This window comes from Haliotis asinina, chromosome 11, assembly GCF_037392515.1.
Source record: "Haliotis asinina isolate JCU_RB_2024 chromosome 11, JCU_Hal_asi_v2, whole genome shotgun sequence".
In the NCBI taxonomy this organism is placed as follows: Eukaryota; Metazoa; Mollusca; class Gastropoda; order Lepetellida; family Haliotidae; genus Haliotis; species Haliotis asinina.
In genome coordinates this window covers 45,384,325-45,522,752 of record NC_090290.1, presented here as the reverse complement: position 1 = coordinate 45,522,752, position 138,428 = coordinate 45,384,325, and the positions used below count along the sequence as shown (strand labels likewise).

The following is a 138,428-nucleotide window of genomic DNA, read 5'->3' as shown; positions in this document are numbered from 1 at the left end:
ACAGTCAAGCTTAAGAAAAGTAAACATTTTAAATGCAGTAAAATCATAGTTGCAAATATAACAAATAGATTTAAGCTGTAATTATCAGTATCCAGGAAGGAGTAGTGTTTGTTCAATACAATAAACTCAAAAGCAGAAAATATTTATCCCAAAATCCTTTTAATGTGGCCGTTTTCAGTTATTGTCAATGAGAAATCTGAATTGTTGGGAAAACGTCTGAATCTTGGACATTCAGGTTCTTCCTCATTATGCATAATTAAAGATTACTTGTATAAATGTCATCTTCGTGTTTGTAAAGCTGCCAATGGATAAAGCTTCTCTACTATATGCTGATTAAGTCGATGGCTATACCCTAACTTTCCTGTTGCATGACATCTTACTTTCAAAACAAGGTGGTGCTTAACTAACGCTTCTTAAACAGGTTACCACAGGGTTTACGGGGTTTACCATTTCTTCAGTGTGGTTTTGAAATAACAGTCTATTTGAAGATAAATACCTAAATGTTTATTGAAAGATACTTTATTTATTTGAGTTCCTGTCATTTCTATGGGGTAAACATACAGTGCAATTTACTGTGAAGGAGAATAATAAAACCGTTTCAGGATTTGTTGAAATAAAACTTACTTGATACATAGGAGCCCAATCAGAAATGCGATTCAAATCATTATTCCAGATACTTGCAGACTTGTCTTGATCTTCCACAACTCTATGCTTACGAAAATGCTTAAATTTAATCAGAATCAATTTCGCATCAAGACTGGGGGGATTTAAACGATCTAAACATAGAAATGTTTCTTTAGATAGACTGTTACTCTGCCACCCTTTGTTTCCCTATCTTATCTAAGAGCTAATTAAAATCCGGAAATTTATAAGTCTGAACTTTCCATTGAATCATTTAACCAACTTTCTGAAATACAAGACCCGTGAAGGTCCCGTGGTAGAATAGGTCTTCAGCAACCCAGGCTTGCCATAAAAGGCGACTATGCTTGTCGTAAGAAGCGACTAACGGGATCGGGTTGTCAGGCTCGCTGACTTGGTTGACACATGCCATCGGGTCCCAATATTGTGCAAATCGATGCTCATGTTGTTGATGACTGGATTGTCTGGTCCAGACTCGATTATTTACAGACCGTCGCCATATGTCTGGAATATTGCTGAGTGCAGCGTAAAACTAAACTCACTCACTCACTTCTGAAATACAATAACATCATGCATGTTTAATTCACTTTCAGCTGCGTCAAGTCTTTCTCTAGTATATCTCGTGTTACATGTTTTCAACAATCACAATGAATTCAAAGACGCTGCTTTCTATTTTCTCCATCAATTATACAACATAATATTTAGGCATTACATAATAAAATATTATATCATAAAACTACCTTTAGCATTGGGACTCAAGGTGGATCTAGTGCGGTTTTGAAAGAGTTAGGGTCAGCACTGGATTCGAAAGCGAACTGTGATATTTTAATGCCTGGCCCCATTATGGAAAAGGGCAAATCGTCACAATCATACCAAATTATTAGAATATCATTCTGGGGAGGGACATCATGTAGGGTACGAACAATTTTCCTCCATTTCGCACGAGATTACTAAACCAAGCAACATGGAACGAGTTTCCGGTACTTTTGAATAAACGCTCAGCGCCAGAAGTAAACTGTCTGCGACTCCTGAAAATTGTCACCTACTAAACGCATGATATATGTTACCGTCATGTGGGGAACGCGCCGGGAAATACAGAATTTATTTCACAGAAAAAAAAACTAGACAAAAGCTTACTTTCGATTTCGAAACTGAAACAAAGTCTAAGGTAACAATGCGTTTTTTAAAATCAATGAACATATTTCTTGACTCACTTCTCGTTGAACTGATTATGTAGTCAATATGAGGTTAAAGTTCACTCACGGGTGTTGCATACACTCCTTACACTGTCACTTGTGTCCAACTCTTAACACCGCTCCTCTCCATCAAGTACGTGTTGAGGACATCATATCCCGTTCTCCTGCAACAGATCGGGGGATTCTCATCTGCTTGAGAATATTTTATCCAGCGATAATGTCACTTTTATCTTCTTACGTGATAAAACAATGACCTGATATCGTGTTAACCCCTGGGTCTTATGTCTCGCATTAATGGGGTGCTAAATTGATCTTAAGGGGATTAATCAGCAGCCTTGTCTCCTTAGCTTGGGATGCGGGCAAAGGATAACGAACGCTCATTTCCGGAATGTAGCAGTCCTAGCAGTCCTAACAGTCCTAACAGGATTGGTTGGTTGGTTGGTTTAATGACACACTCGCAAATATACCAACTAAGGTATTCTAATTTATATCAATGCGACATGTAATGTGATGCAATGTATTGTATTTTTTGTTTAAATTGTCTTTTATTGGAGAGACAATCGGAGAGACTTCAGTTCCTTTGGTATTACATTGATATATGTGATGGTGCAGTATTAGGAATACTGCATCCATATACAGATAAGTGCTTCAATGGTGCTTGGCTGGAACTGTATGTCGAATTCTGATGTAAATTGTCGTGTATCTTCCGTACAAATGGAGAGACTTTGTTTTGTCCGCGTGGGCTCCTATTCCTGTTATACAGGGTTCCGTATTCCAGTTTCCCATTATATTCAGACGAAGGCTTCATAAATGTGATGAGGTGGGTCTGAGTGGGTGTGTACGCCGGTTCCGGAGGTGTATGGCAGGAGATACGTTTGTTGTCTGTTTTACGCCGCACTCAGCAATATATCAGTTATGTGGCTGGACCATACAATCCAGTGATCAACTGCATTGTCAGTCAGGAGCTCCAAAGAAACATCGGCGGTTCAGAATTCTCCAAACGGAAACAGTATATCGAACACCTGTTGAAAGTACTTATGAATGAGTGAGTGAGTTTATTTTTACGCCGCTTTTTAGCAATATTCCAGCAATATCACGGCGGGGGACACCAGAAAATTGGCTTCACACATTGTACCCATGTGGGGAATGGAACCCGGGTCTTCGGCGTGACGGGCGAACGCTTTAACCACTAGGCTACCCCACCGCCCCCAGTACTTATGAACATGGGCTTTTCATGTTTTTTTTCACTAGGCGCGTGAAGTATCTCAAAGCATGATATGTCTTCTTTAAACGTCTTGTTCCAGGACGTTATCGTTTCTTTTGTCCGTGAACGATGGAAACCGAACCAGATAAGCAGGTGATTATATTGTTTTAATAGTCTTCAAGTGTGTTCTCCTTTTCAGTTAATTACCTAAATTTTATTCTATTAGTAGTTAAAGTTTATATTTTTTGTTTCTTTGGTTTTGGTGCGTTACGCCTCACCAAGTAATATTCCAGTAACATGACGGCAGCCTATAAACGATCGAACCTGGACCGAAGAAACCAGTGATTGATATCATGCACGCTAGTCTAGATCGACGAATTAAGATGATATACATTAATATATATTATGCAAGTCACCGATCGATTACGTCATTATAGACTGCCGGAGATTTATTCTTGCCTGGAATCGACCAAACTAAGGGAGTCTCGCAATATCAAGATATAGCTAATACATCATAATACCGGTTTTGACATGTGGTACTTACGGAGAGAATGATATCCTCCTGAACTGAAAGTATTGCCATCGCCTACATGATAGCTATTGTACTTGTCAAGTATGATAAGAGAAGATCTTGTATGATACAATATGATAACGTAATGATAGTAATGATCATTAGAATGTCTGGTATTAGTAATGACATTTGATCATCATAAGGATATTTTCGTAGTTGTACTCTTAGCTCAGAAACAAAGTCAAGTCCTTGGCTTGTCCTCTAAACTGACATTTTAACACGAAACACGTTCTACAATGCACACAGTGTAATCCAAACTGTTCAGAAAAAAGCAAAGAAACAACCCCATTCCCGCCCCTAAAAATTAAAACATAGAAATAAAATAAAATGAAATTTAAAAAAAACAACAACCAAACGATAAAGAATGCATATTTGTAACTAGTAAAGCTGCCTGGAGACATCTTTGGAGCTCATTTCACAGTATGTTCACTGAAAAGGTGAAAGAAGATTTACACTTCCGCAAAACACAATTTCAACCAAGCATACAATTTAACAATTGTAAGATTAACAAAAATACATTAAATGCACCGTTACAACCCCCGTAAACACAGTGTCTACCACTGAAATAATATCAGGTGTGAAACACACACACACTCGTACGTCACGTATATATAATTACTTGCATACAACGCTGACACTTTTCCATTAAATTAACAAATAAAGAAAAAACGAACAACGAAAGCAAAGAAAATAAGACAGATCCCAAAACACCCACAATTACATCACCTCACACTAAGATCATCAATAAAAACAACACAAGTAAATGTCAAAGGCGAATTTAGAGGAGTGGGGATGGAGGGGCCGGATGGATACGCACCCCTTTTGTCCTGAAAGTTCATTAAATGACCATTGAAACTTGTGAAAATGGTTGGAAATGAACTGTGCACACCTCCTTTCTGAACTGTGCACCCTCTTTCTAAAAAGGCTGTAGCCGCCCCTGTATTTATTCCAAGAACTACCGACTCCCAGTCAAGTAGAACGAACGCTGTATCATTCTGTGGGTGGGAGCGGTTCGTGTCGACACAGGTGACGTGAACTGAACCTAACAATTAACACAACAAAACAGAACGCCAGCAGAAAATGATAAGAGCGTGCATTTGTTTCACCAGACAAAGAAAAATCTGCGTTTCTGAATATGAATAATTGGACGAGCATTATGGAGAAAACGCAAAGGCAAATAACGCGCTTGGATCGTTAAATTACGTCCCGTGGTCTCGTCGGCTGTTCGCCAGAGGATGTTCTAATTGAACACTGTTGCTCCTGAGGTCATCCGTTGTTTTTGTGTTTCCCATCTGCATCCCCAAATGGCAAGACAGCGGTGGGCATAAACAAGTTTAAAATGTTTCTTACTAATTGTGTAACGTATTTTATGAAATTTTAGAATTAATCATTTTGGTAATAAATTGGACTTTGAATTAGAGGACTGAGTGCAGGAATTTATAATTTTTCATCGGACTGAAAATCAGGGCGGCGGGAATCGGTCAGAACTAATGGTTTTGTGTTAGTGCTTGTTACTATTGTAGTAAATGTTGAGCTTCCGGAGAAACAATTACACAGAAAACAAAAGAAGACGCATATACCATCTTTCATATTCACCAATATTACAGTGAAGATCCTGGTTAAAGTCTTCAGCAACCAATACATGTCATAAAAGGTGACAAACGAGATCGGATGATCATGCTCGCTAATTTGGGTGACATGTCATTTAAACTGATCGATGTTCATGCTATTGGTCACTGGATTATCTGGTAAAGACTCGATTATTTACAAACCAACCTGTATATGAAATATTGCTGAATGCGGCGTTAAACAACAAACCAAGCGACCATCACATGTTCCCAAGGTAATTTGTAAGTGTTCTTGTACTGAAGCAGAGCCCTGCCTGTCTGTTTACATTTACGTATTCACGTATTCACGACATCCCTTAACTTATCATCACCACGTTGTGTAGACTGTATCCCAATATGTTACTCAGACGTGGGGCTATTAGCGCTAACCAGACTGTCAACATCTCAAGATGCTGTACGTGATCTACCTGATGATGCAGGTGCCAGTGTCACTAACACGTAATAGGCGCTACCCTACGGTTTGCTAACACATACAGTGTAATAAGACCTGTCCCCAGTTTCCCTAGCATGTGCAATGGAGTGGACTCTACACCTAGTTTCCATACATGCAATAGGAAGTACCACCGCGTTCACCAACATGTAATTGGCGTTGCCCCCTCCGTCACACACACACACACGTAAGAGGCGCCACCCTCAGTTTCACCAACACATAATAGGTTCCACCCCCAATTTATCCCCAGATTCACCAACACGTATGGGGCTCTACCACAGTTTCTCCAACATGTAACAGCCACTACACCTAGTTTCTCCAACATGTCATAAACACAACACCCAGTTACTTTAACATATAATAAGCACTACACCCAGTTTCTTTAACATGTAACTGGCACTACACCCAGTTTCTCCAACATGTAACTGGCACTACAGTCGGTTTCTCCGACATGTAATAAGAACTACACCCAGTTTCTCCAACATGTAACTGGCACTACAGTCGGTTTCTCCGACATGTAATAAGAACTACACCCACTTTCTCCAACATGTAACTGGCACTACACCCAGTTTCTCCAACATGTAACTGGCACTACACCCACTTTCTCCAACACGTAATAAGCACTACACCCACTTTCTCCGACATGTAATAAGCACTACACCCAGTTTCTTCAACATGTAACTGGCACTACACCCACTTTTTCCAACATGTAGTAAGTACTACACCCACTTTCTCCAACATGTAACTGGCTCTACACCCAGATTCTCCAACATGTAATAAACACTACACTCAGTTTCTCCAACATGTAACTGGCACTATAGTCGGTTTCTCCAACATGTAACTGGCACTACACCCAGTTTCTCCAACCTGTAACTGGCACTACACCCACTTTCTCCAACATGTAATAAGCACTACACTCAGTTTCTTCAACATGTAACTGGCACTACAGTCGGTTTCTCCGACATGTAATAAGCACTACACCCAGTTTCTTCAACATGTAACTGGCAATACACCCACTTTCTCCAACATGTAATAAGCACTACACCCAGTTTCTTCAACATGTAACTGGCACTACACCCACTTTCTCCAACATGTAACTGGCACTACACCCACTTTCTCCAACATGTAATAAGCACTACACCCAGTTACTTTAACATGTAACTGGCACTACACCCACTTTCTTCAACATGTAATAAGCACTACACCCAGTTTCTCCAACATGTAATTGGCACTACAGTCGGTTTCTCCGACATGTAATAAGCACAACACCCACTTTCTCCAACATGTGACTGATACTACAGTCGGTTTCTCCGACATGTAATAAGCACTACACCCACTTTCTCCAACATGTAACTGGCACTACAGTCGGTTTCTCCGACATGTAATAAGCACTACACCCTGTTTCTCCAACATGTAACTGGCACTACAGTCAGTTTCTCCAACATGTAACTGGCACTACACCCACTTTCTCCAACACGTAATAAGCACTACACCCACTTTCTCCAACATGTAACTGGCACTACACCCACTTTCTCCAACACACAATAGGCGCTACATCCAGTTTCAACAATTCGTTTAGAAAGTCAGAGCAAATACAAAGGCCGGACTTTGACACAAACAGCTCCATATAAACTAAGAGAGAAGTTGAAATTGAGGTGATTCGAAATCGTTGAAAACCAGATGTTCCATTCAGAGATATAGCATTACGGTGAGGGCAGGGCAGAAGGTAACACAATATGGTACTTGTACACTGTGACAAACCACGGGCTACCTAGTATCGCTAAAGGAATTCACTAAGGACTAGTCGGAAGAGAGAACAATATGGATCAGTGTCCGAGGGACAGGCCTGTAGACAGTCTAGAACTGTTTTAATCAATATATAATCACAGTAAGGGCTAGCCGGTAGGTAATATGATATATTTCAGAGACTATAAGAAATAAATTTTTATCATGCCTAAAGTCTGAAGCCAACACCAACGTAAACGAGTTAATGCACGTATTCCTGGAAATAATTTCGCCAATTCAATTATTTTAAAACATGTTTGAATTATATTTGAATAAAATGTGAATTATATAAAAGTAACTATACATTCGTTTGTAGGCAAGGGGAGGCGTTGATGGTGTAAATAGCATTTTTCTGCAAACGTTTTTCTTAAAATGATAAATATAAACGTATGATATTATGATTAAGATTCAAATTAATGGAACTGATTTTCAAGCACTCATAGTACAATGATGTGCATGAAGATATTAATACATCTTACAAACGAGTTAAAAACGAATGACTGACATCCGTAGAGAAAAGCGCATAAGTGTTTTCATCGCGTATATATAAATCTTTGGCTAGTCGTACTTGTAACTGAGGAAGAATTCTAAAGAATTCTGTAAAAGTTTATGAAAGTAATAAAACCTATCTACGCTTATTGTATTATGCATGTTTTGAGGATAATACTGGAATCGATAAAAATCGCTCCTGGCAATAAAACCAACTATTTCTTTAGGAAACGTGCTTCTCTTAACGCCTTTCCGGGTAAATGCAAATTCCAGCCTCTATCGGATGTGAGGAGTCCCGCGTTATCTTCTGAAATTGTATTCCCGTGGGGACAGAGTAATGCTATTACTTATTTTTATTCTAGACAGACGAAATTTGATTACTGTGATAGCTGTATGGAAATGACATGACGAGAGTAGCTAACAGTAAAGAGCTCACTCTCTTAGTTGTCTGCTCTTCTACCCTTTCTTCTTCTTTCCGCCGCGTGTCGCTCTCACGCCTTCTTCCCTCTCTCCCCTTTGTCTTTCTCCCTTTCTTTCCCCATCTTTTCTGTCTGTTTTTATCCTGTCTGAATGCACCGGTAAAAAGTAATTTTCAAACATGCGACGTCGGTTATAAAGACACTGCACAATATTATACCTACTATTTGGGGGTGTCATCATCATTCATTCATTCATTCATTCATTCATTCATTCATTCATTCTATTTAGTTATTTAAGAGCGACCAGCTCATTTGGGAACACCCCGCATTTAATAGCGCTCTCTGAAATCTTGGTAGAAAGAGCATTCTTGGGTGTATCTCAAACGGGTTCACTTTCACTTAGCCAGAGTCTGACCAAACAGTTCTTGTTGAAACAACATTCACTATTCATGACAGAATGAATGGATGTGAAATAAATAAATAAATAAATAAATAAATAAATAAATAAATAAATAAATAAATAAATAAATAAATAAATAAATAAATAAATAAATATTCCTCATAAGTAGCTCCAGTAGGTTAAAAGCATCCTCAGACAGGTGAAGGTCCGGGACAGAACAGAGTCTTCAGCAACCCATGCTTTCCAAAAATAGGCGACTATGCTTGTCGTAAGGGGCGACTAACGGGATCTGGTGGTCAGACTCGCTGACTTGGTTGACACATGTCATCGGTTCCCAATTATGCAGATCGATGCTCATGATGTTGATCACTGGATTGTCTGGTCCAGACTCGATTATTTACAGACCGTCGCCATACATATTGCTGAGTGTGGCGTAAAACTAAACTCACTCACTCACTCACTAAAAACATCCTCAAGGCCTGAATAATGATTAAACTGTTTAATGGTACAGGAGATTTCCAAATATGACCCTGCGGTGACACAATTTTATTCGATGCATTTTTTCGTTATAGTGTTTGCCAAGGTTAAAAGCTGATTAGTCTTTGCATGTATTGAGAAGGTACCACTTGTGTTGCAGGATACGTTTAATATCGTGAACTTCTATATCATGACTGCCATTTGATAGTGACGCTTATTTACATAGTCGTGAAACATCGGCAATCGTTCATTTGACAGGGGGCGGTGGGGTAGCGTAGTAGTTAAAGCGCCGGTTCGTCACGTCGAACACCCGGGTTCGATTCTCCACATGGGTACAATATGTAAAGCCTATTTCTGGTGTTTCCCGCTGTGATATTGCTGGACTGTTGCTAAAACCATACTCAGTCATTCATTTGACTCTGAGATTTTTATGAAATGGACCGCTTTCCTGTCGGTTTTTATAAAAAGAAACACATCCACTTGGGAAACGAACCTGTTGCTTAGGAACAAAGTTCTCCATGTTACGGGGCTTGTAGCATACATCTCTTCTCTTTATGTGTGTTTATGGTATCGTGGAAGCGTGTCGGACGTTGGCCAGTTCAGGTCAGTTGACCATCTGCCGAATTGTTCACACATTACAAGAACCATTTGCCACAATGTCTCCTATGCTATTACCCATCATCTATACGCCCATGGTCTAACTGATCGGATTTCTATTCCATAATGCCTTCTCTGTGCTGTTAATAACACTATAACACGCAGCCATTAGGCGTACCGCATTAACCGGTGTTAAAGGAAACAACGACCCCGGAGCAGACAGTCCGGGTTTCCTCTAAATGACGTGTAATACGGTTATTACACTACATATTAAATGGTACTCGGAGACCCTTACTTTTATCCATGATCGGGGAGGGAAGGAAACCTCATGGTATAATTTTGGTCCTATGCGCATGCGCGTTACGACATATCGCGCTGACTGGATGTCGGTGGGGTAGCCCATTTCGATTCCCCACTTGGATACAATGTGTGAAGCCCATTTTGGGTGTCCACCACTATTCCATTGCTGGAATATCTCTAAAATCGGCGTAAAACCACTCACTGAATTTAAGGTTAACAACAAACAACGGGGACCTGTTCTGACCAGACGTTCCCGTGTTCCCGTGAATAAGGTCTTCAATGAAGGTCACGCATGAAGGTACTGGTAATGTGTCATGGGTCATGGGTCTGGTCGAAGGTGACAATTTTCAGCGTGGCCATTCTGTACATGGAATAGGCAAATGCATCGCTTGGCCTTGCGTGGTAAAAAGTACTTTTGCAGGTCAATCAGTCAGAGAATGGAGGCGATGTTTTCCCAGTGCTCGTCCTTTGGAGGGCACGTTGCATGCAACACTCTCATCAAACCTACTCACTCACTCGGCAGCGCCAAGCTGGAGCTTGTAAATTAATATATGCACAAAGAATTTAATTTAGCACCCCCTGATTTTTCTTTGCAATGATGGGTTTTGAACATAAAACGTTCCGTGGTGAGCATGATGGAAAAACATGAGTATTTCTGACCCTTAAGCTCCTGTGACTCACAAAAAGCGGAAGATGATCGATTTGAATCTGTGCTGATTTTTTATGGTATTTGCTTTGTGTGTGTGTGCGTGTGTGTGTGCGTGTGCGTGTGCGTGTGTTTGGGTTTTTTTCCAAGTAAATGTATGACAGCCAGCACTCTCCTCCTCATACTCACTGTCAACCTCCTGATCCTCCGAGGGGCCAGACTGCGCTATTCCTTGTACGAAGGAGCTTCCAGTTGGGCCAGGTTCTGCACAGGACCTATCATGTCCCAAATGTGTTCCATTGGGTTAAGATGGGGACCTACTCAATTGTGAAATACGCTGAGTAGTGCTCAACTAAGTTCTTTGCGTATCTATGTTAAAGGCGTATGTAAATTGTACTTAATGACACAGTGACATATTTGTAAATTAAAACTGACTATTAAATACTCAACCAGTGACAAATTGTGAAAAGTTGATGTCACCTAAAGTAATTATATAGATAAGGGAAGACGACGTTTCGGAGTATAGTGCCGCCTGGTTAAAGTGACTCTGTTATAATGTCACCCTGGACATAAGGATCCTGGTTGTAACATTACCCTGGACATAAAGACCCTGGTTTTAGTGACTCTGTTATAATGTCACCCTGGACATAAGGATCCTGGTTGTAACACTACCCTGGACATAAAGACCCTGGTTAAAGTGACTCTGTTATAATGTCACCCAGGACATAAGGATCCTGGTTGTAACATTACCCTGAACATAAAGACCCTGGTTTTAGTGACTCTGCTATAATGTCACCCTGGACATAAGGATCCTGGTTGTAACACTACCCTGGACATAAAGACCCTGGTTTTAGTGACTCTGTTATTATGTCACCCTGGACATAAGGATCCTGGTTGTAACACTACCCTGGACATAAAGGCCCCGCTTGTAACACTACCCTGGACATGAAGGTTGCGGTTGTAACACTAACCTGGACATAAAGGCCCTGGTTGTAACGCTACCCTGGACATAAAGGCCCTGGTTGTAGTGACCCTGACATGACTCAGACTAATTTACCACGGTCGTTAATGCTTTACGTTTACGAGGTGATGTCAGAAAGTAGTGATCCATATCACGACAAGGATATAGATGCAGCTGTTTTTATGTTTTATATGTCTACATGGTATCTGTCAACACCAAACAAGTTAGTTATCTTGGTAATCCCCCAAACGCTAAATCTGCAATAAATGCGTCACAAACTTCAGGAAACAAAACATTGTTACGAGTGGAGAGATCACACAACAATTTTAAGAATAGTTTTAATACTGGCAAAACAAGTATCACAGAGTATGGTTAAAAGTCTTACTTCGTTAATCACTCAACAGTTCACATTGTTCCTTTTCTAACTCCTTCCTTTGAATGTGAACACATACATCCAATAATTGTCATAAACTATAACGACATGGCACTCTCAAGTAGACAGATAAAGATAGCCGACCTGGCCAACCTGTTCACTCCCAACCTGGGCACTGATCACCTATGTTTGTGTTACCCTGCTTAACCAAGTCAAACCCAAGCTGCAGTTATATAATCTCATTGTATTTCCTTACCCCAGCTTAATTACATGCAACGGTAGTCAGTGGTAAGCAGAACTTGTTAGCTTTATGGTGCATAGGTATTTAAAGTATTTTCGATTAACTCTAGATTTATAAACATATACATACAGATGTATGTATTTATGTGTGTATATATATAATAATAATAATACATAAGCTACTCTCACTAGACCCGTGAAGGTCCCGTGGTAGAATAGGCCTTCAACAACCCATGCTTGCCATTAGAGGTGACTGTGGTTGTCGTAAGAGGCGACTAACGGGATCGGGTGGTCAGGCTCGCTGACTTGGTTGACACATATCATCGGGTCCCAATTACGCAGATCGATGCTCATGTAGTTGATCTCTAGATTGTCTGGTCCAGACTCGATTATTTACAGACCGCCGCCATACAGCTGGAATAATGCTGAGTGTGGCGTAAAACTAAACTCACTCACTCACTCACTATTCTCACTACATGCTCATAACAATATGCAAGAAACATTTTGTGTGTTTGAGGTTAGTAGAAGTCCGCTAAAATAAAATTTATTATAAAAAGTGCATAAAAAAGCTATTTGAAACTACGATCCCTTCTTAAAGTGACTTCCCTTTCATGTTTACTGAAAGACCTTGTTTTGGAGACACTACACACACCCTTCCAGATGATGTAAACATAACTGCTTCTAATGTTTTCACTATTCATATAATGCCAAGGGTTTAATCTAAATACTGAATGGTCACACGAGTGCCAGCTCCCAATACATCGTGAACAGTGCTAGCTTGAATATCTTCACACAATGTTTGTGAAAGCTCAAAATGTTAGTGTCCTTTAGAAACAGCCCCTGGCTAAATTTATATCAAGCAATCCAAATATTTGGCTGTTGATTATGACGGGAATACATTCAATACCACTCTGAACATATTTCATATGATGTTTTCTGGGACCATGCTATTATATATCCAAGAGGTACCAAATAACATACCGTTTTCATTTTCTGCAATTTTACAAATATTATACCCTAATGTGTTGTGATGACTCGAATCTCGTGAACCCACACATAACCTACATATGTAAAACAAACACTGGACATCTAGAATATATTTAGTTAATTAATGTAATTGTTGTTTATTGTTTCAAGGCCAACACACCCATAATACACTACATTAAATGTACATGAATATATCCACATGAGCACCAAATGAGTTCTCCACGGATACGAAACATATTATAGAGATGTTTTGCTAACATAAATAGATGATCATTGGAATTCATTAAAAATATTAACTCACTGACATTTCTACTGCGCTTGAAAATAAGAGGTGTATTATCACGAAGAGTTTGATACATTGGACATTAATATAAAATATGTATTTCACCTTCCGTTACATTGCACGAAGCACATTTAGAATCAAAGCTTTCATAATCACAAAAAACAACTTTTCTCATAGATTGTATTCCCTGTTTCAGCTTCTGAAGACAAGCAGTACTTTACGATATATAATATTATTAAGATCAAAGATGTACTATTCTGTAGTAGGTGACGACTTAATAATAATATAGAACCGTAACGAGGTTTTATTTGTAAGTTGGGCATGCCAGTCTTGGCACAATCAATTAAATCTTTCCTTAAATAGCTTTAAAAATAAATAAATATTACCAAATCCCTGGTGTATCCAAGCATGACCAAATCCATAAATGAATAATAGCTGCATAACATTTGATGCCCAATTTGTATATTTTCTACGACACGTTTGTTTCAATATATACTCGTCAAATAAAGTAGGGGAACCGGAACTTTAAAGTCTGGTAGAAAGAATACCCATTGAGGAACGTTACAATGACATTCACCTTGTGTATGCAGCATCATTTCACGTTATCACCACAAGCAAACACAATGCAAGGGAAGCACGTGCACAAGGTGAGAGCCTCCTACACGTGCATGGGGTGTCATCATGAATCTTGACGTGTTTCAGAGAGTTCGATAAATCACTGTGGACTATTTTTTCCGATACTTTTCTTGTATAAGATAAGATTAGTACGGGTGTCTATATGTTGGAATGGCAATCGTTCTTAACCAGTATCTGATGCACTTTGTATAAGTGTTGACCAACAAGGGATATTCTCCGTATATAATAACAATCGGAAAGAATTTACTGACATTCAAGACAAATGTACAAAGTAATCGATGAATGATTTCTATTTGATTCATTTCCCCATATCCCCATATTGCGCTCCCATACATCAAAATTGGTACAATCGTCATATCTTAAATGAATCAGAAATATTTATATCATATTTCCGAATAAGACTTTTTTTTATAGGAAATAATGCTTTGTTTGCTTGTTGTGCTAAAACATTACAAGCTCTTGTCCAAACAAGTTTAGGTGTCATCATAATACCCAGATACGTAACTACTTCAGCATCTGTACTATTATATCTAGATAGCCGACCCCCGTTTGTAAACAGAGTCAGTATTAATCTCCATGTCCCATTCACGACAATAACGACGAGGAAAGTCCAATACAGCTAGGCTCACTACCTTTTCACATCCCCACGAATCATGCTACTACGCACAATGAGACAGTACACTTCCTACCATCTACGACAAGTCACCTTCAGATCCTAGACGCTGGGTTTATCCAGCCAGTAAAGGCTTAGATATCAGCTCAATCATCTAGTTGATTGCAAAGGATCTGTAACTGTCCTACCTGTTTATAATGCCCCCTTTTCTCCTGGACAAAAGCTGGCATTATAACCAGGGTATACTGTACATGTTTACTCGTCAAAAGGTGAACATGACCTAGGAATGAGCTAGTACTCACAAACAACACTGACATTTAGAAATCATTATCCAAAATGAACACTTAAGCACGGTAAAGTCTTGATGACAATTTACTAGTATTGAACTTTCGTTTCACGTTGTATCGTGTTCTTGTCAAGGATGCCCTATTCAGATGTGACTCTTTCTAATGTGACTATCTGAATGAAAACGTAGCATTTCAATACAGCTAATGTCTTGGCATATATGAGGCGGTAGGGTAGTCTACTGCTTACAGCGTTAGCTTGTTACACCTAAGACCCGATTCGATTCCAAACACAGGTGCATGTTTGAAGCCAATTTCTGATGTCCAGCCGTGCTATCGATAATTTGCTAAAAACGACGGAAAATGCATTTATGGTAAATTGTGTTGTAAATGTTAAGAAACTTAAAAATGTTCGAACCTTGAAGAAATATACAAAAGAGTCAAAGACTCCTCTCGTAGAATAACTAGAAGTGATGAATTGGTTGGTCCATCAATATGGCGGCGATCTGTGATAATCATGTCTGGAACAGACAATCTAGTGATCAACCACATGAGCAACTACCTACGCATTTGGGATATGATAACCTGTATCAAATAAGTCAGCGAGCCTGACCACCCGATTCCGTCTCTTACGACAAGCATCGGTTACTGAAGATCAGTTCTAACCAAGATCTTCACTGGTTCTGGAGTCGATGGAATATTGCTTGACATTCAAGGGAAGATGGCTGAAGGTTATACTCTTTTCAATGTACAATCTCCGCATGCCAGTGATAAAGGTAATCCTTATGCTGTGCCTCTCCTCCTCCATACACACTTCAGCTTATATAATATGCTACGTGTACTCATCAAAAGTTTAGACTCACTTAAAGCCCTCATTATATATGTGCTTACATCGAGGATGAATTTCTCCACTAAATTTGGGTACCTTATACGTGTTAATTGTACGAGGATCAGGCATCAAATTGATGAAAAGAATGTGCGAATATTGTACATGTGAAAAGCTGCGCTTTGGTGTTTCATCATTTAATGAACTCATGACAATAATCTTTTCAAAGTTACAGATTTGTCTTTCACCTGAATACATCAATTCAGGTGTGAAAAGCACCGTGAAACCGTATGGAATATTTTGCAAAATCTAGTTTAGGACAGTAGACTGAACTAAGTGGCTACATTTCCACCAGTGAGTCTAAACTTTTGATGAGTAGTGTACTTTTTCCAATCTGTCACTTCAATATCACGTGATTAGATTTTCCCTGGTAAGTATTCTGTATCCTTTTTTCATAATTCCGTCAGTTATCGTCACGTTGTTAAACCTTTGTCAAAAGAATCACAATGACAGTTTCAATTGGATGCAATTGACATTTACAGTCTAACTGTAAATTGCGCTTAGTCAGTGAAAACGCATTAATCTTTCGTTAATTCTGTGATATTTGTGAGTTTAACTTGTGTGATATATATTCTCTGACATTTGCAAACATGAAACTTTATAAAAGAATACCCAGACTATATTACTCTCAGAAACTGATTCCATTTCAAGAAAGAAAGGACGAAACCCTTGTGAAAAATATACGAAAGCTCAGATGAAAATGAGCTATGACACAAGGTAACTCACGTTTATGCCTAAAATATGTTTGTAATATGATGAGTCTGGTTTCTGAGAGTGACACACTGAAAATAGAAAAGCATGACATTCTCACAGAAACATTCTACCATAAGCCTCCCTGTAAATTCCAACTTACTGGACAAAATAAGTTAGGGATACTGGTATTTTAAGACTGATATTTTATCAGTATGACAATGAATAAATACATAATCATTAACAGTTTCAAACTTTACAAATATCCCTAATTTTGTCCAGTATATATTAAACCTGTTTTTGTCACCATCAAATTATGTCTATCTCCTAGCTATTCCTAAAACTTTGAACATATACCACAGCAACGCACAAAACGCATACAAAAGCACCTCATATGTTCACTTAAAAACCACGACAGACATGGTTCTCTTTGGATGATGGCATTTTCTGGAAAAATACATTACCACAAAAATACTTTTACAAATAACAATATTCAGGAAAACATAAATTGCATGCTACAAAAACGCCATTGCTGAAATACAGTGAAATGCTAGCCGAGAGAACCTATGCCGAATTAGTCAGTTTCAGTATTTGTGATACAGGTCAAGTCCCACTTACGTTACAAAACGCTGAGTATTCAAGGACGATTTTGGACTAAAACCCTCAAAATTTAAAGCTAAAATTCTGGGAAACCACCCAGGCCTAGAAATTCTACATTTGCCCGTATCAGGTTAAATAGGAAGAAGTTTGTGATAAATGGGTCTTTTTTTAAGGTAAAAAGATTTGTTATCTCCAACGAGACAACGGTATGTCAGTCACTTAGACATTTCTCTTGGAGAATGGAACACTTTCTTGTGAAGCAAGATTTTTCCTCTTTTTACATCATTCATTCATCATTCATTTCTTTACGAAACATTTTTCCTGGGATGTTTCGTTCCACACAGTGCGTGTGTGAGTTGGGACAAACTATAAGCAGAGGTATCCTGATGTGTGGGGGTATTTCTGTCAGACTTCATCTCTAACAAATCATTTTGCACTTTATGATGAAGAAACCGTTCGTAAAGAATTGCATAAGCAATGGAACACTTTTTGTGAAGTAAGATTTTTCTTCTTTTTGCATCATTCATTTATCATTCATTTCTTCACGAAACATGGGATGTTTCTTCTACACAGAGTGCATGAGTGAGTTGGAACAAACTATGAGCCTGTTTCTGGTGTCTCCGCTCTGATATTGCTGGAGTATTGCTAAAAGCGGGGTAAAACTAAACTCACACGCTTACTTACCTGCTATACCTTGAATAAGTAAGGATAACACTGGATGTAACTGACGCTCCTATGTCCCTATGGTAGCTCGCTCTTAACCTTACTGACAACGGTAACGTTCAATATTAGTTATTATTAGTAAATTTAATTTGTTATATTATATAGACGCTTTCATTTTTTTTCATTTTTTTTCTCGAAATTACAGCCTCTTGATAGGAGCATGCGCGCGACCAGGTGTAGCTACAGCTATTTCCGTTAAGATTAGCCTTGGCGTACAATGTCCATGACGATTTGCCCTTTTATCAGCTGCACCGCCAATCACGATGCGTTCGAATAAACCAATAGCACACACATGGTATGACAAGCCATCGACTGTGCCCATGATGCCGTTTTCAGGAACTAATTATCTCAATCACATGCACTAACTTGCTCATCAAACTATTGTGTGGGGTGTTTCTATCAGACTTCATCTCTAACAAATCATTTTGCACTTCATGATGAAGGAGCCGTTCGTAAAGAACTGCATAAGCAATAAACCCGTAAACGCATGACTGTGCCATGTTTGTAAATTGTGGAATTGTCAAAATCAGTGTTTCCTTTGTCCTTTTCCTTGTCAGGAACAGATTCCATGTGAAAATAATAAAAGATCAAATTTCTTCAAAACCTTCAGTTATGACTGTAAGAATGTTGAGAATAATAATGGTGTCACCGAGTTCACATTCAACAATTTTCTTACCTTTGATCTCTAACCGGTATTGTTATCTTCAATGTTATTTTTCAGTTGTGATGGTAAATTTGGAGCAGTTGGTGAGTTATCATTGAATATATCTCTTTTTTCTACCATCAAGAACTTCTGTTTCCATAAATCGTTGAAACGTGGCATTACCTCAATCAGTGAGGGGCTCTGTCTTATCAATCAGACCCGAGAAGGTCCCGTGGTAGAATAGGCCTTCAGCAACCCATGCTTACCATAAAAGGTGACTACGCTTGTCGTAAGAGGCGACTAACGGGATCGGGTGGTCAGGCTCGCTGACTTGGTTGACACATGCCATCGGGTCCCAGTTGCGCAGATGCTCATGATGTTGATCACTGGATTGTCTGGTCCAGACTCGATTATTTACAGACCGCCGCCATATAGCTGTAATATTGCTGAGTGTGGCGTAAAACTAAATTCACTCACTCACTCTTATCAATCACCTGAGTCATGTTATTTGAATCATTGAACTGTTCTTTTCCTCCTACCAACAAAGAGTTCGGTTCCATAAATCGCTCAAACGATTTTTTTCATCGTGTTATATTTAACTTAATAAGTTAAATTTGCATTTTTGATAATTACTGTAAGTCCATACTGTACAGTATCGGAATGTGCACAGTTTCTGCAGTAATCTAAAAAAAACCAAAGCATCACATATTCCAAAAGCTGTAGAGTTGTCACTCAAATGTTTATCATCATTTATCGATTTTAAGTAAAAAGTACAAAAAAGTCTATTATACTGAAATAATCATATTGGTGCTGAGATAAAATTGACCTTCAGAAGGTCATGATCCGATGTCAGCAAGCCACACCTACAGCGTCCAGCCTTCCTGAGGTGACGGGGGATTACTTCTTACTTATAGATAAACGTCCAAACGTCTGCTTAACACGCACTCACATCAACACAGAGTCTACTAATGATCGTTCCGTGTAGCTATCTGAGCCGCGAAAGGATATTACAACGCTGTAACACACAGCCTGTTCTGTTACAGAAAGACTCGACCTGTCATGCCAGAGACGTCTATGACACTTGTGGGATCAATCTTTGATACCCTTACTCTAAGCTCTTCATAGAACTGTCCAGCATGTGTCTGTTGTGTCAAACATGTGTCTGATGTGTCGGACAGTGTGAATGTCTCAATGAAAACCAGACAAAGATGATCGACAAGGGGTACAGGGAAAGACTGAAGCGATTATCTGTGACAGTGTGTGGTGTTATCAAGGCCGTTGCGGAACAGTGGGTAGAGGGACCAGAGTATTGATTGCCTATTGAAGGGCCGATCCCGTTATCATTCTGTGAAGATTATTACTGATTACGGACACCTACATCATATCCTGCTGCTGTAGCTGCTGTTGCAGCAGAAGCAGTTATTGTTATTAATGTGTGCTGAGATAAGACCATCACCTCACAGAAACATAACGTGAATATTTCTCATACAAAATACAAATGTTTGTCATAGACTGATAACATTTTTATGTAATAATTACATAATTATTTGAAATAGAAACATAATCATTTTCAAACCAAAAATTAAAAATAGAATAATTATGTGTCATAGAAAACTGATGTAATTATTTGTCTTGGAGAAATATCATAATTATTCATCAAATGAAAAAAGTAAGTAATTCGACATGGAAAAATAACTTGTAGCCGTTTCTGTGGTACACATATTTTAGATGAAAAATATAAGCTTTAACACTATATACGGATAGATACTCATGCTGTTGATCACTAGATTATCTGTTCCAAACTCGAACATTTATAGGTGCGTCGTTAATTAAGAAACAAAACAACACATTAAGGTGCTTGTAACGTTAACAACTTACAGTTTGTTTTGACATTTTGTTTCTTTAGCTGCACCCATTTAACCTATGATGTTGAAATAACCAGACTTGGGAGGTGAGGCAACCCAGTGGTTAAAGCTTCCACTCGTCAGACTGAAGCGCAGGGTTCGATTCCCCACATGGATGCATTGTGAGGAGCCCACTTTTGGTGTACCCCGCCGTGATATTATTGGAATATTGCTGAAACCAAGCTCACTCACTCACTCACTCATTCAATCCTGGCAGCGCATATGTACACAAGTTTTCGAGACAAGTTTGAAAATGCCACTGCAAACAAACGGTAACTATAATTTTACAATGCATATCCTTTGTTAAACTAATCTCTCAAAAATGTAGGGACAGTTAGAAGTAAAAATCATTCATCACAGCTGATATTTTGTATTTTGTTACTGACCATGTATAAACATAGATTTTTATAATATTCATATCAATCTGTACACAAACTACTAAATTATGCTTGTGAAATTTCAAACGTTTCTGCTCCTTGAATTTTTTTTTCATCTTAGTGCTATTGTATATTTGGTGTAAATGTGTTCAGTTAAGGAAACTTGATTGTTTTCCATTCCTAAGAGCAACCATGAATACCTTAAATATTTGCCTCAATCTATTTTCTAAATAAAAGATTTTATTTCGTCGTTTTTCTTTGTTTTCAGTTTAAGAAATCTTTTCAAATAACCTTGGTTAAAATGACCTTTCATATTTTATTTACAGTATTTCTTTGCACCAGGCAAATAATGTACACAGCATTGCATAAGGGAAAGACATTGTTATAGTTTCTCATTGCATAAGACAATTATCTTCTTTTTTACAAATGCATAAGGCAGCTGTAGGCATTATCGATCATTATTGCTGCTTCAAGAAAAGGTCAGTATTTTCATATACTATACTATGAGCTATTACATATGTTAATATTAAGAATTTTATTATGTTGTTCAGTCAATATGCTGGAACTCAGGCTATAACGATCTAAGATTTAAGAATAAATGAAAAATACGTCTATAAGAAAGAAAATCACAAAATGAAATAAACTCATTTCAAGAGTTTCTGCACTCTACATTATACAGTGCTGTTGATATCTGATGGCGATCTCCGTTGTATTATCACCCTGTCAAGTTTAGAACCGAGTGATTATAAACGGGCTCGCCTGATTCATATGGAAACAAAAGTCCAGATTGTAGAAAATCTAACCAAGAAGACTTTTTTAATTTTGTATGATACTTGTCCAGTTATTACAGTTTATTAAGTCTCTTCACGGTTGCTTACAATTTCCGCAACATGACGTATCTAACGTATTCCATATTAGACCAAGTATCGCATTAAACTTCCCAGCAATTTCCAAAAATGTCTTCAGAATTCGAACCTTCTCACTATGTACACCGAAGTTTGAAAACACTTTCTCAAAATAACTTCTCACCTCCTCAAACTATCATGTGATCTCCAAGTTTTCACCTCTTTCTCCAAATTTTCCAAGAATTCAAAATTCCAAGCATTTTCTCGATGTATAATAATATTTCAGAATTCTCACCACTTTCTAAAAATATCATGTGATTTCAGCTTCCCATCGTGCTCTCAAACTATCCCAAGATATCAAAATTCCCTGTCACCTTTTGAAAATTGCATGTGATTTTATACTTTCCATCACTTTCTCAAAATATCCACGGATTTCAAACTTTCCCTCACTTCCTACCAGAATATCACACAATTCAATTCCCCGACCTCTAACGTAAGATTACACTACAGCCCGTTTTGTCAGACTGAAATTGCCGCTAATAGGGTCACGTCCGACTCACCATCATTGACGGTTTTACATCCAACATTAAATTAGATATGTTCTAGTTTCATATCAGTCATATTCCAACATTATCCACACCTAATATTATGTTGTCCCCACAAGTGATATCGCCCCAGGTGGACACATGAGCACGTTGAGCAGCAGGATTAGGATTCATCAAGTCTTGATGGTTTTCGGGAAAATAGCATCTACCATAATAACAGTTAACGAATACCATCAAGTAATTAGAATCGCAGAGTAATTGGACACATCAAGTAATTAGAGACATCAATCTAAATGTGTCACATGTCTTTTGAATTAGCACAAAGAAGGAAAAGCTGGACGCTTAATTTTAAAGCCTTCAAAGATTGATAAGAAATACCATAAAAAATATTATTTTGTATTGCTTTTAACTTAAAATCGATGACAATGTGAGGACACAGTTGCTTGGTTAAATGTCTTTATATCTGCTTGTACGTTGTCATTGAACAATGACACAGCATACTTTACTCACATCACTGTTTCTTGAAGGATCGGGTGGTCAGACTCGCTGATTTGGTTGACACGTGTCATCTGTTCCATCGTAGATCGATGCTCATGCTGTTGATCACTGGACTGTCTGGTCCAGACTCGATTATGTACAGACCGCCGCCATATAGCTGGAATACTGCTGAGAACTAAATTCTCTCACCCATTCCCTCACTCACCCATCTCTGTACTGAGGAGTGTCACGTCACCTATTTGACCAGTCATCTTGCTGCCCCATAACCATGCTGCCTCGTCATTAAGTTGTCCGTCACTACATTACCACGTCCCCTATTCCGTTATTATTTTGTCACCCGATGATCGGGACCCTTCACGGCATACATTTCCCTTACAGGAAAAGTACGACAATGTTTTCAAGGAAACACAATGAATGCTTTTCAAAATAATGCGAAATTATTCCAATAATAATATTTTTTATTGTTTTGTGTACTTTTCTTCTTCATATAGTTCTACTTTAATCCTTCAATTACTTAGTGGACCCTGTTAGTACTCAATTGCCATCTTCTCAAAATTTCACATATCATTAATACGTCAAATTCAGATTGAGACACACCTGAGGTTTTGTTTTCTCCTGACGGTTGGAGGAGAGCGATAGGCGATGCACCACACCGAAACAGACTGCGATGGTCATTACAAATTTTCAGAAAAAGAGAAACGAGAGGTGTTAATCCGGAAAGTTATCAAGCAGTGAATAAAATTAGAACCACCTTCCCACGGCCATAGACAGTACAATTCCAAAATTTAATGCATCATAAACAAATTGCATGTTTTGACCTTGCTCGACCAACTGAGCAAGAATTAAGTGACGGTGTTTAAATAAAGGAGCTCACTTGATTGTATATCATAAGTTTTAAAATGTAAACAACAAAACTGTAGTTGTTATTGCTTGACAAGAAAGTTGACTATTAGAACGCTGAAATCATCAGCTTTGTCATGCAGCTTCTTGGAGAGATTTTATGTAACACGGAATATTTATGCATGGATAAAAGTACATACTTCAAGAGTAACAGTCTCTCGTCTCTTTTATTTCAAAAGTGGGTACTTCATTGGCAGGAAGTACTAATATGTTATTTGATGGGTTTTTTTTAAGGAAATTAAATAATCAATATCACCAGCAACCCCTGCTCACTAACGAGGCAACTAACGGGGTGGTTTGGTCACTGTGTTGTCTGGTCCAGTCTCAGTTATTTGAAGACTGCCGTTATATAGGTAAACACAGGTAAGTACGGCGTTAAACAACAAACAAATCATAAGCTCTAAGAAATTCATGGCGGAGGATCGGTCACATATACTCTGAGGTGATGAATACGCCCTCATTATAGCACTATACTGGTTTCGTTATGCTGCTATTGAAGACTGATTCTCAGTTGGCTCTGACACTGTTGGATGTTACTGTGACTGAATACTCTTTGCCTGAAGGTGCAAATTAGAAATTTTTGCGAGTATAGCGTGTTTTTTCTCCCCAATATTCTTTACCAGTCTCAGACAGTTTTTCTCAACCTTTTCTGTGACTGTTTTCTCGATCAATACAAGACTGCCTGTCAGATTTTTTAGTTATTTCAGCACGTATCTGACGAGCCAAAAAACGAGCTACATGCGTTTGAGAAACAGCGTGCTTCAAGATAAGTGGTATCTGACAGGTACGAGTACAGTAATGTGTCCTTACAAACCCTTAGCACGCAATGTTGGTATGTCGGATTGACATCTATTTTGTCTATGCAAAGATCACAGAGGCGCATGAATGCATGACGCATCTGTGACATCATCCGTCCATCTGCTCACTTCTTATGTCCATTGTGACCCTGAACACAGACGTTTCCGTCATACTTTGAGTCATTAAGGGAGATATTTGGCAAACACTAGATGGGGCCATACATTGATATCTCTTAGTTATTCAGATCGACAGAAGCAAAACATAAATTACAATCAGGAAAGTTGTTCCAAACAAAATTATCATCACTACTTTATTTATAAATTACAGTCAGAAAAGTAGTTTCACATAAATGACCTTATTACCACTACCGTATTAATAGATCGCAAACAGGAAAGTAGTTCCAAAAACAATTACCTTATAGCCACTAACAAACACATCCATAGTACACAGTCAGGAAAATAGTCTCAAATAACCTTAGTTTAGGCAATCACTATGCAGTAGTCAATTACGGACTTGGAACTCGATTTCGTATATTCATGAGGGACAGCAATCTCATGTTTTATTCTTTCACCCAACCTCAATTTTTATTCTTTAAAAAACAGTGTTTACGACAGACCCACAATTCAATTAAATTGTTTAGAAATACTACTTTTGGATAACATGCAAATTGTTTATCGATTTGCGAATTACTGCTGTGTTACATTTGGATGTTATGTACTCTGCAAAATAGATAGAATTCCTTTCCAAGAGGCAACTTAGGCTGTGCATTCATCTGGTGAACTGTTTCTTGAAGCATTAAACGTGACAGTTTGACGTCCATTGAAACCGGATTCGATGGCAGAGCAACCTATTGTCTATACATTCATCAACTTTTTTTTTATCAATTTACAGCCCGTATGCATTATGTATTACTCCAAAGCGTTGAATGTGAGAATCTTTTGTGTCAAAACGGCTGGTCTTCTAATAACAGATAATATAACAATATTGCTGTTTTCTTTTTGAAAATATGTGCTGGATATATGCCAAGATAATATAATAATGTTGATGTTTTTGGATATATCCCTTTGAGAATGTCCCTCACCGATTTGAGATTGCCTGACATAAAACCCGAGAACACTTTACTCCATCATCCCCAGAAATGATTTCAATGTCGTCTCAATATATTTGTTAAAGTCGCTTGAACTTCCACTTCAGTGTCAACGTGCAGTCTGTTAGAGATGGTTCATCCCTGCATTGTTCCCAAAGCCTCAAGAAACACTTTCAATGCCACCTCGTCATGTAATCTGTTAAAAATTGTGATCTGCACATCGTTCCCAAGAGCCTTCAGAATCACTTCAATGTCACCTCGTCTTGCAATTTGTTAAAGATTGTGATCTCAGCGTTGCTCCAAAGGCTGCAGAAACTCTTTCAATGTCACTGTTCAATCAATGCGATCTGTTAAAGATTGTGATCCCTGCATTGTTCCCAAAGCCTCCAGAATCGCTTTCATTGTCACCTCTTCATGCAAGCTGTTAACGATTGTGATCGCTTCATTGTACCAAAGAATTAAGAAACACTTTCAATCCCACCTCCTCGTGTAATCTGTTAAAGATTGTGATCTGTACATTGTTCCCCAAGCCTTCAGCAACTCTTTCAATGTCATCTTTTCGTGCACTCTGTTTAAGATTGTGACCACTTCAGTGTATCCAAGACCACTTTCAATCAATTATGACTTGCAAAATTAACCCAATAGCCTCTTGACAACCTTTTAAAGCTACTTCGTTAAACGGTTTATGTTTTAAATCTGCATAATGTACCTCAACAACCTGAGACACCCTTTAATCTCAACCTGCATGGTTGTAACATATGTCATATTTGGGATTTCACTTTCTTAGTAAAATAAAATTCTAGTACCGTTTTGGTTGAGTCCCAGCGCCACCGCGACTTCCATGCATGGTTGTGTCAAAATCTGAAATGCTGTCACGATACTGTTGCGAATAATTGATCATTACATTGTCGCACAAATAATTTGAGAACTTTAAGAGAAAACTGTTAAAAAAGAAACGCGTGTTTGTACACCTTGACAACACATCACTGACAATAATCACGCAAACAGATATTTTATTTGCATGATCATCAACGACACATTAAACCTCTGCACAGCTACAAAGAAATATGACAATATTTGAAATGATTCCAACCGAAGTATCACTGACGGCTTGTATTCATTACCTTGGCCCCATCATATTACCGTCATTATTTCGAAAAAAAACACGAGAGGCTTATTCATGTTTCTATTGACGATACACATCCTGAAGCAAAGCATCAAAGTCCGATTAATCCGTATTAAGGCCACTCAGAAATCAGGAACTAGGTGAAAAAAAAGAAGCAATTAAATAGTACGTGGTATGGATCCCGGGGCATTTCCCGACAGTCAGGCTAATTGTTGTGTGTATTTGGCCTTCAGTTCTCAGCAAGCAGTAACACCTCGGCTACTCTTCCACGTTTGTACAATTTGAGAAATAGGAAAACAATCACACTTCCTCGAGGGTGTAGTGTGTTGCTGAACGGAAGATGATTGCTCCACCATTATACCCGTCCATATAATTCCCCATAAAATAAATGGGGAATCATTTAGTTAATAGGAGAATCTTCTTAAAACACGGGTATCTAGCAGTGTGAATGTGCGAGTGAATGTGAGGGTTTCACTGGCAGCAGCACCGCGCAATAGGCAGCTACGCTGAGGAATGCCAGTTTCAGCACACTGGACCTGAACGTTTCATACAGTGTACCCGTGTTGGGAATAGCAGGTTTCACACAGTGTACCCGTGTTTTGAATAGTAGGTTTCACACAGTGTACCCGTGTTGAGAATAACAGGTTTCACACAGTGTACCCGTGTTTTGAATAGTTGATTTCACACAGTGTACCCGTGTTGAGAATAGCAGGCTTCACATAGTATGCCCGTGTTGGGAATAGTAGGCTTCACACAGTGTACCCGCGCAGGAATACTTGTACTGAAATTTGAACAGCCGTTATTTTCAACAATTTCATCAGCCTCTTGCAAATAAACACTCAGCGTGTGCCGAGGGAGAACGTTTGACATATTATTCACCGCCTTTTTCGGAGTTAGATTCTTTGTCGGATAGAAACTCCAATCATCACCAGAAGAGAAACTGCTGAAGGATCAGGACTGAAATAGTCATGTTTTTAGTCTTTGGAAGCCTTGAGAACGTTGAGAGGAGCTCCACCATTTCCAGTTCAGTATAAAAGGAAGGCGACAGAAGGAAAAGAAAAATGTAATGTGAAAAGTGTAAATGTGAAAAGAAAATACACGTACGGTCTTTCAACAAGAGAAGCATTTACGACCATCGTCATTTACGTTTATTATGCATGTGTTGCTTTATACAGAATTGTACGTTTGTATAGGAAGAAATAATGAGTGAGTGAGTGAGTTTAGTTTTACGTCGCACTTAGCAATATTCCAGCTATATAGCGACGGTCTGTAAATAATCGAGTCTGGACCAGACAATCAAGTGATCAACAACACGAGCATCGATCTGCGCAATGGGGAACCGATGACATGTGTCAACCAAGTCAGCTAGTCTGACCACCCGATCCCGTTAGTCGCCTCTTACGACAAGCATAGTCACCTTTTATGGCAAGCATGGGTTGCTGAAGGCCTATTCTACCCCGGGACCTTCACGGGTCAGGAAGAAATAACCTGGTGGGCAAAAGAAAATGGCCACCCTTATAAATGATCGATACAATCAGTGCGAAACATACAGTGTTATTAAGTTATAATTCATTAATTTTAATGAAGCCAGCATTTGGGACAATACACCAATTGTCTATGAGAAACTCACCACAGATAAGAAAACACGTGTCATGTGATGGACAGAGGGGTAGGAATAGCACAGTTCACAGATACAACAAGAGTCACTCATCATTATGGAATGTCTCTGGTCTACACACCAAGCATACACATCCATGGTGACGAGTGTGAACACCTTTAGCAGCAATACAAGCCCAGGCTAACCGTCTCATGGTTGTCGTCAGCTGACGAATGACGTTGACGTCATTTGGAATCCTATTCCACTCCTTGTGCAAGTTCTTGTCCGTTCGCTGGGGATCGTGGTTGTGTTCTCACCTGGCGACTCGGTTGATCGCACAGGTCCTCTATGGGGTTTATATCCGGTGAGCGTGCTGGTCATAGAAGAATTAGGACATTTTAGGGATTCAGAAAGTTCAGGACAATTCGCGCTGTGTGGTGCCTGGCGTTGTCCTGATGCAGAAGTGTTCCCTGTTGTTGCTGGCGAAGACATGGTATTGCAATGGGTTGAAGAAGACCAATCAGATTTCCACGTATTACGTTGATTCCCTCAAATTCTTCCCCACACCATCACACCTCCCCCTCCAAAAGGATGCACTTCTTGGAAGCAGTTCGGTGCTTGTCTTTCTCCCCTGCGACTGTATATTCAGGCCACCATCATAGAACATGGCGAATCGACTTTCTCCTTTAAAAAAATACCCTCGCTGGCCGATTTCGTACCAACCAGCGACGAACATTCCTTGCCCACTGTAACCTACGACAACGATGTTCCATGGTCAATGCCATTCCACGCGGAGGACGTCGAGCTCTGATACCGGCTGCGCGTAGACGTCGTAGCACATATCCTAGAGTCTCTGCCGCCGTTTCCGTTGACGTATTGAACACGCTGCGCAGATGAATGGTACGCAGATGGCTGTCATCCTGTGGGATCATCGAACGTGGTGTGATGGATTTTCGGTGCTGCCATTTTGCCTATAACGCTGGAAATCCCTGTTCATGGTACCATGTGTACAGTTAGGGGTCATTGTGAGATGGCTGTTCTGAGTGCCCATTTGCCTTCTACCTGGCGCTCTATTTCTCTTCCGCTGTTAGCCATTGCATAATTTGGGTGGCTTTCTCTCAGCTGAGATGTATGGCCCCCTATTCGCTGCTCTTTATTAACCAGTTCTCGACAAGCATTTTGCAAAATCTCCGAGCTGTACGTGTTGCCTTTTTCGCAAATGCACGTGCTTCTACACAGCCAACATGTTGTGTTTGGGGGCATGATGAGTTAGTGTGTAGGCGAACCGTTTCGGCCTAAAAGAATTATACTAACTTGCATTGAATCCTTTAACTCAAAATAAACATTGTTCACTTTCGTTTGCCCATGAGTTTACATAACTCCAGCTAACATTACATACGTGAGCCTGTACTACTTTGCACATTGGCGTTGAACTGGACCAGTGCAAGCCCAGTACTCAGGCGGAATGATTACAAATTGGCGATTTACAGGTTGGTCATTTATCCTGACAGTCAAACAGTGACGACACCGGGTGTTCGATGAGGAGTGTTCCACCAAACACACGCATAGTAAAGTCACAAGTCAAAACAAAGACATTTTTAAAACAGACTGGTCAGGGACGCGGTAATTTCGGAAACGTTGACATCTTCTCGATGTGAAGAAAATGTCTCTATTGTTACCTTGTCATCTACCTCTTTGTTAGCATGAAGATTATGGCACTATCATCTAGTGGCATTATAAAAACTAGGGCTGTAACTATCGATGGATTTCAATTGTTGAGACTCCGCTATGAGGTTAGCAGTGGTTGAAACAAAAAACTATCGATGCATCTATAGTATGTGGGACATCAATTGTTTAGTAAATGACTCCCTTTCATAAATGCGCAGCGCAACATGCAGGATATTTGGGTGCTGTTTCACTGAGTTTATATTTTAATCGTTTACTTGATCTGAGTTTCAGGATTCTTGCTAGTTATCAAAAGAGATTGAAACTTCTTCAGCTTGTTTTTATTTCATATAAACTACACATTCATTTTAGAAATGACTTCTAATGAGACAATTCAAGGAAAAAACAATATTGCAACGGTACCTGGAGTTGGTCGCAACAGTTACTTCACCTAAATGGTCACCTCATATAGAACATGATAGAAAGTCTTAGCACTAGCATCAAGAATACGGAAGTTAAAATTCTTGTCTTCAGCATGGCTCTACACTTTGACTCAGGTGGCATCGATCAGTCGCAGAATAACAGGACACAAAATGACAATTCTGTATAAACTGTCTCATGTTTACTTTGTTCTTAAGCTCTTGTGAATAACCAAGACGGTTATTAAACAAATATATAAGTCTTACCTGGCTCCAGCTCTCATCGAGACTAATTAAATGAATCAATCACATTGACGTTTCTGAATCCGTCACCTGGAGTGACTAATATAGTGTGGAATTTCTTGTGACCTGCAATCATGAACACTGAACAAGCTGATGATACACTGATGATAGCTTTGAAGATAAATATAACGTAGCTTGATTAGAGACCGCTCTCTTTACTTTGGTGGTGTCTATTTATTGTGATCGAAATTATTGATCGAAAGTATTGATGTATATTATGACATATCTGATCAGGGCCTATTTTCGCTATGCACTAAGGTGCCTGCAGGTCACTACGGTAGCCACAGTGCAGTGTTAGAGAATGGGATTTAAGGATATTCTCAGTAAAGGAGACCCTCAACAATACCATGCCTCTTCCATTGTGTATGATTGGATGTATAGATGGAATGTTGGTGTCCATTAATGAAGATGTAGAAAGGCGTAATGAAAAGATGGACGTTTCTTGGTGGCCATGGCTATTTGCTTTTAATAAATGCATATGGGTTAATGATTGGGTTGGGTTTTACGGCGCCTTTTATGAATATTTCCTAAAAACTGTCGCCATGGTGAACTTGTATGGTGATGTATGATGGTCGCAATGGTGACCATGTACGGTGATGTATGACGGTAGCCTTGTGACCAGTTATAGCGATGTAGGACTCGCGGCTTGGTAACTATGTATGGATGGTGCAAGAAGTAGCAGATGCGAGTTTACCTGTACCAGAAAGTCCAGCGTGTCCCGAGATTAGATAACGGTTCTGTCGAGGTTGTCGCCCAGTATATTTATATATACCCAAGTGTACGGGCATCAAGGCTAGGAGCAATGCCACTTTATGTGTGTATGTCTTCGGACTCAGCCGTTGATGCAACACATTTGTCTTGAACTTCAAAGACAGAGGTCTTAGTTAATCCTGTGATAAACTACCACAAGTCTCGCCGGCACTTCACTGTTTAAACTTGCAGCCCTTATTAGATCACACGCGTTTGTTCTCTTGTATCGACGGGGAGGGGTTTTGAAAGACTTCGGAATAGATGTTTGGAAGTTCGTCAAGTAATGAGAAGATGTTTGGTGTCGATTATATGGAAAATCAAGTTAAAAACATCAGCATATACGTGATCCACGGCTCCTTTCACAAAGCAACATTTACAAACTCCCATTCTTGAACATTGCACTAAGGTTACCGTAATGACTTACGATCACCTTAGTGCGTTGCGAAAGGAGGCCCCAGACGTTTTCTCGAGAGATGGCTGGTTAAAGTCAAGGCCAGTACGGAGAAGTATGTCGTACCTTTTTACTGACACATTCTTTGATGTCCTTCAGTGTACAATAACAGTTGATGCCGAAGCCAAACATATATGTTAAGAGGTCTTCTTTTTTTCAAAAGGTCCCTGTCTAATGCACACATACTGAACTGATACTGATACTGCAGTTACTGTTCAACTTCTATAGCAGTAATCAGACAACGTCTCGATGTCTGTAACCTGATGAACACAACAGAGGACAATGGCCTGTGATTGCGTTTGAGGGTGTAAAGGGTACATGCATTTGTTTGTGTGTTTTTTGTTTGTTTGTTTGTTTTGTTTGTGTGTGTGTGTGTCTGTGACTATGTGATTGTATGTGTGTGTGCTTGCATGTGCGTGTGTGTGACTGCATATTTGCATGTGCGTGTGACTATGGTTGTGTGTGCCTATGTGTGACGGCATGTTTGTATGTGCGTGTGTGACTGTATATGTTTGCATGTGCGTGTGCATGACTGTATGTGTTTGTATGTGTGTGTGACTGCATGTTTTGGCATGTGTGTGTGACTGTATGTGTTTGTACGTGCGTGTGTATGATTGTATGTGTTTGTGTGCGTTGTTATGTGTGTCTGTATGTGTCTCTACGTGCGTATGTTTTTTTGTGTGTGTATGACTATTGGTTTGTATGTGCGTGTTTGGTATGACTGTATATGTGTTTGTATGTGCGTATGTATGATTGTATATGCGTTTGTATGTGTGACTGTATGTGCCTATGTATGAATAAATGTGTTTTTGCGCTTGTGACTGTATGTGTTTGTATGTGCGTGTGTGTGACTGCATCTGTTTTATGTGTGTGGGTGTGACTATATGCGTTTCTATGTGCGTGTGTCTGACTGTATGCATTTATATATGCGTCTACATTTTGATGTCTTTTGGTGTTTGTGTGCCTATTTTGCTTGTACATTTGTTTATTTATATATATATATATATATATATATATATATATATATATATATATATATATATATATATATATATATAATTATATAATTATATATATATATATATATGTGTGTGTGTGTGTGTGTGTGTGTGTGTGTGTGTGTTTTCACTTATGTGTGTTTCTATGCGTATGCGTTTTCACCAGCGATGCCCATGTGCGTGTACACATTAGCTTAGACGGTATGTGCGTGGGATTGCGTATCTCTCCATTGTACACCAAATGACATGATGAGTAAACTCTCTCATGATCTAAATTAGTGATTATCTTATCAAGCATGGTGTATGTGCTGATGGCTGGCTCATTCTGTCCCAGTGCCCTCTGTATTGTAATAAAGGACAATTTGTACAAACTGATCCTGTGATATCCCAAAAGCTATATTATATCATGGCCTTGACCATTCTCTATTTCCGATCTCATCCAATAATACTTGATGAATCATCCTGACACATTCTATAACTTGTGAACACTGACATTTCTGTAGCTGCGTACTGTCACTTTAATGAAGACATCAGAGATCGAATTATTCAATATTCATTATAACACACACCTAGCTTGAGAAACTGGTGACAATTCAAATGAAAACCTTATTACTGGTGTTGAGACACCAGTGACAGCAAACTGAGACACATTTGTTCTTATATCAAGGGAAGTCGTTGTAGCTCCGTATCTCGGTCACGAAGGCTAACATCATTATATACCGGTTGATAATCTACATTATACAATCAGGAGTGCGTGCCGGAGTGAACACGTTAGTGAGTGAGTGAGTAGGTGAGTTAGGGCGTGCGTGCGTGCGAGAGTGGGCGAGTGGAACCCCAACCCGCGTCACGGGTGAACGCTTTAACCACTGGGCTACCCAAGCGCGCCTCTTACCCATTCTGGGTTTACTATATGGACCAAGTGGACAAAACTCTCAGATGGCTATCTGTTATAATCTCAAAATGGTGGTTGCTTATCACTTACGTGACGTATGATAGATACCATTGGTGGGTGTCTGCGATGTCGACAAACTGTTCTTAAAGAAGTGAATCCTCGTCAATGGCGGTCACCGAAGTGTTCAAAGATCCAAATGCGTTGTCTTTGTAAGTCTATATCTACAGTGTCGTTAAAAAGGTCGCAATATGTCGTCTTTGTCAACGGCTGTCTGTGATGTGACCTGTCTTCGATAGAGTCCAACAGGTTGTAGTGCCTTGCGACGTCCTCAATTTCTGTCTTGCAGCAGTAGTTCTTAGTGCATTCAGTTCCTAACAATTACTGTCTATGATGTCGTCAAACATACCTTAACACGCGGTCTTGTCAATTCTTGTCAATGCTACGGATCATTGATATTTGCATGATCACCGGTGATGTAGCCTGTTATTCCTGGGAGGCTAACATCTGAGACAAGAATGGTTCGTGAGACCGATGAGATTGAGTGAGTGAGTTTATTTTTATGTCACGCCCAGCTGTATTCCAGCTATATGGCGGCTAGATGTAAATAATCGCGTCCGAACAAGACAGTCCAGTGATCAACAACATGAGCATCGATCTACGCAAAAGGGATACGATGACATGTGTCACCAAAGTCAGCGAGCCTGACCACCCGAGTCACCTCTTACGATAAGCATGATCAATTCTAACCCCGATCTTTATAGGCTAAAAATATTAGCTTGCTGTGCAACTCTCACGCTAAGAAATAAACGATATCATAAAAGAAATGGTATAGGATATACAGATACCTCTCCAAGAAGGTTCAACCAACGACTCATTTACTGTGGTCAGCCGTTAGAAATTCAACCCATGCTATCACAGTTCCAACAGACGACCGAAATGTGTCAGTAACTGTAATGACCATTGCTCCCTGACCACTGTTACCGTGTTTAATCTTTGGTTAAAGAGGGAATGAATTACAGAACAGCTGAATCTGTTTTAGAAGCGATACATCCTCTATGAATTGGACTGAATCACGAGATCGTACGCCGGACAAGGATCATCCAGAAGAGATTTGGCAGACAGATTTGAAGAAGCAGTCGATAACGCCATCATGGTCTGACCTTTGGTCAGTTGAAGAGTGTCTTGATACGTCGGACCCAATATACGTCTTTGATAATGTATCGACACATGTAATTGACCTCTAAATGTAATTAACTTCGTTTGATACAAGATATGACCTGATGAATATTGATTTCATACACATATTTTGAATGGAACATCCCCCATCCATGTTCACAGCACCAGAAGAGGTCTTAACTGTGTGTCCTTGAAGAGGTTGCTTGTTACCTCACTTGCGGCAGCTGGGGATGCGTGAGTGGACAAAGAGATATGCTCGGAGCGAGCCATGCCCACACAGACTACCATCCCAGTTAAAGAGAACGGCCTATGGCGGCACAAACGGTTGTTAATTCACTAATGATTGAATCAAACGGGTTTTACGCTGTTTTAACAGGATGCTAGTAATCACTGAAAGGAACACCAACGGACTTCACGTGTTTTAAGACTCGAACCCAAAACTGCTTCGTAAGTATGTGAAGAAATGTATCTAGATCGATGGAAATGAAGGGGACGAGTGAATGCCAATATAGGAACCGTGATAACTCGACTCTGGGAGTGAGTGAGTTTGGTGTTTCGCCGCTTTTAGCAATATTCCAGCGATACGGCGGGGGACACCAGAAAATGGGCCTCACACATTGTACCCATGTGGGGCATCGAATCCGGGTCTGCGGCGTGACGAGTTAACGCTTTAACCACTAGGCTACCCCACCGCCCCTAACTCGACTCTTCTCCAAGGGACAAAGAGCAGATAGAGGGTAACCGACTGAGGATTTGGCTAGCTGGTTTGTTGAATAACGTCGTACATGTGGCGGCGGTCTGTAAATAGACCGGTCTGGACCAGGCAGTCCAGTGATCAACAGCATGAGCATCGATCTGAGCAATTTGGAAACGATGACATGTGTCAACCAAGTCAGCGAGTCTGACCACCCGATCCCGTTAGTCGTTACTCTTACGACAAGCATGTGTTACTGAAGACAACCTCCAACCCGGATGTTCAAAGGTTGCAGATGAATAAAGACACATGACTGTGTCAGAGAGATACAGAGATACGAATACAGAGACACGCTTGTTTCGTAACTGATCAGTATGGAAACACACCTGTAGGGCAGTTGACGGATACAGCGACACACCCTTAGGTTAACTGACGTATATAGATTCACACCTGAGGGGGTAGAGTCATTCACACTGTACATGCTTTTGAAATCACCATGAAAACCCCCTGCCCCCCCCACCCCAAGCTATAAATTATGAAAGGTCCCTTATTACCTTTTCATGAAGCTACGAGGCTTCAAGCAACAGCAGTTTTATTGTTAACAAGTTGCTTCTCCAAGAATTTCCTCATCCGCAGATCGCCCTGTCTGCAAAATTGCTGTAGAGCCTATTGCTTCCGTACCTTTACAGTGAACCTGTGATCCACAATGTGAAAAAACATCGAGTCCAACCTTTAAGAAAGTCTTGGTGGAAAATCCTTCATATATGTTGCATGATTGTCCTTATATATATTAATCAAGAGTGAGTGAGTTACAATTCAACGTCACATCGGCAATATTTCGGCCATATCGTGACAAGTAATATCGTTTCCATAGTAATTTATGGTAAATTAAAAAAAACCTGTCATCGAAGGACAGTAAAAGAATATCAAAATATCAAGAAATAAAACAAGCATAAATCTCTAAAACAGGCCGTCAGATTAGGACAATACAATGTTAAAAGGAGCTATTAGTCCAAACCTTATTCACCACAAACAATACATTTTGATCCGTTCTCTTGAATCTTGAGAGTCGACTCAAGATTTCTTTTGGCACACTGGCAACACGGTTTTACTGTACTTCTAGGAAAAAAGGTTCGATCAGGAACATTCCGCCGGTGCCCATTACTATCGATGTTTAATCCAGCCTTCGAGCTGAGCAGTTAAACTAATCTGCAGTCACGACGCGGCAATTAGACAACCTGGCATCGTAGTCTCAGAAAACAGCCTCAGAAAACATGAGGATTAACCCTTCGTTATTTCGGAACCAAAGTATCAAAGGTGTTTAAAATATACAGCGAGAGTTAGTCATCTTGGCAATGCCGAACATACAGACAGCACAATTAACCTTCTTCATCCTCTCTGTCACATAAATCCTTTCTTTACAAAATTCACGAAACTACCAACATACTTTTCCATTGAAGATACATCATCTGCAGCTTCCAGTTGCAATGTGTTACAGCAAACCAGCCTCCCAACAATTTCAAATTGATTCTTGTAAAGCATAATCACCTCGTCAATGGTGTGTCACACGCGACCGGGACTCCCTCAACCCGTCCACCTATCACATCCCCCACCCCTCCCCTCCGTCCCGACACCCACCTCCTCTTCAAAAGGTAAGCGCACGTCCACAACCTGCTGGTGCGTTTGAAGCGAGATGGGGGCGTGGTACGTCGTGTCTCCTAGTGACATTAAGCCTACAATACGGCGGTGGTGGTGTACAGTATTTAACTAGATAGCGAAGGGCAGCCGCCCGCTTTCTCGCCACATCGCCTCTTGGCTCAGCGACACACAGGAAGGACACAATGGAATTTGCTCGGGACTCCCAACTTGTCTGTGTGTGTCTCATGCTTATGTTTGGAGGAGTACTCGCAAAGTCTCTGACGTCATTAGGTAAGTAGTGATAGTTATTTTATCAAATAAAAAATGTCGTTCATTGATGCTTGATTGGCACTTTAGATGCATTGGCATAAGTTTTACCTAATGGTGGGACCAGAACAGGTTCTGAAACATTGTGTGAAGCAATAAAAAGAAATCAAAACCCCGAAAATTGTCTAGGATTTACTCTTTGATGTTTGGGGTTGAAAGTTTAACGTTTCTTTACGCGGATAAATGCTATATATTTGTGTGATTTGGTTCCAGTTACGTTAGCGGTAGTTTGGTACAGGATGCTATTAAATATCTTTTCGCAAGTATGTGTAAATACAGGAATATTGTCTCAGGATCGATGTGACAATATTTAAGACACGCGGTACGCGTCCTACTTTAACACAACGTCTTTTTTTACAGAAATAATTTACGTACACTCTGTATGCTCTGAACCAGGAACACTTTGAGATTCTTGTAAGACGTTAGACATAAGTATAATTTACAAACATGGAAATGAAAATAGTCTGCGTAGTCAATCACAATTACAAAATCGTTATTAGGAATTTTAAAAATCTAATTTTGTGTAATTTCATTACCACTGAAGTAAAGTGCCATTAGAAATAAACTATTTAAGTTTGCGACATTGTTAACCCTTCTTAAATTTCAGAATGTTAAATTGAATGGTTTTATCAGAGTAATCTTTTCGGTAACGTAATGAGAAGTTATAAGGTGACAATTTATGCTTCGTTAAATAATTGCAAATGTAATTGTGCCAGTTCTTTGAAGTATGAATTCTGGGGTTATAACAAACCCCAAAAGGCTTAAACATGACCGATGGCGGTGACTTTGTCTTAATAGGTATACACCAAGGTGTGATCTAACGTCAACTTGTAGTGACAGGCCTATCATTCAAGATGTGTTTTTGAAGACTGAATTCTGTACTATATAGAGTCTTATCTGTAGCCATGGTAGTGATGTTCCGAATGCCCGCACGACTGACCGACTGGAACTCGGTTGCAATTCTCTGTGCAGAGTTGTGTCCCTTTGGCGTGCCAGAAGCCGAACCAGTGTTGTCTGTTGAACAAGTCTGCAAAGATATACCTTTGGCTTCCCTTTCACTTGAAACTGACTCGCCGTTATAATGATGATATTTGTAATGTGCTGAATTCCGCACCACAGAGGGGTGCAGTAACAGCGCTAACACACAGAGTATTCTTTCAGCGGATAACCCAAACTGCATGTAAGACACTAGAAGATAACTGGTCATATGACTTATCCCACCGGATACCCATTTTCTGCATGGTGAAAAGAGGCAGTTTTGAAAAAACTCACTTGTATTACATGTGATTCTTGGTGGGACAGGACTACGTGCTGAACGTTGCATATTTTCCGCTGAATGGTGACATGGGCTCTATGCATATCATCACCACACACCATCTTATGAATGGCATACTTTTCACAGAGGCGTGGAACCAAGCTTATTCTTAGTGGTGTAGGCGAGATGTGTAGCTCTTCTGTCAGGAGATCACACGGTTTAAGTTAGGATAATTTATGAGGCGGAATTGAGAAACAGACCAAAACTAAAGAGATTTTGACGAGACGGGTGTCGAGGCGACATGGCTTTGATGGGATTACTTTTAAGAGGAAATGTCCAAATTTTGATAAGTTAGTTGAAACGGGTTCGGGTGAGATTGATCCAGTTGATACTGGTTTAGATGAATCTGGTTCAGAAAAGGCAGGCTCTGGTGAAACAGATGGGTTTGGTCCAATTGGGACGGGTCTAGGCCGGTTGAGTCCAGTTGGATTAGGTTCAAAAGGAGCTGGTTCTGATGACAAATTTTAAACGTCTTGTAGACCTTCATTTTGTGGACTTCACTGTGTCTGAGTGGGTAAGACGTCTAGCTTTTTGTGCTGGAGATTAGGTGCCTTACATGGAAAATGTGGGATCGTATCCTGGATGGGACTCGCATCCAGAAGGGTAATAGAAACTGAAACACACTGAGAATGTGTAGCCACAAATAATACCTCAGTGGCATGTGGCCACTTTCTAAAAGACAGCGTATTTATGGGGATCAGAAGAAGTTCTAAGCAGGGTCGGGCTCTGATCAATTAGTACTGCCTAAGATTGGTGGTTTAAGATTACACGGGTTAAGATTGGACTGGTTCTTATGAGACAGATTTCCATGAATCAGTACTGGCTAAGATTGGTGGTTTAAGATTGCACGGGTTAAGATTGGACAGGTTCTTATGAGACAGATTTCCATGATCAGTACTGCCTAAGATTGGTGGTTTAAGATTACACGGGTTAAGATTGGACTGGTTCTTATGAGACAGATTTCCATGAATCAGTACTGGCTAAGATTGGCGGTTTAAGATTGCACGGGTTAAGATTGGACAGGTTCTTATGAGACAGATTTCCATGAATCAGTACTGGCTAAGATTGGCGGTTTAAGATTACTCGGGTTAAGATTGGACAGGTTCTTATGAGACAGATTTCCATGATCAGTACTGCCTAAGATTGGCGGTTTAAGATTACTCGGGTTAAGATTGGACAGGTTCTTATGAGACAGATTTCCATGATCAGTACTGGCTAGGATTGGCGGTATAAGATTACTCGGGTTAAGATTGGACAGGTTCTTATGAGACAGATTTCCATGAATCAGTACTGGCTAGGATTGGCGGTATAAGATTACTCGGGTTAAGATTGGACAGGTTCTTATGAGACAGATTTCCATGAATCAGTACTGGCTAAGTTTGGCGGTTTAAGATTACTCGGGTTAAGATTGGACAGGTTCTTATGAGACAGATTTCCATGAATCAGTACTGGTTAAGATTGGCGGTATAAGATTACTCGGGTTAAGATTGGACAGGTTCTTATGAGACAGATTTCCATGAATCAGTACTGGTTAAGATTGGCGGTTTAAGATTGCACGGGTTAAGATTGGACTGGTTCTTATGAGACAGATTTCCATGATCAGTACTGGCTAGGATTGGCGGTTTAAGATTGCACGGGTTAAGATTGGACTGGTTCTTATGAGACAGATTTCCATGATCAGTACTGGCTAGGATTGGCGGTTTAAGATTGCACGGGTTAAGATTGGACTGGTTCTTATGAGACAGATTTCCATGAATCAGTACTGGTTAAGATTGGCGGTTTAAGATTGCACGGGTTAAGATTGGACAGGTTCTTATGAGACAGATTTCCATGATCAGTACTGGCTAGGATTGGTGGTTTAAGATTGCACGGGTTAAGATTGGACAGGTTCTTATGAGACAGATTTCCATGAATCAGTACTGGTTAAGATTGGCGGTATAAGATTGCTCGGGTTAAAATTGGACAGGTTCTTATGAGACAGATTTCCATGAATCAGTACTGGCTAAGATTGGCGGTTTAAGATTGCACGGGTTAAGATTGGACTGGTTCTTATGAGACAGATTTCCATGAATCAGTACTGGCTAAGATTGGCGGTTTAAGATTGCACGGGTTAAGATTGGACAGGTTCTTATGAGACAGATTTCCATGATCAGTACTGGCTAGGATTGGCGGTTTAAGATTGCACGGGTTAAGATTGGACTGGTTCTTATGAGACAGATTTCCATGAATCAGTACTGGTTAAGATTGGCGGTTTAAGATTGCACGGGTTAAGATTGGACAGGTTCTTATGAGACAGATTTCCATGATCAGTACTGGCTAGGATTGGCGGTTTAAGATTGCACGGGTTAAGATTGGACTGGTTCTTATGAGACAGATTTCCATGAATCAGTACTGGTTAAGATTGGCGGTTTAAGATTGCACGGGTTAAGATTGGACAGGTTCTTATGAGACAGATTTCCATGATCAGTACTGGCTAGGATTGGCGGTTTAAGATTGCACGGGTTAAGATTGGACAGGTTCTTATGAGACAGATTTCCATGAATCAGTACTGGCTAAGATTGGCGGTTTAAGATTGCACGGGTTAAGATTGGACAGGTTCTTATGAGACAGATTTCGATTGTATAACTGTAGGTAAATAACATCCGGAAGTAGAAGATTTGAGGGGGGGGGGTGTAACCGGAAGGGGTTGACTCAGAGGTGACGGATTAGGATTATCCGGGTTTAGATGGATCAGGGCTCACTTGCACAAAACGATCTTAGCGCTACGACTATCGTAAACCTATGTTGGAGAATGGGAGTTACAATCATTGTAGCGCTAAGATCGCTTTGTGCAAGTGAGCCCAGGTTTATAAAATATAAGTTTAGGCATAAAGGATGTTCTGACTGGATATGGAAGGGTGGGGAAAATGGGAAAATTGTAGTATAGACGTAATGTGTAAAGCCCAGGTGTACAGGGAGCTCGGAGAGAAGATATGGATCAAGATGAACAACCAGTATGATGAAGCAGGCTCAGAGACGGTTTACATTAGACAGATGTTGGTAGAAACGTGTTGACTAGTGGGAGGAATAGCGCGACCGCTCTCTAACTTCAGATCTTGATGTTGCTGAAGCAGATGTCAAGCATAAGTCAATGCACCACACGTTGCGTTTTGAATAGATAGCTTAATTCGTACACTTTTAATCCATTATCAATCCACGTGTATCACGTGAACGTAGAAAGTTTGACTCCTGAAGGTAATAGGTGATCATTAATTCATTGGGAGCCATGGTGTTATCTAATTATCCCTTTCAAGCTTTCTTTGCAGAAATGTTACAGCTCTGAAACTTTTCAACACAGATGTGCAGCTCTACGTGTAAAATCTCGGTTTGTTGAGCAGGTGCTTTATGTGCCATTTCATTCTTCCTTTTCAAATCCAAATCCTCGGGATCTTCCAAACAGTACCGACGAACCAGCCCTACAAACAACCAGCTGGTCTTTACATGCTACCCATTAACATAACGATACATATACGGCATCTATATTTGTTATAACACTACAGATATTGGATTTGCTGACGATTTTTTTTATTTCAAAATAACGGAATTTCTTTCTCAGAATTAGAAACTGCGGGAAAATATGTTAAAAATTCTTGGCACATTTATGCTCCAGCTAGTTTATGAATGACGCTGACCCCACAGTGCAGATCGTAGAGTTATCCGCCCTGGTCATTAAAATCCGAAAGAATTCAATACACAACTGAAACTGACTCGGACGTGATGCTAGGCCTGCGCTAAAACCCTCGTAGAAGTTGTTTACTACTTTTGTCACACTTTCGATTTTCGGGCGACAGTTCATATTTATTTGAATGAAAACGAAAGAGATTAAATAAGTAATCTTGCGAAACCCATATGCATATTTGCTCTGCTTTTAGGTAGACATGATGGTACATGGTACAACGATACAGAAAGAGCCGCGTGGTTTGGTAAATAACGTCACCAGTCATTGCATTAAACGACGCTCTTTTGCAAAGATAATTAGCGTTTATTTTGACTGAAAATAGCAGTTTGACAATGACAGCATTTTGCAAATGTTGTGGCCTGCTTCCGCGTGTATTGTGCAAACAGTGATGCATTAAGTGAGTATTACATACAGGTTATGACAATTCTAACAGTAGATATCTGCTACAAGAGCTTCAGTAGTTGTCTGCTATTCCACAATCATACATTGATCTTAAACGAGTTAATTTGGTAGTTTGGCCGTCTACATTAATGGTAACCGTTATATTCCGTGCCATCTATCCTCGAATCAATCCACTCTACGGCAGGAACACCACGAATATGTTCCTTCGCCACGGGAGTCGACGGGAGATTGGAACGTCGTCTACGGACCATTGATGTGTGGATATTATGATCGAGATACCGTAGATGATGTCGTGATAGATAAACAGAGATAATGCTGCTCTCGGAAATGTCAGGAACACATTAACGTGTCTTGTTCTATATCCTTATTGATACTACTGACTACTTGTGTCAGCGAAATTTTAACCATGTTTATGTAAAGCGTCTTTACATAAAAATACATATCACGACTGCAGTCAAACTCAAACAGCGAATTTGGGGGATATAGTCGAGATCAACGGATTGCGGACCAAGTAGTTGCATCCTTCCAATATGCAGTCATTGATACTGTGTTTCACAGCGTCTTCTAAAGAGACAGTGTACCAAGAAAACCAGTGGTTGATAACATGAGCAATCTGTTCGCGTGGAACAAACACTTATTGTCGATTACTTGTCTCGATGCCCTTGAGACCAACAATAATTTGACTTATTCAGGGTTCAACGAATCCGAGTTGATCATAATTAACGCAACTCCCATCAATACAATCTTTTAATCTTAAAGACCCGTAAACATCCGGGGTAGAATAGGTCCTCGGCAACCCATGCTTGCCATAAAAGTCTCAGGAGGTGACTAACGGGATCGGGTGATCAAGCACGCAGACTTGGTTCACACACGATATTGCTTCCCAATTGCGCAGATCCATGTTCATGTTGTTGATCGCAGGATTGTCTGGTTCAGACTCGATTGTTTACAGACTGCCACCATATAGCTGGAATATTGCTGAGTGCGGCGTAAAATTAACCTCACTCACTTTCATCTTAAGATATGAGAAATGGAACTGAATTGGGTAATGATTTACAGAAGCACTGCTACAAGTTGGTAGTCGCCTGAAATTTGTGGAATTAAGAGTTTCAGCAGTTGACAGGCGATGGACTGGCCAGGTTGTAATCTTGTAAGAGCAATTTTACTGACGAGGATATTAGAATACCGTAGGAGTAGGCGCAACACAGTGGACAGTCATACTCTGTGACTATAGTTTACGAAATAAATGCATATTCTGACGTTTAGAATTGTCTTAACAGTTTCTTGCCATGACAATGCGTGATCAGCCATGAAACTCGTATCCCTGGCGTGGGACACCACCATTTGTGTTCTTACATGACATTAGTTGATGTAGAATTATGGATATCATCAGGAAATTGAGTAACCTCTGTCGAGATCATTAGAACGTCCTGTAAACCTTGTCCCTGACACTTTGCTTTGGTGTAAAGTTATGGCTAGCACCAGGAAAGTGGGAATTCTTGTAAACCTTTTCGTCGGTCACTACTGTACATTGTCCTCTGGTGTCACCGGGAATTCTTGTCGTTTATTTCTTATCACTGGAAATGGATGTTTGATGCCAGTTGGATCGGGTGATTAAATGCACCTTTCCTGAGAAATCGAGTAATCTGTATTGAGATCATTGAGCAATAATGTAAACTTAACGATATCACTGGAAGGTTTAATAAATCCTGCAGACACCACTCGAAATTCTGTTTGTCCTAGTCATTATCAAGGGGCGCTGAAGTAAATTTACGAATGTCACTTGTTGACCGAGTCGAGATTATTTAGAATTCTAGCCATCTTAACAATTCATAACAACTGACCAACGTAATAGAGAATAGCCCTAAACCTTGTCATTATCAATAGAAATCCATGTAACCCTTATTGTAGTTGAAATGGGCACCCATCAATGCCTTAGAGCATTCAGATAACCAATGGCATGTTGATATCACTGTCAATTCCTGTAATCCGTGTCAGTGACATGGGGAATTCATGTATTCCTGTCAGTATCATTGTGCGTTGCTGTCAATCTAGTATCAGCTGACATTGTCTTGAAGCTTTTTAATATCATGGGTATTGTCGCAATTCTTGTCGATATCTCCAATTGGTTGACAGGACCCTTGACGCTAACGGCGGTCTGAGTAACGCTGGTGTTAGCTGATTGCTTGAACGGCATCAGTCAACGGGTTCAGAGTGCGCTGATTGCGACTTCGTGCGTAATCGGTTATAGCATCAGGTGACACTGGATGTGCTGTTTCAAGTAAATAAGACATTACCTTTCCGATTCCGCGGAATCAAAAAAAATCATATTGTACTAATTGTATTTCAAACATCTACAACGGGGTTTGAGAGGTGTTTGTCCTGTCTTTACGGGAAATGCAATTCTTCCCAATAGATCAGATGTGTACCATCACATTACTTTCTTCTGCCAAATACAAGGTGCGGACAATGAAGATCCGGGTTAGAACTGATCTTCTGCAGCTCATGCTTGTCGTAGCAGGCCGCACCGGGTTTCGCATTTCACACCCACAGTTTATTTTGAACATGTTTAATTTTAGTCCGTGATGACCGATGCTCGGGTGTCTAATCGATGAAATACGGTCGTTTAATGCCAGGAAGGATTCCGTTTTAGTTAATCTCCATTACGATTGTATGTCCTTTCTGATTCTGTTTGTCATCCCACGAATTATACGTACATCCACTAAACATCTGATAGGCGAACGTTCGATCATACTTTGACCAAACTCTTTCTGTTCTTGAGCAGAAGCAATTACAAGATCGGATATTCAAGGTATGTTTATGGCGTCGAGCTATTGGATACTGCTTAAAGCGTTAAACAGTCCTACGTATTCACTCACTCACCCACTCATTCAATATCCAGATTCAACATTGATTTCCGTTGAAGCGGAATGTGTATGCCAAATATCTGCTTGATGGATAATTTACAAACTTTTAGATGGACTTTACCTCGCCCGGAATGACAACAAACTACATCTGGATTCATATCATGTGAATTAAAACAAGCAGTTATTATCGTGAATATATTGATAGCTGCTGTCAGTAGTAGAATACCACATTGCGCCATCAGTGCAATACCAGACATGTATCAGTAGATTAACTAACATGCAACGGTAGAATTCCCATCCGTCAGCATTACAATACCTGACATACCTACGTACAATACCCGTTATACATAATTAACACAGCCAACATATATCGGTAGAATACCCAACATCCATCAGTAGAAATACCCAACATGCACCAGTAGAATACCCAACATCCATCATCAGTAAAATACCCAACATACACCAGTACAATACCCAAAATGCATCAGTAGAATACCCAACATGCATCAGTAGAATGCCCGATTTACAAATGAATATATTATATTTACAGCCTGTGATAAAGGAATTCCCGACCTGTAAACTAACAGTAGAAAACCTAGCTTGCTACAAGGGAATACCTGCGAACAAACAGGATCGTACCTAAGATATCAATAGAATACCCGACCATGAACTGTAGAATACCAAACACGGAACAGGGGAAATGAATACTGAACATACAGCACATTAATATTCAGCAAGCAACTACTTAAAAACGTTATGTACAACCAATCATTTTATTTCTTGAGCGCGACTTTTCGAAGTCGATTCTTGTATCATTTCACAACATACTACACTGACAACGATACAAAATTCTGTATTGTACCTCCAGCTTCCACAAATGCCACTTAAAGGCACAATGTCACACATTTTCGACAATATTATGGCATATGCACTCACTTTAAATAGCTTCTTTTTAATTCAGTAAAAGACTTGCCTGAAATCGATCATTGAAACTTCGAGACTTTCCACAAATGGAATGTAAACAATAGCTCCGTACATTGAAAGCTATCACACGGTGTTGTCAGTGTTTAGAGGCTTCAATCACAAGTAGTGCGTGGGATATCCGTAAAGAGCGCACCACAGGCATAATTTTGTGGGATTCGCTTGAAATAATGTTCGGCCCGCAGAGGGCGCGAGGGTCGATTTAATGCAACGTTGCATTGATTCCTTCGAAATTTTTAAGTTAATGTTGTAATCGGAAGGCGTATTGTTTAATTGGAATAAATATTGATAGATGCTCTGAGAGCTGATAGATAGTATTACTGAGCGAAATGCAATATTTAATTTTGGAGATGCTGAGATATAGTGCCTTTAAAGGGTTAAACAACAGCTTGACGGGTTAACACATGATTTGAAGATAGAATAGTTCAATGCAATTTTTACTGATCGGTATCCCAATTTAAATGGATTGAGTATCCAGAAACATGTGCACACTATGATAGGATCATATGACAACAGTTTATAACACACACGATTGAGATCAGATTTTACGACAACAGATAATCCCTACCGGAAGTTTAAGACCCCCTGATACAGTGACGTCATTACAATGCCTGATGGTATCTTTGCACGTTACTGATGAAGTTATCTGAGACCACGGCGCTCGTATCTCCTGTTTATATCGACTGTGGTTGTATTTACAAACGTACATGAAGAATTCAAGTGTTTGTTGGATTTCGTTACACGATGACAACACGCGAATGTATTCTGTGTTATTTTTGACATTACATTTGTACAATCCTGAAGCAGAGCACCACCGGTTTTCTTTGTATCTCCTTGTGCGATCTTTACACGTCACTGATCCTGTTATCAAGATGATTTTAAGTTTAGAAACATAGCAAACGTTTTTGAACGAAACACCTATCAGTCAATCAATGTATTAAAAAAATGAGGCCGGTGAATTCAGGAAGTCAAATACGTGTTGTGTAAAATCATTATGATATAAACTGGACAGCGAAAACAACGCAATTTTCGAGAAAATGAAGGCTTATGAAACTTAGCGTTCATGTTTATGTTGCTATTTAAAGCGTTTCCTTGCTGTCCGTATATCAATGGCGGAGCAAGATAAGTATATTTAAAATGGAATTGACTCAGAAATTACAAAATTACAAATCACTAGGCCGAAAACAATCGTCAAAAACAGTAAACCTGGGCTTTATTTTTCGACAGCTTTATTTCAGATGAACTTTATACATGACTTCAATTGTAGTACAAGCATGGATACTTAAAAATGACTAAAATAGATGCATGTCTACATAATACAATATTTAAAACTTCAGGTCAGTGGAAGTAGACTGGCTGAGATGTTTCCTATCTTTATCCGTAATAATATATCCCTTTTTAATATAGGAAACATATGGTCATTCCCAGTCACTTTATACCTATATATACTGGACAAAAATAGTTAGGGATATATGCAAATTATGAAATTTTGAATAATTATGATCTATATATTCACTGACACAATGATACAATATCAGCCATAAAAATACCTGTATCCCAAACTTATTTTGTCCAGTATATAATTAATGCAGCTAGTACCAACAAGTGATTCATCAGTTTAATGTTTAGGTTTCCATGTCATCATATAAAACATCAAAAACAACAATTTTGTTGCCCGTCAAAATACAACCTAACTTTAGGTCATAATTATACTAACGCACGAAAGAAAGTACACATCTGGGGCTTTTGGACAGTGTCCACAAATATCTTGAAACGTGTTTGATTGTGATTTACACGTCACCAACACCACAGATATCGTAGCCATGGCGACGTTGTCAGCGTCTTACGTTCCTTAACTGGTGGGAGAGTTTAGTTTTACGCCACGTTCAGCAATATTCCAGCAATATTACGACGGGTTACACCAAAATGGGCTTCAAACATTGTGTCCATGTGGAGAATCGAAACGGGTTCTCAGCGTGACGAGCGAACGCCTTCACCACTAGTCTACCCCACCGACCCTGCATCTAACGGAGAGTCGATATTGACGCGCGAACTACTTCAAGATGAGTACATTCTTTTGTACGAGTACGCCAGTTTTGATACCTGTTTAATCACAATTCCCGGAGACATTCGGATCTACTCGGGGAAAGAAGACAGTGGCCTGGAGCTGCTTGAAGTCAGTCCGAATCTAGCCCGTTGATTTGAAAGTGAAGATCCGGGTTAGAATTTATCTTCAGCAATCTCTGTCGTAAGAGGCGATGAACAGGATCGGGGAATATTTTTATGTCCAACTGAAAAAAAGTGTAGCCTACAAATGGAACACACTGTTTTGCCCAATTTATCGTGTTCATCAGGAAGATTTAAGGATGTTTCAAGACTCTGAATGACTTTTAGAGACACATTGTTTATTATAGTCTCACTCGCTACAGTCAGTTTGACAGAAATGTACATACATAATACATACAAGATAAAAGGCATTCATAACTTAAGACACAATAAACGTAAAGGTAACGAGCCACTTTGTTGCCAGCGATTTCAAAAACAGAAGATCTATACAAACATTTATATCGTACTGACTGCAGTCACTCTATAGAGGATAATTTGATAAAACATTAAATATACGTTTTATGAGAAATAAATGAAAATATATCTTATGATGCTTATGGTGAATACTACTACTCGTTTTGGCACTCCGGGCAAAAGCTAATTTCCTGAATATTATCCAAGTTATGAAAACCCTCATTTATCATAGAGCAATATGACAGTAGATTAAGACTTCCCTCTTCGTGCACTGCACGTCTTAACAAAACATGTTTTTCATCTTCAACTTCAGTGTTGCAGAGCGGACATAATCTCTCTCTGTCTGGGGTGTTGGTGAAGAGTCTTGTCTTGTAATTTATTCAACTCCGATTCTAAACGCGTCTGGTCCAGATAATCCAGTGAACACCATGTGCATCGATCTGAGCAATTGGGATCCGATGACATGGGTCAATTAAGTCAGCCAGTCTGACCACCCGATCCCGTTAGTCGCTTCTTACGACAAGCATGGATTTTATTCGCTGTTACTGGTTTGTATTACAAGGGGGTAAGCGCAATAATTGGAACAGTCAAGCAAATGCGCGTGCTGTACGCGATAAGCGTTAACTTAGACCAACCCTTCTTGCACTCTGTGATTCATTTTATGTGCATGCCACTTGTAATACAAACAAGTAACAGCGGGCTAAAACTAAGAGCTTTTGTTAAACAACTTTTATCTTAAGTTGAATATTTTCTAGATTTAAATGTTCAATTGATAAGGTACAATTATGAGGATTCGCAATCATAAATTCATTTTATTCGATTTACTTTGTTAGTTTAATGTGAAATTCTTCTGTCCTTTTAACTGCAGACTATAGTACAAGCATTTACAAATATACACACGTGCACTCGCGTGCAAGTCGTTATATGAGCGAAATATTCTTAACAGAACTTACGTTTAAGATTCCCTCGTTTAAGATGAATATATTATGTTATATCTATTTTATATAATATACACATACACACATACATACATACATACACACACACACACACACACACACACACACACACACACACACACACACACACACTCAAAACTGTACTCTAGGCTCTGTGGCCACTGTACTGAATAATTAGGTTGATCGATCGATCGATCGATTGATTGATTGACTGTGAACGACGTTAGACCCCATTTCAACTCACACCTATGAAGTCAGTGTCTAGAGGTTTTGATGCCCAAACTCTACGGCTTTTAAGTATCTCACACGTACAGGCCATGTCTACTGCTGTAAAGCTGTAAAGTTGAAAAACTGTCTTGAGATCCCTCAGGAAGTATGTGAAAGAAAACAGGTTAAAACAATTGAATTGTAGATCATGTTAGACTTGTAATATGTTTTGCCTTAAGATATCGGAAACTTTACAGCATTTTATGTTCATTTTAAAGCGTAACTAAATTTTCTCTGCAACAAATGGTGAAATCGATTTTCGCGGATCGGCGAATGGCAGACGCCATAATGGAAATTTAAATCTTAGGGATTCACACAAATCAATGAGTATGTGTTATTATATTTGTCGGTGACCGACAGCGGGTTTGAAACGGCAAGGCACCACCATACCAGTCGATAAAAATGAAGTATTTGTCTTCACAGCTGGTTTGCCCTAACAATCGACCCATCGCACTAACTGAACAGTAAGTGATAAAAACACAATTGATGTCACCTAAAAAGAGTTCTTAAACGTGTCCTCGCATTCGTGAGGGGTCGCCTCCAAGCGCTGAGTTATCGACTACAAACATGGCGATAACAACAGGTATTGGCATGTGAAACGAGCAGCTTATGGAGGCCATTAGTTTGACACAAAAGTGAAAAAATGATGACAAACTTGGTCTGAGACAGAAACGAAGTGATTGTTATATTCACCCCGGGCTATAATTAAACGACGTTTTTTAACACAGCATGGGGGGCCAAGACTCGGTGTCACATGTTAAGTAAATTGATGTCCGTTCGTAATTTTATTCTGAGCGATTCAAAGAAATACATTAACTGTTTTATCAGTGCTCTAGTATTTATTCCGAGATACGTGGGAGTTGATAATTAGATGCAAGAACATAAGCGTTTATTGTAGAACACACCTTTTTTCATGGAAAAGTTGTTGAAGTATTTGTACCTTAGTAGTTTTCAATAACGTGTGGGTGGGGGAATGCGTTTGGGGATGTTTTTCAACATTCCAAGAATGTCCGGGTAGCGGATGTGTACCACGCACCACAGTATGGCAGTGGGGTAGCCTGATGGTTAAGCGTTCGCTCGTATGCCGAAGACTCGGGTTCGATTCCTTACAGTGTGCAATGTGCAGTGCCTGCATCTGGTGTCCCCCGCTGTGTAATTGCTGGAATATTGCTATAAGAGGGGTGAAGCCGTATTCACTCACTCACACATCATAGCCAGGGGGAACAGAACTCAGGATCAATAAACACGTTACCCTTGAAGTGTCCGAAGCCGAAATGGGATTCACACATTGTACCCATTGGGGACTCGAACACGGGCCTTTGGTGAGACGAGCGGATGCTTTAACCACAAGGCTTCCCCGCCACCCCAAGGATTTTTGTCTGTAGATAAGCAGAGTGTAATCGATTGGCTCACTTCTTAAAACAAGTGACCATGTAGAATAAATCATAATTATTTGTATAAGATATCACCTTTCGAACTATTACAGCCGCTAGGAGGAGCACACAGACTTGGACCAGACAAGTTACGTCTCCACACACAACGAATACGCCAAAATATTCCCGACCATGGATAAAGCTTTTATGTTTAATGTTGGGTGAAAACGTACAGTCTGGCAGTCGCTGAGTAGTTACTTAGCTGTCACAAACGCCGTTGCAGTCGACAACGTCTCCTTAATGACACCACAAAATGTGACGCGGCATTATTGCAACATATTTCCAAAATGGAGTAAAGGGGCAATTATGATACTTTTCCCGACATATACCATTTCTGTTCATTTCGTTACCTTGTTTCAGTGCATTATTTCACCTGACGTATTTTATCTTGTTAGATTGTCATACTAGGGCTGATGCAAGGCGACAAGATGAACCAGAAGAACTGCAGTGGTAATATTCATAAATCTGTAGGTATCATTCCCGATGTGATTAAGCCAAAGCTTGATTTGAATATTGAAGAAAACTTGATGAAGGAGTATGGATATTCTCCGAAACGTTGTGTTCCTCATAAGAAAAGAACTTGACCTCCATACAACTCTTTTCTTTAGCTGCATCATTGCTAAATACCATTCAAAAACCAGATTTTCAATATTAGTCGGTATTCAATGCTCGCGGTAGGTCTTGTATGAGTGCGTGCAGAATTATAGTTATAAATATGTAGTCCAAATCTTTTGCGGGTGAATTTTCATTACCATCTCGTATCATTTAAAAATTTATAGTTTTTCATACGTTGTTTTAAAGAAAACTGACAGAAGATGACACAACTTTATGGATGATCAAGTTTCTTATGTTAACAACTGCGGAACGTCGTATTTTTAAAATAAAGAAGTTGAGTCATTAGCAACTTCTAGAATGCCACCGACACGAATAAAAAATGCCAGAAACGAAAACAGAAGTCCTTATTCCTGTCCGTGTTAACACTAGTACTTATTTCTGTTTTCAAGTTACTTCTACAAACGAAATTCTGTACTCAACACACATTTGGAGTCTTTCCAATTGAGACGAACCAAGATTTTAAAAATTGTTCTTTAATTCAATAATCTGATTTTATTTATTTAATCTTTAGTGTTTGAACAACGAAGTAAATATTGTCTGAACCACCCTCAACATGGGTGTGTGGACCTAATGTTTAACAGTTCAAACGGTGTTGGTTCAATTCAAAGTACTGTAAAACAGAGGACGGTGGAAGAGTGAGGGCACGGATGAGAGGAAGTGGCGGTGGGGATGAATTGGCTGGGATGGGGCTGTTTACTGTTGCCAACATGAAGTGTTGTCAACCTGTTTGTGTCTGTCGCCGGAAATGTGCCAATGAATGTGCGTGTGAAACAACTTGGACCCATGGACGTACATGTTTGGCAACATGTCTCTGACATGCACCAATGAACATACATGTAAGATAACAAGCTCTGACATGGGCTAATGAAGGTACATATAAGACAGCAAGGTTCCGAGATGATCCTATGAACGTTCATATTGGACAACAAATTTCTAATACGGACCAATGAACATGCGCGTAAAATTGCATCTCAGAACGTGAGAAGAAAATACCATGAAAAACTAAATCCCCATCCATATTAAATAAAATCGATTAGTGAGCACACTTTACTGATCGCTGTCACGAATCTCCTCTGTAGATTCATCCCAAACTGGCTACATCCTCCCCGGTCATTACACAGAGGTGTGCCTCGGCACGTTCCCCATGTGGACAGATCCTGCGTCCTTCTGACATGGACAGGTGTGGTGCCTCTAACATGTAATTTGCTTTAAGTTACGCATTATAAAACACGTCCAACTAGGAACCCAGTTCCCACACACAATGGAAAAAAAGCTTTGAACGTTTGATAGATGGCATCAAAGACAACATTTCAAAAAATCAATTCCCTGTCAAACACACACGTACACGTAAGGAAAACATTGCCTAGTTTGAGGAACCTTTAAAGCACTGGGTGCATTTAAGTATACCAAGCATCTCTAACCCTCTTTGCAGGCTGTAACAATGTAATGAAACGCTTTTAGCGACTTCAAAAGATCTTTGTCCATTGTACTGTTGTATACATTTAAGGAATTTCAATATTATGCGCCCTCTCAAGGGCAAGGTCATGTAAAGTCATGTCTCCTGTTAAGTTCGATCTGTATTGTCCTCGCCAGATCAAACAGAATCATGAAACATCGTGATTGTTGATCAACGAAGATACTGGCATGTGCGCGAATACCTGCAATGTGAAAACGCTATTTCAATAACACTTTACGCGCATTACCAGCACGACCTGAAAGAATAAAAGCCCAGAGATGTAATATGAAGAAACACACGTATTTCCGGAACTGACTTCTCGCCGTTACCTTCCGTTCTCTACTTGATTAGAACCAGGTAATCAAAGCGTGATGGTGGTTAGTGAGTGAGTGAGTGAGTGTGACCTTAAGAAGCGGCGGAAAACAACTCAATCTCCCTCATTATTCAGACTTTTCTCTTCAATTTCTGTTGGTGCACCGGTCGGGATTTCAATTCTTGGCAGACGGTTAAAAGAGCTTAGGTTTAACACATGTAATATTAGGCTTGTCTATTGTGTGGCTTTATGTCACCATTAGTAAAATGCTATGACCCACCAGTCCGAAACGATCTAACCTCTACACTCATTGTTAATTCTGAAGTTGATGACTTCAACATCAAGTCGTTTCCTCATAGCACTAAACCCGCCAGTATAAGCCTTACATATGGTGATGAACAACTTTATTTTCAAGTCGATTGCAAAGTTGACGGTAACCGGCAATAATCAATGGACAAACCATTTTTTTGTCATTTAATTAATGCCTCCAGACCAAATTAAACTTTACTAGAAACGAAAAGTCTAACGATTTTTTTAACAAAACATTTTTTTCGGAAATTCAGCATTTGTGTCACTGAACCCTGAGAAATAGTGTACATCGAAAAAGAAAAAAAATCCAACCCACGGTTCGAATTGCAGGACTTCGACTATTTGCAGACCTTCGGGATATAAATATCATGTAGTTCAGTGCGGCTTAAAACACCATTTACGTGACTTTTAAATGAGTGAGTGAATTTCAGTTTTACGCCGCACTCAGGAATATTCCAACTGTATTACGGCGGTCTGTAAATAATCAAGTCTGGACGAGACAATTCAGTGATCAACAACATGAGCTTAATTCTGCGCTATTGGGAACCGATAGTTTGTGTCAACTAAGTCAGCGAGTCTGACCACCAAGGCCCGTTAACCGCTTCTTACGACATGCATGGTCGTTTAGGAGGACATTCCAACAACTCACCACCAGCACCAGTTTCAGACAAACTGTTGTCTAGAAATACGATCGGCCTCTGTTCTCACCAACTTTTCTCTCAAACTTTCGGTGTTGTCAAACTCGAGTTTGACGTGTGAAGTGTTGTTCAGAAACAAAATTGTCAAGTGATCGCACCGCTAGAGACCCATCCGCTAAAATGACATGAAAGTTTGACAAAAGGTGTTTGACGTGTCAAAGTCCGAGAATGCCAATTCTTAAAATTTCAACAACATTTTTGTATTGTCAAACTTTAGTCTGCCGTGTGAAGCCCGACTAAAAGAGCTCGGAGTGCTGTTGGTGCTTGTTGACGTGGATCTTCTGGAAATAAATGAGGCATGTATTGCGTTGTTGAAGCATAAGTGCATTAATGTCACAACCAGCGCATTCTGGTCAATCATGGCCAATCAGTCAATGAAATCCTATCTCGAGTTAACGTGATTCGGATAGACGTTGGAGCGTCTGTGATCTCATAAACGCCGGACCCTGTTACATGAAGCTATCCCAACAGTAAGGGTTTCATACCTTAGCCATGTTTGATCAGATATCAATAATTGCATATTGGCAATCCTTTTTATTGTTTTGACCGCGAAAGAAACATTAAGATACCCTAGACATTCGTAACATGGAAGGAAAAGGTCTGGAGTCATAAACATTTCGGGGGCGTCCTTTTTAAACTGTGCGTTTCATCGACAAAAACAATCCCGAAAATATTCAAGATACCTAACTTTTATGGTTTAGTGCAGATTCATCCCAGCTTAAGGTTGCTCAAAAACACATTGTGGAACTGACTAAAGTATTTGCCACATTTACAAACGAAACTCCCAGGATCGGCTGACCACTGCTGACAGTTTGTTTTGTTAACGGTAGCGGTAGCGGGATAGCCTAGTGCTTAAGGCGTTCATTCGTCACGCTGAAGACCCGGGTTGTATTCCACGGGCTTACCTACCATTATAAAAGACCGGGCTAGCACAAGACATTTGCCGAAAAGGTTGGGCAAGCCCTCAATGCTGTCTGAATGTAAAGCTTTGCAATCTGTCGGGCTTACTAAGCGCCTGTATTCCTAACGTGTGTACAATATGTGAAGCCCGTGCTCCCCGCCGTGATATTGCCGGAATATTGCTAAAAGCGGCGTAAACTAACCTTACTCTCTCTAAAATGTAATCTTTGATTGGCATATAGCAGCTGTTGACTGACAGAGTAACTTCAGATAATATGACATATTTCAACATGTGTGTTATGTGGCATTCGCTGAAGACCAGGATTGCATTCCCCACATGAATATGACATGTGAAGTCCACCGCTTGTCGTAAATTTGCTGAAATATTGCTGAAGGCTGAGTAAAACTGTACTCACTCATCCTGTACACTCTTCGCATCGGGACTTCTTTTCTAAGGGTCTGCACCCGTGAAAGTCCGGGGTAGAATAGGCCTTCAGCAACCCATGCTTGCCATAAAAGGCGACAATTCTTGTCGTAAGAGGATGGGGTGGTCAGGCTCCCCGACTTGCTTGACACATGTCATCGGTTCCCAATTGCGCAGATCAATGCTCATGTTGTTGATAACTGGGTTGTCTGGTCCAGATTCGATTATTTACAAACCGCCGCCATATTGCTGGAATATTGGTGAGTGCGGCGTAAAACTAAACTCACTCACTGTAAGAGTCGGTCTCTTATAGTGCAGTAGCTATTGAGGATAAAGCTGAGCATGTAAGGTAATGACAGTTCTGCCAACGAAAACTGAGGCAGCCGTGAGTAACGGAGAACTCCACTAGGAATGATACTACAAGCAACACACCCAAACCACCGGATTATTGTTTACACACAAACCCCTTTCTAACCCCGAAGCCTACAGACAGACAAGAACACACGAACTAGACGAGAGCCATTATGATGAGGTATATTGGGACACTGTTGCTATCAATATTAAGTTCCCCGCAGTGGGATTATAGGAATATTGCTGAAAGCCCTCACTAACTCACTCTTTGAGTGGCAATTTTAGAAGTTGGAGAGTAAGATAAGGACAAACTGTGTGGAAATCAACGTCCTATACAGGTGATCCAACGTTTCAATGCGGATTCTTGTGTCGTTGATACAATCTTGAGAACGAAAGGTCGCACCACCCAAATAAAGAGTTGTTCATCCATAAAGTTTGTCTTTATGAATATAAAGAACAAACTTGGGAGAATATTTCTGCCATTCCTACAACATGCATACGACCAGTGTTCAATGAATATGGCCTCTCATTGTGGTCTATTGTATGTGTGGATAAAATCCCTTCTATGTGGGATTTTCATGTATATTTTATTCACAAGGATTATGGCCCAGTAAAATATCAGCGTGACCTTCTCCAAGGTCTCTGAAGACTGCCGTCGTATAAGATACTTGAAACCAGCTCCTGAACCAAGGCAACGTTCTTAATGAAAGAAGCTTGGCGGTTGAAATGTTTTACACTGTGTCTTATCCAGCATAACAATAACGTTACCATCTTAGCCTGTGACTCAGTAGGATCACGTAGTGCACGTGCTGACCGCAAAATGTTTCTTCTCCCTACGTGGAATAGTGCAGGTCTCGTGCTGGCAACCAACTTTGCACGTGTTTCACGTGCTGGCTCCATACTACGAAAGAAATGCACGAATTTGCTGTGCACTACGCATTGTTTTCACGTGTTGGGGGCCAGCCACGTAAACGTTGCGCGTGTTTGCTGCCTTTTGGGCATGGCTCTCACGCGCATGCTGCTAATGTGCATGGCTCTCACGAGTGACATATACTGGAGGTCAACTACGCATGACTTTCATGTGTCGGCGGTGAACTCTGCAGTTTTGACAGAACGATTTACCCGGATTTTTGGTCGAAATTTCAAAAGTTTACCCTGTACAGGTGTACCCTATAGAAATTCCAAATCACACAACGCTATGTATGTGGCAACATTAAGAACTGTGATTCACTCTTGAGATCAGGAAAATAAGGTTGGTGCAGAAGTCAAAGTCATACCCTTTGATGTAACCTTGGCAAAGATTGATTGCGAACAGGCTCATTGCTCTGAAAGAAGAACACACCTCTCTGTTTTGAGCAAATATTCTTATTTCCATTCCATGAGCAGCTCTTGACCTGGATTTCCGAAGCGACCATACTTACGTTTTAAAGATAAGATAGTTTACCTTTAAGATACGATACGCTTTTGAAGCTATTATAACATCGCAGATTGTACAAGGCGAACCAGTGAAGATCCGCAGACTCGATCATTTACAGCTGGAATATTGATGAGTGTCAATTTGGATGATTATGAAATAAACTTGTGATATTATCTAAAATTTATAACTGTCTTCCGATATTTTATGGATACGATAATTTCGAAAATAATCTACATCGATCAACGATTTTCTTACGATAACTTGTATCGCTAAGATCGTGTGGATGGAACATCAAGGTCCTTCCGAACAGTATCAGAATAGTGTCTTCCCGGAAGTCAGTTCACCATGACGACACCATCGGTACCACGGAGCCTGGAAACCACACTCTTCGAGCTGAATAGGGCATTTCTTGGTTTGGGGATGTCAGGTGATTCCACTGTATTGAGTGGTGCCCAGGTGTTTCTACTGTATTATTAATCAGACATGTTCTTCGTCAGTTTCTCTGATAATGTAATGGGGTCGTAGGGGTACCCGAGTGGTTAAAGCTGAACACCTGGATTTGGTTCCCACATGGGTACATCGTGTGAAGCTCATTTCTGCTGTCCCCGTCGTGATATTGCTGGAATATTGCTGAAATTGGTGTAAAACCATACTCACTTACTTTATGATGCAGTGGCTTTCTATCGTTGAAAGGCCCTCGGATCTCCCTATGGTATTCAGTCATGTTCACCACCATGTCGTGAATTCGCTCGATCTCTGATCTTACTGAAGTGACAGGCCCTGTGTCGTTAAGCCCTGTCTTTTTTCCATAACAAACTAATGTATGGTGTGCCTTTTTCTGTCACTTAGTTATGTATTCTTCGTTGATTTGTCACAACGAAACTATTGCTCAACTGACTCATTTTTTCAGGCATACATCTATCCCAATATGCAATGTATAAAGATTTCACCATCACACGTTTCTTTCTGATGCACAGAATAAGCAAAACCACCAGACATCTGGCAGTAAGATTTCTTTCAGGAAGTACTGTGAAAATGGTCTGTCGATGATTTAAAAACAAAACAAATTATGCTCTACTCATGAATCACGGTTACCCTGGAGAAAAATGTTGAAAAAAACAAAGTTATTATTTAGATGTTTTTTCCCAGCGCAAACTGGAGATATGTATTCCTCGTTGAATTTCCCTTGATGAAGTTGGAAGCGGTCACATGGTCACCAGTTAAGACAATAATAATGTTATAAATCTGAAAATTGAACCGGTAATCTACCGCTCTGCAGTCATTATATCATGTGCATTTTTTCTCTTTTTTTCTTTTCCAATATTCCACAGTTTAATAATCACTTGACAGGTTTTTAAATATGTTTTAAGATTTTTCATAAACTCAAACAGCGGTACAACCGTCCCTGATCTCAATGAGTAGTCATTGGCAAGGTTCTCTTGAGAATCATCTGTATTGAAGAAAGTGAAGAACTGAAGCTGTTTTCAGAACTACAAGATTCTCCCGAAGGAGGGGCGATTGGGTAGCCCAGCAGTTACCTAGCGTTCGCTCGTCACGTCTCAGACCCGGGTTCGATTCCCCTCGTGAATATAACGTGTGAATCCCAATTCTGGTGTCCCCGCTGTCATATTGCAGGATTATTGTTAAAAGTGACTCACCCATTCCCATTTTATTAGTGAGGTCCTTCGTCGGAATCCTGGTGATGTTACGTGCCATCATATCCCCAAGTTGCATGGTGAATTTTATCGCCATGTATGATAGTGACAAATTGGTCCTTCGTGATAAACGCGTTAAAACGTTTTTCCAGGAAAACAAAAAAATATATTTGAAGTGAGACTACTAGACACTTTACTTTTAAAATCGTCTTAGCGGGGAACATTTAAGATTTCAGATCGCTTTGAACCATTATTTCTAAGATTAACAGTAATCCTCAACGCAACCAAGAAATAAAGCTTTTCATATTTAAGGCAGAAGGAGTTTGAGGCGAGAAGAATTAATACATAAGGATTTCCGAAAAATCATTTCCTTGATGTTTTTCCGAACAGTGAAAAGCACCAGTTTTCAGCTCTGTCAAACAGTTTGAGTAGTCAACGGTTACTTGATACTCCACTGTCCCATATGGCAACGTACAGGGGCACATGTCACTAAACGCAGTGGGTACGGATCAGTGGGACCTTCAGACGTTCCGGAGAACCTGTCTTGAAAGGAGGTATTTTCTGACGTTTATTGAGAAATGTGTGTGAGATGTTGGACTTCGTCCCTGATAACATCTGTGTAAACTAATGGGGCAAAACATTTAAGCAAGAAGTTAGCAACCCTTGCTCCGCTTCTTGTTGATCTAGACCTCCTTTGACAAGGCACTAAGGTCACTAAGATACTTTAGTGCAAGGGGAGTTAAGATTAACCTCAATGTAGGGCAGTTAAGGTTAACTCAATGTAGGCTGCTTCGTAAAAGTGGCACCAGGTTATCAACTGTCTGCATCGATTGGCGAGTACCAAGGGTCTTGTCCAAGTTGATTACCAAAAACTTCTAGGAAATGGGTGATCTTGTATCATTAAAACAGAGACTCCCCACCCTTCATTTTACCCAGCAGGATGCCATCTGTGAAAAAACCTTAGTGTTAGTTTAGCATAAGTCTAAGTTACAGCCACCCACAGAAACAGAGTAAGACGGGAATGGCAACTTCAAATGTCACTGTTTATAGGTTGAAGTGCGCTTGCTTGTCCAGGGATTTGGTTTGTTACCTTTCGTCTGACATTTGACAACCAGCGCGAAGCCCAGTTGTTTACATTATGCACACCTGCAGAATATGTAAAATGAACATCTAAAATATTAAAGAAAATCATGGCCTGAAGAATACTGATCATATTTGTACTTTCATATTTTGTGGATATCATTTTGAATTAAGTGACATTTCTGTTATGTCAACTATACAGTCGTGTATTTGTATTTTACTCAGTTTTGTTACACAGAAGCCGCTCCTTAGTAACTGTGTCAACGTCTAACTCAAGTACAGTAATCATCATATCTTGTTAGAAAGCTCCGCCATATAGCTGGAATATTGCTGAGTGCGCCGTAAAGCTAAACTCACTCATTCAGAAAGCAGCAAGTAGAACACAGGGGTTAGTAACCTGTGATAGATCAGCGAGTCTCCATTATCGTTGTTCTCTGAAATCATATCTCTTAATAATTCTGAATTATTAATGTCGGGAATAGAAGAAACTACTTTCAATCTGTTTTTCTGTAGCCCACAAATTTACACAACTGCCAGTAGGATATGTCGAAATAACCCACTTAGGCCAGACAGGGCATTCAGTGGGATGCGTAAGAGGATATCCAGAAAAGCATGTTTACTCGTAAAATCGGCAAAACCTAGAAAAAATACAAATAGCTGCCGAAAACATTAGATCAGAATATTCGATGGCAATAAGTTCCTCAGACAGGTATGACGACGGACCGTCGACTCACCTGGCATGAAATGCATGCGCTGTCTACAAACGCAAGGGTCTTCTCAAAGATATTTATTTTCATGTGTGTTGATCGAGAGGACTGGATAATGTTATACATATGTCAGGACATGTCGTGTCTTTCCCTACTTTAATTGCCCTATGGAATCATTACATTTTAGTCGATATCTCTATCCCACATCCAGACCCCCAACCATCGTCTGCTTCATCCGTCCTGGTTTGGTTTTGAGACGACCCCCTCCTACCGGCTTCTTCATAGTTTCATGCCCTTTGTAGTATAATATCATCGCACACTAATTTGCACAAAGCAATGGTCTGTTCCAAGTAAGTCGCTTTCGACTTTGAAAAAATCCGCATTGCTCATTTCTGCACTAATCTCTCCTCAGTAAAGTCCTATTTCCGCATTTCCAATCTCCCTACCACTGGAACCGTAGGTAGGCCGAACGTAGGTAAAAAGGTATTTCACACTTTCACATGTCAACTAAGTAAACTGTTGAGACAAACGTGAAAAAATCAATTCTTTTTCCTATTTCCGACATTACTTTAGTGACCATTGCGAAGTGAACTACTGAAAGTATGCATACCGGAAATACTGGCACAATAAGTACTTATAAGATTCAGAGTGACAACAAATAGTACAGTCAGAGGGTTGAACAGCGGTCAACGGTACACATACAAACCGTACTTGCTATCGAACAGTTAGCGCATCACTGTCACGTGTGTAGGTGCGGTCAGTTTCAGTTCCAGTATTGCCCCTCTCGGTACTTGACAACAATAAAGGACAACAAAAGAAAATTCTCCAACGTAAGTAACTTAAGAGAAATATTAAAGATAATGTCATGAACCCTATAAAAAGTAACTTAGTCGGTGGTCATCTGTATAAGTACACAAGTCATTAATTGTTTTATCCCTTTCAATCTACTGCAGATATAACACTTAAATAGTCACAGAGTCAATTATTCCAGGTTACTTTATGATACAAATATGTAATAATTCACGAGTGGCATGAGCAGTTTGGAACGGCGATAATTGTTACAGTTAGTCTGGAAATCACGTCCCGTGTTAACTGTTATTCATATATAATCTATAGGTATAGCCTGTGTTACCCCTCTTCATTCAAATATTTTTTTCTGACATTTAAATTTCTTTGAAACTAGATATTGGCATGGTTTACATGTTCACTTACGTCAAGCATATCCATGGAAAAAGACGCTTGGGCTCATTGTCGTACCCTGTAAGGAGATAACCGGAAGTGAGGAACCCCAACTCTCGCTTAAGTACGGAACCTGTTTATATTGGGATCACGCTAAAATCTCGCGAATGTTGGCATTTCCGACCGTCTCTATTTCTATACGACCACCCTATTGCTGTAATGGCTTTGTAGTATGACACCAGGGGCCTCCTTTCACAAAGGTAAGTTAGGTAACCTAATTAAACGTAATGTCAAAGAATGGAATTTAAGGTTAACCCTATAGTCCATAGTAAAGGTTCCTTCGAGAAAGCAGCCAAAGGATAACAAATACGGGCAACCTCTGCGGCAGCTTTATCTGTGTAGCATATATATCAATTCACGAAGTGTCAGGGTGACACTGATTTAGGTGAACAGCTGATTGTGATTCAGAAACGCATATTCACCTTATAGTGCGATCGACTCTGCTTTTATGAAACTGACTCGTTGCTTTCATTTTTGAAACACAATAATCTCTTAAACCCATGACACTTGTTCTAGAAAGCCTGGACAGCATGACATTTACAGCTCGGGACGACAAATAGTAAGTATGGGCTTAGAAGACGAAGACTAGGAAAGACTGGGTGTGTTGACGTCAAGATTTGTCTAATAAATTTGAAGTCCTATCTGAAACCAGAAACTCCACTCTTACTTCTTACTTCAGTCTGTAATGTCGGCGATGTGTGGCACAGTAACCCACCGCGAAATAATGTAATTGCTAATGATTAGCCTCTTGCTATTACATAAGCACCTACTCAGGCTGTACGTTATATGGGTTCAGCTGCATGTTCCGGGAACTTTAGTGATGCTATTGCTTCAGCTGTTGACAGTATCGCGGCGTTCACTGGTCATTAAAGTGTTATATAATCTTGAACTGCATCTTTCACATTAATTTACAGAGTCGAAATTTTTAAAGGACTAGATGTGTTAGAGTTACTAATATGTGTAACTACTTGAAAGTACGATCATTATTTTCTGCTAATACTTCAGAGATAATTTCCGAAATACGTCACGTGAAATCCTCATCAGTATCGTGACACATGTTTCCGTTAACCGTAGAGTTATCATTAGGGTAACATTAGTGTTGGGATGAGGAGTTACCGTTAAGGTTAGAGAAGGGTACAGTTAGACACACAACCATACTGATGCTGAAACTGATTGTTTGTGTAGAAATGCTTCACATCAAACTTCTCATCCGTATCGCCACAAATGGGGCACAGTAGTATACTGATGTTTAGATTGATTATTGTATTGTGAATAATGTATAAAAATGGGTGAAATACTTGACTTGATGGAACTATCTTGATCTCGACCTTTGGCAAATGGTTACAACGCTCGAAACGTTTGACCAAGTTCCCGTGTTCTTGGGTAACTACGGGATGTGATAATATAAAGAGTGGGAGAAGTGTTATGATTGAGAGAAGTAGCAGCATTAAGGCAATGTCGATACTCTACCCGTACTATTCGGATCATGGATGTTAGATTGACTTGTTTCATTGCCTCGTCTGGTACTTAAGTGTCTGTATTTGACACCCTGGTATTGAAAGGCGATTGTGCTCTGACGCCATTTAGGGAACTAGATTTCGTTTGGAAAATATCGTTCATGATCCGCTATAAGAACGAAGTTTCACACTGCGGTATTACATGTGTTGTCCGTCTCATTAACAGGGCGTATATGCCCCATTTCATTGTACGCTGAAGTCACACCAAAGTTAGTTGACAGTTTTTAAGATTGTTTCTGATTCTGTGAGAACTAATTTTGTTACTGGCAGCTGGCAATGTAGTGAGTGCGCATGAGCTGTCACTGTTCTTATTGTCCGAACAGGGGAAGATCCGGTTCAGAAATGTCTGAAATCCATGCTTGTCCCATGGGGCAGATTGGATCAGGTCGGCTTCGCTGACGCAGAACATCGTATACAAATTGCATGGATCGATGCTCAGGTATCGGTGGATTGTCTGGTCCAGACTCGATTATTTAAAGAATATTGCTGAGTGCGGCGTTAAACAACAAGACAAAAGTAAAACGTATTTTACGACATGAACCTAAGAATCTGATATTGTGCTTGAAAATCTCATATTATCATATATATTATCATAAATCTCATATTCATCACTACTGTATAGTATGGTCTGTACGCTAATAAATATAACAGCTTTGGCTAATAAAACCCTTTGGTCACGCATTCAGTATAAACTATCACTCCCCCATCTGTCAACTGGTGTCTTTAAGCCTTTCTCACAGTAAATGAACCTCATCGATTTCTCTAGAGTCTTGCCCTCCCTGTAATGCCACGTGAAACCCTGAATGAGAAAGTCTAGATTTCCCCAGGTTCACTGGGGCATATGTATGGTCAGTGTACACACCATTCGTAACTACCGAATGAATGCCGTCATTCCGGCAAACCGGGGTTTTGTAGGTCACGGAAAGAGACGAATATTTACGAATGAGCCCACATAGGCGTGGTCTGCTTTATAAGCTATGAAGGGGAAACACGGGTACTGGTGATCTTTCTGCATCAAAGATATTGATTTTGAACGTCTTTATTGTAAAGGAGAAATATTGAACCAGGCAAACACGCCCAGTAATGAGTGTTATAAGCACTTCAATGGCGTTTTTAGTTTTCGGGTCAACAGACTGTTAATTATCTACAAGTGTTTTTTCCCTGGTTTGGTTTATTTTCGACAACTCCACTACTTCATCAGACCAGGATGTCGCGGAAAGAAGCCGTCAATCAACAGGGAATTTCGGAATGATTGTTTTTATAGCAGTACGACGAAATCGTCTGGCCGAGTTACATCCTCTAACAATTACAGTTTGACACCGAATATGATCCTTGTGTGTGAACTCCATTAGCGAGGTTTATTAAGGTTGACAAGAAGAGATCGACACTCCGTCCTCGGACTGTAGCTGTGTCGTAAATTCGTCTTTACATAAAAAACTGCTATATCTGTTGATTGGTGGAATAGAATATTAAGTTTAGAAAGAGAAATGCATTTGACAAATAGCGGCAATAATACAGTACGCAAATACATGAAGGGAGGCTTTGATTAGCATAAGCTATTAAATCCGTTTGATGTTCAACCAAGTGCCCACAGTTACCTCCCTTGTTCAGGGTCGAAAATCACTGTCAGCTTCTGCCGTAAGCTCCTTTGATTTGTTCAGAGGGTGGTTGAGTGAGTGTATTGATAAGTTCTTGAGTGCATCCTTTTCCACTATTGTGCTAATGACCTATTTGCTCCAGTCAAGTTTGAGTTGTGCTGTCTAGTTCGTGAAATTAAATTTCAGTATGACGTGCCGGCATGGACTGATTAGAGGACGTCACGTGAATGCCATCGCAACCCATTTGTTTGGAATGATACACATGATTTCAATCACTAGGCCACAAGTGTATATTTCTAATGTTGCGGAGTGGTGGTTTATTATAACAAAAACAAACACAACAAATTGAACAAGAGTACTCTGTTCTCGCGTGGTGTTGCGGATAGTCCGGTAGTGTACACACCTTAAGCATTTTGTGATGACTTGATCACAGCGTCTCGACTGTTGTTCTTGTTGCTGTTGCTGATCTTGTTGCTAACCCGGATCTAGTTGCTGTAATCGGATCTTGTTGCTAACCCGGATCTTGTTGCTGTAACCGGATCTTGTTGCTGTAACCGGATCTAGTTGCTAACCCGGATCTTGTTGCTGTAACCGGATCTAGTTGCTAACCCGGATTTTGTTGCTGTAACCGGATCTTGTTGCTAACCCGGATCTTGTTGCTAACCCGGATCTTGTTGCTGTAACCGGATCTTGTTGCTAACCCGGATCTTGTTGCTTTAACCGGATCTTGTTGCTAACCCGGATGTTCACGGGTGCAGTCGCACCGAAGTCAGTGTTCCGGGTTTAACAGGTTCTAACGTAACCAATCACACCGGAATGTTACAATAATTGTTCCTAATCACATGTCGGTTCATGTATTTGCTTCAGATGGAACAATGTTTGTCAGTTTGGACAAACCGTTCTCCCTGACCATTCCCCCTGCGGTTAGTCTGCGAATAGAAAGTGGACAATTGTAGGTTTTACATCAAAATTAACAGCAAATAAAATCTAATTTTACTGCCAAATTAACACATTGTCCATCAGTGAATGTAATTCTTGTTAACGTCATTTTAAACTCGTCTAACTGTCGCGTCAGTTGTGAGTCCTCCTGTGGAATGAACAGGAAAGATTGATTTGATTAGGTTTTCTCCCAGGGCAAGTGGTCTATCTGCAGTCCTGGGCATTAGACACAGTTTACGGGCTTCCTCTACTTGTCCATTTAAAGCAGGTCTTAAAAAGTGATTTTGTCAAACGGTTTTCAATTGGGTGATTGATCCGTCTCCATTAACTTGTTTTGTGGGTGAAAAGGTGTAATTTAAGAAATAAAAACTGTGACTCGTTTTCACCTCTGCTGTGTTACCTATTGGGCGCGACATCGCACGTGGAAGAATCCCTGTTCATCGTTTCATATGGCGTTGTTGCAAAAGTCAAGTCCGAGTTGGTGATCATGGCCACATTTTGGTGACAAGAAAGGTAATACAGGCGATCAATAGCAAAACTGCCATTTGTCTGTCTCCATTCATTTACTAACCCCCAGCCCATCCAGATACAATGTATGTACATATTTCTCCCTTAACCGCACGCAGGCTTCTTTTGCCCTGGGCCCCGTACCTCAAGGCGATTGTAGCGCAACGATAGTTGCAAGTATTTCTTAATTATAAAGTACGGGCGTTACGTCTGTCGTGGTGCTATGATCGCTTTTGGGAACGGGAACCTGAGCAATAAAACCAGTGTACCTTCAGGTTAATGGGGTGCTGTAGTAGCTTCATGATTTATGCTTTCGCTTGTCTCACCAAAGTCCCCGGTTCGACTCTCCTCAATGGTTTTTCGATGCGAAAGTTTGTGATGCTATCAGTCATGATATATGCCAGTATATTGCTAAAGGTAACACAAAAACAAACTCGCTCACTCATGCACATATATCAACGGTAGATCACTCGATGTGGAGAGGCAATAGATAAATGTCTGTAATGGAGTAGAAATTCCTTTGGGGGAATGTAATTATATGTCAGACAGTGGATACTGTTTAAGGTATTAAGAAAAAAATCCCTTTGAGCTTGAAACCTCATTTCTCCACTTTTGAATACATTGGTCTTTAAGCAAGTATTCTACTTGTGAAGCTAGTGACTGAGGTATGAAAGAGGGTCTTTTTTTAATACATACGACAATCCGGTACCATCTAAAATATCCGTTAAGTTAACTTTTACTAGTCATGGGTTTCCTAGTAGTTTTTGTGCCTACCAAGACATGTTCAGAGACTACTCACAGACATTTCATGGCTACAGCCACCAACTCCTGGTATCTGCAATATCGTCAGACAATACTTCCTGACTAACTGAACTGACAATTATCAGGATCGAACTGGCAAACCCATCTAAGGCATTTGTCTTTTTCCGCGACTGGACTATATTCTTGACAGAAGCATTTCTCACCACCATCGTCTTGATGATTATCGGACCTATTTTATTTAATGTGTAAGAGGGGTTCACTCCTGAATGTGAAATTACTACGGCACCTGTGTCTGCGATTCACTTCTTGTTATCTGGCACAGAGCTGTCATTATCGCTTCAGCCTTTACAACATGTCTTCATTGACCATTGCTGCCGTTGGTCGTGGCATCAGATTGAGGATTATGTGCTGCAAGCGGAACTCATCTCAATGAAAAGAGGACTTGCTTCCAGCTGATGGATCATGGTTGACAACGCTCTGAGGATTCATATTTCATGTGAATGATTTTTGTTCTCATCTTGTTCAACTTATATCGTCATGATTTGATGATAGTTGTCAGACTGTGCTGTGTATTTCGGACACATGCTCAGGATCTTAGTGTGTCAGGAGTGTTCATCGCCATGTCGGGCAGTGGGGTATAAACGCAGTTATAGCGTTTTTTAGTCCGAGGTTCGATTCCCTACATATGTGAAACCCATTTTCGTTACACTCCCACTCTTGAACAAACAAGAAATATTATAATTCTGATTATTCGACTCTTCATCAAGAAAGGAATGCATAAGTGATGCACACGATATCACGCAATATTGACACAATATTCCAGAAGAAGGAATAAATACTGAAGTAATGCACACAGTATTATACAATACTTACTCTCTACCTCTTCAACATACAATGAATGCTGACATAAGGTACTCGATGTCACACAATGCTGATACACAAACATTCCAGTACAATTTTGATTATCCAAATCTTCAACGAACAATGAATGCTGACGTAAGGTACTCGATATCACACAATGCTGATATACAAACATTCCAGTACAATTTTGATTATCCAACTCAACAAACAATGAACATTGAAGTAATGCTCACAATATCATATTTATGTAACTATGTATACTGGTATATGAGTGTTATACTGTCCGAGATCCAGACACACTGTCTGATGGCTGGTTACTTACTATCTGGCAATATGCCCATTCGTCACCCAGCCCTGAAGACAACCGATACAGACGTAAGGAGGAGCAGGTGGCTGCAAGACTAAAGGATTTACTTATCAATGTCAGGTCCTGTCCCCAAGGTGTAAATGGAGATAGGACTTCATTCTGCTGACAGCTTATATGTCCCAGTGACCAGGTGTTTGGACATGCCGTCACTCGAGTCTATCTTCACATGAGAAACGGGTCAGGATCACCCCATTGCCCGTGGGTTTAACTGGAGTTGGACATTTCTTTTGTCTCCAGGGTTGTCTCAAAGTGCCGGAAATGAAATATTGAACGCAACGAGGTTAACGCTCACTCGCTCGCACACACACACGCACGCACGCACGTACACACGCACGCACGCACGCACACTACCCCCAAACACAGCACACACAAATGTACTATCAACACGCACACAATGAACTTTTCCCCGCACTACAAGTTCCCAGAAACTCGGTTCCCTCGGGCACGAGTAAGGAAATATGATATTGAAACACACATACCTCGGAAGGCCAGAAGCAATGAAGTCAGTATTTACTACGGAACAGATGCCAACGCCAATCACATTCTGCGATAAGACATCCATTAAAGTAGTGAGGAATTATGACACGGAAGAAATAATAATTTCTTATCATGGGAATTTTACTGTCTCCGGTCTTATTGGGGGTCATCCTTCTCCGTAATTCTTTCATAGGTTTGTATATCATACACCGTGGTGGCTATTTCGGGGTGACGTAATTCCAGACATGCGATAGGAACAATTGGCTTGGGAGGTTTGTTGTCAAGATAAGTGCTTGGGGCTATATGCTTTATTAATCTGAAGGTCGGAGCATCTTCTTCACCTGGATCCTACTCGGATGGTACGACTCAGTACAGGAAGGTGACACGATGACTTCAGTTATGTGGCTATTGAGAATTCAATTATGTGGCTACTAAGAACCCATTTGTAAAGAATCTTGTCCGCTGAGTAATATGTATAATTTGGAAGGTGTCAGTTGTATCAATTTTGTCGTTGTTGTGATTGTTGTTTAATCCCGATTCAAGAATATCCCAGATTTATGACTACTGCCTATATGTAATTTAGTCTGGATCAGCAATCCAGTGACTGACGTCATGAGCATCGATCTACGCGACAGATGGATTGACATGTAACAACCAAGTCAGCCTGTCCACCCGATTTCGTAAGTAAGGACACTAGATGGAGGTACCCACGCCACGCCACGCCACGCCACGCCACGCCACGCCACGCCACGCCACGCCACGCCACGCCACGCCACGCCACGCCACGCCACGCCACGCCACGCCACGCCACGCCTTGGCATGCTGAAAATGAGTATTAAGCTGGATCTTCGCGTGTGAAAATTATGAAAAATATGAAAGTTGGAGAATCTGGTCAGTGACTTTAATTTAACTTTAGCCTGAGACACAAGAGAAAAAATCAATACTATTGTTTCTAAGGAATAGTCTCAACTCAAGATTTATTGGGTAATTCTAGATTGCTTCAGTTTATGGCCCCCGTTCAGGACTCCACTTGAATTTTGTTTCTTTGAATTATGAATATGTATTGTTTTAAAAAAAAACCTCGTTTTATTTCTGGAGCTAAACGTTAGGCTAACAGATTATGATGCCACCGGGTGTTTCCCGTCTTAGTGGTTGGAGGAATACTGATTGGTGGTCGTAAGCTTAATCGTGGAGGAAACACTTATCCATTGTATCTCAGGAGCTATTTAACTCAGACAACCTTTACTGCAAATAATAATGTACAACCGTCAGTCACACAAACTCATTATTTATATTAAAAACTGCTTTACTATTTCATTTTTAGAGCAGTAGGGTGGTCCATTGGTTAAAGCGTTCGCTCGTCACGCCGAAGGTTCGGTTTCCCCACTTGGAAACATGTTGTGAAGCCCATTGCTGGTGTCCCCCGCTGCGATAGTGTTGGAGTGTTGCATAAAACTAAATTCACTCACTCATTGTCAACGTCATAGTCATGCTGCGCATGAGCAGTGGGTCATATTTAAGACTCCCAATGTAGTCAAAATACATTCCTCAAATGAAACCTCATAACAAACAGAATTAACCCAAGTCTGTTTTGACGAATATACTGACAGACAAAAGACGTGACTCTCATGTTTAATGGTCTCTAAACTAGCCAGGGCTCCGCCCCACAAGACGATCGTTACGCTAAGATCTTCGTAACTCCCATTCTTTAACATAGACTTACGACTGTGGTAGGGCTGCGATGGTTTCGAGGAACGGGGTCCAGAAATCTACCGAAGAGCGAAAGAAACGCATGTTTCGAAAAAATGAAAATTCGTAAAAGTAGGCATTAATGTTTGTCTTCTATTTGAAAAACTAACAAAAGGTTGCGTTTCTTTTGCTGTTCAGTATATTATTAGTGACACCAAGGATAAAGTTTGTTAACATATATGGATGCCTGATATACAAGCAGTTAATGTTTAACATATGGAGGAGTAGGAGTGTCGTGAGATCCTGTCACGTTTATTTTGCTGTTCAGTATATTTCTGGACCCCGTTCCTCAAAACCATCGCAGCCCTACCACGATCGTAAGTCGTATTCGATGTGACAAGGGTATCATGATTAGTTGTTGAACGTTACGTGTTACCACTAACTACGACAGTTTTCGAGTGTTTTTAAAACTTGGATCAAATTATAATTTTAGAGGAGTCCGTCTCTCAAGTATATCGTATTTTTCCGTGTCTTCGTGTATTCATTGATCAATGGAATATATATGTTGATCAATGCAACTGTGTCTGCTTTAATCGCCACAGCATTTTACATTAAAAGAAACTCTGCTGAGATTCTTGAAACATTTCTGCGAGATTCTAGTAGAAATAGATTTTTACGTCGAAGAAAATTGACGATACCATTGGAATACTTTCCATTCCATCACTTGAAGACTGCGATGGGTATCTCAGTTCCATATCAAACAAATATCAAACATATCAAACAAATACCATCCGTCCATCAATGAATCATTACTGGGCATTGCTATGAATTCAAGGGCTAATTTTATCACCGTTGGATATGTAACATGGCTCTCAAGCTGGGTGATATGTTCGAGAGCAAATCTGAATGTATGGTACAAAGCGAAAGGGGATGGCAGGGGTGTAGAAATTTCAATAAAACTCGATCTCCATATCATTCATAATGTCAACGTTCCACATGCTTCTGTACATTGTCTAGTTGGGGTGAAGTCTAGTGGTTCGCTCGTCACGCCGGAGGGTCGGGTTCGATTTCCCAATGGGTACAATGCGTGAAGCCCACTTCTGGTGTTTCCCCGAGGTGATATTGCCTGAGAATTGCTAACCCATCTCACTAACCCAGACAAATAGTGAGTGATTTTAGTTTTATGCGGTCTTTCGGCAACAATCTTCTCACACCTTATGTGTCCGAATATAGTGTTTTTGTTTGGCCCCTTCTCAACCCCATCTCACATTTTGTAGCAGCCCACTCCTTAATCCTGACTTCATATCCCGCGCCGATGATACCCTCCCATCGAACGATTTAACCTCCCTTTTGTTACATCACTCGCTCAATACCCTCAATGAGCACGGTGATGTAGCCTAGTGGTTAAAGTGTTCACTCGCTAGGCCGAAGAGCCTGTTCGAGTCCACATATGAGTACAATGTGTGAAGTCCATTTCTGGTGTTTCTTGTCGTGACAGTGCTGGAATATTGCTAAGTTTGGCGGAACAACCACATTCACCCACTCACTAACTCGGCGTGAAACAAATACATTGATTTCTAAACATGTTCTTTTGGACCAGTGAAGTACAGAAGGGCGAGTAATTATTGTCCACTCTCTTGTCCTGTGACCTAGTGGGGCATTTTGAAAGCTTTCTTTCCCTGTATTAAATCGTCAAAATTGTACAATAGATCTGCTTTATGCAGATATCTCTTTGCATGTGGAAAAGGTTTTGCCGTCTCAATTCCACTATTAACCAAGAAGTCTCTCAACTTTTTGTAATCGATTAAATCCGCTCGACCCATCCCGTCCCATGAAATCACATTAACCCTAATCCGTTATCTGTATAAAATCATTTGTTTCGGGTACAAGGGACCTACGCACTCGCAATAGTTCCCTGAATTACGATGTCATTTGTCACACACTACGATTTTGCAATCTCATTCCGCAACAAAGTCAATCCATACTTTTTATATACGCTATTAAATGTGCAACACGTGTCTCGAAACACAATGTACATAAGAGCTTACTGTTAGTTTGCACGACTCCCATCCCCAGAGTCAATATTCGAAAAACGTTTCCAACATAAAAACCTCTACGATCTCCTGAACCAAGATGGCCATTTAAGTTCATTGATTCGGCTCTCAGTTTACAGCAAATCCCATGAAACAATAACATACCAAGTTTGTACTGGATTACAGCTCACAAAAAAATCACGTGGGGTATTCATTACCCAAATGTGGGTATCACGTTTGCACATCGTGTTTTTAGACGGTTTATCCCTCAGTGACAATATACCGAGTTGGACGCCATGTCACCGGAACCGGAAACCACACACATAGCAGGATTGAAAGCAGAGACTGAGTGAAAGTCAATATTTGGTAACACCAATAATTATAGGAAAATCTAATCTCTTCAGCCTGATAGCGTGACTGGAACTGTTTTGGAAGCAGAGTTTATTTGTTAAAGAGTCATTTGATATTTATGGCCAGCATAAGGATTGGTAAATTTATTCTCCGGGGCGTTTTTAATGTTTAAATAAACTGGAAAATTGGTTCAATTTACACTTCTATTCAAGAAATATTTTCATATCTAAGAGATTCTGTTGTATGCTACTTGTATGAAGTTTTCTTGTGTTCATGAACATTCATCCTGTCCGTCTAGACAAATAATGCTGAAAACAAAACAGAATGTCTATTTGCTTTTTGTCTTGTCCGCCCACAAGAACATTCCTCCATATGAGGGCGTTCTGCAAATAATCAATTGTGCACCAGCCATTCCTCCGATTGACATCATCTGACATGTTGTGAATCGATGACAAGGAACCAACCAACCAACCAATACCCTTTCGAAAAGCATATTTCCCAATACAGCAAGCAACCAACGTTTAACGAAAGAATTGTGGGTTGTAGTTTACGAGATGCAACTGTTTCAACGCCTCCAACTTGTGTCTCTTACAGGAGTATACTGTGCCGCCATCTGGCTGTAAAAAAATATTGTTTTCGATTAAATTTACAATCGCCACTACCTTGTTGAAAAGAATTGAAAACAACATTTTAGAGAAGATTGTCAGAGCAATGTATTTTAACCTAACAAGTCAGAGAGAGTGGTGTATTTACAAAATATCTAGCCAGTTGGGTCAGTGGCTGTGGAGTTTTACTGGCCTGACTGGATTTTACAAGCCACGAGCTAGCGGACAAGTGGCTATTTCGAATACTGTGTGCGTTGATTATTAAATTTTGTTACACAGTGCAACAAGTTAGACGGTCGTGTAGATAGTATTGTGCATACACGTTATGCAAAATATATATTCAATGTCTGTGTTGTAATACATCATGCATGTGTAGTATAAATAGTCAGACATTACAAGTTTTATTGTAGTGGTGCTTCGCAGTGCTGAGATGCGTGCTTTAGTCGGATCCAAGCATCCCAACGCTTGTGCGTTTCACCAAACATGGCGTGACAGAATTAAATCGCTGTGTATTCGGCGTTAGTACCAGGTGACAAAACTGGAACAGTGTCAGTTCGGCGTTAGAGACAGGTGTCAAATGAATATGCGTTCTTCGTCCATGGTTAATTTGAAACAATTTAAACTTTCGTACAGACAGTTTTCATTTACATGTTCAAATTTTGCCAGCATGAGTTTAATTTTACGCTGCAGTCACAAATATTCCAGCTGTATGGCAGTGGTCTGTGAATAATCGAGTCTGGGCCAGACAATCCAATGATCAACAGCAAGAGCATCGATATCCGCAATTTGGATACGATGGCTTATGGCAACCATATCAGCGAGCTTGACCATCCGATCCCGTTAGTCGCCTCAAAGGACAAGCATGGGTTACTGAAGATCAATTCTCACCCGGATCTCTTCACGGATATTGTCAGCATAAGATGGTATATCACTAGTTTAATCCCATATCAACAGAACCGTTCAAAACTATACAAATTGTATTACCTCCCTTTGCTGGCTCCGCACAATAGCCACTGAGCTAAGCCGCCGTTACAGCCTAGCATGCCAGTGTCAACAAAGATAGGGGTTACAACTGGGAAGGTTTGTTAGCAGTGGGAAATCATACAGACAAATTGACAGGTAGGAAACCTTTTTAAAATATGCAAGAATTCCTTCTATCTCTTTCAGTGTATATCTGCATCGTTTGTGGTGCGAAGTTTAATCGGTTAGATAATTTAAAAGGCGGAAGGAATGTGTGATTTGTGCACACTCAGATTCCCACCGTAGACACCTGATTGGATCAAAAGCCAGCCAAGGGAGGTAATAAATTCATTGTGCCAAGCCGTAGATGCATCCAGGGTTTAGAGGCGATTTACCGGAACGTATACCTTGGCGATATCGAGGATGGTTCTCGGCATGACATTCATGTTATGCATAAAAAACTCAAAGATTTATTATAAAAATTTTCAGCTGTAACGTGTATTTGTTTAGAGCTATGAGGACAGGGAGTTGATGACGTCACCTCTATAGTTCCTTGTGACCTTCAAGAAATGTGACTGACAGTTACATGTAATTTGAATCAACATGTTATCAACCAAATTCACACGTGATAACATGTACCGTTCGCCATGATATAGAAAGAATGAGTGAGTGTGTCTTAACGCTGCTGTTAGTAACATTTCCGCGAAGTCTGGTGCCACCAGAAATGGGCCCATAGTATACCCACGTTGGATTCGATCCTGACAATTCGAGATGAATGTTCACAATTAGGTTTAAACTCCTCCTCCTCTTTCTCAATCTTGAAACTACGCTATCCGGCAGCATTAAGCAGCAGTTACCCCACAATCTGAAATATTAACCTTAGAATCCACTTAAGTACACAAAGTAAGGCATGAATACTACATGTGGCCAGTGTAATTGAGATCATACAAGGCGGAAATGACTTTTTGTTCCCAAACCATTGGAAATTGGCATATTCTGGCTTGGCATTATAACCAGTGTAACACAAAGGCAGGAAATCTGTTCTGGCAAAAACAATGCCTGATAACCAGGATGCACTGGGTATTTCTCGCTGCTTTTGGAATTTCGACTGAAAAAATATGGATGCATGGATTTGTGTCTACTACATCAGCACCTTCCAGCCCTATCGCGTCCAAACGCTGCCGTGAATCAGCGGTTGCCTCAAATCTCATCAATCACATTTTCACAAAGTTCGTTGCATCTCCCACCAGATTACTATTCCCGGGGGACGCCTCACAACGAGGCAGTGACCTGATAATGAGTAATGCTGATTACCCATAATGCTTCACTGTCTGCTGAAGGGATTAGCACTACGAACTCCCTCCCTTCGTATTGTACGACATACTTTAGTGTACATTGTTGACATGTAAAGATTATTGCACGTTGGAGTTGTTTGAAGTTATACGTGCTAGTGTCGACTTCTGTAATAACGCTATAATCAGTTTCATCAGTATCATTGCGATATACTGTCACAAATACGGAATCCTAGCTTTGAACCGGTGATAAGTGTCCTTTTACGTAAATATATACTATAGTATTTATAATCACAAGCTTGGCACTTAATTGTACGCAGGGGCACACATATACTCTTAAAATAAAGAAACGCACAGAAGATAATAGGAATATTGATTTTTTTCATTCCTGAATCATACAGAACATTTGGAATATCTTTATTGACCGATATGTGTCATATTTTTCTTTCGCTGCTGAAGTGTCGGGGTAGTGTAGTGGTTGACGTGTATGTTCGCCACGCAGAATATCCGGGTTCGATTCCCCACGTGGGTACCATGTGTGACATCCATTTCTGTTTTCTGTCGCCATATTACTCGAATATTGCTATCGTGCTCGTCCATTCTTTAACTGCCGTATTACAGACACGGAATCGTTTTAAGTCTTTGTAGTCGTATACGTCATAATGTGTGTCTCACGAAAATGACATGGTTTAGAAAACAGTGCTCGTGCAAACGTGTGCGACAGTGGCTACTTTTGTTGACTGTTTGGAAGTGCTGAAACCGATTGTTGTCAATTGCAACATCGCCATTATACAATCGAGATTCCAACACAGACCGATACATCCGGGTCTTTCGTCCATGTCATCGACATGCTACTGACACGGAGGCTGCAGAAGTGAGTGAGTATAGTTTTGCACCGCGCTCAGCTGTATTCCAGCTATATTGTATACACTACTGTATACACCCGTGACCATTCAACAACTTTTGAAAGGTAAGACAGCATCCAGATTTTGATACTTCGATAGTGCGACATTACCCAAGCACGAAAAAGCGTTAGATTTTCCGGATACCTAATTTAAACTTTGTCATTTTTAATTTGAATAATATGCTGAGGAAATGACTTTTACAAAGAGATAGTACTAATGCTTACATATTTCACGCCTATGGCGGTAAAAAGCAACGGTGCAGGAAATAGGAACCTTTTGTAAAATAGATTTGAAAATATCCGGAAATGATTCAGGCAGAAATCTTTGACATGTCGTGAGGCCATCCATGTTTTGTTTCTCATAAACAAATTCAGCGTGCAAAAATTAAAAGTGTGCGAAAAAAGTACCAAAATAACAAGAGGAACATACAAAATGTAAATCAAATGTTTTTCACTATAATTGTATAACGTCTTCATTGCCAATGTAAAATATATACTTGTTTTACTATAATTGTATAACGTCTTCATTGACAATGTAAAATATATACTTGTTTTACTATAATTGTATAACGTCTTCATTGACAATGTAAAATATATGCTTGTTTTACTATAATTGTATAACGTCTTCATTGACAATGTAAAATATATGCTTGTTTTACTATAATTGTATAACGTCTTCATTGACAATGTAAAATATATGCTTGTTTTACTATAATTTTGTAACGTCTTCATTGACAATGTAAAATATATGCTTGTTTTACTATAATTTTGTAACGTCTTCATTGACAATGTAAAATATATACTTGTTTTACTATAATTGTATAACGTCTTCATTGACAATGTAAAATATATACTTGTTTTACTATAATTTTGTAACGTCTTCATTGACAATGTAAAATATATGCTTGTTTTACTATAATTGTATAACGTCTTCATTGACAATGTAAAATATATGCTTGTTTTACTATAATTTTGTAACGTCTTCATTGACAATGTAAAATATATGCTTGTTTTACTATAATTGTATAACGTCTTCATTGACAATGTAAAATATATACTTGTTTTACTATAATTTTGTAACGTCTTCATTGACAATGTAAAATATATACTTGTTTTACTATAATTGTATAACGTCTTCATTGCCAATGTAAAATATATACTTGTTTTACTATAATTGTATAACGTCTTCATTGCCAATGTAAAATATATACTTGTTTTACTATAATTGTATAACGTCTTCATTGACAATGTAAAATATATACTTGTTTTACTATAATTTTGTAACGTCTTCATTGACAATGTAAAATATATACTTGTTTTACTATAATTGTGTAACGTCTTCATTGACAATGTAAAATATATACTTGTTTTACTATAATTGTATAACGTCTTCATTGCCAATGTAAAATATATACTTGTTTTACTATAATTGTATAACGTCTTCATTGCCAATGTAAAATATATACTTGTTTTACTATAATTGTATAACGTCTTCATTGCCAATGTAAAATATATACTTGTTTTACTATAATTTTGTAACGTCTTCATTGACAACGTAAATTGTATACCTTTTTTACTACATTATTGATTTCATGACGTCTTCATTCGTACCTTTCCCGCTGAGTTGAGCCAAGTGGCGGTGTCCCTAACCATGATGTTGCTAGGATATAGCTAAAAGAGGCATTAAACCAAAATCACTCACTCACTCACTCAGTCATGCTTCTACAGAGCACAACTTTGGTTCCAGTGTGCCATCGTGTTTCGGCCTCGTTGCTCACGCTATTAACCACTAGTTCTCTTGACTCAGTCTACGTCATTAGCAGTTTTTATGTGGCTAGCATACTGTTGACTTGGGTGAAATGATATTTAATAGCTTGTTCGATGGGTACAAAAACATGAGGTCCCTATTCAGAGGTCCCTAGATAGACAAATTCATACACCATGAAACAGTGTAGCATCGACTTCCCACTCAGGGACAGTATACGTAACAAATCCTTGTTTTGCCACCTCAACACCAAACCCCAGGCAGGGAAACAACAAGTAACACCCACCTTCACCTCTCGGGACAGAGGCTCTATCCACCTGACCACGTTGCTCGTGGAACAATAACCCGCGTTTAAAATTCCAGCCTGCCCGACTTTCCACAACGGCCTATTTTCATCTCAGAGGGTAAAATTTCACAAGTAGCCTGTCCGGCGGTCTAACTGATATTTTTACCTTTAACAGTAAATATTTCATAATATCAGACAGGTTCTATTGACAGTCGTCCGTTTGAGGCGCTTAAAGCATTGTGAAAATTATGTAAAAGTACTTACGATTGGACAGTTCATGTTACGATAACCAGTCACAACACGTGTACTGCCAATATGTTGTTGTTGCTGCTGAAAACCTTCACAGGCAAGTTTATATCCGAAGTAGTACTTTTTTTCAAACTTACCAGTCTGACAAGCTGGCTTGGATTTCGGGGAGTTTTAAAGACTGCGATAACCATACATAGTATTAGATAGAAAGACAGACGCACATACCGACTGACGGACAGTTGGGCGCACGGGTGGACGAAGAGATGCCTCTAAGGTAACACCCTCCACAATCAGGACAATCGGTAAACTGAGACTTGAAATTATAGAAGACATATGTACAATGTGTGACTTTTACAAACTATTACTAGCTGAGTGTCACGTTTAATCGTTTGTGTCTTCAGAAATCCTATAACACCATAATGCGATTATCTCGGACTTCCAAGCCCAGTGTTATGTTTAGCAAACTGGTGTAATGGTTAAGTAGCTTCTAAAATTCTAACTTCTACACATATTCCACCCACGTGGTTATCTTGTTACAATTGGTTGATAATATCACAGATGCTTTTCTTTGTAGCAGCACTTTGCATTGATGTGTGATCGGTGTATTTTGTATTTTAGTGTGATTGTTAGAACTCGCTCATACACCACTGGTAAGAGCTAGTCCCGAAGAACCCCCTTGTTAAGCACTATTTAAACACTAAGAACGTAATAAAGCACCTCTGTATTTTTGCAATGATAGGTGACCACGATGGAAAGACCTATATTATCTATTACAAAATGATGGATACCGTGTTGATATTTGATAATTGATCATTTTTTTCACAATGTCATTTTGTGTCTCACGCGATTCAAGGTCAATACCGAGTGTAACCTCCATGTGACTGTAGGACAGCTAGTTCTCTCCTCCTCATACCTCCTGTCAGCCTCCTGATCCTAGGCAGTCTACGTCATTCCCCGTGTAAATAAGCTTCCAACTCGACCAGTTTCTCTACAGGATACCCCTTTGCTTCACATGACGACCAGTCATATCCAGATATGCTCCCAAACAGATCGGGACCGATTCGATCCAGAGATATGCCAGGAGATGCTAAATCAATTTATAATTAAACATTGATATATAAATAGACACAACACTAAGTTCCCTTTGCGCGTTTCCACTTTAACATTGACAGAATAATTATAGCTACAGCTATGCATGCATGTGTGCGTGCGTGCGTACGTTTGTACATATACAACCAGAGCCATTGAAGAATCAGTCTCGATTATCTGCCGAAGCAGACCCCATTAACATAAAAGGCAAGATCAAATGTATTCATCACTGAAAATGAAAGACGACACCAGGTGTTTGGTAAAATCCTCTACTGATTCAAAAACTTTATACCTTGTTCATCAACATGATTAATATCTCCAACGGTGCATTGGGCTATATTATATGCTATGAACCATCATATCATATTCCCCAGGAAGTCGTGTATCCCTGACCCCCAATGACTCAAGATCACATCACAGACCAGAGTGTTGATCCCATGGTGGCTTGAAGGATGAGGCAAGCCTACCGACATCGTGATAACAAATCAGCTCTCCTGGCTGTGTAACAACATGATTACTTTGTAACGTCACATCTGTAACGGGATGATATACTGTAACCATCATAAACACATCTGTCTCGCTTGAAGTGTATTACAGAACTGTATCCGATAATGCCTTTTGGGACTGTCTTCAGCATAATGAAATGAAGATAGTGATAGGGCAATGAAAGAACTTAATTTCTTGAGGGAGGTACTTCAGAGCGTGTGAACTCGTGTTATTTCACGCGATGTCTTAAAAATAATCAACGGTAATGTGAGTTGTGTCCCTTTGACGGAACTGGAAGTTTTGTGATGTAGTTGATATTGATAAATATGAGATCAAGTTTCAGGAATATGTGAGATAGTGTTGCCACCTTAGTTAACCTGCGTTATAAGGTTTGGAAGACGCTTTTTAGATGTATTCCACCAAAATCTAGGGAACACCAGAATGGAACCCGGGACTTCGGCGTGACGAGCGAATGCTTTAACCATTAGGCTACCCCACCACCCCTATTAGTTGGGAGCCGGGTGTCGAACATACGTGCATCTGAGTAACATTACATAAAACAAAGTCAAACAACAAGGAGGCAAGTGTAGGAATTCTAACTGTTTCTGACAGAGTGTTAGGGGCTCGAGTCGGTCCTGCAACCACCGTTGGTTTGTTGTTACTTCAGTGTATGAGTCGTCAGTACAGACGTCCTCATTGGCACAGAAAATATAGAATTGATCATCTATAAATACAAGAACCTGCTTTCATTTCAGAGTGATCCGGGTTAGAGTTGTTTTTCGTCAACCCATGCTTGTCGTTAGAGGCGACTGATGAGTTTACAGATGACATTTTATCCCAACTGTATAGATTGTTGCTCATACTCTTGATCACTGGATTTTCTGGTCCAGACTCGATTACTCACAAACGGCCGCCACATAGCTGGAAGATTGGGGAGTGCGACGCTAAACAACAATCATTAGAGGGATGTGGAAATGTGTGTATGGTACTGGATGTGTTGGTGCGTAAGGTCCTGGTTAAAGTGTTGTCTTTCATGTCCATTAACCGCTACTGGAGTTGGGATGGGATTCAGATGGCTTCTGAAACAGGCACGAGACCCAACTATCTCATTCGCTAAGCATCGTCACAGGGTCGTTGCCTCTATACACTGACCAGCTCAGTCCGCCCACGTTATACAACAGAACTGTCATTCATTGGTGTCCCTCGAGACGTAAAGGCCAACAAGGAAGTTTTTCTTGTATTTCCGTAATCTGTTCCACTCACCGTGTTCAATTACATGTACATACAAGTGAGACTGTCCCGAGTTGGGACAATACTGTACTTAAATACAATACTTTAAATGATATACATTGTTATTGATTTCGCCCAGAGGGAGATTCAGATATTTGTAATCCACACGGAACGTCCACAAAATGGCACGTGTTATCCGGTGCTACTAATTGAAATGTACCAGATGACCTCAGAATGTCTCCTAGTTCCGTAGACTGTTACATCACGTTGTCTGGTTGATTTGTAGGTAATTGCTCTACACTCATGCACAAGGCGTGGTGCAGCTCGTTGATATCTCGTGTCGAGTTAGATCCACGTGTGGACCCGTTGAATCCATAGTTCATTGTATCTGTCTAACTAAGAGTAGGCACCTTTGTCTCTTATGGCAAGCTGTTAGTGTCTCGTGTCCATCTCTTGCTACCTCTTGTCGATCTGTTGGTGTCTCTTTTCTTTTTGGTAGTGTCTCGTATCGATCTGTTAGCGCCTCGTATCTGTTTGTTGGTGACTCTTCGTGTCTATTTGATAGTGTCACGATCGATCTGTTAGTGTCTCATGTTGATCTCTCAGTGCCTCGTGTCGAAGTGCTGGTGCTTTGTGTCGATCTGTTTGTGTCTCATGTCGATCTCTCAGTGCCTCGTGTCGAAGTGCTGGTGCTTTGTGTCGATCTGTTTGTGTCTCATGTCGATCTCTCAGTGCCTCGTGTCGAAGTGCTGGTGCTTTGTGTCGATCTGTTAGTGCCTCATGTCGATCTCTCAGTGCCTCGTGTCGAAGTGCTGGTGCTTTGTGTCGATCTGTTTGTGTCTCATGTCGATCTCTCAGTGCCTCGTGTCGAAGTGCTGGTGCTTTGTGTCGATCTGTTTGTGTCTCATGTCGATCTCTCAGTGCCTCGTGTCGAAGTGCTGGTGCTTTGTGTCGATCTGTTTGTGTCTCATGTCGATCTCTCAGTGCCTCGTGTCGAAGTGCTGGTGCTTTGTGTCGATCTGTTAGTGCCTCATGTTGATCTCTCAGTGCCTCGTGTCGAAGTGCTGGTGCTTTGTGTCGATCTGTTTGTGTCTCATGTCGATCTCTCAGTGCCTCGTGTCGAAGTGCTGGTGCTTTGTGTCGATCTGTTTGTGTCTCATGTCGATCTCTCAGTGCCTCGTGTCGAAGTGCTGGTGCTTTGTGTCGATCTGTTAGTGCCTCATGTTGATCTCTCAGTGCCTCGTGTCGAAGTGCTGGTGCTTTGTGTCGATCTGTTTGTGTCTCATGTCGATCTCTCAGTGCCTCGTGTCGAAGTGCTGGTGCTTTGTGTCGATCTGTTTGTGTCTCATGTCGATCTCTCAGTGCCTCGTGTCGAAGTGCTGGTGCTTTGTGTCGATCTGTTAGTGCCTCATGTTGATCTCTCAGTGCCTCGTGTCGAAGTGCTGGTGCTTTGTGTCGATCTGTTTGTGTCTCATGTCGATCTCTCAGTGCCTCGTGTCGAAGTGCTGGTGCTTTGTGTCGATCTGTTTGTGTCTCATGTCGATCTCTCAGTGCCTCGTGTCGAAGTGCTGGTGCTTTGTGTCGATCTGTTAGTGCCTCATGTTGATCTCTCAGTGCCTCGTGTCGAAGTGCTGGTGCTTTGTGTCGATCTGTTTGTGTCTCATGTCGATCTCTCAGTGCCTCGTGTCGAAGTGCTGGTGCTTTGTGTTGATCTGTTTGTGTCTCATGTCGATCTCTCAGTGCCTCGTGTCGAAGTGCTGGTGCTTTGTGTCGATCTGTTTGTGTCTCATGTCGATCTCTCAGTGCCTCGTGTCGAAGTGCTGGTGCTTTGTGTCGATCTGTTAGTGCCTCATGTTGATCTCTCAGTGCCTCGTGTCGAAGTGCTGGTGCTTTGTGTCGATCTGTTAGTGCCTCATGTCGATCTCTCAGTGCCTCGTGTCGAAGTGCTGGTGCTTTGTGTCGATCTGTTTGTGTCTCATGTCGATCTCTCAGTGCCTCGTGTCGAAGTGCTGGTGCTTTGTGTCGATCTGTTTGTGCCTCATGTTGATCTCTCAGTGCCTCGTGTCGAAGTGCTGGTGCTTTGTGTCGATCTGTTTGTGTCTCATGTCGATCTCTCAGTGCCTCGTGTCGAAGTGCTGGTGCTTTGTGTCGATCTGTTTGTGCCTCATGTCGATCTCTCAGTGCCTCGTGTCGAAGTGCTGGTGCTTTGTGTCGATCTGTTTGTGTCTCTTGTCGATCTGTAAGAATCCCGGGTATAAGAGTTCATTCCGTGCGTTGCTGACATGTCGTGTGTAACCAACATCCCCGCGTGCGGAATGGTTGTTTTCTCGTGTGTATTGGTTGGTATCAAGTGTGTATTGGTTGGTGTCAAGTGTGTATTGGTTGGTATCAGGTGTGTATTGGTTGGTATCTAATTTGTACTGGCCTGTATCCCTAGTATGTCGGTTAGGAACTCATTTTGAGTTCACGTGTTGATCTGTTAAATCCACGCGAGAATCTGTGTACCCAGCGTCTATATTAATACACAAGTCAATTATGGGTCAAGTTATTCATTGTCAAAAAGAAGTTACGTCCGCCATTTTCTTATCCTCATTTCGAAAAAAAAATTGTTTGTTTCAAAATCTTGCATACTTCTTTTCTGATGACAAATCCGATAGACCGACAATAGTTGACTGTCGTCTACTGCTCAGATACCATTCGCAGTCGTGCCGTGTGATGTCGTTTCGTTTGAGTGGACCGTCTGATAGTTTCAGTTTAGTGCTGCGTTACTAGAATTTGAATTTGTTTGGTCACGTGGCGTCATACAATACTTTCCAATCGTTCAATACTTACATAGATTAATTACCTGATTGGTGGAATTGCTCGATAATGGACCCAATGGATGCCATCCACTTATATGGAGCAACTCAATTTGATTTGTCATTTAGATAACGAAACAGGGAAGTATCGCATGACCCGGTTATTTGTGGGTTGGCGCATGGCTAAAATACAAATTTCCAAAATCTACTCAGCATTTCTCCCTCCACATAACCACTTTCAAGAGTCAACCATTATTACCAGTGAGAAGTTCCATACAGAACATAATATTGTATATTTATATATCGCTATAGTCCATGCCAATTACATGCTCAAAGCGCTTTTTATCCTCCGGCATGTAATGCGGGGGATATAGTCGACGCCTCGTCTATCTGTCCGTCCGTCCGTCCGTAATCATTGTGTTTCCGGAGCATAACTCAGAAACCGTTCAATAGTTTTAGACCAAACGTGATAGATATAATAATCTCAACCTATAGTTGTGCCTTTTGCAATATACAGTTTTGGGGTTTTTCTTTCTTTTTTCCCCCCTTTTTTTCTTTTTTTTTATGGAACATTTTCGTGTTAGTCTAATGGAGGGATGGGCTTTGTTTCTGGAGCTTCTAAATATCTTCCTGCAAAACTTTGTCAGATATTTGAGGCAGACTACAAAGTGGTGACTTTTGCTATTTACAATGTTTTGGCATTTTTATTTTTTCCGGTTTCCATTGAAACTATTCTGACTCAAAATTCTCAAAATGGAGGGATAGGCTTCGTTTCCACAACTCGAAAACCATTTTATATCTTTCAACAGATCTTGGCAGATATATGAGACAGATCTTGAAGTGGTGCCTTTTGCTGTTTACAGATATATGGCATTTATGTTTTTCATGACTTCCATGGAAACGATTCAAACTTAATCTAAGAAAACATCAAGTAACTGTCAGATGATTTGTCCTTTCAAATATGTTGGGGTCAGGGGGGGATATGTCATCTTCTGATGACTCTTGTTTGTCTCACGATCATTGGAAGCCAATCTCAACGGCACGTTCTATTTTCAATCTCAGCTCCCTGGGGAACATACAACGCGTGCAGCCACTAGGCGCACCAAGGTAATATGGCTTTGCCATCCTTCTGTGGTACCCATTCACGTCTGGGTGGAGACACAGTACTTTGTCCAAGTTTACTGCACGTTGCTCTACTCGCAACCAGGTTTTTGCAAGTATTAATGTTGTTACCATCTGATCATTTTCAAACGGATTTGTGGGTTCTTTCAAGTGCACAGGTTTCTGTACTGTGCACCGATGGTTGTGACAACACTGAAAGAGTCTGAAGACAAAGGTGACTCCAAGGTTTTAACACCCGGTCACAGGCAGGCTCGATCCCGACACCTCCAAGCTCGCTGGAACACTAGCCTGACGCTTTAGACGGATCATCCACCACACCACATATCTCTGGCACTAATGGTGCTCAGACAAACCCCTGCGACTTTGTATTCATTCTGCATGAGAAAGACTGAGGCATAGTAAAATATTTGATTGCATCGGATTGTATCAAGATCACGCTGAAGACGAAAGGAAATCTCCAATCTTTGTAATTTAGTTCAGTGGCTTACATAGAATTTTATGTCAACGATGCGTTTCGTCTTAATGGTTTTCAGCGAAACACGAGTCCCTATAGATTAATTAAATCGGTGACTCCGACAACTGCATGGACCTGAAACAGAAAAGCAAATTGTCAGAGTGAGTCTTTGTGAACTGACTCGCGACTAGGACACGGCATTTTAACATGGTAAAATCCATTTTTAAAATGGCCAGAGGTTATTCTTTAATATTATTCGTTCAAAACCTTACTTAAATTGACAAAAGGACACATTTATCCAGCACGTCTGAATCTGATTATTCTATTTAGGTATCGATAAGACATCTTTTGTTTCATTAGAATTGCTATTTTCGTAAAATGAATTCACTTCTCTTGATTAAAACTTCAACGCCTAAGGATATCACCTTCATCTTTCACGTGAATTGTTGCTAAACAAACATCGATACATTAACAAAAAAAACTGATCTTAAATTTATTTTAAGCGAATTGATTTACATGTGGCTGGCAGTGTATGACTATATTTGACTTTCTTTTTCAACGAGGAAAATTATGATCGAGGTTGTGGAGATGAAGTGTGGATTTAGATTTGCTGTACAAAGGCTACTGTGCTCGCTTAGACTATGTAGGTATGTTGTACTTGCTCAGACTATGACTGTGCAGGGACACTGAGCTAGTTCAGACACTGATTGTGTAGGCATGCTGTACTCACTTAGACTATGACTGTGTAGGTATATTGTACTCGCTTAGACTAAGACTGTGTAGGTATACTGTACTCGCTTAGACTATGACTGTGTAGGTATACTGTACTTGCTCAGACTATGACTGTGTAGGTATACTGTACTCGCTTAGACTATGACTGTGTAGGTATACTGTACTTGCTCAGACTATGACTGTGCAGGGACACTGAGCTTGTTCAGACACTGAGATGTGTAGGCATGTTGTACTCGCTTAGACTATGACTGTGTAGATATACTGTACTTGTTCAGACTATGACTGTGTAGGCATGCTGTACTCGCTTAGGCTATGACTGTGTAGGTATACTGTACTCGCTTAGACTACGACTGTGTAGGTATACTGTACTTGCTCAGACTATGACTGTGTAGGCATGCTGTACTCGCTTAGGCTATGACTGTGTAGGTATACTGTACTCGCTTAGACTACGACTGTGTAGGTATACTGTACTCGCTTAGGCTATGACTGTGTAGGTATACTGTACTCGCTTAGACTATGACTGTGTAGGCATGCTGTACTCGCTTAGACTATGACTGTGTAGGTATACTGTACTCGCTTAGACTATGACTGTGTAGGCATGCTGTACTCGCTTAGACTATGACTGTGTAGGTATACTGTACTCGCTTAGACTATGACTGTGTAGGTATACTGTACTCGCTTAGACTATGACTGTGTAGGTATACTGTACTCGCTTAGACTACGACTGTGTAGGTATACTGTACTCGCTTATACTATGACTGCGCATGGATACTTAGCTTGCTTAGACTATGACTGTATAGGGATACTGAGCTTGCTTAGACTATGACTGTGCATAGCCTAGTGGGTGAAGCCTTCACTCGTCACGCCAAAGATCCGGGTTCGATTCCCCATATGGGTACAAAGTTCTGCCCATTTTCTGGTGTCCCCCGCAGTTATATTTCTGGAATATTGCTAAAAGCGGCGTACAACTCACTCATTCGACTGATACGGCGTCCTAGTGCCGTTGACGTCGTCGTTACTAAACGATTTCTCAAATGAATTGTCAGGATGTGGCGATCATCGCCGGGAGTTGTTCCTCATGATCGACTACCTCAAGGCCTCTCTGACATATTGCCTGTTGCATCAGGCTGATGACAATTACTCGGGTGCATCCGACGGTTCTGGCAATGACTGTGTGGTAAGCTCCTTGTTCTGCCATTTTGACACACCGACATACTACATGTTTGCTCATACAGGCTGTTTGATACCGTCGGTATGTGCGTGCATTTTGTGCAATTTCTGAAAAAGTCGTTTTGGAATTTTTGCGACGTTCAGGCGATTCGTCAGGTTGTTTCGCCGTTTTTCCCAGGAAAGGATCGATCTGTGCTTGTGTGACATGGCTCAGTATCGGTTTATCACTTCATTATTAATGATTTGTTTGTCTAATAGTTTGCGTTGTATAGTTTATTTTGAGCACAGGTTTGAGGTGCCACTCATATTCAATATAGAAGTAACTTGGAAGAAAAGTGTTGTTTCACAAAAAACTCATGCTGAATTTCCGGAGATACGGAATCCGCGTAAACGGTGCTTGATTGTAATTGATCAAAATACCTACGGACAATGATTCAATGGGAGATACACATCACTGACATTGTCATTGAATCTGATTGAAAAATGCGAGCCGAAATGTGTCCATATTGATATGTAATATAATTCAAGGGTCGTTAAATGCTTCATACAATGTGAAACGAGGTAAATCTAGGTCGATGGTTAGCTACAACAACATAAACACAACGTCTTTTTAACCTTTAATCAAATCATCAGTAAGCTGTGTTAATGTGATACCGCATCAACGAGTACAAGGAATCCTCTTTAGTTTTCTCTTATAGAATGGTACTACCATTACTGTATCGGATAGTAATCCAGAGACTTACGAGAATGTCACGATATCTCCTACATTATATTGGGAATTCTATCGCATGTCTATATACCCAGCTGTCAATTGGCCATTATCGATGGAGTCAGATCTACCGTAGGATGAGGTTTTAATTGAGAGATGATTACTCAACTCAAAATCGATGATACATCTATCACGGTGAAAACAGCAGATAAATGAATTGTATAAACATCAGTTATCGGTTACTAGATTGGTTTGATCTTTTTATTACTGATGAATTTGATTAGTCTCTGCTGGCGCGCGCGCGTATGTATGTGTGTGTGTCTGTGTGTGTGTGTGTGTCTGTGTCTGTCTGTATCTGTGTGTGTGTGCTTGGATGAATGGGTGGGAGAGTTAGAGAGAGGGGGGGGGGGGGGAGGAAGAGAGAGGAGGCGGCCGGGGTGGGAACTGAACTCAAATCAATGAATATGGATCGTTCTTATTGTCTCGACGTCTTCTTGACAGGTATATAGTCAAATCTTCTGCAAGTGACAGACCGTTGCAAATGTTTGCATCGTATATGGTGTTCAGTTTAATTTCTTTACTCCCTCTTTGTGAAAAAATAAAAACGGAAAATATTATTTTTAGCATTATTATTACAGGATATTTATAGAGCAACTAGTACACGCTCAAGGCGCTGTTTTTTGTCCCCCGGTCATTAGATGTCAATCTCAACGGCGCATCGAACTATCAATCTCAACTCCCCGTGGAGCTGACAACTCTTGCAGCCACTAGGCTCGCCGAGTTACTGTGGTTTTCCCATCCTTACGAGGATCCCATTCACAGCCGAAGTTTAGTGTGGATACCATGGCGCTCAGAAACGACCCGTTGTATTCTATCCGCTACATTAGAAACTCACCCTATCTTACGTTCCTTTTTGCTTTTTTTGATACGGTCGTCAGATTCACTCCTGTCTTTATGAGTCCACGCCACTCATGTTGAGAGCTATGCCCGGACGCGAGCTGTTGGGGATTTATGGTAGATATTCTCGCAGGTAATAGTTGTAGCAGAGTAAAATATATTATTTTGATGTGGCTTAGCTGCATTTGTCAAAGGTGTCATGGGTTACATGTGGTATATATATGTACTGACGTGTCTCTCGGTACAGAACTCGTGAAGATCTGGATTAGGATGTATCGTCAGTAACCCATGTTTGTCGTAAGAGACAACAAGAGGATTGGATGGTCAGGCTCGCTGATTGATAGATACCCATGTTGATCTCTGGATTGTCCGGTCCAGACTTTATCACTTGCAGATACATACATGTCGTGTGAGTGTAAGTGTTGACCAAGAAAGAAACAGTACAGAATAATATCTGTCTATACGCTGTGTGAAATGTATCACTCACTCACTCATGAAGAAACCAACCTACCCACTCGTCCATTCATCGTCCAACACCAGCTCACCACCCAACCAACCCACCAACCCCGACCAATAACTTATCCATCCATCCATCCATCCATCCAACTAACCAACCCACCAACCCCGACCAATAACTCATCCATCATCCATCCAACAACCAACCCACCAACCCACAACCCCGACCAATAACTCATCCATCCATCCATCCATCCATCCATCCAACCAACCAACCCCGACCAATAACTCATCCATCCATCCATCCATCCATCCAACAAACCAACCCACAAACCCACTCATTCAGTCATCCACTCCTTTACATCCCTCAACAAACCAGATAATACCAAATACGCCATTCCTTCGACGTAATCTCACATCAACATAATTAGAGCATAATAATAATAAATTTCGCATCGATGACATTTTCCTTTTTCGTCCTGAAGATTAAATTTCAGATTTTGTGGGCACTGGGAACAGATTATCTGTTCAAGTCAAACAATAATAGCATAAAGACAAAGTAACTTGATACTCCTTGGCCGAAATTATCCAAGTACGCATTAAACATCCACGCTAATCTATTTTATCTATTTTGTCTGTACCAAATCATTGTGAAATGTAATTATGGAATGTCCACTTGTAATCTTTTCCATGACCAACAGACCAGTCTGTGTTATAGTGCCATATATGTATTGAAGATTTAACTTTAATGGGTAAGCCGTCATATGAGACGATTCACTGTTGAATAAACGCATCAGATTTTTGTTCCAAATGGGTTTTTTTAAATCAAATATTTTTTTAAGTATTATATTCTTTAAGGTTAGTTTCATCCCTTTTGGTATGAATGCTGACGCCCTCTGTCCTTTTTTTCTTTGTTATTGGCACGTGGGAGTGATGATTGCAAAATATGATATGACCAGTGAACAAGTTATTTAATGTGAGATTTCTAGAAACAGACGGAGAAGAATATGAACTAGTGAATGGGGTGAAGACAGGTTAGAGAAAAATAGGTACGAGCTTGGGTAGAAGACAAACAAGAGAATGAAGGTTGAAAGCTGGATAAAGAGGGGAATATTACCCAGAGAGAGAGGTGTGATACTGGCACTTGGGCAAAGTTTACAGGTGCAGTGATCGGGTATTTGTATTTAATGTCTTGGAAAACACTGCAAGGCAAAGGAAATTACGCATCCTTATTCTAATGGCGGCATAAAATGAAATCAGCAAACACCATAACACATACCCCGGTTATAACGAACTCAAAGTAACCACTTATTTGATCTTCGGTATAACCATACCTCGATGTATGTGCCACTATATACCATATAGAAAAATAAGAGAAAATATGTGTCCGATATATCCGTCAGGTCACTGTAATACCCTTGACGATCTGAGTCAGTATTCGTCTTCAGCAACTCTGCTAGTCGTTAAAGGTGACAAATGGCTTGGTTGACACATGTCATCTTATCCCAGTTGCGTTGATCGATGCTCACGCTGTTGATCACTGGATTGTCTGGTGCAGACTCGATTATTTACAGACAGCCGCCATATAGCTGGAATATTGCTGAGTGCGGCATAAAACTAAACTCACTAAACTAGATTGTCTGGCACAGACTCTATTATTTACGGACACCTCCATATACCTGAAATATTGCAGAAACCGGACCACCAGTTCATTATAAACATTTCTTATTGTGTTTGTAGTTTTTCCGCGACTGTATTCACTCAAGTAACGTTTTGATAACTATATTAATTTTAAAATGTATAGTTTTACTTTAGGAATGAGATCGCTGGGCAAAGTATAAACTGCCGTCACATTAGAAACATGGTATATAGACGTTTTTACTTAATTATCCAGCGTCAACCGAACCTGAAATTCTAGGAGACATCTCTGAATTTTAAAAAAAACAAACTATTATCAAAATAAGAAATAAATGTTCCCGTGTAAACGCTTCATGATATGAAAGACGAGAATTTAAAAACTTACGCTTTTTTCATCCTATTGGGTATTTTCATTTCAACATTAATTTCCATCACCAAGCACATCTTTAAAGACACGAAATCCATAAACTACCTGACAATAAAGAAGGGCCTTGTTAGAGATCAAAGTGTACTGCTCAGAAACGAACAGTATCTTTGGAAGATTACTTAATGCTGACTCATCATAAAGCATCATAAAACCTGCAGCTTTTCAATGGTGTTCTGCACTTTGCGCCCTATGCAAGTTGTTCCGGCGGATAATCGAGACTGGTTATTTCATGTCGCTAACATTCACTATTTCTATGCAGACCTTAGTACTTCCGGTGTTTCATACCTTTTCGAATGATCTCATTGTTGTCAGCTGACAGAAAGGAACCGACAAACCTAGGAGGAATAGGTAATTTCCAATCTGACCATCTCCAAATTTAGCAACAGTCTGTGACAGCCAAGAATGGTTGTATACTTGGGTCGGTCTACTAAAGTAATATTTGGCGGCCGCGCAATTTGGAACTAGCCCTGGTTCTTGAATATAAATTTGTCATCGGAAATCTGATACCGGAAGTAAGTTGGGTTCCGTCTCGCATATCGCACACTGGCGCGCGCAAGGGCATCGAGAACCAGCTTTGTACCGGAAGTAATATAGCGAGACTTACAGACCCTACTGTTTTCAATGTCAGCCTTGGTCACTTATTTCGATGCAGCTAGAGATACGTGAACACCCTGGTGAAAACTGGCACAGAACGTAAAACATCTATGAAGGTTATCGACGCATCAGTGGAGAAAATGAACCCACTGAATGAGCCCATCCTGTCACAACTTAAGCTGTCAGCCAATCTCTGGCTACCCCACATGAAACATTTGTTTCCACTGACAGTTTTGTGGCATTTTTACTTTGTTTCTATATTTGTGTGTTGAAATCGCAACATGGCAACGGTCTGGAAAATAATCAACCTTAGACCAAAAAATCCAATGATCAACGGCATGAGCAGCAACCTGAGATATATGAATACAGTTAGCGAGCCTGATTTCCGTTCAATCGCCTCTTACAACAAGCATGGGTTGGTGAAGACCAATTCTAGCAAGCAAAATGTTGCTATTCTTACGATCACGTAGGAACTTCCTTCACTTTTTGAAGGAGCAGGAATTAGCTCTGAAACGCCGTTATAAAGAAAAAAAACAGAAGCTGTTGTCCATGAAACGTGGCATGTGTTCAAGGAAGGACTTTCTTCATTTTCGCAGAAGATATTGGGGACAAGTGGAATACAACACTCTGTGTTTTTTCTTGAATCTTTCCCATGTTGGAACAGAATCAAGTTCCGTTCTTAAAAAAATGTTTTTTTCAAATTTCTGAAACTTGATTCATTGCTTCATTAACACTGTATTTGTTAATAAACATGTTGACAAAGAAGACAGTTACAACGCTTTCTCCAAAGGTTCATTTCAGTTTGTCATAAACTTCTGAAAATTGCCGAGAAAACTTAAAGAAACCATGAACTTCCGTACAGATATAACCAGTCATATTTGAGGGTAGGGCATTTCCTCAATAAGTATCTATCCCATGGGGTCCACCGGTTGTGTTCTCCTCTTTGGTAATCTGTTTCTTCGTGTCCATAGTTTGATGTGTCGTCTTCAATCTGCTTAAAGGCTTTCAACTGAAGCTTCGGGTGTATTGTGATCGGATATATTTCAGTAACGGGCTGGGGCGGTGTGGTAGTCTTGTTGTTAGAGCGTTCGCCCATCACGCCGAAGACCTGGGTTCCAATCTCTCTGTAAACCCAAGGTCCGATGTAGTTTCTTAGATGATTTCATGCAGCATGCGCTTGCTTAAAAGTAGTTTGGTCGATTCCACACCAGTCAGCGTTTAAACATTTCAGACAAAATTAATGTTCTCGTGTTTTATAGATGAACAATTGAATTACCCTTGCATGTGTTTGTGATGTTTGCAGAATATGCTGGCCGGTTTTACTAAACCAAGTAATGACAGGGATTCATTTACTGAATCTGCATGATCAGAATATTCGAAAACACCAACAGTTTCCGATCTTGTCTCATAACCATCCTCTTCAAACAAGCATTCTACTAGTGCATATGAGCAGAACGCTGTTCGTGTAATTTTCTCACAGGACTTTAATAATGGTGGAAAGTGTAAAATACATTGATTGTTTAATATATAGCTCTGAAACCATTTAGGGACACGTGGATATTCCTGTACAAAGGCACCTTCCTGGCAGTTAAGACATTCACAATCAACAGAGTCTTTTAAATCCAGGATCTAATCAACTAGTAGAGCCAAAACGACAATATTGCCGAAATACATCTGCGCAAGAACATCGCTCAGGGATGCAAAGCTACACTATTTTCACTTCCTCAGAAACATGGATATTCAGAAACAGACACGTCCAGTAGACGTATTGGATTCATGAAGACAAAGATAAATGATCTACAAACACACTGTCAGAGCAGCTGGATGGTAATTACTTTGCATTTCATCTCGTAGGTTTAACTTGAATGATAGGTTTGATGACACTGCCACGTGGCAAGGAAAGGTCATAGTACTGCGCTGCATCAACATGAGAGTTGGCGACTGAAGATGAAGGGTCTCCAGATTCTGTCAGGTGTAATACGGTAAAGGACATAGTTCTGTCACTTTCTCATGCCGGAATTACATGCGTTAGGATACGACTAGGCGTTAATGATTGCTTCAGAAGTAATACACGTCATTCATTTTCTGTAATTATTACATTCTAAGTGAAATGAGTTAAGGTTTTCTTTGCTGTTCGTTTGTATTTTGTTTGTTGTTCATTTGCATTCCCGATGTGTGATTGCGATCTGTAAATGATCACGCGTGGACCAGAAAAAATAGTGATTGAGATCAAGAACATCGTTACATTTGGGGTATGAATTTAATAATGCGCATTTTCCCTGTTTAAATCACAGCTTTAAAGCACAAACACACAGTCTGGTCATTATCCCAGATAACCCAAGCTTCTATGAGGGGCAAGAAGGTTACTAGTCATATGACTTATCCCACCGGGAACACACTTTCTGCAGGGTGAACTGAGGGAATTTTTTACACACTCACTTGTCCTAGACGAGACCATGTACACATGTATCGCGGGATGTTCCTTGTGTATCAACCTATATAGGATACGATGACATGTTTCAACCAAGTCAGCGAGCCTGGCGACCCACTAAAAGTATTCACCTCTCATGACGAGCCTAGTGGCTCGTTACACCAACGGAATGAGGTGACGGACAAGCGTATATTCATCAGCTGACGTAAATGTTGGTGTAGGAATAGAGGCAGTGTGTGTGTGTGTGTGTGTGTGTGTGTGTGTGTGTGTGTGTGTGTGTGTGTGTGTGTGTGTGTGTGTGTGTGTGTGTGTGTGTGTGTGTGTAATTAGCAAAAGAAATGCAGGAGTTTTGGTTTCTTGGTTCACACGTGTATATGAAATATATTGATACTGTTTTAATGCAATAATTCCATTTGCAATTTAGTGCTTTATTGTTGTTAAAAAGCAAATGCTAATTTCGTTCAAATGTGTACATGAAATATATTGATACTGTTTTGATGTCATAATTCCATTTGCAATTTAGTACTTTATTGTCCATCAATGACTAAATCCTGAATCCGTTCCTTTTTTCTGTATAACCCATGTAACTGTAACAACATATTAATCCCAATGTAACCAGTCAGTGGTGCAAAGAGAGACTGTCGACTCGTCCCTTGCCATTTTGTTTTGACAGGCTGTAGAAGGTCGACGTTTTGGTAGTAAACCAAATGATTTGTACACAACCTTCGACGATTTTCTGTAAGTAGCATCATTTTCCCCATGGTTAGAGCGTTCTCCAGCAGTCCGGGTTCGAGCCTCCATAGGAACATATATGAAACCCAAACTGCCGGGATATTATTAAAAGCGGCTTAAAACCTTATTCACTCTCTCCAGGCACGATACTTGTTTGAGTACAGATAAGTGGTGGTGGGGTAGCCTAGTGGTTAGAGCGTTCGATGACGACTCGGGTTGGATTCCCCATATGCGCACAGCGTGTTAGGCCCATTTCTGGCCTCCCCCGTCGCCCTATTGCTGGAATAATATTAAAAGCGACGTAAAACCATACTCACTGCGAAAAGATGGCGGCTACGGAAGCGGTGGAAACAGTATTCATTCACACCTTCGTTTAGTCATGACTGTACGTCCACCTTTCAGCTCAGTGACATATTTTAAAAACCGATTGCTTAGATTTGCCCGGATAGCTGTTTGGCAAAAGGAGTAGGTGATCAATGATTTTTAAGTCCGGTTTGTTGGTTGTACGCAATTAACCTACGTCGACGTATCATGAGTTCTGAAAGTAGAAGCGTTTGTGTCAACGCCATTGTGTGCATTGCTTTAAATTATAAGACCTGTCAGTGAACCCAAAGCTGTTCTTTCACTTCAACAATGATGCAAGCTGAAGACTATCTTTATCTCGCCCCTAACCTGTCAGCGTTTATACCAATATCTATATCGTTCGTTTTTCAGGTGTGATTAATTGTGAGATCGTGTATCTATATCTCTAGAGACACAATGATGCAAATGTTTTACCTGAAACTCGAGACGGCACACGTGGGCATGAGGGACAGCACATTGTAGCAAATAAGCAACGCATTCCAGAAAATGACAGTATTTGGCAACTGATCAGAGTTAGTATGGGTTTGGGCCACCAGAAGTGTCCTTAACACTTTCTGCTCTTATGAAGAATTGAACCCTGATCTTCAGTGTGACGATCGAACGTTTCGACCACAGGACAATTGCCGTTTAGGACAATTGCCACATAGGACCATTGCAGCCCAGGATAATTGCCACCTAGGACAATTGCCTCCCACGACAATTACCATCCAGGATAATTGTCACTTAGGACAATTGCCACCAAGTAAAATTGCCTTCCAGGACAGTTGCCATCCAGTCATTGAAACTACACTGTTCAAAAAAGAAACGCATAAACCACATTTTAGAAGAATCTATTGCGTTAGTATAAGAGCAATTATTTCATGTAATTTCAATGGTAAAGGTGAAAACGTCTATAAACAACGTGTTCGCCAACACAGCATCAGCTTTTATTGATGTGCTTTCGTTTAAAGTCCACAAGATGGCGTCAAAGTCTCTACTTTGTATGGCACCATTGGAAGCAATTATTGCTCGGCACCGTCTCGGCACAGTCGCTCTTCTTCGTCACTTCCTGCAAGAGATGGCCAGTTGTGGAAGTGTCTCAGGCCTGTTTTTACGTTGCCGTATACATCGGTTCTGTGGGATTTTTATCTGGTAATTGGGAAGGACAGGGCAAGATCCAGACATTGACTTAGGAATTGGTAAGGTAGCGTTGCCATCCGTGAGATGTACCGATTTGCTGTCAAATTTCCTTAAACCACCGCAGAATCAGGTTTTTGTGTGCTGGATATCTGGCCCCACACCATGACACTGTCACCATCGAATCTGCTGACCTGTCGATTACAATTATAGACAAAACGTAAACACGCTGTCTTCCATCTCACCGGTGAAGAAGACATCGTTAATCATCCCTGAACCAGATTCACCTCCCGCATGTAATGTTCCACTTTCAGTCTCAACAACACCACCGTAAGCGATTGGCTTCTCTCAGAAATGATGATTTACTCTTTTCCAGGCTAAGCCGAATGGTAAAATTAACCACAATGTATACGTTTAAAGTGATCGATACCGAATGCTTACTTGCATTTGCATACTGCTTGTTTTCATGGTGACGTTTTGGCGAATATTTCTTTAAACACTTCTTAAACAGAGGAAAAAGTTAAAATTGTTTTGTCACTTGAGGTGTTTACGATCACACAAATCTGACGTTGTGGAAAGAAATAGTAATATTTGTTTGAGGGTTTTTTTAGCCGCAGTTACAAGAGTCCGGTATTCTCGAAACCACAAAATCGTTTTGTGTTTTGAACAGTGTATAAAATGAGCATAACTGCCACTATAATTTAACTTCAGAAAAAAAGTGCAGGTGCTCAATGAACATAACTTAAGATGATGACAAGTAATTTTGACATTGATGAAATTTTGACTATGATGAAACAGTGCCTTTAATGAAATCATAACTTTTATTAAATTTATATTTTCATTAAAACCTGTTAACTTACGATTTATTTACTAAAGTAACTGAGACACTGGAAAAAGCATCAAATTTGAAACATGTTAACATAAGACACATTCACTAACATAACTGAGAGATTGTATGAAAAGCACTACAAAAATTTAAGATTAAAGTGCCAAGAAGATCTTCACCGTCAACGGCAGCTCTTCCAACAGGACAACGCCAGGCCCCACACAGCACGTGACACCGTGGACTACCTGGCCAATAACAACATCAGTACCCTCCACTGGCAGTCCAGATCCCCGAATCTAAACCCAATCGAACACATTACGGATCAGATCGATAGACGTCGTAATCCACCACAGAATCTTCAACAGTTGTTCCACATGCTGCAGGAGGAATGGAGAAGGATTCCACAACAAAACATCCAACGACTGATTCGATCTGTACCCAGGAGGTGTTGGGCAGTGGCAGCAACTGGAGGTGATCATAGAGGTGCTGACTTCAACACCACCTGGTGGACAGCAATAATGACTGTCATGATTGTTTTTCTCGTGAAATATGGAAACGTTCGAGACGTTTGTAAAGAAACTGAATTATATTTCATGGTTTTGCGTGGAAATTGACCTGTGGCAATGGTCCTGGATAGCAATTGTCCTAGGTAGCACTTGTCTGGTGGCAATTGTCCTAGGTAGCACTTGTCTGGTGGCAATTGTCCTAGACCCGTGTACGGGTGCGTGCGTGTGATGCGCTTGTACTAGTCCGTACTGATTCTAATTTCATAGTCCTAACCTGACGAAATAATGTCCTTCGTTTAACATGGACATTTTGCTGAGACACGTTTTATGAATCTAAGCCGTCTACTCTCTGAATGCTGTGCGCCAGGCAAGGTAACAAGAAATAGCTTCTATTTGCTGTCTTTTAGACATGGCACCATAGGTCTTTAGTCATGACACGATAGGTCTTTATCGTCGACGTCAATCCACTAGACACGCAGTTGGCTGTCTGAAAATACACGACTGTAAATATTGTATCATATGGCAACGCACCTGGCTAGCTATTCTCGAAACGTTCGTAGCCATACGCAGTTCTTAAGGCTATGTTTAACACATTGGCTACGACCAAAGTTAAGAATTCTTAGGGCTACGAACGTTTCGCGAATAAGGGCCCAGATCATTATGAGTTGTGAAGATACTACAGTTTTTAAACAGATCATAACAATTGATATAATATTGATTTTTTTCAGTAAATATAACCATTTTGTTCTAAATTAGTAAAACAGTTGTATGGAATTATCCCCTTGTGTGAAAGCAATTACGTTAAACTATTTAAATGATGGCTTGTGTTTCTGAAGTGATGCATTTCCCTGACATCAAATCAATAATTAGAGTTAGTCTCGCTTACAAAACTGAATTCTAGTTAGAATAACAAATATGTGTTTAAAAAAAATATAGTCAAAGACAAATAGGTTTCCATTATTTTTGTTCCAGCCAATCGCGAGCTGCTTCTAGCTTTGTCAACTTTGGAGCAACAGCACTGCAGAGCGTCTTGTTTGAACCTCGAATATTTCGCCATACGGAAGCTCAACAATGTATAATCGACCTGTATATGTACCCACTACGTTTTTCACTGTAATAATCAAGGGTTGAATTATGTAAACGAGACAGATATAAACCCCTTAAGAACAATTGGCGACTTGTATTCAGAGCTAAACAGTTTCTTGTCAGTTCAGAAAAATCTGTCGTTTAAAGATTATGACGAATGTGGCAGCTTCGACCGATCAATTTAAAGCACTTGATCATCTAACTTCCGTGTTTTTTCTTTACACAATGACATCACAGTTGCCTTAAGCAGCTATGACGTAAATAGTTCTTTGTAAAGTATTTCCTCCCGTGTTTCGACAATGACAAAATTACGTGTGATACAGTTCTTGCTTTGATATTGTACATGTTCCGGTGATTTTACAGTAGAGAGTTTACTTGCCTGTGAATGTGTTTGTGAAGGAAGTCTCTCGACTGGCCGATTACACTGACCTTTTCGCGAACATCTGAGATTCCATCTGACTTACAGTGATTTATGTACCCTTGCTTATGATATGATAGATCCGGCATGATCAGGTCTGCATTTAACAAAGGTGTATGTTTAGAAAGGCTTTAGCGCTTGTTTTTCCCCAAATATGAAGCAGCGGGCTTCTTTACCAACGATTCTTTACAATCTATGAAGTCGTGAATTCCTTGACCAACAATAAATTCGTGAATTTTCTAACCAACTCTGACGTCCAAGGTTTCTTTACCAATTATACCGTCACGTGTTTCTTTACCAACCTCGAAGTGAGAGGGCTTTTATCATGCTTAGTCTTTTCAAACTATGACGTCAAGTATTTCTTTACTTATCTTTAACTTTCACATGTATCGTAAGAGTTTCTTTACAATCTATGATAGCACATATTTCTCGACCAACAGTGGAGTCAACGCTAACGTCATGGGTTTATTAACCAGGTTTAACGCCACGTGTTCCTTTGTCAATTTTGCTCAAAGACAACAACTTCGCAATTAACAATCAATCACTCGTGCCACGATATCACCATCTGTAGAGGTATTTTCAACATTAACTCACAAGGGTATGATCAAACCGCTTTCCTCGTGCTTGTTGCACTAATGCTAATTACCAAACGTAAGTTAGAATTTACCCGTTAGTTCGGAAAAAAAGATAATCACAGTAGTTAGTTGTCGGCTATCCTCTGACTCCCCAACCGCTACATTCATCGTCAACTTGGCCTATTGATTTGTGCACAGAAAGAAAAACTTCACTATCACATTAGTGTTTTAAAGGGTGTACTTTTTCACAAACAAATCGGAAAAAGGCAAAGACACCAATACCAATTCATGGAGCAAGAACACATGTGAGGGTTCCTCGGGGGCTTGGAGGAAATGAAATATCAGAATCGTTCTTGTAGGTGTCGAAGAGAACGAGCTTTAACAAAATCTGAAAGAACTCCATCAACGATGTACCGGCAGAGAATGGACTGATTTGTCACCAGCTTGCTTACTAATACGACATGCTAGAGGCTGGGAACGTGAGGTATTTATTTCACAGGGGGAAGAATCTCCCCATTTGTGAGAAACGGCTAAGTGGTTTATGCCCATTAGCACAACACAAGCTGTAACAGAAGAATACGCTATGTTAATGTGAACCCATTCACTGTTATTAGTAATATGTCTGTGACACATGGTTGATGGAATATATGATGTCTGCGTTGTATATAGAGGTTACGGTATTTATTTGATGAATGAAGTCGGTTTCTGCTGCCTGTATGTACTATTTATTGCCATTGAAAGACACACCATTGATAACCTCTCTGTCATGACTCAAGGGTCTGAAGCTTATTTGCAGGGTCAAGAATTCTTATATCTCTTCTTAGCGTGGGTGTGGGTGTGGGTGTGGGTGTGGGTGTGGGTGTGGGTGTGGGTGTGGGTGTGGGTGTGGGTGTGGGTGCGTGCATGATTGCGTGCACGCGTGTGTGTTCGAGTGTGGGGGTAGGGGTGGGGGGTTGGTGAGAGGTGAGGAATGTGATGGTCAAGCTCTGCGACATGAATCATCATTGGCAATTGTCATTGTGTCGAATTTTGATAGGAATGTACATAACGCGGGTGTTTACAAGATGGGTACGGACATCTGTGTACAACCAATAGCATTGAATAAGCATGACATTCCCGTCTATCTGTCTGTCTGGTTAAATTATATGTGTGTAAACGGGATGGATGACGTTCACTTCATGTTTGTGTTTGTTTTTTCTGGGTTTTTTTGGGGTTGTTTTTTTGTTTTTTTGTTTTGTTTTTTTTGTTTGTTTTTTTGGGGGGGTTGTTTATTTTTTCATGTGTGCGTGTGTGTGTGTGTGTGCGTGCGTGTGTGTGTGTGTGTGTGTGTGTGTGTGTGTGTGTGTGTGTGTGTGTGTGTGTGTGTGTGTGTGTGTGTGTGTGTGTGTGTGTGTGTGTGTGTGTGTGTGTGTGTGTGTGTGTGTGTGTACACTGTACGCACGTGTATGTGCGAGCCTGACTAGTGGTTCGTCCGGGGGATGTTACCATGTACTTACACACAGTACACAAGGGGTTCTCCGAAGTACTGCGGGATCAATGCGATCATTTACACCTTTTGACATAAGTCGCGACAAATGCATCACCCTGTGGGGGATCTCTCAGGATTAGACAGAGTGCGTCTGTGAATAAGTCATGAATTAATGCATTATCAGAAATAATTACCCTTTAAGACATAAAGTTTCCTTGTTGATAACAGCCCTACAAGCAGTCCAGACACGATGAAAGTGCATGTAAACCAGAAGCCACGCGTGATGGTACAACGTCACAATGTCTATTAATATGTCCACATGTGATCCTGTTTTGTTAGTATACTCTTCTGGTTCAAGACAATCTTCTTTTTCCGAAGCCTTGTCTGAAACTCAATCCATCGGCGTTAAAAGCAGATATATTCCTCTCACATTTCCCCTTGTAAACCTATTTTCTATAAGAAGTGCTATCAGCAATGTCGCATGCATCGTTATCGACTGAAAAATCATTTAATGTGTTGTTGAAAGAACATAATGGTTTCAGCAAATGGCAGCTAAAGGTCAGAATGAAATCTTTAAATCCTGTGTGATATAACTTCTTGAGGTCGCAGTGTAAATCATAATAGATAGCTAAAGAGCCTAACACCGTTCGATCCAGCAGATCATCTTAGATGTATTCAGCAACCATCTTCCTTTAAAGACTCAGCTTAAGAAGTTTTTTTCTGCAAACAGGCAATCCACTGACCAGAGCTGTTTTTGTAAAGAGCCATCATCAAATGGATGCATGTGCTCTGCTTCTTATTCTGTCCTCCCTTTCACTTGTGACATTATTTCGCAATCATCTTTCACATTGGTTCTGACCATTATTGTGTCAGTACCTTTCATACGGGTTCTCACATTATAACCTCAGTACCTTTTATGCTGTCTCTGACCATTATTGTGTCAGTACCTTTCATACGGGTTCTCACATTATAACCTCAGTACCTTTCATACTGGCTCTGACCATTAATGTGTCAGTACCTTTCATACTGGCTCTGACCATTAATGTGTCAGTACCTTTCATACTGGCTCTGACCATTAATGTGTCAGTACCTTTCATACTGGCTCTGACCATTATTGTGTCAGTACCTTTCATACTGGCTCTGACCATTAATGCGTCAGTACCTTTCATACAGGCTCTGACCATTATTGTTTCAGTACGTTTCATACGGGCTCTCACATTATTATCTCAGTACGTTTCATACAGGCTCTGACCATTATTGTTTCATTACCTTTCATACTGGCTCTGACCATTATTGTGTCAGTACCTTTCATACTGGCTCTGACCATTAATGCGTCAGTACCTTTCATACAGGCTCTGACCATTATTGTTTCAGTACGTTTCATACGGGCTCTCACATTATTATCTCAGTACGTTTCATACAGGCTCTGACCATTATTGTGTCAGTACCTTTCATACTGGATCTGACCATTATTGTGTCAGTACCTTTCATACTGGCTCTGACCATTAATGCGTCAGTACCTTTCATACAGGCTCTGACCATTATTGTTTCAGTACGTTTCATACGGGCTCTCACATTATTATCTCAGTACCTTTCATACTGTCTTACATTATGTCGTCAGCATCCTTCTCATTCTTTTTATAGTTATTACTATATTCTAAACGCCCTCACACTGGGTTGTATATTTTATCATGAGACCTTTCTGACATTCTCTGATCAGTACCTGTCATACAGTTCTGACATTCTCTGATCAGTACCTGTCATACAGTTCTGACATTCTCTGATCAGTACCTGTCATACAGTTCTGACATTCTCTGATCAGTACCTGTCATACAGTTCTGACATTCTCTGATCAGTACCTGTCATACAGTTCTGACATTCTCTGATCAGTACCTGTCATACAGTTCTGACATTATCTCGTAAGTACATTTCACACTAGTGACATTATTTTGTGAGCACCTTTCATGCTAGTTCTGAAAGCAACAGACGTACGGACGCAGCAAAATGGTAACTTGCGATTATAGTAAACATGTTCAACATAAATATGCATGTACTTACTTCTATATCCAATTTTTGTTATTCAGTTATGGTACTGAGATGGATTAGTTTTAACTTAGCTATGAATTAATCACCCAAAAATAAAGAGTCTTTCCATGCGATATTTCGCTTCGGTTGATGATACAATAGCACGCAAAATACCTATTTGACATCACCACACAGTTTCTTATAATGAAAATAGTTTTGTCGCATTGTATTGCTAGTTGCAAAACACGAAACTGTCAAGTCCATGAACACAGCCCTCGTTCCTCTTTATGTAAGGCACTGATAATATCATGCACACGTGGGTTTGACTGTTGAATCGGCTACCTGGTTGCATCCTGTAGGGACCATTTGTCAGATGTATCTTACATGGTTCGATCAAATCCATATGAAAGCACATACAATGAGAGGAAAACAGTTTAGCAGCGAAATCTCCACAGATAGAAAGGGAGCCATAATCTTTCCTAATACTAAGAACCCTGTGCTGAAGTCATGGTCCACTGGCGATTCCGACAAAGGCGCTTTGTTGTTCCCTCGATCACTGGTTGTCAACTTCAACGCCTCTTCCTAGTGTCAATCCCAACTCCCTTGGGAGCCTACAACTCTTGCTGCCACTGGGCGCACCGAGATCTTGTGGTTTTCCCATCCTTACGAGGTACCCATTCACAGCTGGGTGGACTGGGACACATAGTCACAGTACTTTCTATAAGTTTATTGCACGTTGCTGCACACGCAACTAGGTGTTTGCATGTATTCATGTGGCCACCATCTGGTCATTTACCAACGGATTCGTTGGTTCTTTTAGTTAAGTGCACAGGGTTATGTACTGTACATTAGGGGTTGTGACAGCACTGAAAGGGTTTGCACGCCAAGATATTTACACCCGGTCACAGATGATTTCGATCCCCGTCACCTCAGTCAGAGTCGCTACTGCCATTTCATAACCTTTGTCGCCGATACATAGAAATTGGAAATCTTTCTGCAAGCTCTTGTATGGCCTTAGATGATGCAGATTTGACGAAACAACTTTTAAGTACGATTCTTATTCCAATCTTAGTGTGCACGATGGTATAGCTTATATCTCCCTGTGGATCCAAGCATGTTTGGCATCAAAAGATCCAACATGGCATCAGCGGCTGTACAATTGCAGTGGTCAGTATCACTTTACAGAAATACGTTTCACCATATTCTTTTTTTATTTTTATGTCTTTTTTAGGAGGGATGGGATCCATTAATTTAGATTAATACAACAAATTCGATTAATACAATGCTACATGTGTAACTCTATGTCTTTGCACAATTTTGTTGACATCTGAGGATACTTGACATACAAACATTTGTTGTTCATGTGAGTTAGTTAAAATTTAATGTCACCTTGGCAGTGTTTTTGCCATGTGGTGAATGTTCAACATGTGTTAGGGTAGGAGTGTCAAGATCACCCTGTATTCATTGCATGTCATGGACACCTGACATACAAACAATATTTAAAATGGATGGAAGCAATTGTTGAATATATTTGAAAATATTCCATCTCGTCTTACTTACTGGCATGATTTACATGACGATATGTGCCTGGAGACACATATTTTGAGGATATATATTACACACTGAAAGAAATACACAGAATATAAACAACTTTTTTTGCTATATTCCTTTCGGAAAATTTTTGATGAAAATCTTGACCTTTTTCGTAGTCTATAATGATCTTGTTCTTGAACAGCAGTAAGTGAAAAAGACCGGAACTAAGACATCCCTTTCTGCATGGGAAATTAGTGTTCTGGACCGATGTATACGAAAAGGTAATGAAGTAAAACATAAGTTGATAATTTTCGCCATGATTTTGGTTGAAGTATCTTTTAGAGTGAGCAAATTAGTTTAAGCATGCGAGTAGGTTTTTCTGTGAAATGAGCTTGCTGGCTGCTTATAGCAAAGGAGATAGTGTAGTCCACGGATGACGCTACGGGGGCGGTTTTGATTCCCCTGTACTCTATATCGACCTGAACCTGTGTTTGTCTCTTTCGGTATTAATCGCAAACCACCCTTCAGTCGGTGTTTTCCAGAATTACATCCTTTCTAAACTAATTACGTATTGTAGTCCCATATATGCTATATCAAGTTTATCTCTTACATCCCTTGTACCCCACAAAGATCCGGGTAGGATTTTGCCTTCAACAACTACCCTGGTCATGCTAGGTGATTCAGAGGTAACGGCTAGCTGTTAATGTATGTTTAACTATGCCAGTTGTGCAGATCGATGCCTACGCCATACATCAAGATCTTTTCCTAGTGCAACAACAAACAAACAGGTAGTCGGTGTTGTTATAAATTCTGCATCATTCGGGGCTTGGAGCAAAATATTTGGATAACTATAGTTTCTAAAACCAATTACATTTTGAGATAAACAGAGTCATGATGCCAGATATAAGAATGTTCCCCTCCCAAACGAAAATAGATCTATATCTGTACGCCACTGAAAATAGGACCATGTACTTGTTACGTTTTGTTTACTGTTAACATAAACTGACGTAATAAAGAAAGTATACACCTGTTGTTTTCACCGTAATTTTCCCTTTCCTGTTTCAAATACTCTCTCCAAACATGGTCATACTTTTTTTGTACACCTGTGCATTTATTTGAGATATGGGCATAGCTTCTATTTCTTGTTCGAATAGCAGAAAATAAACATGCGACAGGGGACTGAAGTAGAAAATATGGATTTAGGGATGACATCATTTTCTGTATATGTCAAACAGAGTATAGATGCAGTGTTCATTGGTGGAATGAATGAATATGGTTCAGGCTACTTTAGACCTGTAAAGGTCCGGGGTAGAATAGGCCTTCACCTACCCATGCTTGCCATGAAAGGTAACAATGCTTTTCATAAGAGGCGACTAACGGGATTGGGTGGTCAGGCTAACTAACTTGGTTGACACATGTCATCGGTTCGATGCAGATCGATGCACATGCTGTTGATGATTTGATTGTCTAGTCCAGACTCGATTATTTACAGATCGTCGCCATATAGCTAGAATATTTATGAGTGCGGCGTAAAACTAACATCACTCATGCAGGTTGTGTTAGCAGTATCACACATTGTACCATGAGGAGAATCGAACAACTGTCTTTGGCGTGACGAGCGAGCACTTCTGATGTTGATATCACTGATTTCAAGCTTTTATCTTAAATTAAATAAATGGGGAGTATATGGAAATACCGTCCACACAGCGTCTGATCCTGCTTTGACTGTCACATAATACCAAGTCTTTCAGTTTAATTTCCCATGTCGCCTAGTTTGATATTTATCAAGAATTCGTGACAATCTTTGCCTTTCCTACACTGGTAGCGCCTGGTTAATCATTGGACGGGCACTGTTTATTCGTCCCGCCAACAACCCACGTTCGACACCCCCATGGGTAAATTTGAAATATCTTGTCCCTCCATAACATTGATAACGAACGAACCATGATAAAATCTCTTTTTTACAGTGGCTAGAATCCAGGTTCCGGATCTGTGAAGCATGACACAGAAGGTGGTCAATGTCAATCCTCACAGACAAAAGTATTCTACATTTAGTGACGGGAAAACAATTACATGACATCTATCGTGGCATGGACTCTGTCACCAAATTCAAAGTCAAGGGTTTCATGATCAGTTATATCGTCACAGATTGTGTAACCAACTATGTCGTAAAGGGTTTCATAACTAATGATTTCGTCACGGGTTTTGTAACCAACTATGTCATCAAGGGTTTCATGGCCAATGATATCGTCAGGGGTTTTGCAACTAACTATGTCGTCAAGAGTTTCATGACCAGTTATATCGTAATGGGTTTTGTAACCAACTATGTCAATACTAACTATGTCGTCAAGAGTTGACCAATTATATCGTAATGAGTTTTGTAACCAACTATGTCGTCAGTGGTTCCACGATTAATTATGTCGTCACGGGTTTTGTAACCAGCTATGTCGTGAAGTGTTTCATGACCAATGATATCATCAGGGGTTTTGTAACTAACTATGTCGTCAAAGGTTTCTTGATCAATTATATTGTCACGGGTTTTGTAACCAACTTTGTCATTAAGGTTTTCTTAACCAACTATGACGTCACGGTTTTGTAAGCAACTATGACTTTACGGGCTTTGTAAGTAACGATGACATTACTGGTTTTGTAAGCAACTATGACATTACTGGTTTTGTAAGCAACGACGACATTACGGGTTTTGTAAGCAACGATGACATTACTGGTTTTGTAAGCAGCTATGACATTACTGGTTTTGTAAGCAACTATGACTTTACGGGTTTTGTAAGCAACGATGACATTACTGGTTTGTGTGTTGCAGAGTTGGAGTCGCCGTGTCCGAGGGAGTGGCTGTACGTCGGCAGCCAGCGCTGTGCCTATGTCATCCCGTCTGATATCCCAAACAGGGAACTCAACATATTTTGCCAAGTTCAATTTGAAAGTCAGTTCCTACTCCTAGAAGATAAACCAGTGTGTATTAAAAGTAAGAACCGTTTCAATGTTGTTCTTGAAATTATCATGTTATTGTTGGATTTTAAGACTTTATGTTTTGATATTTCCAGAACGTTTTTTGATAAGCTTCAATTTTTTTAACAAAATATATGTCAATTTATACCCTGAAAAGCGGATTTTCTTTATCTTACGAACAGTCTCAAACAATTTCAAGCTCTTTATGAGTAAGAATGTGTTTCTTTGGAGTTTACATGAACATTCTGGGAGCGAGTTAGTGGATGTCAGCGCCCGGATTGTAGGATACGAGTTTTCGGAATATCTTCTTACTCTTTCCTGGGATTGTGTTCAGCCAAAGATATGTATATGTTTATGATATATGTGTGTTATATTATCGCTCTTATCAGGAAATCACCTGGGCCCTTATTCTCAAAACGTTTCTTAGCCCTAACTATCCTTAACTTTGATTGTAGCCAATTTGTTAAACACGGCCTTAACAAGTTCGTAGGGCTACGAACATTTCGAAAATAGCTAAAGTACTGACGGAAATAGGGACACAATGTTTTTTCACATTTATCTCAGATTTATCTCAAATTTATGTAGTTGTTATAAGAAATATATGTTAAACTAGGTTCGGCCTTACGACAGTTCCCGTGGTAGGGAGTTAGAATACATGCTAAAAGAACTTTACTGAGGGCAGAAATAAGCAATGCAGATGTCCAAAGTGATTTACCTGGAACACACCATGGCTCTATTCAAATTAGTATGCGATGATATCAAATTACAAAGGACACAATTAATGCCCATTTTGAAATTAGGCTTGGCTTCATTACGCTGACTGGATTGAAAAATAATAACTTTCATGCTGAAACTATTGAGGATGTAGCTACCTTGGAGTCTCACTATCACAATGGAAAGAAACAGGTAGGAGGGATTGTCTCAAAAGCAAATCCCAGACGGGTGTAGCAGATGATGGTTGGGGGCGGGCTCGGGGATAGATATATCAGCTAATATTATGAAATCCTTTAGGGGATTCAAACTGTGTAAGTACACGACATGTTATAACAATTTACAAATAATATCCAGTCCTGTCGATCTTCGGGTGGTCATGCTACCTATATATTTTGAGACGTTCAATACGCTTTTCTATAGATATCAGACATCATACTCTTTTACATATCTCAACATAAACTTTATGAAAGAAAGTCAAATAATAATCAATAGATGAGGCATATTCAACACACATGAAAAAGAAACAAAATTCAGATGGCTCCTTGTGTCAGTAGGCAGCGCATGGATTTCATGTCAGGTGAGTCGACGTTCAGTCGTCATACCTGGCTGAGTGATCTAACTGCCATGTATAGTCTCATTTGTTGCTCTCAGCAGGTAGTCTTAAGTTTTGCCCGATTTTACGAGTAACCTCTCACTCATCCCACTGAATGTTCAGTTATGCTAAAGTAAAATACTTCCACATATCCTATTTGTACTTGTGAAAATTTTAGGGATACAGAGTAACAGTCTAAAAAGGGTTTGTTTTTGCTATTTCCCACAGTACTTTAGTCTGATCATTCAATGTGATAAACTCGAGTGTTCCTGAGAACAGGTATTACATGTGTCGTCCATATCCTTTCCCAGGTACAGAAGATGACAACTTAATATTTGCCCCTGAAGACTTGGAAACGTCACAAGTTAGCAGACGGAATAGATTATTCAAGCGAGGTAACCAGCATGTTATACATCATGTCGCTGCTTCTACTACTCTTACCCCTACTACCAGCAACACTAACACTACAACTACCACCACCACCACCACCACCACCACCACAAACACTAACACTGCAACTACCACCGTCACTACCAGCAACACTAACACTACAACTACCACCACCACCACCACCACAAACACTAACACTACAACTACCACCGTCACTACCAGCAACACTAACACTACAACTACCACCACCACCACCACAAACACCAACACTACAACTACCACCTCCACAACCAGCAACACTAACACTACCACTACCACCACCACCACCACCAATAACACTACAACTACCACCGTCACTACCAGCAACACTAACACTACAACTACCACCACCACCACCACCACAAACACTAACACTACAACTACCACCACCACCACCACCACCACCACCACCACCACCACCACCACCACCACCACCACCACCTACTACTACTACTACTACTACTACTACTACTACTACTACTACTACTACTACTACTACTACTACTACTACTACTACTACTACTACTACTACTACTACCACCACTATAACCTCCACCTCCACCACCACCACCACTATAACCACCACCACCACTACTAGTACCTCCACCACCACCACCACCACCACTACTAGTACCTCCACCACCACTACCACTACAACCTTCAACACCACCATCATTACTACCACCAACACCACCATTACTACTACCACCACCACTACCACTACCAGCACCACTACCACTACTACCACCACCACTACCACTACTACTACTACCACCACCACCACTAGCACCACCACTACCACCTCTACCTACTCTACCACCACCACTAACCCAACAACTACCACCACCACCAACACTACCTCCACCACCACCTCCACCTCCTCTAACACCACCACCACCACTAACGCTACAACTACCACCACTACCACAACCACCAACATTACCTCCTCTACCACCACTGACACCACCACTAACACTACAACTACCACCACCACCAGCACTACTACCACCACCACCACCACTACTACAACCACCACCACTACTACTACTACCACTATCCCCACCACTACCTCCACCACCACCACTAACACTACAACTACCACCACTACCACCACTACCACCACCACCACTACCTCTTCTACCACCACCACTACTACTACCACCACCACCGACAACAACACTACTACCACTACTACCACCACCACTACTATCACCACCGCCACCACCACTACTATTACTACCACCACCACTACTACCACCACCACCACTACTACTACTACCACCACCATCAATACTGCTACTACCACCACCACCACCACAATGACTTCTACCACCACTACCACCACCACCACCACTAACACCACTACCACCACCACTACCTCTTCTACCACCACCACTACTACTACCACCACCACCAACACCAACACTACTACTACTACTACCACCACCACCACCACTACTACTACCAGTACCACCATCATCACCACCACCACTACCTCCTCTACCTCTAACACCACCTCCCCTAACACCACCACCACCACCACTAACACTACAACTACCACCACTACCACAAGCACCAACACTACCTCTTCTACCACCACCACCGCCACCACCGCCACCACCGCTAACACTACAACTACCACCACTACCACCACCACCAACACTACCTCCTCTACCATCACTAACACCACCAATAAAACTACAACTACCACCACCACCACCACCACCACTAACACTACAACTACCACCACCACCAATACCTCCTCTGCCACCAACACCACCACCTCCTCTTCTACCACCACCACTACCTCCAACACTACTACCACTAACACTACAGCTACCATCACTACAACCACCACCACCACTACCTCTTCTACCACCACCACTACTACTACCACCACCAACACCAACACTACTACCACTACTACCACCACCACCACCAATACTACTACTACTACCACCACCAGAACCACTATGACTTGTACCACCACTACCACCACTACACCACCACCACCACCACCACTAACAACACTACCATCACCACCACTACTTCTTCTACCACCACCACCACCACCACCACCACCACCAACACCAACACTACTACTACTACTACTACTACCACCACCACCACCACCACCACTACTACTACTAGTAGTACCATCACCACCACCACCACTACCGCCTCTACCACCATCCCCACCACCACTACCTCCTCTACCACCACCACCTCCTTCTCCTCTACCACCACCACTACCTCCATCACCACCACTAACACTAGCACTACAACTACCACCACTACCACCACCACTACCTCCACGTTCACCACCACCACAACCACTAACACTACAACTAGCACCACCACCACCATCATCACCACTACTACTCCTACTACTACTACTACTACTACTACCACCACCACCACCACTACTACTGCCACCGCCACTACTAGTACTGCTACTACTACTACCACCACCACCACTACTACCACCACTACTACTACCACCACCACCGCCACTACTGCTGCTACTAGTATTACTAACGCTACTACTACTGCTACCACCACAACTACTACCACCACTTCTACTACTACTACCACTACTACTACTAATATTGCTACTACTGCTACTACTGCTACTGCTACTACTGGGTAGAATAGGCCTTCAGCAAACCCATGCTTGCTATGAAGGTCGTAAGAGGCGACAACCGAGATTGGTTGGTCATACTCGCTGACGTGTTTGACACATGTCATCCAAGCACCAAAAAACAGGAAGTAATGAAACCGTTTTACCTTTACAAAATAACCACACATTCGCATTTTTATTTGTTGGTCCTTCCTATCTATTATTTATGCAATATTTCCAAATCCTAGTTTTAAAGCTGGTTTCGTTTCGATGGCGCCCTCCGTGTAGAAGCCGCTTGCTGACTATAACAGATGAAACTGATTATTTCCTGATGACCTGACTAGGCAGTACACGAGACATGCTTCTCAAGCAGATCCTCCTCAAAGCTGATTTAACTGAATGCCAATATCTTAAATTAGAGATTACCAACGATCAATGAGAATACCTGACTGTCTGTGCTTAGTGAATGAATGGTTTGTAATCCCGTATCTTCAGTTCGTTATAGAGAGCTACCTATAGATTACATTCACGAAGGACAGAAACGTTTCGGTGTAGGTTCTAAGAGTGTATTTAAGAAAGATGGATGAAAAGTTTCTACATTGCTGTGAGAGCGGCGTTACAGTGGAGGTGTTAACATCGTTATCGTTTTTTCTCTCTTTTTTTTGTTGTTGTTGTTGGGTTTTTTTCTGTTTTTTTTTTTTTTTTTTTTTTTATTATTATTATTATTATTTTTGTTTCTCTCGGTTTTTTCTTTTTTTAACCCTATTTTAGCAATTTTTTTACTCGATTTAACAATATTCCTCCAAGTACCGGGATACACGAAGAATGGACTTCACACATTGTACGCATGCGGTGAATCAAGTATTTAAGGTCCCATATACATGTGTATATACAGCCGTAGCACATTTATTTCAAGAAATTATTTACAGTTCAGATAAGATATTGCATCTACGGACCACAGCATGTTTTACACAAAGTTCTAGGCTACGTATTGCAATTTCATTTTTTGGAGGACAGAATGGAAATAAAGACAGTCCAAGAATATTTTGACTGGTAATTATAATTCACAGTATGGACATACAAAAGTGAAGTGGATTTCACCTTCTACAGCCGAGTTACGTATCCTTAAACATCTCTCTATTGAATCGTCTGTTCTTATTTACTAACAAGCCCAATCGAAAACTGACAAATGTGTCTGTGATGTCAATACAGGTAGATATAGTTCTGGTTGAATTAAGCGCTTATATCATCTATACAACTGATACCTTGGACTATCGTCTAGACAGGAATGTCATTCTTGCTAATGCATGCTAATAGATTGTGCTCGAAATTGCTTAAGAAATAGGTTAATATCACCAACTGTTTGGTTCGACCACACAAATCAAAAGCCATGAGGAATTAAAGACGCCTAGTATGAGACGCCTATGTTATCCTACCCCTGTCATCTAAATAAACAAGCGTGTTAAAACCGTGTGTGTTCATGCATACAGGGATCTTATACCAATTATATATATATATATATTATAAAGCTCAGCTCCACGGGGATTGTACACCTCTTACAGCCACAGGGGTTGCAGCAAGTTAATGTGTTAATGTTATACTTACGTGGCACCATTCAAAGATGGGTGGACTAGTCAACTTACTTTGTCCAAGTTTATTGCTAATTTGGACTGTTAGACACCCTCATTGTTATAGCGTTCGCTCGTCACGCCAAAGATTTGGATTCCAAACCCCAAATGGGTACAGTGTGTAAAGTCCCGATTTTACAAGTCGTAATATTGCTGGAATATTGATAAAAACGGAATAATGGCTAAAGACGGCTTAAAATCATACTCAATCACTTACTCAAAGGCTTATTATAACAATGTTACAAATCTGTGTATTGTTCTCCATTAAGAATCGCGTCTTGTGTCACTTCAGTTTGGAAGGTCATTGCACGTTTACATAAATCCCTGAGCAAACAGAAAACAATTATTTTCCCAAGAGCATATTTTTCACTCCTTGCAAAAAATGCTTTTCGGTCACATGGTCAACCGTCCCCTGTTTCTTGGCTTCATGTTATTGACATTACCTGTCATAAGTTTATATTTCTCTTAAGATTAATCAAAATCACAGCATAAATGTCACGGATCTTTCAAGGAAGCGTGTTTCCATCACAACCGATTAATTTGTGAGCGTCGCTGGTTCTTTTTATTGGATTCTGGAGGAAAGAAATCTTTAAAGGGATTTAATCACATAATAACTTTTGAAATGCGAAACTTAATTCATATTGAAAACATAATTTCAGTAGTCACTTATAGACGTAGGTGATTCGTGATAGTGTTTATGACAATTTCAATGTTTAAATGCGTGATGAGACTGACTGATTAATGTTAGTGTAAGCGTAATTGCTCCTTTCTCTTATTCATGTATCACGCGAAATAGCAATGAGTGAATGAGTTTAGTTTTACGCCGCACTCAGCAGTATTCCAGCTATATGGCGGCGGTCTGTAAATAATCGAGTCTGGACCAGATGCTCCAGAGATCGGCGTAAAACTAAACTCACTCCATGCAGCACATACTGCGATAAGCCGCTCTATACTCCCTCACTCACTCTGACAGTCACCGAACCACTGCAAAGTTATATATCACTACACAAATATGACATCGAATCACATCCGTCAACATCAAGTAAACACATTTATTTTCTTCACCTTAAACACTGTGTATGCCTTCTAATGCCTACGACTTACGTTTCTGAGAAATGTTAACTTTATATGATTCTATCTCTTTTTCGTCCTTAAAATTCAGTTTATCTTATGACAGTTTCTTATCCAGTGTTCGGCAACGCGGGAATCGGACGTTAACGTCGCCATGGAGACTCAGGAGCCAAGGCCGACAACTATGGCTGAACGAGAGGAAGAAAATGGCGACGAATGGTGAACGATGCAGTGTAATTAGAAGTAAATAAACGTTTTAAAAAAAATCTTGTTTTATCACTTGAAACTCTCACTATATGTAACAGCATTTCAGAGAAAAAGTTTCAGTCCAAATGCGGTGTTCATTAGTCTCATGAGGCAGCCATGATGACTCTTCATGGAATTGATTTCAGGATATGAGGACTCGAGTGCGCCTTTAGGATATGCATCAAGTCGTCACTACTTGACCAGATCACTCACTAACTCATTCATTTCACTTGACCATGATGCTTCGTTCAGTTCGTTTCGAGGTCCTTAAGAACGCTGAGTACACCGCATCAGGTGAAACCAGATACTGACATGCTGCAGGTGACGTGAGCTCTTTCAGTGTCTGATCGCTGAAACAGCTTTTATGGCCTCATCTTATCGTGGCTTGGAGTTAGTGTTGATTGACTGAACGTTAGAGGACATCGCAAAGTGATACTGGGCGTCCTCATTATTAGGTTTACCAACAAGCAGGAATATGGAGCTGAATTCCCTAAAACATTATGGCCGAGCAAGATTCGAACACACGATCATGAAGTGTTGATCACAGGATTGTTTTGTCCACAGTGGATTATGTACAGAACGGAGCCATATAGAGGGAATATTGCGGCGTAAAACTAAACTTACTCACTCCACACCTTGGAAAGTTGACAGTTAAATTCAAGTCTTCCTTCTCCACAGACATGGTTTTGTGGATTGTTATTCGTTCATGGCACTATTTCCCATACGCTAGGTATCTGTCACGCATGCATCTAAATATCAGACATGTCATTTAGGCTGCAGCTGTGTAATTGGCCTGAGTTGATCAGAATGTAATCATCGACAACTACATAGGATCCATGTTGACATAAAAACACAATTCGATCGTAAACTACCATTGGAACCAACCATTGGTCGTGTGTCGTCCATTGCAGCCAATCATTGGTGGTGTGTCGTCCATTGCAGCCAATCATTTGTGGTGTGTCGTCCACTGCAGCCAATCATTGGTGGTGTGTCGTCCACTGCAGCCAATCATTGGTGGTGTGTCGTCCTCTGCAGCTAATCATTGGTGGTGTGTCGTCCACTGCAGCCAATCAGTGGTGGTGTGTCGTCCACTGCAGCCAATCAGTGGTGGTGTGTCGTCCACTGCAGCCAATCATTGGTGGTGTGTCGTCCACTGCAGCCAATCAGTGGTGGTGTGTCGTTCCGAGCTCAGGTAACAGTCAGTTGAAGCAAGAAACGTTGCGAGTGGACAGTGGGTGCATGGGTGACCGTGTTTTGTGACTCCTGCGAGTTTCTAGGGCATCAGTCCAGCACCACAACGAAAGACATGTGATACGAAGGGACATCAAACAGTAGTGAGCCTAACTATATTTCTCGATGTCCAATGTTTGTAAAGTTTCCATTTTATCATGAACGGATCACTGGCAAAGCCATATCCACGTTTCAGAAATGTGGGTAATGTATTTCACGGGATATGCGTCATCACAACGCATTGGAGTATTATATTTCTCAAGTAATTGTAGAAAATGAAAACGATACGGCAATCTTGCAGCCATATCGCGACCTTGGATAACGGTATGTCCTCAGATAATATCATATAGAATATGTTCAGAATGGTCTTGAATGCATTCCCGTCAAGGACTGCTTGCTTTAGTTTTAGAAGGGCTGTTTACTAGGGATACGCCATTTTGTTTTTTTAAAAAATTGTGTCCAGATATTCAACCTGGCACTGTTTACAATATATTGGGAGCTGACACTTGTATAACCATTCAGCTTAACCTCTTTTATGCATAGTGAAAACAGTAGAACCAGCCATGTACTTAGGATTATGTCATCTCTGAGGGGTGCGTAGTGTCTCCAAAACAAGCTCTTTCAGTAATTATGAAGGAGGGGAGTCTAGCGAACTTCCGCCAATTTAAAACACACAAAATGTTTCTTGCATATTTTCTTTCCTGAAGTTAGACTTTGCATTGTTAGGGGATACCAAGATATAAAGTCACACAACTTGGGGATCGTGAGGCTGGAACATAGCAAAACCAATTTGCTTGAGGTTCCGAGATAACTTAGAAAAATAAAACATAAAAACAGCAGCATTTATATCATTGTGATGGTGAGACTCACTACTATTAATGTCTCGTCATATCCATGGAGTGAGCGAATATGGTTTTACGACGCTCTTAGCAATATTCCAGCAATGTCAGACACGGGACACCAGAAATGTACGCACCACTTTGTACGCATGAGGAGAATCGCACCCCTCTGATGACGATGAAAATGCTTTAAGCACTAGGTCACCCCACCGCTTTTATACTCGAAATGAACTTTGAAAGGATAAGAACACTGGCATACACAATATATGGGTTCTTCTCTTGTGTCACAAAATTATCAGTTATCCATTATACTGAGGTGCAAAAGAAAGTATCCATGAAATTATAAATTGAAAGAACTAATGTTAATATTGATTACGCGTTTTAAACCGTTATTCTTTCCTGATTTCAAACATAGTAATAGGTGTCTGGCGCATAATGCATAAAACAGATAGTGTCAATGGCGCTGTTTAAGAAATGAAGTTGCAACCACATGATGCCTACCACGGTTGTAATGACATATATTTTAGTCAACAAAAGAAATGTATCGATTTTCAAAGTGAGAATGCCTTTGACATTAATCGTCAGCAGATGTATCTTATGCGAAATGCAAAACATTTATGGATGTTAAATGTTATGACTACGTACAAAAAATGTTTCAGTGCTGACATGTTTCATGTCACTAACTGTCGCTGTCAAAATGAAACTGAGACGTAAGTTTTCTTTTTCTCCCCAGTTTCATCAAATTCAGTCACAGCACTCTCTAATGCGTTCACTGCCACTCTCTTTTTTTAAAATATACAGCATTTTACATGGCTGACGGGGAAATAGAGATGCACACGTGACAGAATGAATCCGAATGTGTAGAATGACATATTGTGGTAAAATGATCTGATCGTTGAGAACGTCAAACGTGATCGCACACAGTGTCAGAATGCTAAAGTTTATGAGGTGATGAATGACACATGTCGTCACACATTTTGACTAAATGAGTCAACTGATGGCGTCAAAACTGACACGTGCTTTTACAAATGATTCCTAAATGAATAACTTCATGATGTCATGAATGGCGGATGTTGTGCATAATGAAATGTGGCAGAACGGACTGATGATGTGTTAATCCCACCTGTCTGTTGTGTTTGATGTGCCGACAGATAATCCCGGTATCTGATGTACCGACTATAGTCTGTATTGGGAAGTTGAACACCGGACAAGTAGGAGTAATATTAAATATTATCTTTTTAAGGGTTAGAAGGTAAAAACACATTTTGCAGCATTTTAATACAGTAACTGTATTTAATCATCAATGTTCCATAACATGACATTTTGACATTCATAACAATATATGAATAAGGATATATATAAATACATATCATCAACCAGTTAGATGCGACACTGCATCGAGGTATTGCACAGATTTCTGTCCGCTTTAAAATTGTCTCTTGTACATGCCCAGTTTACGATGTTTTTGTTTTTTCATCTGGCGTATGCTACCACCTTGAAGTGGCAAGGTGGTTACTTTAACATAGGCCTTTTCTTGCTTCAAATTTAAACAATCCACCACCTTCAACAGTTTGGGGCTGATTCCTGTGCCAGCCTTCCACGCGGTTTGTGGTCTTCCGACCCAAAGTGGTTGCAAGTCGCACAGCCATGATCACCCGCCTTAAGGTACCTAGTGACGTAGTCTGTAAAATTGACTACGTTGTCACTTTCGGGAGCGTGCTCCACGGCATACCACAATAGGTCACTGACCAATTCCACTGGCACATGTGGAAGGGCTACGGCACGTGGGACGAGTGTAGTTATCTTGAGGTATTCTTTGAAGGCAGACACCAGATTTCTGGACCGACTTCCAAAGCGCTTGACTCAAATAAAAGAAGCATCCTTTCACAACACTCTGTGGGAAGATTGTATTCAATTCCTGTCAAAGTCGGTGAAGATGCTGGTCGGCGACAGGCTTAACAATTCTAGAAGAGCGTTCATATGTGTTCTGTGTTATTTGGTAATAATCCATACACTAACGGGCACATTTTACCCTCCACAAAAGCATGCATGCTGTACATCTGAGTGAAGACATCGGGACAACTTGTCAGATGTCACATTACCATACGTCACATCAGCTGCAGACTCCAAATCTCAGGTTGAAGTCAGTCGCGATGATGAGCATCTTGTCTGTCGCAGTCTGATGCCAGGAGAAACTTATCACCGTAGTCATGGTGTATGTCCCTGGAAGCTCGGAGCGATGACGTGGCAGAGCAGCTCTTATCTTGGCCTTCGCTCTGTACAGAGAAGAGTTAATGGATAGATCCCGATCAGACTGATGACAGAGTCTTCAGCCCCATCATCTCGCAGGCCAACGTGATGGAAAAAAACATCAGTATTAGATTTCGACAATATACTTGGACTTAAACACATACATTCACGTAAAAAAGTAGAAATACAAAGACGGACACATACTCATATTTGAAGTCATGTATTAATACAAAACCAGAAACATATATTTTCAATTTAACGTATATTATTTTTAATGCCCATTCACTTGAATTTATGATTGACATATATTACACGAATAATAAAGTGTTATTTCTTTTTTTGTACATGCTTTGACATTGGTTTTGACAACTTCTGACCCATATTCTTTAGATGAGAAATGAATTCGTCGATCTGGATCCTGTCGTTGTAGGCTGTATGGTTGTGAGAATTATTGTAGGTTGTCACGAGGTTGTTCTGTGTGTTGATGGTGCAACGACATGTGTTCTGACAACATTTCCAGTGGACTCTGTCATCGTTCCTAGATTTTACACACAATTTGTAACCAAAGTAAACGAAATATTGACCTCCAAGACCATTAGGAATGAAACGAGGAGCTTGTGGTTTTACCATAATTGCAAATGACATAAAGCAAATCCATCTCTTACTTATAGTCCCTTTAGTGAATTCGTTCACTTAAGGAAAGTATCATATCACCTTATCAGTAGAAAAGTGTTCACTCAATAGGTAAGTGACAGTAATTGACTGACAGCTGAACTGACTCTCTGAAAATAACCATAACAGACCAGCAACACACGTGCAATACTTGATCCGGATTACTTCGGATTACTTGACCGGACAAGTGGGACGACCCCCTTATGGCGCTGTTACGGTAACAAATTGCCGTGGCAAAAGGTGTGAGAAATCCCCTCAGAACCAGTCAAATATAACACTAACAAGTCTAAGATTTTCAATATATTTGTATTGAGCAAAAACAAAGACAAGATACAAAAGAGTCACAAGAGGTTTCATGCACAACACAAATGAGTCAAATCTAGAGTAATGGGTCACAATATAATGTCAACTCACCGAAGTCTTGATGTGATAGAGAAACAGTTATGCAGAATGTAACACAACGAATGGTCAGGCAGCGGTTATGCAGATCAAGCATTGACGGAGATTGGCAGATATACTCCAGTTATCTGTGTGTATTTCCGTGTCGACAACACGGCAACCAGACCTATATATATTCAGTCACTGATTCAGGAATGTTTTAGCTCATACAGTCATCGCCATCAACGTAGATTTCTCTAGGCCATCCTAGAAGTAAAAAAATAATCAAGGGGGGTAACTCTAGATCACTTCCTTAAAGGCCTTCAGCCAAATTTGAAACGTACTGAACATTTATATTACGAAATGTGACCCATAATAATTATCATTCAAAACACAAATCGCTGTGACCCAACAACGATTATTACTTAATCAAGAATACGATGTATAGAAAATACACTCTCGTAACAACGCCCAAATTGATACATGCTGCAGAATGGGCTGATGACACAATGTGTTTATATCTAGTGGTGATCAAGGACACAGATCATGTGCGTGCGCAGTCTTCAGGACATACAAATGATTTATTTGATCAGGAAAGCATTTAGCTTCAAGGAACCCTCTGATTGCTCAAGACCCTTAGGCTTGACACAGCCAAAGAATAACCTGGTTCTCCATTCAATCGGAATGAGAGTCCGAATTAAGTTAGACAGACATCGAAAATGTGTTGGTTTTAAAGCTGTGCTAAGAAACTTCATGTTTTCGTATCTCAAAGTGGTTTTTGTTGATGTAATCATTCCAAGACAGGAAATATTTGACATCTGTATGAAAACCGTCGTGTTCACTGAGGTCATATAACCCTCTTCCTTGCAAAGGGGATACTTCTTTGTACGACCTAATGGTAAGAAACATTATATTGAGGTAAGGACCTTGAATGAAAGGGCTGTTATATTCCTTATAGTCAACAAATGTTCAGTGTTTTGCTATATATGTTCGAAAACGTATTAATGATTACAGCTTTCAGTCACAGCTTCTTTTTACATACCACAATTTGTCTGCGTGGCACGTAAGTAAATTGCATATATGATGTGGAAAATGCCATTGTTACAGGATTTATTTGACATCGTGCTTCTGGGGGGTCGTCTACCTGGCGCTAACAGTCAGTTGCTTAAGTGTAAGGGTTTGGCAGCCAATACTAATACACAAAACTAATGTAGTGATTTCCTCTAAAATGTCACCGACCACGTATTTCCAAATAATGAAGCATTTGACAATTGAATCACTGATTTCTGGAAGTCATACACCACAGGAGCTATACAATAACCAAACACAAGTACTTTCTGTCAGTTGAAGCCATGATCCTTTAGGTGATTTTTTAAAGATAAAATGAGGCCAAAGAGCAATATTGAAAAGTGCGTCTAAACGTTCAAATCTTATAAACATCTGGTGCCAGTTCTGACTGCTCCGAGCTGAACAGTGAACAGTCTTTAAATGATCTTTTGATCATTGCCGACTCGATAAAACCCATTTGCGCCCAAGACTCCAACTCTTTGAATGATAACGACTGACCAATCTAATTTATGATGTTTAACTAACTGTAACCTTTTGTCCGTATGATTTTCACCGCTGACTTACCTTTTGCGCCCTTTGAAATTGGTTTAAGCAGAAAATCCACACTAGTTTTGTTTATCATGATTTTGTCTGTTGTTTTTACATATTACTTCATTGCGTGTTCCAGTCACAAAATCGGTTTTAGCCGGCTGACTAAAATTATAAAGCATATTGATCATCAGTGTTACAGATCATATTTCACTGTCTGGGGTAAATTTCACTTCCGAAAGTACATACAAGAACAAGACCTTTCACGGTAATTCTTCTGTTAACCAACATGAGCCAAGGTGAAGTCTTATAAAATGACTTCCTCTTGTTTCTTTTGTCGGCGACATGTCAGATGATCCAGCAGCCTGCAGTCCAGTTCTCCTGGTTTTCGTGCCCCATACTTGAAGAATGTCACAGCCAGATCCTTCAAGTTGGTCTGCGTTGTTTATATTTACATCCACGGTCTTATCCCCACAATGTCACATGCATTAAACCTGAAACCAACTGTAAATCAATGTTCCATGTTTGACAAATAGATCGCAAATAAATTTAGGAATGATCATAACTGTTTCGCCTTCAGCCATGAAACCTTTATGTCAGCTGTCTGTATACCCATCTCGAAAGTCTAACGCTAACAGTATTCTAAACATACCCATATTGCCACATGTCCTACATCATCCAGTAGTAGAAACGCTATTACTCTAGTATAAAAACAAATTATCATTTAGTTGATATACTAATGTCTTGTCCTGAACCTCAAAACACATGGTTGAAACACATTTAACTCAGGGAAAGTACTGCTGAAAATTGTTGCGAAAAGTCACGGACATTCAAGATCCAAAATAGACATCAGTCAATATGTCCCATGAACTTATTTGGGTGTTTGAGTTTGAAACTTAAAATGAAAAAAAACAATAAAAACATTTACCAATCTCAGATATAATGCTTATTTCATTCCCACTTTAAGCCTGTAGCTTTTTGTGACAAAACGCAAAAAAAAACCAGTTTGTAAATCCGTTAGACATTGACTTAGTACATTATCAGTTGAGTGGCAGGTGTTTTGAGACCTGAATGATTTGCTGCCCAGGAAACCCCATTGATAGATCCGGGGACTTATGCAAATCTTTTGCCGCTAATTTGTTTGGGAAAAAACGGGTAACATAAATTAGTCCATTAAATATTAAGTACTCGGTATTTATTTCATATGCATGATTTTGTTTCTTTCACAATGTCATAATGTCGTTTTATGACTTGGTCATATGGTGAGGATCTGTATAAAAGAGAGGCGTATAGATAAAGAAAACTCGGTAAAAATACAAAGCATACCGTGTTTTACTTTAATTAAAACCTCAAAGAGTTATTACACACTTGATCATGTCTCCTATGTCATAATCAATTTTGCAACAGTTTGTAAAATGCGATCAGTGTTTGTACAAATAAACAGATCAATGACGACTGGTGACAGAAATTAATTGCAAAGACATGTCCCCAACAATGTTCGAAATGTACATTTAAAGAAAAACCATCACATGCATTGATTTTCAAACGTGCAAAATCTGGTGTTCTCATCAGCAGCTGATTACCCGAATACGTATTTTTTGGTTTAAAGGTTTTAAATCAAATTATCGAATACTATTTCTATCTCTGCAACTACGCCCTATTACAGGTTAAAGGTTTGGAAAGAAGTTTGCTAACTTATGATGTTTCTAACTGAAAATCAATCACATACAGTCACCTCCTGCGTGCTGAAGCGTTATATATTATTATATATAGAAGATCAATCAACTTCAACCATCACCCAGTGCCAATATCAAAATGTTATTACACTCCATCTGTGGGTAACAGTTAACAACATTGCATTTATGTCATTGGTGATCAAAACCTTGGAAATACACGATGATCCGGTTATTGATCTATACTAACACAGCTTATACAGAGATGTATAATTTCTTTGTGATACTGATAAAAATGATTCAACAGTTGAGTACACCCCCGTTCTCTGTACACACTGAACGCCAAAACCTATATGTTGAGTACACCTCTGGGTGTGAGTGCTCTCATTTTTTTCTCGTACATCAACGCTACTGAGAAAGTGCTCTTTCTCACCACTAAGAACCCTTGAAACATAATAAAATAATAGTTAAAGATGAGGAGTCGCTGATGTAGTTTCCACAGTTTATTCTGGAAGTGTGACCATTACAGCACGATACATAATACACACAATCATCACAGCACACCTGCAAATATGAAAGAATGAACAATTATCTATAATATTTAGTTCACCTTGCATTGGCATTTCAATGTAAATACAATAATAGTTTGTACACAGTAGCCATATCAATATTTACAGTTAGTTGGAATATTTACTAAGGGAGACAAGAAAGATAATTATTATAATGATTCATCCCTTAATAAATAAAACATATATACATAAATAACGTTTCACACAAACAAAGACTGAACATAAACATTAACATTATACCTTAATATAAATTTATCCTGTCTGACTTAACAATATGTAAAGAGACTTAATTGATGATTGAAATAGACTAAGTTACGAAATAAAACATAGTTGCTTACCTTAAAACATAATAAAATAATAGTTAAAGATGAGGAGTCGCTGATGTAGTTTCCACAGTTTATTCTGGAAGTGTGACATAGGTTGCACACAGACCCGACTTTTATAGGTCTTCGCAGCTAAGGAAACTACGTCAGCAGACTCAATTAAGTTATTTATAATTTAGACTTTAACAATTTAACAATTAAACCTAACTACATGATTTTGTTAAACAATGGCATGGAGATCTATGAAATAATACTAATTAATTGAATTGGCGGTTGACAAGGTGAGCTATATTAATTACAAGCTCGCTTACTTGGCAACTAGATGTTGTTATAAGAGATTAACGGATTAGCGTCTGCCAAGCTTGAAACTTATGACAATGGCATGGAGAACTGTGAAACGATACTAATTAAATGAACTGGCGGTTGACTAGGTGAGCTATATTAATTACAAGTTGTTTACCTGGCAACTAGATGTTGTTACATGAATAATAACCTGCCAAGCTTGAAACTTATGTTACAATAAAAGTGGACAATATAAATATATACATAAATTATGTTAAAATATTACAGTAAAAATACTCTAAAATACTTGATATTAAAATAAGAAAAAGGTACATGTTTTGTCACTGGGACAATACCCCTCTGTGACGACAAGCTTTTGCCCTCAAAAGCGGCATAAAACATGGGGAAAACTAACAAATAGGTAAAGCTGGCGCATTCGTTAATGGTTGATACATATTATGGTGTAGAAAAAATAGTGTTGCTGAAAATGGCATACTCATAATTTTATTGATACGGTAACGGGCAATAGGAGAAATTTTAATGACATTTGGTACAACAAGCATCTGACGGTTAAGCTGGCTGGTAATGGTGAACTTAGAACAATTAATGTACAAGGTTGGAAAGAAAATGCCGTCAGTCTTGATGTCAGACAAATCATGTGGAACATTTACATCTAGGAAAGATGGACAGAGCGACAAGTACATTAAAGGTACCATCTGACACATTGTACCTGTTGACAGTTCTAAATAAATGTAAGTATGGTAACGATTACGTTGATAAAGTTTGTAAATTATCACAATGAGGAGGATAAGACACAAAAATGATAAAATAATTGGGATTTGTTCATAAAGGACTTTGACTGCAGGTAAAATATTTACTGGAGCAGGAGTTGATGGCAATTGATATTCAAAATGGGGAAGTTCACTTTTTACTGGAGCTGCTTGAGTTACTAAACAAAGGGCTGTTGTAAGGGATCTGAGCTTAAAGAACATATATACAGTGGCTATTACACAGAAGATTGAAATTGCCAAAGATGAAATAGTAAGCCAAAAGTTTAAAGTAAATCCGCTGCTTTGAATAGAAATTTCACCATTTAATAGAGAATCTGTTAAGGTTTTATAAATGACATTGTTGTTTTTGACCTTTTTAACCATGCGCTTTAAACTCAGATGATCACTGTTATCATTAGCAATTACCTCACTGAATTTGTGATCATAAATTTGAAAATCAGGAATTTGTACAGAAATAGGGGCAGGGTAGGTGGTGTCACCCATAATAGCATCTAAAGAGTTATCGTCAAAGAAGTGCTGTAACAGTGCAAGGTTAACTGGATGCAAAAGAGTTAAATTAGAAGTGTTATTATTGCATTTGCCTAGTTTTGCTGGGATTAAGTAGGTTTGAGTGCTTAGTGAACACATGCAAGGTGTACTTAGCATACAGAAATTGCAACCCTGGACAACTTTTTGACCAGATGGACAACTAAGAGTGAGTAAGGGAGTGTTGTAAACTAATGCAGTAGTTGGGTTAATTTGCTTTACCTTTGACTGCCGTTCATGTACAATAAAACGGAAATTACAGAGTTGCTTAATATCGAATTTATTATTGAGAAATAGTGCCATTTCACAAGAGGGTACAGATGCTGAAATGAAAGTTGGGTAAAAGGGGCAGTGTAGTGTAGAAGAACCATAGCATAGTTGATGTTCTTCTTGTGTTAAGGGTGTGTAGTGTTCATGGTTGACAGACAAAGCAATGTAAGAGGGAAGGTGTAAAAGTTGTGTAGCATGTTCAGAGGATGAGTTAATTGGTACTGGAAAAGACAAAATGTTAAATATATTGAACGATTGTTTAAGAGAGCTGATAGGAAATTTGACTGAAATATAAAGCTTATTAGGAGTGGGCCTGGAATACAAAAATTTAGCATGGTTATAATAAAACTGAGGAGAAGATTGCAAGACGTTGAAACCAATGTATTTTGTATGTAGAATCTGTTTAATATGGTGAATTGTTTTGGACAGAACATCCGGTGAAATAAGTGAAGGCGAAAGTTTTCCCTTAACTAAATCATGCACACCAAGTTTAAATTCTTCTAATTTATGTTCAATTAGAGAGGCTTGCTCTAACTGGTGTGTCATGATAGAAGAAAGGGATGCAAATGCTTCCTTGAGACTATTGTAAGAGGCTGAAATACTGGCAGTGGCATGCCGTATAGCCTGGTGGTTGAGCTTGATTCCTTGTAGGGCATTCTGGAATCTGTGGTCAACGGTGGACATGATGGATGACATGTGATGAGAGTATTGGGTTAAGGAATTTGCTACATGGAGACTATTCTGTGTTAACGCATTAATATGCTTTGCCAGAATGTTGACATCCTCAGTGGTAGCAGTTCCGAAAAGTTCTTTGGAGAATTGTCCAATAAATGAAAGTAGAGCGCGCTTGGTTCTTTGGTTCTTGGGTGGCCGTGAAATAGGGATAAGGGACTGGATCTGATGAGTTGTAATGTTAAGGAACGAGGCACACCGGATCTTGATGGCGTTTAGATTGGCTTGGATGATCTTCACAGCATTACAGGTAGCATTATCTCGATGGCAACCGGTGATGGATTTCATGTGGAATTTCGTTGGAAGGTCAAGTTCGTAGGTGTGGATCCAGTATTCATCTGCGAACCTGACCTTTGCTGATGGCTTGAAGACGATACCATAGTTGATCCTCTGGATGAGTTGACTGTCAGCTGAAGACGAGCTCAACTGCACCATGATAAGTAATCCCAAGAATACAAAGCCAATGAGATTAAAGACACCTGAAAGAAAGAATAATGTTTTTGGATAGGAACAAGTCTCAATGAGGAAGCATTACGTCTAATACAACCTTCTAGCACTAAGGAACCTTAATTAACTAAGGTGAAGGGAGGCTTATTCACATCCATAATTAGTAAGTGTTAGTAAATTAGAAGAGGAGAATGACAGAAGGAGGAAAGTATTGGCTATATATGGGATATCATGGTCTGTTGTTTCTTGTGAAAAATTTCGGTTGGCGTTTTCTTCTTTTTCCAGAGAGGGTGATCTTTGCATGGAAGTCTTGTAGCACATCCGCTGGTATGTTTGCAGCTGGTTCCCATGATGCTGGATGTCCTACCCACTTCACTCTGTAGATTCTTTTTCCTTTGGAAGTCTTCATTCTAAGGATCTTTTCTACGGGGTATAGGGTGTCATCCTGTGTTGGAGTTGGTGTTGGAGTACTTGGCGGATCTGGATGTTGATCCGGAATATCCTGTGCAGGTGTCTGGGTGTCTTGGTCTTGAATGATATGCTGGACTTCTTGCTCATCTTGATCCTGGTGATTGGCTGTCTGGCGGAGATGGAATGGCTTTAGACGATTAGCATGTACCAGGGCTTTATGTTCTTTCTGTGTCTCGGCATGGAAAAGCTTGAAGGTATGGTTTGGTCCAATGTCACGAATGTACCAGGGTCCTGTCCATTTCTGGGTTAGCTTAGGGGAATGGCCTTTCTGAACTTTGGGGTTATAAAGGAGGACTGTGTCACCAATCTTGAAGCTTGGCTCTGCTGCCTTCAAGTCATGACGATCCTTTGAGAGTTGCTTCGCTATAGTGATGTTTTCTCCAGCTATATCCCTGGCTATCTTGAGGTTGTCAAGGATTGATTGAAGACGCTCTTTGGTATCAAGAGGAAGGGTATCTTTGGGAAGCAGTTTCGTGTCAAAAGGAAGCATCATTTCTCGGCCGAAGAGCAGGTAGTGTGGTGAGTAACCAGTGCTCTGACAGGGCATCTTCCTTAGGGCCATCATTATACAAGGAATAAGGGTATCCCAATCATCTTGTCGTTCGTTGGAGTAAATCCTCATCACTTGCTCGATTGTACTGTTCCGCCTTTCACATACTCCATTTGTCTCAGGATGATACGGAGATGTCAGATAGTGCTTGATATCTAAGAGTTCGCAGAGAGCATTTACCAGTTTTGATGTAAATTGTCTTCCTCTATCTGTGAGAAGGGACTTTGGGGCACCATACCTTGTAAAAACTTCATTGAAGAGGAGTTGGGCTACTTCTGTGGCTTCTTGAGTCTGCATTGGAAAGGCTTCTGTCCATTTAGAATAAGAATCAATGGCAAGTAGAACATATTTATTACCTTTTGCTGATTTGGGTAATGGGCCAAGGATATCAACATGGAGGCGATCAAAGGCTGGTTCTGTAGGCATGGGTACCATTGGTGCAGGCTTATGATGTGCTGGACGCTTGGACTTCTGACATTCTTCACAGGATTTGATGTACTCCTCAATGCTCTGGTACATACCTGGCCAGAAGTAATTTTGAAGAAGTGCTTGTCTGGTCGCATCACGTCCAAAGTGGCATCCTCCAGCTTTTGAGTCATGGTAGGCTCTCAATAGTTGTTCCCTATCTTGTCGTGGTACAGCAAGCTGTCTGATAGTGGGATGGCGATTGGGCTTGGCTCCTCTGTGTTTCATTCGGAAAAAGTGATACAGGGTCCCATTTAAAATATCATATTCCATGCATATACCTACGAGACCTTGGATTTGGGCTTCTGTGTAGTTGGTGGGTGCTTCTTCCTTCTCTTTATAGTCAAAGATGAGCTTGAAGTCAGGACAGTTCCTTTGTCGCTCAGCAATGTCATCAGTGAAATCTTCTCGAATCTGAAGTGCAGTCACTGATGGTTCTTCATTCTCATACTGGAAGGTCACAAGAATGGATTCTGATTCGCTCTTGTTCTTTGGAGCTGAAGGAGTGGAGGAGGTCGTGGTTGCAATAGGGATGAATGGTGAGTCATCATCATCTTCCTTGACATCTGGTTCTGGGTAGGTCCTTCTGGAGAGAGCATCAGCATTGGTATTCTTCTTTCCGGCTCTGTACTCTATGGTGAAGTCATACTCCTGGAGTTTAAGAGCCCATCTAGCAAGTCTACCATTACCAGTTTGCTTGAAGGACTGAATATAAGTAAGTGCCTTATGGTCAGTGAATACTTTAAATTTGTTACCTGTAAGATATACCCTGAATGTATTGATGCCTTCTAAGACTGCAAGACCCTCCAACTCTGTAATTGGCCATTTCCTTTCAAATTTGTGTAGTGACCTACCTCCATAGGCAATGACTCTCTCATGACCCTCATCATCTAGTTGTCCAAGAATATATCCTATGGCTTCGGTTGAGGCATCAGTGGTTAAAATAAATGGTTTCTGAAGGTTGGGATATGCCAGAACTGGAGATGAACACAGGGCAGATTTTAATTGATCAAATGCTTTTTGACATTCGTCAGACCAAATGAAATCAATATCTTTTTGCAAAAGTTTATTTAATGGAGTAGCTATTTTTGAAAAGTTTTTGACAAAACGTCTATAGTAGCTGGCTAAGCCTAAAAACTGTCGAAGGTTTTGCTGGGTTTGGGGTTTGGGAAAAGATGAGATTGCTTCTACTTTTAAGGGGTCAGTTTCAATTCCAGTTTCTGTAAAAATGTGGCCTAAATAGGTTACCTGTTTTGCTGCAAATCGACATTTGCTGGGCTTCAGTGTAAGTCCGGCCTCTTTGAGTTTGCTGAAGACACACTTGAGGTGGTGTAGGTGCTCAGTAAAGGTTTTACTGAAGACAATGATATCGTCAACATATATGAGTACATACCTCCAGTTCATTTCCTTAAGAGCCTTGGATATTGTTGACTGAAATGTCATTGGTGCATTTTTAAGACCAAATGGGAGTCTATTCCATTCAAAAATTCCTTCTTGACAAATAAAAGCTGACTTGTGCTTAGTGGCAGGATGGAGGGGGATCTGCCAAAATCCACTAGCACAATCAAGAACGGAGAAAAATTTGGCTTCCGAATTTCCTACTGAGTCTATTACATCATCAAAACGGGGTAGGGGGAAAAATTCACTTTTGGTGACAGCGTTAAGGCGCCTGTAGTCAACTGCGAATCTATACGTACCATCTTTCTTGCGTACCATTACCACTGGGGATCTCCACTCAGAGTCACTGGGTTCTATAATGCCTGCATCTAACATTTCTTTTACCTGTTTAGCACATTCAGCCCTAACTGGCACAGACTGCCTGTAGAATGGCATCTTGACAGGATCTGCTTTAGCAGTTTTAATTATATGCTGATGCAAATCTGTCTTGCCAAGTTCTGTCCAGTCTTTGGCAAAAACAGCACGTTGAGATTGTAGAAAGCACTGTAATTCTTGTTTCTGCTCTTGTGTAAGGTCAGAGTTACTGAGGTCAAAAGAAATATCAGAATTAGCACTTACCTCAGGGTGAGGTTTGGAAACTTCAGACTTTACTGGTTCATCCAAAGGTTGTACAAACGACTCATCAACTTGTGATGCAGTAGCTAGAACTTTGCGTGGTGAAAGGTGAATAGGTTTGTCAGTGACATTCATTATACACATAACTGCTTTCTTACCCTGAGTATTGATTAGGCACTTGGCTCCTACAAGTTCTTGTGAGTGAAGCCATGGAACTGGTTCCAGTAGATAGATGCCAGGGGAAGAGACCCGGGAAATAGTAACAGGTATATTGCACTGAGATCTGGGTGGAATGGTATGTGGTTTATTGTTGCGTGCTATGCCTGCATTTGTTTCTACAAGTGATACTTGAATAGTTCCATCTTGAATGGAAATGCAACGATTAGGAAGGCTAATGGTCACTTTGTTAGTATCTAAGAAATCTATGCCTAAGATTAGAGAATGGTGCAAGTGTTTAAACACAAGAAAGGTGTGCTCAATCGTGACATTTGAGATTGAAAGTGGTAAAGTAAGATAACCAAGAACAGGATGTGCTTCACCACCTACACCAGTGATAGAATGGTAAATTGAGGGCTTAAGATTGCTAAGTGAAAAGCCTGCTTTTTCTACCAAAGATAAACTAACACATGATACTTCAGCTCCAGTGTCTATCAAACCTGTAGTACAGACTGAATTGACCTTAACTTTGATTGTATTTTTCTGCATGGGCGCAGTTAGATTTACTGAAGGAATTTTATTGAAGGTTGGTCGTGAAATGTTTTCAAAAGGTTTGGGATTATTTGGAGGTGTTGAATTGTTTCCTGTTTGACATGAAGTTTTGGGGGATTCTGGAAGTTTTAAATGATTTTCGGGAGGGAATTTTGACTTAGGCTTAAAGGCAGGTTCTGTTTGTATGGAATCTGAACCATACTCTTCAACATAGTGCCTGAGCCCCTCTCGAGGATCAGGCACCCTATCCTAATGTCTGGGTGCTGATCGACAAGCAATTTCAGCATGCCCCGGTTTATTACAACGGTTACAGAAATGATGATAAAATGGACATTGGTTTCTAGAAGGACACCAACCTGAACATCCGTTACACCGATCAGTATGCCGTGGCTGAAATCCAGGAGTCTGTGGTTGCTGAGGTAGATGTCCAAAAGCAGCATGATGTGGGGGCTGAGCTTGGTACAACTGGGACTGTTGCTGGTATTGTCCATGGTGACGTCGATACTGCCGACGGGAATAATGTGATTGGTGCTGTCTTGATTGGAACTGCTGCTGATGTTGCTGAGGATACCGTGCCTGGTGCTGCTCTGGTTGGTACTGGTCAGGATGCTGGTACTGTGGCTGGGACTGGAACCGCTGTAGCACACTTTCAAGTAGGCCTGCCAACTTATCTGCTGGATCTTTGGTTGATATGGCCTGAACTGGAAGGTGTTCCATCTCCAGCTGCTCTGCTAGAAGGGCATGGCGTCTTAAGTCGCTAAGGGTTTTAGGCTCCTTATTCCCCACTACTTTCCTCAGCTCTGGTTTCAGTCCTTGCAATGCCACTCGGACCTGAATGTTAACTGGCACATCATCACCTGATAGCACACTCAGATACCTGTCAATGTACTGGTTCACAGTTTCTGTTGGAAGTTGTTGCATTAGGAGGGATGCTGGGTTCAGGCTTGTCTGGGAATATCTGTCCTCTATGGCTTGAAGCAGGGTCTCAACATCCGTCTCCATGCCAAATGCCATAGAATCGAACCAAACTTTAGCTGATCCTTCCAGGAGAGTTGGAATAATGATCTTCTGATGGTCAGCACTATACTTGTTAATTTTGAAGGAATGTCTTAGTCTATTTAAAAAGAGTTTTACGTTTGCTCCCTCACGGAATTTATCCAAAAACAATGGAGAATGTGACACTGCCATGGTGACTGGTGGATTCTGTGGTTGCTGCATTCCTGCTTCTCGTTCTTCCACTTGGGATGTGCTGGTATTAGGGTCTCGTTGATGATGTATGTCGGCGTTGATTGTGGACTGATTACTGTCAGAACCAGATACCTGCGTCGTCCTGGATTGCTGGGTGCCGGAAGTACTGGATCTGGGGTTTGGGTGCACTGGGGTGGTGCTGGACGACTGGCTCCGGAGTCCGTAGGGGGTCAATGTAGGATTTGCGCCCTTGGTTTTGGAGTTGCTCATCGAGGTACCGAATCTTCCACTCTTCATCCACCAACTGAGAAAGTGCTCTTTCTCACCACTAAGAACCCTTGAAACATAATAAAATAATAGTTAAAGATGAGGAGTCGCTGATGTAGTTTCCACAGTTTATTCTGGAAGTGTGACCATTACAGCACGATACATAATACACACAATCATCACAACACACCTGCAAATATGAAAGAATGAACAATTATCTATAATATTTAGTTCACCTTGCATTGGCATTTCAATGTAAATACAATAATAGTTTGTACACAGTAGCCATATCAATATTTACAGTTAGTTGGAATATTTACTAAGGGAGACAAGAAAGATAATTATTATAATGATTCATCCCTTAATAAATAAAACATATATACATAAATAACGTTTCACACAAACAAAGACTGAACATAAACATTAACATTATACCTTAATATAAATTTATCCTGTCTGACTTAACAATATGTAAAGAGACTTAATTGATGATTGAAATAGACTAAGTTACGAAATAAAACATAGTTGCTTACCTTAAAACATAATAAAATAATAGTTAAAGATGAGGAGTCGCTGATGTAGTTTCCACAGTTTATTCTGGAAGTGTGACATAGGTTGCACACAGACCCGACTTTTATAGGTCTTCGCAGCTAAGGAAACTACGTCAGCAGACTCAATTAAGTTATTTATAATTTAGACTTTAACAATTTAACAATTAAACCTAACTACATGATTTTGTTAAACAATGGCATGGAGATCTATGAAATAATACTAATTAATTGAATTGGCGGTTGACAAGGTGAGCTATATTAATTACAAGCTCGCTTACTTGGCAACTAGATGTTGTTATAAGAGATTAACGGATTAGCGTCTGCCAAGCTTGAAACTTATGACAATGGCATGGAGAACTGTGAAACGATACTAATTAAATGAACTGGCGGTTGACTAGGTGAGCTATATTAATTACAAGTTGTTTACCTGGCAACTAGATGTTGTTACATGAATAATAACCTGCCAAGCTTGAAACTTATGTTACAATAAAAGTGGACAATATAAATATATACATAAATTATGTTAAAATATTACAGTAAAAATACTCTAAAATACTTGATATTAAAATAAGAAAAAGGTACATGTTTTGTCACTGGGACACTACTCTAGTTCCTAGATCTCCAGACGTCTTATACTTACATCACTGCTTCCTTCAGAGAATTTCGCAAGATCACTAACTGACTCATGACGCTGTGTACGAGTTACAGCTACAGAATATACTGTTAATACATATGTTCAGGATTCACCGTTGTCTTAAATTTTATGATGGAGAAAATAACAAATAATAATCAAAGAGGGCATGTATCATTCTTACTACACAAGTTGTGCAAGTAACATCGAATAACTAAGCCCTCAAATCTCATTTTGAAATTAGTTTTCAATTTGCAACATTATACAGCGACAAGCAACAGATTTAACGAGGCAATATATTGTAATAGTATCCTATTAACTGTCCTTATCGAGTATATTTAAATGGCAGACTATCTCCTCTCGTCCCACTAATACGTCGTATACTGAGATCATAGCGTACGCTCCACTAACACAGATGCCACACAATGACAGAGGACGACCGTTTAATGTCATAAAAACAGACATTATTATTGACCTTCTTTATATGTCTCTATTTCTTCCATGATCCAAGACTGGATTTGATTAAAATACCAGAGAAACCAGATAGTCACTTAATTGTTATACAAATACACCGACCCTAAGTTAAAAGATGCATGATATTTGCATGCGGAGATAAACCAACTTCATACTTACATGTGAGAGGCATTAAGACCTGATGTTTTGGCCACATGGCTACCCCGTATAGTATGCATTCATAAACACTTATTCGTGTTATCTGAGAAATTATAAATGAGAAAGGTATTAGCTTCACATTTTGTACCTGCATGTGGAGATAGAAATCGGTTGTGTAGTCTAAAACCTCGTGTTTTGACCACATGGCTACCTGTCCCCTCTGAATACTATGCATGGGCCGTAATTCGCATTAACAGTGAGTGAGTTTTGTTTTACGCCGCTTTTAGCAATATTCCAGCGATATCACGGCGGGGGCACAAGAAAATGCATTAACACTGAATACACTAAGGATTAATTTTGTTAAAAGAGCATAAGTGTGCCAGACATGGACTGAAATAATCAAAAGAAATGGGGTGTCAAAAATGATGAACTGGTATCAAGAGGAACCAACTTTCTGCCTTTGACCATTTCTTTGCTTTTGTTGATAATGGTCACAGCCCAATGGCGTTTGGCAACGTTTAGATAACATTCGTAATGTCTTGGTCAAATCCAAGTGCAGATTTGATGAGTAGTATTTCTTTTCCTCATTACCTATTTACCTTATCCTATGTGTTTATATCTATCGGCGGTAAGTAGTAAGTCCACCAGAAAACAAATATTTCTCACTTCATGCGTTTTGTATTATTTCAGTGACATCTGGCTAGACACCGTTTAGACATCGTCTATTTGCTTGCAAATTCACACAACTGATGTTTGCTCTCCGTAACAC

At 40.2% G+C, this 138,428-nt stretch overlaps 1 protein-coding gene across 2 annotated transcripts; it reads left to right on the top strand.

The window, feature by feature from the left end:
* Nucleotides 1–37,482: 37,482 nt before the first annotated feature.
* On the top strand, nt 37,483–117,646 carry LOC137256046 (uncharacterized). Of its 2 annotated transcripts, none has more exons than XM_067793721.1 (4): nt 37,483–37,654; nt 110,181–110,342; nt 111,944–112,027; nt 117,499–117,646. In XM_067793721.1, the coding sequence occupies exons 1-4, from the start codon at nt 37,567–37,569 to the stop codon at nt 117,525–117,527; spliced, it is 363 nt and encodes a 120-aa protein (XP_067649822.1). In that variant the 5' UTR covers nt 37,483–37,566; the 3' UTR covers nt 117,528–117,646. The 2 variants fall into 2 exon arrangements, with proteins under 2 accessions (XP_067649822.1, XP_067649821.1); XM_067793720.1 differs by having other exon boundaries at nt 117,487–117,617.
* Nucleotides 117,647–138,428: the final 20,782 nt, after the last annotated feature.

Coding starts and splice junctions, on each gene's coding strand:
- LOC137256046 (XM_067793720.1), top strand. CDS start 37,567: ATGGAATTTGCTCGGGACTCCCAACTTGTCTGTGTGTGTCTCATGCTT. Junction 110,343..111,943: donor TAAACCAGTGTGTATTAAAA/GTAAGAACCGTT, acceptor ATCCTTTCCCAG/GTACAGAAGATGACAACTTA. Junction 112,028..117,486: donor GAATAGATTATTCAAGCGAG/GTAACCAGCATG, acceptor ATCTTATGACAG/TTTCTTATCCAGTGTTCGGC.